The sequence below is a fragment of the Rhipicephalus microplus genome, chromosome 8 (assembly GCF_043290135.1).
Source record: "Rhipicephalus microplus isolate Deutch F79 chromosome 8, USDA_Rmic, whole genome shotgun sequence".
NCBI classification, from domain to species: Eukaryota; Metazoa; Arthropoda; class Arachnida; order Ixodida; family Ixodidae; genus Rhipicephalus; species Rhipicephalus microplus.
In genome coordinates, this window is record NC_134707.1 from 74,216,032 (window position 1) to 74,360,210 (window position 144,179).

The 144,179-nt window shown below is 46.4% G+C and overlaps 1 long non-coding RNA gene across 2 annotated transcripts; it reads right to left on the reverse strand.

Annotated features, from left to right (window-relative positions):
- Nucleotides 1-2,006: 2,006 nt before the first annotated feature.
- Nucleotides 2,007-81,617, reverse strand: LOC142768611 (uncharacterized). 2 transcript variants are annotated; one of them, XR_012885359.1, is made up of 6 exons: nucleotides 81,480-81,617; nucleotides 61,622-61,684; nucleotides 47,581-47,658; nucleotides 25,721-25,787; nucleotides 3,858-3,956; nucleotides 2,007-2,138 (listed from the first exon to the last, which is right to left on the reverse strand). It is a non-coding gene; the product is annotated as an uncharacterized LOC142768611 (long non-coding RNA). The 2 variants fall into 2 exon arrangements; XR_012885358.1 differs by lacking the exon at nucleotides 81,480-81,617 and adding an exon at nucleotides 80,971-81,097.
- Nucleotides 81,618-144,179: the final 62,562 nt, after the last annotated feature.

The following is a 144,179-nucleotide window of genomic DNA, read 5'->3' on the forward strand; positions in this document are numbered from 1 at the left end:
TGATACATCAAACCTTATACACAGTTGTCTTTCGGAAGCGCCGTAATGAACCCCGTCATGGAAGCCTCTGAAGAGCATGCTAGCAATGATGACGCATTACCAACTATGCCCGACAAGGAAGACACCACTTCACTATTCATCTGCTGCCTACAGGACGCGTCAAACATCGAAGGAAATGAATGCCCCATTCTGGAAGGGGCGCCACTACAGCCATCTTCTGAGCAGCCTCAGCAAAGCAACCAAAGCCAAGTTCACAAACTTTGGCTACAACGAGAGAGACTGCAACGAGGGCAAACGAACGCGAAATTTGACGGAAGCGCACTCACCAATTGAAGAACATCGGAAAATATGACCTCTAATTCAAGACGTCAGGCACTTTCGCACAAAGAAAAGTCACCAGAGACTCTCCCTGCTCTTGCTATTACACCGACTGCACCACCAGAGAAAACACCGAGAAAGGCGCGGAAGCACTGCTTGCACACCGCAAGCACTCAGGCACTTCGTAACAGGCTGTCAAAAAGATCGAAAACAAGAAGCACCGGAATTGCACCATTCACGACGAAATATACAACCCCGACGACTTACGAGCCGCCGATGCAACAGTGCGTTCCAACATTGCTTAGTTCCCAGAACAGTTCAAGCAGCATTGTCAGTATCCATGTGTAGCGCACTCTGTCCGGAACGCAACAGTCAAGCTCGTCCACCAGAGTCGTCATAAAAGCCCCGCCGCGGTGGTCTAGTGGCTAAGGTACTCGACTGCTGACCCGCAGGTCACGGGATCGAATCCCGGCGGCGGCGGCTGCCTTTCCGATGGAGGCGGAAATGTTGTAGGCCCCTGTGCTAAGATTTGGGTGCACGTTAAAGAACTCCAGGTGGTCGAAATTTCCGGAGCCCTCCAACACGGCGTCTGTCATAATCATATGATGGTTTTGGGACGTTAAACCCCACTTATCAGAGTCGTCATAAAAATTATCGGACTGCACCCTCAGCCTTGAAGATTTAGTGAGATTGTGGAACACCATTGGGACGTGAAACTGCGAATTTGGCCATTATTTTCTTTATTCTCTTTTTCAATTTGTTGTAGCTTGTAACCGGTGCAATCTTTCGGGGGGAGGGGGAATCCTGTGACGTAAGAAGGCAGGGTTGGTTAGGAGAAGTAGATGAGGAAGAAGTGACAATAGAATAAACATGGCGATGAACCAGGCCACATCTCGCATTCATCATAGCGTCAGATATATGTACCATCATGTGTGTATCACTATGCATGCATAATAACTGAAATGATCACCATCATGATCATTTTATTCAGGGTAAGAGCTCAACAAATGAGCAACATAGGCTGACGCGTTGCCTGATGGTAGCGCAATGCATACTTCGCAGGCTCGTAAAACGAATAACTGTGGCGCACTCGGAACTTTGCTACTGTACCTAATGACTTTAAATAAATTCCCAAACAATTCTTGCTTGCATTGACAGTTCTTTCTTGAAGGCGGGCTTAGCTGTCCCCTGGCAAGCAAAACAAGGCTAACAGTTTAGAAGGCACGGTGGACCGACCCCGAATACGCTGTCATATTATATTTTTGGAGATGAAGTCCAAATGCCGTAAAATCATGTTGATGCGTTGCATAATTATGAAAGATTTGTCCACTCTGCCTGAGTTACAAGGCTGAGGTATCTTTCGAAATGCGACACCTAAAATATCAAGAATGTCAATATCAAGTAAATAGTTTTATCAGCTTTGCTTACATTCCTGCAAGGCAACGCATTATGCGCTGTTGTCGAAGGAGTGTTTTATAAAAAGAATCTCGGTAAGGACACTGTTTAGAAAGCCTGATAACTTGCGCATGGACAAATCAACTTTCAATACTGGTGTTCTCTGTTTCGCTTTGTGGTATTTAGATAATTTTTAATTGCGGAAGTTGATTATAAAAACGTAATTCACAGCAAACACAGGTTCGAGCAGTGTAACCAAGAAAAAGAAGACACACAAAGAGTGGACAGAGGAATGCCTGAACTAACATTTGCATTTTAATATTTATGCCTCTCCGTCCTTCATTGTCACTTATCTTCGTAAATATGGCTTTGAAGGTCCTATAAAAATGGATTTGAGAATCCCCGAGGACGCTTCAAAGATTGTTCTGAAATTCAATAAAGAGAGAAAACATTGTATATACAGTACGCTTTCATAGAGAATGACTCTCTGTCGTACATTTCAGAAAGAAAGAATTGAGACCTGACAAACAGACAAGTACCGACAAAGAGTAAACGTAGCACAAAATAATAAAATATATTTCAAAACAATAACGTCCTACCCAAGGAGAAGCCCTGATTCTATATTTAACAGGCGTGCCATTTCGTTACTGTGTTCCCAGTAGCATTTCAAATTCTTCTTCTCGTATGTCGTGTATAAATATGGGTACCTAAAAGCAGCCTTGATAATTTACGTGAACACAAAATTACTTCTGTGCTTCAGCCTGAGAACATTAACAAAGGAATCAGGGCTTTTCGCAAGTCAAACAGAATAAAAAGTTTGAACCCTTACACACTCATACGGGGTGCGCTAGGACACACGCAAAATGAATGGTTTGAATGTACGTACACGCACAAACACACTTGAACACACACATACGAAGTAAAAAGAAGATGTATATATATATATATATATATATATATATATATATATATATATATATATATATATATATACATGAAGGTATGGGATATGGCACAACGGGAGCGTTGTCAACAAGGATAAATATATTTATTTCCCAACAGTTTCGGGAGGGGTCCTTCATTCATCAGGGGATGAGTTATAGTGAGGGAATAGTTTTATATATATATATATATATATATATATATATATATATATATATATATATATATCACTTGTGATATGTAGTGCTACTTCTTACTTTGAAGTTTTAGCGAATCTTTGTGTATGATGTTCCCATGGGTCATGTTATTTGGTCATAGCATCTTGAAATGTCGTACACGTTATTATTATTGACAACTTACAATGATGCCAAGAGAAATATAGGGGATGTTATTACCAGTGATTGTAAGGTAAATTATAGGCAAGAAGCGTGGAAAAAATAAGATTTGGCACCCAAAGGTTCTGAACCTGCAACCTTCAAGCAGCGCGTCCGATCCTCCACCACAGAACTAGTGTGGTGGTAATCACTACGACACTTTACAAGGTACATATTTGCATTCCAATCAGGAACGCCATTCAGCGCTGTCTGTACCGGAAGTGGCGAGTGCTTGGACGCTTTATGCAAAGGTTGCAGGCACAGATTTAGTATTTGACAAGATATCTTCTTGTTCACTTTTTCGTCCTCATTTGTATTACAATAACGTGTAGTAACATTCACTACAATGCTCTTGGAATCATTGTCTGTCTGTTCTCCTTAAATATCGTGTCTAGTCAAAAAATTGAGCCCTCACCTAGTTATACTTTCCGTATATATTAACTGATCTGCCACATAGTTCATGAAATCAAGTAAGAGTTTATGATCATTTGTTATATAAGTGTATAGGCTAAAAATGAAAAGAGATCCCTACGCAGTGCTTAAAACTCATAGTAAGCAGTTCACACGTGAAAAAATGTCAAATAGTGAATTTGGTGCATGTCTCTACGAAATGCGTGAGGAAAGTGCGCTACCTTTGCACTTGATGTTGAAGATTTTTTTTTAAGTTTGATGCCTGTATATGTTAGGACACTTCTTCAAGACAGAAATTACCAAATGTTTTGGGCGGATATCTGAGCTCCTTCTATCATTGTGGTAAATGAGTATTCGGGCTACGTTTTTCACATTCAGGCCATGTGATTTATTTTATGAAGTCAGAAAAGCACTTACTGCATACGCAATCACAGGTACCCCTCTCGTTTTCGGTGCAAACGGTGGTTTGACCTTCGAGGCACTTTGCCCACACATTGCTGCAAGTACTTCCAGAGGCTGGAAACAAAAAAGAAACATGTCGCCCAAGAAAATATTTTTTCTCGACGGAACCAAATTTAGTCTATTCGCGATCCAACTGAGCGCTCGTCACTAAGCGGCCGCGCCTTGAAACGATGCTAAAAGGGTCAACCTTGGAAGAAGACATGTCACTACGTTGCGCGCGTTGAGGACCGGACGTACAGTTCCTTCATTTTTGTCATGCCGCATGCGCGAGTCCGAAGAAGAAGTTGTCTGCAAAGACCTTTGCAGTCTGCAGCAGTACCTTACATTGGGTTGAATGGTGTCAACGTATTGGTTTATCACCTTCTGATCGATGCAGACGATGTGCGATAGAGAGCGGCGCAAATGAGACACTTACGAGTCGGGAAAAAAAGGTGATGGACACCAAATTAGTTTATTCTAATAAATACGCTTGCGTCGTCTTCACCTTGCTCGGCGAGGAGAAGTTTATTAAGTTTGTGTGCATTCGTATGAATATTCGGGCTTCTTTGGAAAATTGGGTGCGCTGCGTGCGGGACTTTATGTTTTGCATATGCTTATTTTCTTCGTAAGTCATAGCGCTACCATTCTAAATTTAGGCCGCGGTAAACCTTCCCTCCCGAACACTCTTAATTACGCATGTGTGTATATATAGACGGATACAAACACGCGCAGGTCGCACGTGCGCGCATTTGCAGTATGTTCCTGCGTATATATCTCACGTCCGTGCATTCACAGCATACAGCATACGCAGTGTGCGTGCATATATCGGCTTTGAACAAAAACTACTGCTAACAAGAACAAGTGAGCATTCGGAAGCACACGACCTTAATAATTAGAAAACTATCAGCATGAATCGCCTAACGGAAAGAATGGAGCACTCCCATTGCAATCAAAACTACGATTTGCTTTATCTCAATGTTGTTACTACTCGCACCACCGCCTACGCTGTTGTGTAGTCGCAGAGGTGATGGACCGCCAAGGTTGTTCCGTAGTGCATTTCTCAGCTTGCGGCTGCTTCTGGGCAGAGCTGATAGACAAGCGGACAAGACGAGGGTGAGGTAAGTCAATGTTTACGTACAGCACAGAAATATAGGCGTTACGAATTCGGCACTGGGGCCGACAGCTTAGGGACTCGATCAGCTGAGATGTATTCTCTCTGACGCATACGTCGGCTACTGGTGACGCGCCGTTTGGCTGTTTTTATAGGCCCCAGGTGATTTCTAATGTCACCAACGTCCAATCAGAAGCGCCGCTGGCCGTGACGTCAGATTCATTCAGTCGGAAACCGCCGCTGGGTTGCACCCACGAACGAGAGATATTGCCAAGCATTGCGTAACACTCGCCAGACTGAATGGCGCCGCTTGCACCATCGAGCTGCTCTCAGGCCCATGGGTTGAGGGAGCTCGCCATGCGTTGCGTAAGACACTGACCTTGAAACAGATTACCTTTGCAGAGACAATGACGTTCGGCCTGGATTTCCAGGCGTAACGGCACCCCCGTCGCCAGACAATGCGCCGGGAAGACGAACTGCTTCCACGTGGCTCGGATGTCGGGCGCGCTCGTTTACCAGGTTTGCCTTCAGGGTCATGGGGAGTATTGAGCTCCAGGCTCAGTTCCGTGAAGGCATTCCATTCCTGAGGACGCATCGCAGCTCCAGTGGCTTGTCGCTAAAACTTGTATACAAGTTTCGCTCGTCTCTTCTGACGATTTTTGGTCTCAGCATTGTCGATGGTTCTGCCACACTCCAAGCATGGATCGAAAACAGACAGCACACGACACAAGCAAGTGCCCTCGGTTTCCCGACAGTACACCAAACAAAATATAATACATTATATACCTAGATACGTGTCTATCAAAACTTTGTTCCCTCTACTTTAAGAATCATATGTGGAACACGAGACTCTTAAATTGAGAACTCGAATTTTTACACGTACAAGAACATATCGAAATAGAATATAACATATAGTTCGGCCCTTGAGATCACTCAGGACGAGAGCGCTAAGCTAAGGCGGAACGAACACACGCTTTCCAGTCGCATTTATTTATGCTCGTAGCAAAGAGCTCCCAGTATCATTTCCAGAACAGAATGCATACGCTCTACCGAATCACATTGTGGATAAAGGATCGAGCTGGGCACTACTTTCATTCCACATTTCCCTAAAAAGGTAGAGGTAAGGCAGCTGGGGAAGACACTCGTATTGGATTTCAGAAGGTAATCTGACGGGTGCGATTGTACAGAGCAGAGTATCCACGACATGAGGAGAACTGAACTCCTTGAGTCGTATCGCTTCTGGAAATATGGTGCCTACAGAGAGGGCCGTCAGGATAAACCGACAACATTGCCTTGACGCTGGCAATAGCCCGACTATATCAGTTACTAAGCGCCGAAATCACATGGTGATAATTGGCTTAAGCTCCACGGGTGCCTTCCACTTCTCCGTGAATTGCCCCGCTCTATGACAAGTGCCGCCTGAGCGTACAATGTCTTCGATATCCGTCCAGTGTTTAAAAAAATAAAGCTGAAGGGGAACTCTAGCCTTGGTCTTGTTTATGCAGAGATTACCGGCCCACGCGTTTTCATGCGCCAGTTCCGATAGTTGGCGACGATACTTTTTTGGTACCAAGAACGTCTCATACTTGCGATATTTCACACTAGCGTAGCTTCGATACAGAAGCCCCGCCTTCTCAAAAAAGAACATTCTTTTTCTTTTTTTTCTCAAGTTTACGCTTTCCAACAGCGCTTTAATCGAGAGTTCCTCACGCTGCTCCCGAATGAGCGTTTCTCGATGAACCCTCGACAGCTCACTCAAACTTTCCGCTACAGGCGAGAGTATTGCACCCCTCTCGCTCTTACTCAATGGCGCCATCTCATCTCCTTCGTCGACAGAGAGAGCGCCAGTCACTTCGGCGACGGGCCACTAGAGTGAATGCTTGAGTAACTCATCTGGAGAAATTCCTGTCCGAGATTCCTTCAACTCGCCGCCAAGGTCACACAGATCAGCACTTTTGCAGGTGGTGTTTCACTACATTGAACGAGATCAAGTACCCGTCAAAGCTTCCGCGCTTGTAATCACGTGAGGGCCATGTACGCTAAGTTGGAGAAGAACGATTCACAATGCTTTTTGAGAAGATGCTCAGAGTTATTCGGGAAGCACGGCAGACACAGCCGCTTCGGTGCGAAGCTTACCAAATGGGCCTTTAATGACAACCGTAATGATTGGTAAGCAAGCACTCTGCTACTCGGCGACTGGCCCGATCCACGCGCATTCTCCTGTAAAGCCTTCCGGAGACAGAAACGAAGGATGAACAACAACCATGGTTGCCACTGAGTCTCGCAGTGCTCGACCCGTTTTCCCATTCACACTAATTTCCTGAAGATACGGCTCTAACAACCGCATATTCTTTACCGATTCTCAGATTGTTGCGAAAGGAAACTTTGCTTACAGTTTACCGTGATGTGACCTTCCGTTTTGGAGTTGTAGCAGATTAGCGGCTTCCGTTATTCAAACGGCTTCGTGTTATCAGTGCGTTTTTTAGGAACTTCACTCGATTGCTCCGCTTCCGTTTGTCCCTCTCCTACAGTGTCCTTTGTAAGAAACGGATCCTTTCCTGAGATTACGGTGCGGATTGGGTTTTCTTGGATCAGGTTTCATTGAAAGGCCCTCTTTTCTTTCATTCAATTCAACGCGCACTGCGCTACTATGCAACTTTCCGCGAGTATAATACTCCTCAACTAACTATGCTGCCTTGTTTAGCTGTACTTCGCCAAGCTTGTCCTGCAGCCAAAGTTTGACGTCATCCTCGATGCAGCAGTAGAAGTGTTCTAATGCAATGCATTTACCACCTTACAACAATCGTCATAGACATCTTCGCCCTTGAGCCATTTATTTAAATTGGCTTTAAGACGAAACGCGAAGCCAACTTTTGACTCATTCCCCTTTTTTGCTTACCGGAATCTTTGCCGGAAAGCCTCGGGTGACAACTTATAACGTCTCAAAAGCACTTCCTTCCCCTGTCATAGCTCTCGGATGCATCTTTCGACAAGCACGTTATCACGTCGCAAACTTCGCCGGGAAGTAGACCTAAAAAGCTTGCGCCCAAGGAGACCGCTTCAAAGCATTTCGCTCACAGACGTATTCAAACTTGACAAAATACTTCACCATGTTTTCGCCTACAACGAACGATGGCAGTTGGTCCCGAATTCTGTGACTGCTGACTTTAACCGTCGCAGCAGCTATGCGAGGCACCCGCGAACACTGCAGGATTGCTAATTACATTCTTTTCAAGTCGAGGCACTCCAGTCTCTCAGCGTCCTCAAACTCGCGACTTTCGCGCCTTCCTGCTTCTTCACGGCATGTTTTGATATCTGCTCAGACATCATCGACTTGCTCAGCCGTCACTCGTTTATCCTTCATGATCTCAAAGATTGCTTGCTTTCGTTTCACATGGCCTAAACTAAGGCCAAGTTCCTCACAAATTTCCATAAATTCCTTCAATTTAAGGTGCTCCATCGTTGACACTGCCCTCTTGCTGTTTGCCCCTGATAGGAGTCGACTAGCAAGATGCGCCAGCAATTTAACATTGCCGCGTTTACATCCTCCACATTAGCCTTATTTTCAAAGCGTTCGGACTTGCTTGAAACGATCAAAGCTCACTACGATGCTTCACACAGCCCTTCTCTGTACTACTAAAACCTGTGCTAGAGCAGTCTGGTGAACTGAGGGAACAACATTAGGCCCTCACCACATCGATGTAACTGACGCCAGCCGGTCCCGCAGCTGTCATGCACTGTTATGAAACTCCGCGGCGCCATGGTTCCAACTCCAACGCCTAAAACTCGCCGCTGCCAAGGTTACCAGCCGGGCCGACAGCGCAGTGGCTTGAAGAGCCGAGTTATCTACTCTCTGAAGCATACGTTGGCTGCTGGTGACGTGCCACTTGGCTGTTTTTATAGGCCCCGGGTGATTCTTTAAGTCACCAACGTTCAATAAGAAGTGCCGCTGGCCATGATGTGAGGTTCCTCCAGTCAGAAACCACCGCTGGGTTGCTTCCATGAACGAGAAATGTGGCCAAACATTTACTAAGACTCGCCAGTCTGGATGGCAGCGCTTGAATGATCGGACTGCAATTGGCGCCGTGGTTTAAGGGAGCTTGCCGTGCGTTGCGTAAGTCACACTTGCGCCGCCAGGCTCAGTCACTGGCTTTGACACTGATTGCCTTTGCAGAGGCAATGACGTTTGGTCTAGACTTCCTGGCGTAGAAAGGCACAGCTCAGGCGTAGCCCCATTCTGTGAATAAATGAACGCCATGCGTATTTATCTTTTGATGAGGTAACGGATCTCAGAGGGATACATGCTATCGGTAGCACGTGTCACAGGGTAGTTGCATCGAAAATTGTTCAGGCCTTGCCAGTAGCAGGGTAGCAACGCAGCGCAAAAGTACTAGCACCTTTGAAGGAGGCCTGCTACACGCAAGCATTTGCCGTCTTCAACCTCGGGCTCAATAGGCAGGTTCTTCAACTAGAAGTAAATCTGGTGCAATTTGTTGAAGAGGCTGAATATTTGAGTGCACAGTGTCACCATCCCCACGGATTCTCTAGCAAAATTCTTTATGTCAATGAGAATGAGGTGGTTGGCGGCCAGCACACTTTCACCTTTAATGAAGCTAGGCGATTCAACGCCACAATGTGAGAAATTTCAGCACAATCGCAAGCAAAAGTGCCTCATTGACGTTATTTAGCGTAGCCATCTTTGTTTTTTATCAGTGTTGCCAGCACATGGAGCGTTTTTCGGAGTTGCGAATAGTGAAAATTTTAAAGCAACGCGTTTTTGAAAGATTCCACGATGCAACTTTGTGAAAAGGTTGAACGAGTCAGAATGTAGTGCTTAGTTTTTAAAGACGCTAGTTTTCTTGGGGCACTTCGACGCAAAAAATAGGGTGGCTGTCTATCTCTCTGTATATTTGTCTGTCCGCCGTAACGATACACCAAACGGCTTCGAACAACACCTCAAACGGCTACTTCTATCCGCAGCACCGGCCAATATTGCTGAAGTTTAGGCGCTCATACTTGGTTAACTATCAATTAAAAAGCGAAAATTGCACATATCTGAGGACTCATAACAACACATTAAAGTGGGTCACTATACTTGGGAATGCATACAAAAATAATTCCAAGGTCCGCAGCGTTTATTATGTTGCGCTCACATTCCAAATCTATGCTTAAAAAGGCGAGTGTTTGCAATGCTTGCTAAGACGACATGATGGTGGCACCTGCCCATCGTTTTGCGTTCTACAACTTGTCGCCTCCGAGACAGGCGCGCATGCTTCCCTTCCTTTTTGATGATAACTACCGGAGAGCGCTCGTGTCTAACGTGCCCCGATGCACTCATTCGCTTTCGCTCCACGAATAGAGACACCCTAACGCCGCACCTCCAGTACACAATTCACCAACTTTCTTGTGCAGAACATCAAACAACCGTTTTGTTTACTCTCTCTAGACGCAAGAATATCGTCTTTCGACGACATTCGCAGTGAAACATGCAGATACCAGGCGAATTTTTATGTTTATATTGCTACCCGCTCTTGTCTGTGAATTGTGTCATTTTAACTTTGGATCTTTAACTTGTGGCTCGAGAAAAGTTCTATATAATGATTATGGTTTGTATTTTCATGACGAAAGCACGTGGCTTTTGTGACGCTAGCTTTTTGTATTAAGAAGAGCTGGGTTCTGGAGGGAAGGCAGTGCAATACTTTATTTCTTGAGGCGCAAAGTAGCCTAAACAACTAAAATATAAAGGTAAGTGTCATTAAATACAAATTCTGAATCATACGCTACGTCACAAGCAGTAATCAAAGTCACTGCATATGCACAAATTTGTACGTTTGTTCAACAAAGTAAATGTTCTAGCACAAAATGTCCCACATAAACGAGACGCAGTAAGTGAAAACACGCTGGCTTCCTATATAGAAAAAAATTATCTGAAAAATCAACATCATTCAAAGAACTGCGCATTATTCGAGAAATCATTTATTTGTCTGAACTGACAAAGAGAAACGCGGTACTAAAATAATGAATATATCATTTTAGAAGAAAATCGTGAGTGAGTCACTGACACCTTCCGCAGTGTTCATACAGCAAAATGAGTAAAATATAGCTTGTTTTGTAACTATGTTAAAAGCAAATCTGGAAGCCAGCTAGATCTATGAAGCTATTGAACAGATGAAGCGGTGAATGCCCCACCTGCAGCTATTCCTCAAGCATCCACGAGAGCCGCTCTGGGAAGTACTGGCCTAGAGTTACTCTATATGCTCTCTTTAGGTAGCAGAGTTGCGCCACGGATAGAACTCGCCGCTCACGCCCCCATTCTCTCATTGCGTTCATGTGCACTAAGAGCGTCCGTTTTATGGAAAGACAACTTTACGGCGGTGCGTTGCTAAGCGTTGCCGATGCGCGAGCTCAGTTTTGTTTTTTTTTATTGTTAGTCGAATGAACGCCGAACAAAATATAATGAAATTTGTCGTAGAATAAACGGTTACCTTTATGAACACAAGTGGTACAACCCAAGAGGAAGCAGGATGTGCGTTACACAACTGGCAACGTTGTGCAGTTCTGTAATTCACACCAGTAGCCATGGCACATCCCGTGTCGTACAACGTAGTTCGTTCAGTTATAACTGGTCCTCTTCCCAGAATGTGTTTTGTTCGTGCTGTGACACATTGAACGCGCTTCTTGCTAAATACTGTCAGTGACCACAGGGGGTTGACGTTGTGACGAGTGACACTGTAGCGGAAGCTGCTCAGCACCACCGCATTCTTTTCTATCCCGTCTGCAGCCGGCCGTCGACAGCGCGCCTACGCGCGGCGCCTCCTCCTCCGTGTTCGGTGAACAACGTGTTGTCGGGGCCGGCTCCGGGGATTAGAACCGGCGGCATGCTACGTCTGCTCACTCGGGGGCCCCCTTTTCCTCTTTCTTGTAGAAGAACGCGGGGGTGCCTCCTTCACTGCCTCGTCGAGGGGAGCTCTCGTCACTCGCACGGAGTGGAAATAAACAGTCTTGCCCCGCAACTCCAAACCAGCTTCGCGTCTTCTTTCTCGCTGCCTCCGGCAGCCGACATTCCCGGCCGCTACAAAATTGGTGACCCGAACGCTTCAACGAACACGCCGCGATGAGCTCCGACGACAACGCTGCTGCCTCCACGCCTGCGGTCATCGCCACAGAACTGAAGCTACCAAATGTTTGGCCGAAAAATCCAAGAGTTTGGTTCAGCCAAGTGGAGGCCCGTTTTCAACTCCGGCACATCACCTCGCAGTCGACAAAATACCTTCACGTCGTCGCAGCCCTGCCCCCCGAAATCGCCGACGCTATCGACGACATTTTGGTTTCACCCCCCCCCCCCCGCGCAAGAAGAATATGACACCCTCAAAAAGACGGTGCTCGACCGCCTCGAGGCGCCTGAAGAAAGCAGACTGCAGCAGCTCTTGTGTCGCGAAGAGCTGGGCGACCAACGACCTTCCCAACTGCTGCACCGTATGCGGCAACTACTCGGTGTGCACGCGCGTCAGGACGGCCAGCTCCCACTTCTTCGTGAACTTTTCCTGCAACGGCTCCCCCAGTCGGTGAGCGTGGTTCTCGCGGGTTCAAATGAGACGTCCCTTGATCAACTAGCGCAACTTGCCGATCGGATCACGGAATACTCAACTCCAACCTTTGCGCCCATAGCTGCTGCAAGAACACATGAGCAACCAGATCGACTGTCGCGCCTCGAGGAGAAACTGCAACACCTTACCGAGACTATGCATAAACTTGTGCTATCTGGCGCTCCCCAACAGGACGAGCAACGACGCAACCGATCCCCTTCAAGACACCCAAGCTCTTCTCAGAGAAGCCATGCACGAGATACACAGGACGGAGTTTGCTGGTACCACCGTCGTTTCCGCACGGGTGCTAGCCGCTGCACTCAACCTTGCTCGTTTCCGGGAAACGCTCCGGCCAGTCGTTAACGGCGGCTTACGACATCGGCCCTCCACCCAGCCGCCTGTTTTTCGTAGTCGACCGCGTAAGCAACTCGCGCATGCTAGTCGACGCGGGAGCCGAAATCTCTATTGTCCCGGCAACCCCCGAGGATCGCCGACGTAGCAAGAACACATCGTCGCTGCAGGCAGTGAACAACACTGCCATCGCTACGTACTGCTTCGGCTCGCTGACAATAGACGTAGGACTCAGGAGCCTGTTTCGCCGGGTCTTCGTGGTGGCGGATGTTAATTTCGCCATACTCGGAGCAGATTTTCTCAGCCACTTCAACCTGGATGTGAGCGTACGTGACCGTTGCCTCAAGGATAACAACACATCCCTCAAAGTACGTGGTTTGGAGTCAAACATCTGCTCATCTGGAATCTGCGCCTTCCAGCCAGTATCAGCCTACCACCACGTCCTGGCCGAATTCCCCTCGCTCACCAAGCCCCGCAACACGGAACAGCCGGTGAAACATAACGTGACTCACCACATCGTCACCACCGGGCCGCCAGTCACCGCACGGCCACGACGGCTGTCCAGCAAAAGGCTTCAAGCTGCACGCAGGGAGTTAGAGCACATGCTGCAGCTGGGAATTGTTCGCCCTTCGTCTAGCAACCATTCATCGCCGCTACACATGGTGCCTAAGGACGACGATTGGCGCCCGTGTGGTGATTACAGAGCCTTGAACGCATCGACAACGCCAGACCAGTATCCTCTGCCACACATTCACGATTTCAGCGCGCGGCTGGCAGGTACGAAAATATACAGCAAGATCGACCTTGTAGAGGCATACTACCAAATCCCCGTCGAACTGCAGGACATACCAAAAACAGCCATAACAACTCCGTTCGGCCTGTTTGAGTTTATCCGCATGCCCTACGGCTTGAAAAATGCCGCACAGAGCTTTCAAAGGTTGATGGATGAAGTCACCCGGGGTCTTCCTTTCATCTTTGTCTACCTGGATGACATTTTGGTGGCCAGCAGAACGCCTGCGGAGCACGAAGAGCACCTCCGCCAGCTCTTTCAGCGTTTGGATGAGCACGGTCTGGTGTTGAAACCTCAAAAGTGCGTGTTTGGAGTAGAGGCGCTCAACTTCCTCGGCCACCACATCAATGCTGAAGGCATTATGCCATTGGAATCGAGGGTGAAATCCGTCAAGAAGTCTCCAGCTGCAACATCTTTTTGCAAGCTGAGGGAGTTCCTCGGGCTCTTAAACTTCCACCGGCGCTTCATTGCGTCTTGTGCTCGAGTGCTCCAGCCATTGACCGACCTGCTGCGCCGAGACGACCAAAAGGCACCAGAATTTTGTTGGTCTGACGAACACCAGAACGCTTTCCAGAAAGCTAAGGACGAGCTAGCCGCGGCTACCCTCCTCATTCATCCACGGCCTGAAGCTCCTACACGCTTCATGGTGGACGCTTCCTCCACATCGGTCGGAGCAGTGCTGCAGCAACAGGAGGGCGCCCAGTGGAAGCCACTGGGCTTCTTTTCGAAACGTCTGAAGCCTGCAGAAGCACGATACAGCACTTTTGGAAGGAAGATGCTCGCAATCTATTGTTCCATTGAGCATTTCCGCTACTTCCTCGAAGGCCGTGAGTTCTACATCTTGACAGACCACAAGCCCCTCACCTACGTATTCAAAAACAACAGCTCCTCCTACTCAGAACGAGAGATCCGTTAGCTCTCATTCATCTCCGAGTTTTCTACAGACATCCGCCACGTTCCCGGGGTCGAAAACGAAGCAGCTGACGCCTTGTCTCGCGTCAACGCTTCCGGCACAGAAGTTCTCGACTTCGAAGCTATGGCCGCAGCTCAGCGGGACGACCCCGAGCTGACAAGACTGAAGGGAGGGGGATCTTCACTCGTGCTCTCGGAGGTTGCACTTCATTACGTCCAAAGCACGATTACCTGTGATACCTCCCAGGCAGCCCCACGACCTTTCGTCCCACCGAACTTTCGCCGAGTGGTATTCAACACTTTCCACTCCATCAGCCACCCAGGTGTCCGCGCCACCCAGCGGCTGATAACGCAACGCTTCGTTTGGCCCGGAGTCAACGCGGACGTGCGACGATGGGCTCGGACATGTGAAACGTGTCAGCAAGTGAAAGTGACACGCCACAATCGGGCTGCACTAGAGGAATTTCGGACTCCTGAGTCGCGGTTTGACCACGTTCACCTCGACCTTGTGGGACCACTACCACCCTGCCAAGGATTTAGGTACCTGCTCACATGCATCGACAGGTACAGCCGGTGGCCCGAAGCTATACCATTTGCGAACATATCAGCTGAGACCGTCGCGCAGGCCTTCATTCAAACATGGGTGTCCCGTTTTGGCTGCCCCGCCCGCATAACAACTGACCGGGGACGGCAATTCCAGAGCAACCTCTTTTCCGCACTTTCAACGCTCCTCGGCACGAAGCTGCAGCATACAACCGCCTACCACCCCGCCAGCAACCGAATGGTTGAGCGCTTCCACCGGCAACTCAAAGCCGCACTGGCAGCGAAACTCGACCGCCAGCACTGGGTGGAGAAGCGCCCGCTAGTTCTTCTTGGCCTACGCTCAACGGTGAAGGAAGACCTCGGCTTCAGCGCAGCGGAAATGGTCTACGGCTCAACAGTGCGCCTCCCGGGAGAATTATTCTCCGACCAGACACCTTCCGCCCCAACAGCCTCCGATCACATCGAGAAGCTGCGCGCATGGCTCGCGCAACTCAGGCCAACAGCACCTCGCATCGCCCGCAACAGGAAAGTTTTCACTTTTCCTGACATGGACTCTGCTACCCGTGTGTTCATGCGACACGACGCAACGAAGCCGCCCCTTACTCCGCCGTACGATGGCGCATTCAAAGTTTTGGGACGTACTAACAAAACCATCGCAATCGACGTGCTGGGGAAACGAGAAGTCGTCACCGTTGACCGCGCCAAGCCTGCTCATATTGAGGTTTCCATTCAAGCAGCCTCTTACGTACGATTTCAGTGTTAACCATTGGACTGTGACCTTTCACTACTCAGCCCGTAACTGCTGTCCTTCTTTAAAAGCTCCGCAATCTAGGGGAGGAGCCTTTGTAGCGGAAGCTGCTCAGCACCACCGCATTCTTTTCTATCCCGTCTGCAGCCAGCCGTCGACAGCGCGCCTAAGCGCGGCGCCAGCGCATCCTCCTCCGTGTTCGGGGAACAACGTGTTGTCGGGGCCGGCTCCGGGGATTAGCACCGGCGGCATGCTACGTCTGCTCGCTCGGGGGCCCCCTTTTCCTCTCTCTTGTAGAAGAACACGGGGGTGCCTCCTTCTCTCCCTCGTCGAGGGGAGCTCTCGTCACTCGCACGGAGTGGAAATAAACAGTCTTGCCCTGAAACTCCAAACCAGCTTCACGTCTCCTTTCTCGCTGCCTCCGGCAGCCGACATTCCCGGCCGCTACAACACCATAGGTTTGTGCACACGCAAGGAAAAACCATGGCCAGACTGGTACGAACACTTTACTACTCTGCAGCACTGCGATGACGTTTTTTTTAAATGCGCAGCAATTCTTAGCCATCTTCGGTGACTTTGAGAGTATCTATCTATCTATCTATCCATCTATCTATCTATCTATCCATCTATCTATCTAGCCGGTTATGACCTTTAGCTCTCCTGGCTGTTTCGTTCATAGTATCAATACCAAATTTGGTATGGCATAACATGACTGTATGACATGCATAATTGACTAGTCATAATATGTCTCATGATTTGTTTGTCATAAATGTCATGATTTATATATCTTGGTCTTGCTGCTCTTGCAATGGTTTCCTCCACATGACATGATGCAGAAGTAGTATGGTATGACATGATTGCATGGCGAACACAAGCGACAGACCCTAACATGAAAATCATGACATGCCTGTCATGTAACAACATCACTACATTCAACGCTCATAATGCACTCGCCGCCTTTTCGCTATAGCGTCCCAGATACAAAATTAAGTAATACGGTACGTGAATAGATGACGAAGGTATGTGACAGGTGCAAATATGATAATCATGAGGTGCGTGTCATCTAACAACATGACTACATGCTACGCTCATGATGCGCTCACGGCCGTTTCCCTAGCTTCACATATGCCAAATGTGGTATTACGTGAGGTCAATGAAAGACGAAGGTATGTGACTGGTGCAAGCATGATAATCATGAGATGCGTGTCATATAAGAACATGTCTACATGCCACAGTCAAGGCACCAGTACATTTCAGCGTGGCGCGGTGCGCGTGCTCGTCGGCGCTCATTTCGTCGCATCACGCCGGCGTTGCCACGCCAGGCACTGCTTTTGCCGTATACTCGCAGGCACGCGCGCAGTGCTGCGTCGCTTTGACGCGTGCACATTTCAGCGCATCCGTCGTCCGTTCGTCACGAAAAGAGTGAGCCGCAGTGTTGTCTGGGTAACACCATGGCGCAAAATGCAGCATGTCGTATTTCGCACAGGCTGCCGTCAGGCCGCGCTGACGGACGCTGGCCGCGCCGGTCACGCCTGGCGTCAGACTAAAGAGTGCTTGCGTTTGGCTCACGTAGCGTCGCAGTGCCCAGCGTGCGCACGTGTCAACGCTACACTGGAGTATATTGGGCTTTTTATGATGCACTTGCGGCCGTTTTGCCAGCTCCACATATACCAAATTTTTTGTTACCTGAATTCAATAAATGACGAAATATATCACTGATGCAAACTTCATAATCCCGACAAGCGTGTCATATAGGAACGTGACAACATCCCACGCTCATAGCGTGTTCGCGACCGTTTCGCTAGCTCCATATATAGTAAATTTGGAATCACGTTATGTGAATAGATGACGAAAGTAAACGACACATCCAAACATGATCATCGTGACACGGAAGTCATATACGGCATCATTTACCACCACCTCGTAATGTTGTGCTCATTTCAAAGTGACATATCGGCGTTTCTCATTTGTGCTTCGCATACCATCGATACCCAATGTACGTGGAATCTGCCATTTTTTTAATTGTGCACATTTCGACACTCATGATGCCAGGTGCTTCTGGTGCGGTGCACGGATACTCATGAAAAGTGAGAGTTCTCCTGGTAAGCAGTTCTAAAACAGCGCATTTTGGCTTCTTTATGCCACGTTCCGGTCAACTGGTCAAGCGAGAAATGTTTCTGAAGGTACGTCGATTTCGCACTCCAGCTGCTATATGTGCACAAGTATTTGTAACAACTTGCATGCACTAGACGCGCATTAGACACGCTCCAGGCGTTTCCAATAAAACCTACAAATAAACTCGCTTCGTAGATCCACGTCGACATAACTCGACGGAGTTGCACGAGAGCATTCGCCTGAAAGGTTTCATGCCACACTTCACGGCGCGCTTAATCTCGGATAGCACGAGGTAAGTGGAAGAAAGCGAAACCATTTTCTGTTTTACGGCAACGAAATATTGCTGAAAACTTCGGATGTTGCATTGAATGAGCATCGCGAGAACAATTTTGACTTGGCACACACTGAACGCTCCTCCTCTTCAGTTTATGTCCTGGCTACGATTTCGTTTTTGGTCATGGCGAGGATCCGGTTGGAGCTCTATGCGAACGCGCGCCCGCTTTCAACCTTTTGTGTAAAGATAAATAAGACCACCAGCCAATTTCAAGATCCCGTGCAAAGAATGCACCGAATACAGAGAGAGGGAGGGTGTTAATAGGGGAAAAGAGAAAACAAATGGCAGCATATCCATGGAGTGAATGATGGATAGGGGAGCGAAGCATCCGTCCGTCCATTCGTTCTTGCTTCCGTTCATCCATGCTTGCGTCTGTGTGGCCGCCCGCGCGTCCATCCGTCCGTCTACCACCTCAGTGACTGGCGTGTATAGTGGTGTGCTGCCTTAGCGGCAGCGTCCTTCTCTTCGTTGCCAGCTATCCTAACGTGCGAGGGAAGCCAGTGGAGGGACAGGCGCACACCACTATTTTTGATGGCTGTCAATTTGGCGTGCAGCAAGACCACAATCATGCCTGCTTGACCTGGTTGTAGCCGTGCTTGTAGGGCTGATCGGGAGTCGCACAAAATTTACAGGCAGCCGGGGTAAGGTGGCAGCGAGGGTGTCGGCAGTCAAGTGACGGCCGGCCAATCCAGCTGCAGTGGGCCTAGCGAGAAAGGAAAGTCGGCACCGGAAGATTGTACCTTTCAATTGTATAACGCAAGCATTCGTGGCTGAACGGAGCTGTCCCGAACAAACCCGTCCGTGAACACAAGGTGCTGCCCCCTAAGCCTGCCCTGAAGTTTCGCCACGGCTGCATCGTGTAGCTCGTACGTCGTTGAGCGTCTTTTACTGAGGTTGCCCAATCCTATATTTACGTCCAGAGACTGCTGATGTGGTGGAGGGGGCTGGATAGGAGTGGTAGGATTGGGGACCAGCTTTTCATAAAGAGCGCAGATCTGTGCCATCCGTGAAGCTGGTCGGCTCCGCAGTCTCCGAATGGGGGCAGTGCCCCCTGCTGCCCTGTGTAGGCGATCCAAATGATGTAGTGCCTGTCGTAGCATCAAGAGTGACAGGGTTAAGGTCCGGGCTTCCCCCAGTATTGCAGCTATGGGTGACTGACGGGGAAGTCCCATGAAGCACCGAATTGCCATGCGGTGTTGTCGCTCCAGCTGCTACTTGTGGTGTGGCACCCACAGCACCAAGGGTAGTGTCTAAGTTCGCACTACCATTGCAGACCCTCCATAGAGCCTTAAGGCCAGGCGCGAGGTACTCCTTTGGTCCCTGCTGAGCAGCTTTCTTAAGGCAGTCTCGATCCTTGTGGCATGAAGGCGGCGAATTTAACGGTCGGTATCCAGGTAAGGCGGTGGTCTCTCCTTAGCCCCAGGTACGTCACTGCCTCGCTCCGTTGGATCGGTTGATCACGTAGTACAAGCTTTCGGATAGCGCTCCATGCAACGGCTCTGGGGTGAACTAGCAGGGGGCGACACGTTCAGGCTAATTGTCTTGAAGAATGAGGCAACAGAATCCAAGGCTGCAGAGAACGCCGTATTGCCGTGAAGTTCTGTCTATGCCTCTTAACCTACAGTGCCACATCGTCTGCATACACGGAGCACTGCATGGAGTTGTGCTTGCCAACGGTCATCGCAGTCGGCAGCCCCGCTAACACCAGGTTGAACAAAAAGGGGTTCAGGACAGAACCTTGTGGAACGCCTGCTGTCATCAGCCGTGGACGCTGGGCGCGCGTTGTACTCTGACCCCGAGGGTGCGTCCTGCTATAAAGGCACTGATGAAGGTAGGTAGGCAGCCCACAATGTCAAGTGTATATAAAGCACTCTCTATCGCTGTATGAAGAAGGCTGTCAAAAACGCTCTGGACATCCAGCAGGACGAAGAGGGCGACTTCGCCATTGCTTCTGCACTCCTCCAAGGTGGAGACGGCTTCCGCGATCTACTCTGCTGTGTATCAGTGGCGTCGTAAGGCCGTCTGCTGTTCTGGTAGAAAATCCTTTTCCCCCACAATCCAATTTAGGCGTGCTTGTGCTATGTCTTCCATGAGCTTGCAGGCAGCAGAGGTAAGAGAGAGGGCCTGTAGGACACAATGCTGGCATAAGGGTGGCGAGGTTTCCGGATCGGCACTACAACAGCGGCCCGCAAGCCCTCAGAAAGGGTGCCACTCTGCCAGATTTTATTAAAATCCTCAACAGGCGTCATCGTGAGGCGACATACAGGTTGCTCAGCATCCGGTATGTGATGCCATCGGCACCAGGGGAACAGTAGGGCTTGGTTCTGGCTAGAAGAACATTCAGTTTGTGTTGCAAAATGTGCTCCTTACGCAAAGATTCAATCTGGTTGGCTGTCAAGACAGGGTGGTGACCTTGCCATGGCTTTGGAGCAGGCGTGGTGGTGAGGGCTGCAGGATTGGCTGGTGGGAGTTCTGTGAAGCGATTGGCCGGTCGCTCTGCCAGTTTTCACTAATGCCCAAGTGAATGGCCACCGCAATGACGGGTTGCCGCCCATTGGCCCAGTGACGAGGAATCGTAGAAGGTGGCATGTTTTTGCGCCCCTTCTTGCCTGACTCAGAGAGTGGCAGATTGTCGCCTGTGATCGTTAGCATGTCGCCGACATACCGCATCCACATGATTGAAGAGTGTACGGTGTTCTGGGTCATGGGCCTATAGGTACCTTCTCTCAGCTAGGCACCTCGCAGCCCATAAGTTCATGTGATGGATGTCTGGCACACGATATTGCTCTGGCAGCTTGGTCTGGATGGTTTCCACCTGCACTGCCGCTGCTACTACATGCAGGAAATCCTGATTCTGCTCGGATGACCATTCCCTGAATGTGCTGTCCTTCGAAGCTGCCTGCGAAAAGCCCGCCAATCGACTGTACTACACAACCTTCTCCTGAGGATCTTTCCGCCCACAGGTGAGATGATGATCGGCAGGTGGTCTGAACCCCAGGAGTAAAGCTCCGTTGCCCTATCATACCGGTCTCCTTTTCTGGTCTCCTTTACTGGGTGACGTCGATGGTGGAGCATGACGGTCCTGCTGTTCTGCGGAAGAAAGTAAAAGATTTCGTGTTCAAGACTTCTAGGCATAGTTGATGGATAACGTCCACGAGATCTCTTCCACGAGAAGAATAATTGCTTCCCCCCCATGGTATGATGAGCATTCGTGTCCCCACATATTGCCACAAAGACTATGAGGCAGTCTCTTCCAAATCTAACCATGAGCTGTAGTAGCATTGTGGCATCCCACCGCTGTTCAAGTCGTGCATACATGGAGGACACTGTCGTGCCCACACCGCGAAGCCGCACGATCATTGCACAACACTTAAGATTCTCTCCAGTGACATCAGCCACGTTTATGTGCGCATGTCGTAGTTCTCGTCTCGCTTACACTGCACAACGTGGTCGACCCTGAAGACGTGTACTCGCCATGCACGGTACGTCCTTGCACGTGTCTAGAGTACACGACTTGACATTTTGGTAGCCGATGTATTCGGGAAGTCGCAAGTTGGTCGCTGCTACGTACGCTTCCTGCAAAGCAAGCATATCAAGCTCACTCTACAGGAAATGTGTGGAGAGGTCTGCATACCGCCGCTGCAACGAGTGTGTGTTCCACTGAAGCACACATGGGCGCAGCGGCGGTTGCCTGTAACATGCTGAAGGGTGTCAGCCATGGTGGCTGCTATGAAAGTGCACGCCAACAGCCTGAAGGCAGATGAACCGCAGTTGGTTTTTAGGAGGCAGCTGGTGCGCAAACGCTCTTAACTGGAGCTTCAGGGTTGCATTTTCCTGGTCCATGTGGGGCTGGGATGGTAACTTCATGGGTGGACGAGGCTTGGTAGAGCCCGGGTGCTTGAGACCAGCCGGCAGGCTACAGTGTTGTGCGCCTGACTGGCCAGGATGAGTCAGACTGACCGCCATCTTGGATGGTGCTCCCACTGCGGCAGCGTAGCTCTTTCCTGTAGGCTGCTTGAGCTGAGGACCGTCAGTACCACTTGGGCTTGCCCGCACGACTGCTTGAGCCTTGCGGTTAGGCAGGTAGGTGGAAGCTGGTGCCTTGATGGTGGCCAGGAGCCGCTCTCTTAGCCAGATCTGACAGACTGCGGAATCAGCTTATTGTGGCCTGCCGCAGTGCAAGCATTTTAATTTGTTGATAAAGTTGGCGGGCTTTCTATGGTGGCCACCACACCACAGGCACCACTCTGGTCCTCAACAAGCGGCGGCGATATGTCCATTGCTACAACACCACATGCCTTGAAGCGGGCGAGGTCGGGATGGCCTCACTTCGACACCATACGAAAAGGGCATACCCGGGTTGGAGGCATGGTAGAGGCGAACAAGAGGACTGGTGATGTCCCTTGTCTCGTGGCTGCAATCACTGGCCCCTCGGACGTCACGGCTGCCGGGAGGGCATCGTCGGTATAGTCGCCATCGACGCCTTGTACCACACCACTGCTTTGTGAACGGTCAACAGAAAGGCAGGCAGTCACGCGTATTCCTGCAAGCTCCGATGTTGCTAGAAGGTGATCCATCTATTCTGGTGTAGATGCATGTGCAGCCACGATGTTCTTTTTTGTGTTTACTCGCACCTCCTTGACTCCGGGCAGCGCAGAGAGAGCTTGCGCAATGGCAAGACGGGAGGTGCAGTGAAAGGAAGCGCCGGCGTTTGCCGGTCGGAAAAGAACAGTGCCTGAGTCTAGCGACGATGATGGCGAGGTCAGCATGGTGTCTTCAGCGGCACGCACCCCTGCAGGATTGTTCTGAGTCGCTGTGGGTACATTGGCAGGCCCGGGGACAACGTGGGTAGGCATAGCCATAGGTGCAGTGGCAGGATGGGGGGCCAGTGTGGGAAGCGGGTCCCTGAGATGTCGAGGCAAGCTGTCGGCACTTCTTTGATTTGGAGAGAATGATCTTCAACTCAGACTCGTTGGTTCCGTCAGTTTCGTGAGTGATGGAGTCTTCATGGGCAACCGCATTTTTCGACGGTGTGTTAGCGCCGTGACCGTGGCACGTTCAGTCGCTACGGCGTACATCTTCCAAGAGACATCCTCATCGTCACTGCCCGACTCGCTAGGACGCGAGCGCTTTCGCATCGACGTAGTGTCCATGTCGTTAATATTAGGTTCCTCGTCTAATGGCAGTGGTACGCTCTGCGGATCGGTGAAGTGCGCGCCTGGCCAGCTCAGTTTCAGTTTCAGTTTTTGTTAGTTACAAAGCATCGATTCCCTAACACTTTTAAACAGATGAGGATCGCAGAGCATAAATACTTTAAATGGGACCCTCAGTTAAAAACTACACCAAAGGCAAATTGAAAACAATTGGCAGAAGATTAGCAGGTGGTAATAAGAAACTCGTACGAGGCGACACAATCAGCAACATGCAACAGTTGAAAAAAGTGAAATAATTATTTAAAAAGTCACAATGCGAAAATATTATAAAAAACAATGCAATGAAAATTCAAATGCGACACACAGAAGAAAACGAAATAAACATAAAAAAATTGAATAAGGAAATAAGAATTGTACTCGAGAAACAGAAATAAGTACATAAAATAAATCAGGAGAAGTGGAAAAAAATTGTACACCATAACCAAGGGGAACAATCATGAGTTAAAAGGAAATATTTTATTGATGTTCTGAAAAGTGAAAATGAGGGCAAAGGTTTAGGTTCAAACAGCAAAGTACTCCAAAGATGAATGGTAGACAATTTTGATGTTTATACCGTAGTTAGTGGGAACGTGTGGTAGCAAGTAATCATGATTAGAAGTGATTCTGGTAAGGTTAGTGTTTCTAAGCAAGCTACATTCTATATATTCAAAGGAGAGTTGGGAATTATGCAGCGAATAAAATATGGCACTCATGTTATCCTAAAAAACCTTGTTAACATAAACAAATTTCCACTGATTAAGCAGGCTAAAGGCATCTGAACGCGAACAACTGTTAGCTATGATGCGTATGTCTTGATTTTGTATACGTTGCATGGAACGAAGATACCGATAATAGGTGTTAAACGAAGCAATTGTGCTGTAGCTATTATGCTAATGAATAAATGCAAAGTAGAGTGAAAACAATGCAGGAGGTGAAAAATACTGAGGTGCCTTGATAAGTGCATGGGGTAACAACAATAGGTGACGCTACCTTGGAGACTTGTTTCATCTAGGTAACTTATACCGGCCTACGCTGGCCCCATGGTGCGGTGTTCATGCTGAAAGTGAACGCCTCTGTACATGCATATATACATAGTGGCTTTGATTGTGGAAGAACTGGTACCCACATTGTGAAAAGGTTGCCTCATGTGCGAATAGGCCATAAATTCACCGCAGTTGAGATGCACGTGTCAAGAGCTGCCCTTTGTCCTTTGGCGCGCATTTTAATTCTTAAATTACGCGATCACAGAGGCGTACTCAAAATTGCAGGTTAAATTGATTGATATATGGGGTTTAACGTCCTAAACCCACCATATAATTATGAGAGACGCCTTAGTGGAGGGATCCGGAAATTTCGACCACCTGGGGTTCTTTAACGTGCACCCAAATCTGAGCACACGGGCCTACAACATTTCCGCCTCTATCGGAAATGCAGCCGCCGCAGCTGGGATTCGAACCCGCCACCTGCGGGTCAGCAGCCGAGTACCTTAGCCACTAGACCACCGCGGCGGGGCAAATTGCAGGTTAAAGAAAATCACAAAGGAAGAGCAGCACCTGTGGTTTTTCTGCAGGTTTTACGTTGCTAGAAACAACTCTAAACTTGATTTGGAATAGATACCAAGGCTTGAGAGCCTGTTTAGTTCCTCAGTCTGCGAATGACTGTACGGTATAACTGTCTGTACGTTGATGACGCCGCGTCACTAAATCTGTTACATTGCCGCCTCCTTTCTATTGGGCCTTTAGAACAGTACACGCATACAGAGGACATATTTCCCAGCCAATAGCTCTTGTTTCCTACTGTGTTTCACATCTGTCACAATGCGATTCGAAGCCCACACCAAGTTTCGTTCGGATGTCTTTTATGGTAGCAGCCAAGGTAAGAAGAATGGTGCTGGAATGCACTCTTTTGGCAACCAATATTTATGATGAAACATAGTGCGGAGCTTTTTTCATGCACGTGATAAACCTTACTATTACCCTCGTCATCAGTGCTCAATGATGAAAATGCACAGTTCTTCTCAAAAATGTCCCGATCAGTGGATTGAAGCTTAAGAAATAATTTGCACGGTGTGTTAAGTGAAGACAAAAACTGCAGTAAACACTGCAGCACTTGCTCAAAGTGGATTAGAGCAATGCCGATTCGATAGTGTGTACTTACAAACTAACAGGATCATTTGGAAAAGCAGGAAATATCCGAATATCAGTTGCACCTGCATTAAAACTCGCTGTGAGAAAAGAAACAATATATACGTTTTGAAACATCCCCTTGGTCATTGTTATTTGTGTTCATAGTGATCATTTCATGGTGCAATAAAAATGATGACGCACAACAGCGATAAAAGGATATGATATATATCGAACATTTCAATGAAAATTGGCTAATCCAAAGTTTCTAATGATGTTTGCAGCATGTTAGAACTTTCTTTTAAAAACATCTATATAGTTGTACAAGCAGCAGATGTTTGTCTACTTATTGCCATAGTAATAGATAACCTATATACATTAAGGGCTAGAAATACACCTGGTAATAATGCTATCTTTCCTAAAGGGGGGTCATCAATAAAAACATTCATATGGGACAAAAGGGAACTGCAAAATTGTGAATGTTTCAGAACGTCACAAGGAACTACCAGACGCCAACTTAGCGATGATATTTCACAGGCTGGTTGCTATTCATATTTGTACCCTTCACAAAGATGAGCTCCAAGAACTAGTACACAAGAATCTAAACAATAACGCATTTCACCAAACAAGAGAGAGAGAGAAATATTTCATAGGACAGGTAAAGACGCTTAGCTGAATTTTCTCTATTTACACATCACACTATATACACTATATACAACGTCCCGTTCAGGCTTCTGGCCCGCAAAAAACGTCTAGCGCTTAGGTGTAACGCACTCGAGTTCTCTTGTCGTGGGCCTAGAATATCTGACAATTCCAAGTTTCAGACTTGTTGCAAATTTAAAGCTATCTTCGGAGACTGTCTCCGGATGTGTATATCGTGCACTAACAGAGTACGCGATTGATGTCTTCTCTGACGTTAGATTGGACGCCCAATAGTGAGTCTGACGCTCCAATTCAGTTCTAAAGTAATTGGTATATCAGATGTTTAGTCGAATGTGGAGTAAGCGTATTTTGCTTTGCCTATGGAGGTCTCGTGGCATACTGAAGTGACGCAAAAGTATAAATTTGTATACATGTTGTAGAGTTATATACGTGAGTGCTGGTGAACTTATACCGAAACCGTCACTTGCATATAACATGATTGATTGATTGATTGATTGATTGATTGATATCTGAGGATTAACGTCCCAAAACCACCTTATGATTATGAGAGACGCCGTAGTGGAGGGCTCCGGAAATTTCGACCACCTGGGGTTCTTTAACGTGCACCCAAATCTGAGCACATGGGCCTACAACATTTCCGCCTCGATCGGAAATGCACACGCCGACGCTGGGATTTGATTCCGCGACCTGCGGGTCAGCAGCCGAGTACTTTAGCCACTAGATCACCGCGGTGGGGCGCTTGCATAAAACATAGAATAATAGCTAGTGTAGGATAGTGTGTGGTCCTGGCCGTGTTGTAAATTGTACTACACGTAAATGTGGACGCAGCTGTTACTTTGGTGCGCAGCGCGGACACGTCTTCTGGTGTTTTTCAACGCATGCCAAAAGCATTGTACCCACACACGCGTCCTTTCAAAGCAGAGAGAGAGCCCTTGTGCCAGTTCTCCTCTTCCCCCACCCGAAGCCAAAACTCAATAATGTGAGAAGCCTCTCGAACAATTCCAGAAGAGCCACTAAAGGCAGAACAATAGCAAACTATTCCAGGTGGCGAAAAATTTTGCTCTATGCAACATTGTCACACAGCTACACAATCATTCGCAATGAAAAAAACTTGATCACTGGGGCAAGTGTTTTTTTTTTTTAAGCACAACCAATTTTCGTTTTTTCTGTCACGGCCCTCATGTTGACAGATTGGAACTTGGGAGATGATTTAGACTCCATCCAAAAGTTTTGAAGAAACCCGACGTTCCAAAACAGACTTGCTTCGTTCCTCGGGGGTGACTGTGGAGGCTACGTAGCAGCGGCGTCTTCAAAGCACTCGTGGGGTTGATAATGACCCCCCTCTGCAGTCACTGCAGAGAGGGGTCTGCAGCCTTTGCAGTCACCTCTGAGGAAAGAACCAAGTCGGTTTTGAAACGTTGGGTCCTTCGAAACTTTTGGTTGGAGTCTAAACCATCTCCCAGTTTCATACCCAACCACACCGACTTCTGTCGAATGTTTACATTCAGATTGGCACTTGCATAGGTTACGAAAAAAAATCATGTAAGAAAATGGTTTATTGATATGGTCTGACTTGAAAACCTTACTCTAATGTTATCCAGCATAGGTAGCTAGACAGGCTTATCATTATGCCCTGTACTAACGGTTAGTTGACACCGGCGACTAGCAGCGGTCGTGCGATAGTTTTTAACTCGTCGAAAACAGTTGCAAACGGTCGCATAGCGACATTTTTGACTAGTCGCTTCTTGTTCAACTTTTAGTCGCGAGCCGGCAGTCGCAAAACTACTGGAACCAATCAACGATGCTCAAAAGTAACACCTGCAGTTATTTACATGCAGGCTCACTTTTTATTCATGTTTTTTATTGCGCTTGTTTCCTGTTGCCAGATACAAACAAACACGTTCCTCTGGATCTGTGACACCATTGCAACACCCACCATGGTGACACACACCACCGGCTTTTTTTTGAGGTTTCTGTGCGGCCAGAGCTAACACCATGAATTAGCGCATCAGCGCCATGACAATCTCTTGTTCTTCACTTGAACCTAACTCCTCGACGCTGCTGGCAACGCTGTGCGAGAACAAACAAAAACAGTAAATGTGGCGTTTTCGGTTCGCTCTGCTCACTCAGCTGGTGGCGATCAGCTGATCGGCGCCGGTCTCCAGGGTTATGGCTGATAACGAAATTTGGACATGCTTCTCCAGCTTCGCAATTCTCAGTCGCTCACATGCAGCCGCTGCCGGTGTGAACATCAGTTGCTTTTTGGTCACCAGTCACAAATAGTCGCGCGACTGGTGCTAGTAGCCGGTGTGAACAGCCAGTGTCAAGCGAAAAACAGAACGCCAGATCGGCTGGGAATGCACAGAACAGTCACAGCGAAAGCTGGAGAAGCATCATCACTAGAAGCTTTTTCCAAGTCGATTTCGGTTACTAATACAAATATGCTTGTAAGGTACTAACTACCCCATCAATTCATGTGGTCACTGATAACAATGACGGGCCATTTACGTAGTAGGTGGGAAGCTTTTAGCAAAACACTTGACATGCGATTCATACTCAGTGATGCCTGTTCACGCAATTCACTTTGTAAACTGAAACTACAACGCTAATGAACTCCAGTAGCAGACGATTAAAATGACGCCCTGTTGATAAATTTTTCTGCATTGCTTACCACCCATGCGTCACAGGCGCTATTATCCGAAGCAGAGTATGCTCACATACAGGAAGTGGAGTCAATAGCTGGTTGCTTAAACGACGCTCGCTTATAGTGCACATCTTAGGATAACATGGCACAGGCGCTACCAAGCGAAAAACCTGTGTCTTCAGGCACTATATTAGAGTAAATTCTCTCCCGCATTACATGATTATGCAATTATATAATAATAAAACGTGAGAAGAAAAGGCTCTACTGTGTGAAAACATATCAAGAAAGCAATGATCAGGACTGAAAACAGCATATGAGCGTAACAGACAAACTGGAAGATAAATACTGCGCTGATCGTGCGAATTTAACTTCAAGTTAAATCAGCTCTGATTATTTTAACAGGAGAAGGGCAGCCTACGTGCAGGTCATTGGTCAATTATACTGATGCAGGCATGTACAAGAATGGCGCACTTCACACGAATGTCAAGAAGATGTAGGTGCCACCCAGAAGAAACATACCAGGCAGGGCAGGACCGCACTTCGAAACTGCTCGCGTACGCATCATTTATGGAAGTATGAAAAGAGCTTGGTGACCATCAGATCCACTGCTCAACCAGTTTGACTGAATAGAATGACAATATTATTTTTATAAGCGGTTGTTTTTGCATCAGCCACCAAGGAAACGGAGACTTGTTACGTCATTGGCCAAGTACCAAAATGATTCTTCGTTCTCGAACGGTAAAACTATCTTCTGAAGGATAGAAGATAGTTCTATAAAATAAAACTATCAATAAGACAATTAATTGTGAAGTATCGGCAATAAAAGGGAGGTTAGCAACGATCTGTTGCTAACCTCCCTTTTGATGCCCATACTTCACAATTATTTGCTAAATACAAAATAATCAAATTAAACCTGCTCAACGAATATTCTTTAGCAGTCTCTTTTAGATCTGATACCATAAAAGGTCGCGGCTATATACATAGTTTAGCTAACTTGCAATTAAATCCTTCAACACGCCTAAACCAACACTGAATATTGGCATATGCCGAGACCGCGCGCAAATTATGCCTTTCAGACATTGAGTTATTGCTTGCCGAATATTCTAAATAAATTAAGAATTAATTATGAAAATGTTCGTATGCTGACTAATATTCTTATTTTAATTATGCTTTATTAATTTGTGTGTAGTATTATTTTCTGTTTGATTACTTCTTTCTTTCGATGTAGAGCATGTGCGTTTTGTTTAGTATAGTTTGCTTAAATTTTTTGTTCTGATACAAAGCATTTGTATTGCTGGTTTAAACTGTTCTGTGTTTAATTTGATTTTGCCGTTTTTGTTGCCACAGTTGCCATGGGGATACGGGGCTTTGTCAAGCTGTTTTATACAGCTTTTTCCCTCTATCCCAGCCACTTACTGTACAACTGTACATGGTAAATAAACTAAACTCAAACTCAAACTCAAGTCCAAGGCCTAGAAAGTATGTATAAGCAACGCCACTCAACTGTCGTGCGCTAGCTTTGAGCATTGTTTATTGATTTGTCGCCAAGCTTCCAAGCATGCTTCGCTTAACATCGATTCTTAAAGTCCGTATCCTCTGTTTTCTGAAGGCCGACTTGTGCAGCTTATCGCTGGCTTACCACTTATGCTTGCGCTTGGCGCCGCGAAGACTTATTGCCTTGCAATGTAAAAGAAAAACTTTTTAAAATAAGGACTAAAAAAGAGATGGCAGGGCGCTGAACTCCTAACTAAAGTCTATTTGAAAGCACGCGCATATACCATTCGCGAAAAATATTAGAATACTGCTACAAAACCCACTCTTTCAGTAGTTCTTTTTCGTAAAAACAATACAGAAATAGAACCGTCTACGGGATGGTTTCGTCAATGAAACTGATAATGAATCATTTTTTCTTCCTTGTAACAATGCCTACAATATCACTGCCACTAAGAAGGGTTTGTTGTCTAGAACCGTGTGCGTGTTTACAAACGCATGACTGCGACGTTGTTTTCGCTCACCAATATTCCAGTGTTTTTTTTTCTTCTCTTAAAATATCTTGAGTGCTGTTGTATTTGTTGTATGCATTGTTTCGATTGAAACTATGTAGTCAAATGATTATGTGTACCTCCCCTACGTAATGCCTTACGGCGATGTAGGTGAAATGTAAATAAATAAATAACTAAATATCAAGCAATTGACTTAGTTACATAGCACACGATGGCGGCTGTGAAGCAGAGAAAACAGGGTGCCAAAAATACCCCAACATGTTTAAAACCAATGCGTCTTTAAACACCGAAAAAAAGCTGAAAAAAACTTCGACATGCAGTAACATTTGTAAGAGCACAAAAAGTAATTATCGCTTTATTATGATAGCGGTGAACCCAACTATTGAACCTCCCTTTCACCAAGCCCCACGCATGGTCTACTCACGAACCTTCCCCTTCCTTTCAATGCCTCCCTAGGGCATTTATCCCGATAACCAGGGAAACAAGTGGTTTCCTCTACCATGGGCAGGCAGCCACACTCGCTAGAATTAGATGGCAAATGGGAACCACCAAAAATAGTCAATGAGGTTAAGTGTTCCCTTCGTGTCAAATTGATGTGCCGCCCGATTTATTCCCTATGAACCCCATGTCATGATAATGGCACTGCTAAATGTTGTTGAATATTTAGGAGAGGAAAGAAAAGAACGATGTGTGGGCGCGAGAAGTGAGCTCTTGCGTAGCGTGCGCTGAACAAACGTTTGCCGTTTATGGACGCGTTTCGCATCTGTCGGAGTTCTTAAACATTTGTTTTTCTCCTCTATAGATGGTGTTGAGTTCACAAGCGTTGTTCCCCTAAAAATTCCGGCCACCTCGATCACCAGCTCCTAACGTCGAAACTGAAAGCACGTTTGGGATTTCTTTTTAACTATAAGAAAAATCTCTTTGATATGCACATAGAAGGAACGTGCGTAAAGTACTAGAGAATGTTTTACGATTTAAGTAGCTCAAAAGAATAATAATGTTAATACATTGTGACGAGGAGGATGACAGAAAAGGGCGTAATATCTACAGAGCACAGTAGTGATGGCAAAAACAACCAAGATAACGTGAGCCGGCACTACCTAGTCCTCTTCTTTCTCTAGGTGAGCGGCACATACCACTACCCTCCGGTGGTGAGGGCACCGAATCGGTGCAGCCAGAGAAAGACGGTAGTGAAGGTGGTCACTCCTCATGTGTGTTGAGGGAGTCCGGTGTAAGGTAAAGTTTAAGACAGACAACGTGAGCGACGTCCACGTGGGGTGTCGTGGATTAGGACGAAGATAATTGTTCGATTTCATACGTCACGTCGGTCATTTGGCGGCGCACACGATATGTTCCGGAATAGGGAAACAGTAGCTTCTCAGAAAGCCCAATGCGGAGTGCTGGATACCACAGGAGGCCAAGAGATCGTGGGGGAAAGTAGGCGTTTTGGTGACGGGTGTCCAAACAGAAATTTTGGCCCGCTTGAGTCAGTTATTTCAACGCGCACAAGTTCACGTGCATGGTAGGCGTGAGCTATAGCTGCTTGAGCGTATTCAGTGAGTGAGTGCGTCAAAGGAGCCATTATCGTGTCTATAGGCAAACTAGAATTTCTGCAACATAAAAGAAAGAAAGGCGAATAGCCCACCGTCTCCTGCCACGACGTATTGTAGGCGAATGTGACAAAAGGCAACGGTGAATCTAAAAAAGGCAAAGGTGAATCTAAAGGCTCGAGGAAGCCGGCGGGCTCTGTGGGTGAAACTTTACGCCCCTGACAGTGACGGCAGGTGCCGACATAGCGCTGAACGGAAGAATACAACTGTGACCAGTAATACTTCTGTTGGATGCGCACTAATGTCCCAGCAAAGCCTAAGTGACCGGCAGAAGGATAGTCGTGGCACGCCTGCAAAACTTCCTCACGCTGTGCCGTTGTAACGGCCAGGAGAAAAGTTTCCTGGCTGCTCTCAATATTTCTCTTGTAGAGAACGTTGTTTCGCAGGCAACACGATGTTAATCCACGTGAAAGCCGGCGTGGGACGATAATGTCTTCTTCTTGAAGATGCTGGATCATAGGAAGTAGCTCGGTGTCTTCACGTTGAAGCTCAACCATCCGCACCACAACGACGATGCCAAAAAACGGTAAATCTTGTTGAGTGTCTGATGACATAGAGAAAATAGGAGCACGCGACAGGCAGTCAGCATCTTTATGCTTATGTCCTGATCAGTAGACCACCGTTATATCCTACTCTTGAAGGCGGAGGATCCAGCGGGCGAGGCGGCTTGATGGATACCGTAGATTGGCAAGCCAACAGAGTGAATGGTGGTCACTGACTGCTCGAAATGGCCGGCCGTATAGGTAGGGTCGATACTTGCTAAGGGCCCAACCAACTGCTAAGCACTTTTTTCGTAGGTAGAGTAGTTAGCACCTGCTTTTGTGAGACTGTGGCTCGCGGAAGCGATCACACGCAATGCGCCGTCCTGCCATTGAAAAAAAAGTGCCGCCATATCCACGAAGTGAATGATGATGAGTGGGCGAAGCTCTGGAGGAAAACCTGGTAAACCATGAATCTTCCGTACATTTTGCCTACTTGATTTTATTACAATGCTCCCCCTAGCGTACGTCGCCGCACTAAATCGAACGATTGCCTTCCACCAATGACACATGCCATGTGTGACATCATTCCTATTTTATAACATCTCGCATCTTTCATCATCAACTACAAGTACCGCCGTCTAGTTTATAACATCTTGCATCTTTTCATCATCAGCTACAAGTCCCGCCATCTAGTGAGCACTGAAAGAACTAAACGAGAGGTGGCTACATGCAGGAGACGGTGCCGCCATCTAGTGAACACTGCAAGAACTAAACGAGAGGAGGCGACATACAGGAGACGGTACCGCCATCTAGTGGACACTGCAAAAACTAAACCAGAGGTGGCTACATACAGGGGACGCACAGCCCACGCCTTAAGGAGCTTCGCCCCTAATAGAACGGCTCCGATTCCTACGTTGCTAGCGTCCTTGTGAATATGAGTGTAGGCAGTGTCGTCAAAATGTGCCACCAGCACTGGAGCTGTCTGCAGTTGATTGTGTAGCTCTACGAAGGCTTGTTCTTGTTCTTCCGTTCATAAGAAGGGCACATCTGGCCGTGTCAATCTTGTAAGAGGTTCCGCAATTTTTGAAAATCCGTCGACGAAACAGCGGTAGTATGCATAGAGTTCCAGGAATTGCTGAAAAGCCTTCTTGTCTCCAGGACGAGGGCAATCGGAAACGGCAGCCAACTTCTCCGGATCTGGTCGAGCACCCTCCGGGCCCACCACGTGGCCGAGAAACTTGAGTTCCTGATAGCCAAGGTAGCACATTTAGGGCTTGATGGTAAGGTTTGCTCTCCTTATTGCAGTGAGGAAACTTTTTAGCCTTGAAAGATGTTCGTCAAACGTGCTTGAAAACACAACATCATCCAAGTATACAAGACACGTCTGCCACTTTAGTCCAGCAAGTACAGTGTCCATCATGCGTTGAAGTGTGGAGGGAGCGGAACAGAGACCGAAAGGCAGCACTTTCATTTCGTAGAGCCCATCGGGAGTCAGAAATGCGGTTTTCTCACTGTTGCCCTCGTCAACTTCAATTCGCCAGTACCCTGACATGAGATCTAGTGATGTAAAAAACTGGGCATGGCGTAGACGGTCTAAGGCGCCATCGATCTGCGGCAGGAGGTAAATATTGCGTTTACTGACTTTGTTAGGTCATCGGTAGTCGACGCGGAAGGGTCGTGTGTCGTATTTTTGCTTTACTAGGACAACAGGTCATGCCCACGGACTTGTTGAGGGTTTAGTGACGTCATTATTCAGCATTTCTCGTACTTGACGCTTAATTACTTTTCTGTCCTTCAGGCACACTCAGTATAGATGTTGGCGAAGAGGCCGGTCTGACTCCTCGGTAACAATGCGGTGTTTTGTAATGGTGGTATGTCGAACTTTCGATGCTGTAGAGAAGCAGTCTGAGAATTCCGTCACAAGATTTAGCAGCCGCTCTTTCAGTGAGTCTAGCAAGTCTGGATTAACGGGAGTGTCACTGCTCTGGTGAGCACAAGTTTTTGCATGCGTGAAAGCATTTTCAATGTGTCGACATTGAACAAGTCGGCAATTTCGCTGAGGAAAGTGACAGTGGTGCCTCTAGAGACGCGCTGAAACTCATTGCTGAAGTTGATCAGCAGAACTCGAGAGCGTTTCTTCTTTTACCGAACAAAGCAGCGGGCTATGCCGATGTTTCATTTGAGCAGCAGCGGGATGTTTTCATGTGCAATACCTTTATAGCTATTCAATTCGTCGAAGACGTCGCAGATTACCAAGGTCAGCACGCTACTCTTCAATGGTAACATGACGTCATCGTCAACAATTCTCGAAGAATTGACGTAACTGCCGTGAAAGTTGCTCGCTAAAGCGTGTGCCATAGAAAACGTCACCTGCGACTCTTTCAAGTTGATCACGGCTCCGTTATCACGCAGAAAGTCCAGTCCAAGAATTAGGTCCCTTGATCAACTTGGCAGTATTACAAAATCTCCGAGATACGTAAATGCGCTAATACTGGCTCGCACTGTGCACCATCCCACAGGAGTGAGAAGATGGCCTCCTGCTGCACGTATCTGTGACCCAGGGCACTGGTTAGAAACTTTCTTCAGCCTGCCGGCAAGACCCATGCTCATAACGGAAGTCTCTGCTCTAATGTCCATTAGCGCCATTACTTCTTCGTCGTCCATGGTTACCGCAATGTTCGATGTCACCACTCTTCATACCACGTTTTGCTGCGTCTGTACATCTTTTTGCTGCCGTTGCTGTCATCGTAGTGAAGGATCTTCCGTAGAGTCAGCGTCAGCGGCCTCACCTCCGGAGGTCGCTGAACTTAGTTTTCCTGACTTGCAGGACTGGACTAACGGCGTCTCGGAGTGCCGTGGGAATAGGCTGGGCTCGGTGACCTGTAGCGAGCAGGTGACGACGAGCGGGGCTCTTGCGACCGATGTTCGATACTGCGACGATTCGAGATGAAACTTTTTATTTGCCGTGGTCGCTCGCCAGATTGTGGACGAGGGGCATTAGGCAACAACTCACGGAGACCCAAAGGGCGGTATGAACATGTTCGGTAGACGTGCCCAGCTTCCCCTCTGTGGAAACAAAGGGGCCTCTGGAAGGGTGTACGCCAGGTGTCACTCTTCCTTGGTCGTGCTTTGGCGATCAACGGTGGGCTGCGAGGACGGAAGCCTACCTCTATTTGCTGAGCGCGTTGCTCATTAGGGTAAAACACGCTGAGAACTGCACCATGGAAGACGTCTCACTGCTTCCGCGTAGCTCATTTAGACGCAGTCTCTCTGTTGGGCGCCTCGGACTGTTGGGGAGTGTGAACGGCTTGCCGTAGCTTGGCGCGTACCCTATCCGCAACAGAGAGCTGCTCGACAGTTGAAGCAGTCACCGGCATATTTTGTAGCTCATCTTTATTGAGGGCTCTGATGAGCTCTCGCAACGCGCTGATGTCATTGCGGGGAGTGACAGAAGTGACCTCACTTGAACGTACACCACGGTTATACTGCCTGGCACGCTGTTGAAGGACCTTCTCTATGGCAGTGGCTTACTCATAAAACTCCAGCAGTGTCACAGGTGAGTTTCGAATCAGGCCGGCAAAAATGTCTTCTTTAACGCAACGCATTAGGTGGTCAACTTTATTGGATTCGGTCATAGAGGAGTTCGTAGGCCTGAAAAGCCAATCCATGTTTTCTATGAAAGTCGTGACCCTTTCGTTAAGGCCTTGAACCCTTGCTGCTATAGCACGCTCCACTGTCTCTTTCCTGTCCTCTCGGGCAAAGGACTTGAGGAACTGCCAGTGAAACTCATCCCAGGACATAAGCGTTGCTTCATGGTTCTCAAACCACGTGTTCGCGGAGTCTTTGAGAAAGCAGTAGACATAGCGTAGTTTACGCTCTGGAGTCCAATTGTTTATGACAGTGACCCGGTAGAAATGCTCGAGCCAGTCGGCGGCATCTTCAAAAGCAGCTCCTTGAAATGTCTTCGGCGTCTTGGGATGGTTGACAATCAGGTGCGCTGGTGCCGGCGTGTTCACGTTAGGCAAGGTTTAGTTCATACTCCCCTGACGTTCAGGCAGCACGCCATGCTGTGCTTCGATCCCCTGGAGACGACGGCACAGGGGTAAGCTTGGCTAAGCTACTCGATTGGCTTGCGTCAGAGGTGCTCTCTGGGGACCGTATAATCTACCTTACCCCCCACCTCCACAAGAAAATGTCACAGACACAGGGAGGAGGCACAAAACAGGGCGTTTACTTTCGTAACCAAAGGCCAAAAGCATGAACACCAGAGCACGCGCCCACATAACTACTTCGTTATCCTTCTCCGAGGCTGGCCACTATAGCTGCCAGCATATCTTGCGTCAATATGACACACAAGCTCGTCGGCTCTCGCGTGCTTAAACTTGAGCTGCTTACTTAAATGGAAGCCCATTGCAGTGGCAACCTTCTTGAGCCATGGTCAGGCACGTAGTTCACGAAAACGCCCCTCTGACAAACATCGAACGGTTCCAATATTTGAAAAGCCTAGTGACTCGACAGGCATCGATGGTTATCGACGGCATTCAAGCCACCAACGAGTCATACGAAGACGCGCCGTCAACCTTCTAAAAACCACTTTGGAAACAAAAAATTATTGAACAACAATACCTTGCGAACCTGCGAACGCTGATGCCAGTAAAGTCCTCCGGTGATGTGGCTTTGTTGCGCAACCTGTTAAACGCCGTGAACATCAAGATCAGAGGACTTGAGGTGTTCGGATGGCCAAAGGTCTCCTATGCTGCCATACTCGTCGAGGTCCTCACAAAAAAGATATCCGGACTTATCTGGCTAGAGTGTTTCAAACAGCAAAGTCGCCCGATGAACGTCCAGGGGTTGCGACATCGGAGACGGAACTTCGAGAGCTACTAGATTACGTGTGCATGGAGGAGGAAGCTCCAAGTAGAAGTTGGCAAAGACCAGATTGTTGCACATTCTCCTTATCGTGGTGGGTAGTTTCCGTTCCCCCGACCCGCACATCAGCGAGTGCACATTACGTGTGTATTCGACTAGCCATTCCTCTCCTCCTCCTCTGACGTCGGCATGGAAGTCTCCCGCGACTATAAAAGACTTGCATCGACACATCTCGTCACAATCAGTCAGCGTGTCTTCCAGACAGCGCTTAACCTGTTCTTTCGGCAGATTAGGTGCGAGGTACAGCACAAGGATCGGAACGTCACCGACGCGCACGGCGATGCACTCGAAGCAGGAGCATCTTGAAAGGTTCTGGGTCATTCTTCAAATAAAAAAAAGTAATAAGACGTGTGTACAAAAGATTTGCGCAAAATAGTTGTACCTATACATCATTTTTCGAACGCGCTCAAGCGCTGTCTTCTTGGGGTGATAACGTTGTAGTTTAGTATTCGTGTCAAAGAAACAAACAATGTTACGGTGAACTTACGCGCACAAAATCGCTTTGTTGGCACAATAAACGTTTTATAGCTACGATCATTCATATATTGACGTGTAAAATATACAAAACAAAGGCTTATCAGTCTGAAATCGCAGCGCCCATGAGTCGAAAAGAAAATCGTGTATAGCCGACGTGTCCAGAAGCTGGTTCAATACAGAAGATACATATCAGTTAGCCACGCACATGATTAGACATGAAAAGGATTGATTTTGTACTACGCAAGTTTCAACCATCTACAATCTACGTATGAAAGGTGAATAAAACTAACTAGACTAGAAAGAGCGTTTGATAGAATTTTTTGAAGTTATACACCTAGTTTCTATTTCTAGAGAAAAATGGTCCAGGACCGGGTTTCGAAGAACTGCAACAATCGCTCACCATAAACATATTTGCAGAAAGGAATATTTAAGTTTCAGGCCTCCTCCGGATCGGCCGGCGAAGCCCGGAGCTTGTGAGCGCTTTGGCGGTGGGTGCGCCGCCATTTCGAGATGTTGCTGAAGACGGCGACGTTAAGGTATCTAGTTCAATGTAGTTAAGGATTCACCGGCATTGGCCTTCCACTCTCGGCGCTTCCGCTCGACTTCTTTGGCTCACGTACCGTTGGTGTTAACCACGCGCCGTCTCCATTTTGCAACGCTATCGGCGTGCTTCCCTTCCACTTCGTCGGTGTCGCTGGTCTTCCACTGCCGGTGCATGCGTTCGTGCTTTTCTATCTCGCGCCTTGTCCGTGTTTCAGTTGCGACGTCGTCAATCCCAGTCACGATCCGCTCAGCTAACCCTCGCAAAGCTGGCGACAGCCGGTTTAGGCCAAATCACTTCGGTGCATGTTTCAACGGGCGAAGGAGCTTCGCTTTCCAGTGAATTCCCTATAGCAGATAACGAGCCGACAGAGTGTTCACTCGATGTGCGCTTGTGCTTTGCGATTGGCAGAGAGGGTGAAGCGAGAGTTACCACGCACTGCGAGAGAAGGTATGACCTACTTGGTACCAGCCCAACCCTTAAGGTGTAGGGAGCGCGCTTTGGAGCGTTGACGTGGAGACACGGAAGGACAGCATTTCACAGGCTTGTCAAATACTTGCTGCACATCTAATAACCGTGGAAGCTTCCGTTCATTAATCATGCCACATTGTTTCTGTGACAGATTGAATGAAATGTTTCTATCTTCTAGAGCTTTGGACATCCTCGCATTGTGCACCATGTATTAAAGCGGGGACTACACACGTGTCTGTGTTAGCCCCACCCTAATATCTATGTGCCTTAATAAAACCAGTGAGATCTGGTGGCAAAGAGAGCCACATTGAACAGCACTGAGGCACCATGTGCCGCACGTCTGGGGGCAATGTTGCACCAAGAGATGTTGCCACAATGCTGTGACGATATCTCTACAGAGCGTACAAGAAGTCAGAGTACATGCCGTGAGAGCGGACGCAGCCGCCATCAGTGGTTATTGCAGCCCTAAACAGGATGATGATGATAATAGTGATGATGGCACAAAAACTACTAGTGTTTTGTTAGGGATAGTTAAAATTATAGTGATCAGCGATAAATTAGACCCACTTGTCATCAGATAATTATAATAATGACACTAAGGTGGCACTAACCATATGCTACGGTTATTTGTATGATTTACTCAACTGCTCATAACGTTGGCCTTCTATATGTTGTCACTTCGGCTTTCAATTTTAAAGTAAATCTAGGTCTACGTGTCGTCCATCTATAAAGTAATAACATTGAAAAGTGTAAAAGTGTATTTTGAAGCTCTACTAAAATATAAAGAATACCCCGAGCCAAAGGTGTGAGAACCACAAGAGGGAAAAGGAGGTGCTCCTGACAAAAAATAATTGTAGAAAAGTGATATATTTTATGTCGAGTTTATTTTCATGGCCATGCAATTCCTGCCTTGAATGGTCATTGATCAAAGAGTCATGGTGTGCGTCTCAGCTCTATTCGTAGCTTACAGCTAAGGTGATAATATGCATGGTCGTGTAATGGGCACTCCTCATCTCTGTTCCCAACGTAGGGTAGCATACCAGTCGCTCTAGACTGGTTAAAACCCCTGTCTTTCCTTTCCCTCCAGTTCCCTGTTTCTGTTCCTGAGCGCATGAAGTGTCCGTCTTTGTGGAACAGTGTCTACAGTGCCCGGCTTCTGACCCGAAGCATGCAGGTTGCATTCCGGCCGAAGCACTCGCATTTCGGCGGGGGCAAAATGATACTGTGTTCTGTGCGACGTGCATGCGCGTTGAAGAACAGCAGATGGTCGAAGTTTCCGGGGCCTACATTATGGCGTCTCTCAAGACATTTCGTTCTTTTGGGACATAAAAAACACATTTTATCTTAATAATGTCGTCATTACGCGTAGAGCCTGAACAAATTTTGCGGTTTTTTCCTACACGCTACTATCAACGCTGGCGTACTTACCAAAAATATACGTACCATGCGAAGTGAAACTGTTGATTGCCAGCGAGGGCAATGTTTTTCAAGGCACACTCCCTTATGACTATATGTTTAGAGGAATAGAAGGCAATTTATACCTGATGTTCCTCGGGCACAGACCAATCGATTCCTACTTTTTTCATGACGTCGCGTGAAAGTAATGCTGGCGTTACAAGCTTTGCCATAAAACAGACAAATGTCAAGAAAGAAAAGCGCCCTTGTTCTTTATTTATTGAGCTCTAGTTAAGTATTTTTGAAACTATATACAATAGCAAACAATGATTACAAAACTGCTTAGGTAATACCCCCTGGGTTTTTTATAAGTCCCAGGCCTCTTGTTAGGCTGAACCTGGAAGCGTTCAAACCTCCTGCACCCTTTTGAGACACTAGTATTCGAAGACGGAGATATTTACAAAACTTGGTCAATTTGGCACTCTCAACTCGGTGCTCGTGATAGTCCCTCATACGGAAACTTTCAAAACACAGCGAATAAGGGCTGAGGAGGCATTTGTTACTCTTTGCGCTATTTCTGAGAAAGAACGCCGTGATTTTTAGACCTTTTTCATTAGGTGACTTTATGATCAATTGTTTCGTCCCGATGATGTCTTCCGAAAAGCAATTCCAATAGTAATTGACAAATACATATATATAATGAAAAGCTAATACATCACTCCCCGGAAATTGATGCTTTGAATTGTTTTGTTTCTGCATGCTGAATCAGTTTCGCGTGCACCTAGCACTTCCTAGTAGTTCAGCCACCGGTTTCCCACAACCAGTATTGACTTCGCCTGATCTAGCAACGTTATGACTTTTGAGAGACCTTATTGCTAACAAACGTGCGTGTGTAGTTGTCAAATTATACTTAGCTTATCAACTTGAAAAACTGCGTGTGCTTGTGGTTTTACTGCAGTGTTATTGAAATTCTGTTATTGAAACCACCTTATCAAGTAGAATATTGAAATATAGCATTAGCTTTGCAGCCTCGTAGCGATGAACCGTAACAATTTTGTGAAAGTTATGCCAGCCATTCTCTAAAGCTGTTTGTTGGAGTAGGGCAGTATTTCTTCACCGAGAAATGATTTCGAAATGTCCCCCGCAAGCTTCTAAAAGCAGAGCTTGAACAGCACTACTTGTACAATATAGCTGGATGTTTTTATAATGTAGTGTAGGTGTCAGCATGACATGGCTACTGAGAATGGGAATCATGCATCTGCAAAAAGTAGCCAAAATCTTGAAATGGGTACAATTTGTCTTGGCAATGGATTGCGCCAACCCGCCGCACACGTGCATACTGTGTAAAGATTCATATCGCTTTCATTCTATCTTTTCGTTGTTGAAAAAAAACTTCATTTGTTTAGCGTATTTCAAAGCTTTCTCAGCTGTAATAATCTAGCTTGCTCTTGACTATATCCGTTCATGAGTGATGCGTAATTCTTGCTAATCATACGAGGGAAGTGTCGTGAGCCGACGTCAATTCTGATCAGAGCATTAACTGAATCGTACTTTTGCTCAGGATATGTCCATAATGATGGCATTTATATTACTTTAGGGACACCTGACATGTCTCTTCACGTGCTCCTCAAACACTTTGTAGGTATGAAAAAAGCCTGTCATTATGCAATAAAAATGAAGTAGTAAGAATGAGGATGAATGTAGACCAGAAGATAATGAATCAATGTCCCTATGCTTCGAGGACACTACGAACAGCCGTCCTGATCAGACGTACGTTCCCATCAGTGTGATTTTCGCGGAGCTTAAGCACATCTATTTTTAGCACACATTTCGACAGATGAACGGGCCGTGTCAGTCACTTTTCTCGGAACCACTGGACAATGTTTGAAAGATTCCTGCAGCCATGGCGGGTCCGAAAAACAAAGCCCAACCATCGCTTGCGCTCACCGCCATTGCTGCCTTGTCTTCTGAACAGCTGGAACAAGCTGAAGCGGCACCACCACTTTGAAGCATGTCGCCACTACGGTTTGCTGATAGAGCCCTCCGTGATGAAGCCCTGGTAAAGGCTTAGTGCTGATGTGAGCAGAACGGGTGACAAACCCCGCCAAGAGGCTCGGGATGGATAGATGTATGGATGGATGGATGGATGGACGGATGGATGGATGGATGGATGGATGGATGGATGGATGGATGGATGGATGGATGGATGGATGGACGGACGGACGGACGGACGGACGGACGGACGGACAGACGGACGGACGGATGGATGGATGGATGGATGGATCGATAGATAGATAGATAGATAGATAGATAGATAGATAGATAGATAGATAGATAGATAGATAGATAGATAGATAGATAGATAGATAGATGAACGGACGGACGGATCGACGGACTGATGAATGGAAGGGTGGATGGATGGATTGATGGATGGATGAATGGATGGATGGATGGATGGATGGATGGATGGATGGATGGATGGATGGATGGATGGATGGATGGATGGATGGATGGATGGATGGATGGATGGATGGATGAACCGCTTAGAGAGAGAAAGGCGTGCCATAATTGGATGGACTGCTTAGAGAGAGACAGGCGTGCTCGAACTCCCTGCAGTTTGCTAAGAAATGTTTCCGCATTTGAACACACAGCCAACAATGCAATTCATGCTGAATGCACTAAGACGATTATGCTCAACACACTTGCACCACTAGACACCTTGGCCGCGTAATGACAGCGCGGAGCCACATTCGTTGAACTTAGGAAACTCCATTCACACTGAGCTATTCAAACAGCACCACTTGATGAAACGAATAAGTTTGCTGTTGATGTTTTGCTCATTCTTGCTAAACACTTTGTATTTGTGTGTCATGACAATTCGTCAAATAAACACCAATAGAGCCTTACAAAACCCTTCGCCAAATTCTGAATCGCGGTGTTGTCTACCAGACGAGTGCGCTTACAAGTGAACAGCGCAAGTACCAATAATACAGAATAGCGAGTACCAGGGCGGTGCTTACGAACGTAGAGGCTTTTTATATGTTCGAGAACTGCAGAATGTCATTCCTATCAAATTCACTTGAGTGCTCCCTTTTCGGTAGTTACTTAGGCGTTAGTCCAAATATCAAAAATAATAGCTCGTGAATGTCGGTGAGTTGAGCTGACGTTCCGACAGGTGGTCTTGTCTTCTTCAAAGATGCGACTGATCACCTATGCACTTACGTGTGCATCCTTCGCACCCTCTCCTCCAATCGAAGTGAAAGAAGATGAGAGGCGAGCGGGTAAAAAAAAAACAGAAAGTGCGGGTGGCGAAAAGGGCCCGGGTGCACGCGCCATTAAATAATGCTTGTCGAAAGAAAGTGCTAATTAACAATGGAAAGTTAGAAATTCGTAGGACGACTTCACACATTTTTGAAGAAGCAGCGCACATAAGGCCACAAAACACGGGCAAGTGGGTTTTTGTTGCGCATACTTTTGTGCGCTGTTTCGACGATAATCATGGCTCACCCACTAGCCAATCAGTACTAATCAGGGCTTAACATTTATCGCTTCCCGTGTTCAATCTTCCTATGAGGAATTCGAGCAATTAACTTTGCTCTTCTTCTTTTTGTCGAATGCATTACCTTCTTCCTTCTGACTCAGCCAATTCGCCACTGTATCATCATAGTGTTACCTCTCAGTTCGCAGTTATTATATTCTCTTTTTTTTTAACTTGAGGAGGCGATGAGAAGCATTTACACACCACTGTGGAAGAAATGCGTTGCAGCATTGAAAAACACAAGTACACTTGCCGAAAAGTTAGCTCCAGGACCCCCACCTCTGTTTACGAACGCGCATCGCAACCTTCCATCCTCTCTTTCTTGCGTTTCTTTAAAATATACTTTACGTCCCAAAAAATAGACGCCAGAAGGATAGGCACCTACTAGTTAAGCAATAATGATGGTCAATTCGAGCGCACACAGCACATGAAACCATGTGATTCGCCCAACACATAACACAAAAGGTCTTGTCAAGCTTTCTTGATGAAGTTGAAATTTATGTGGGTCTATGTGCTCAGATTTGGGCGCACCTCAGGCGGTCGAAATTTTTGGAGTCCGACACTACGACGTCTCTCATAATCAGATGGTGGTTTTAGGATGTTAAACCCCACATATCAATCAATCATCATCGTCAAGCCAACGTTTCTTCCACTCGAAGACTGACACATTGAAGCAATAGCTACCGGCCCTCAACCATGAATGCACTCATAAATAATCACTATGCTGAAAGCCTTATCAACACACAACATCAACATACTCGGCCCAAGATCGATAAAGATTTGCAGAAATATCGGTCCTACGTTGGCTTTCGAGGTTTGACTTCATCTAAATACGCAATGGTCTAATATTTGAAGTCGAAGAATGTCGAATATTTGCATAGATGACTAAAGCCAATATTAACCATCTAACATATCGCCAATAGTGGTAACGATAACTTAACATTGCCTCTCCTACGTATCGCCAACAGTGTACAAATATTAACAACTCCAACGTTTCGCGCTAAATCTGTACATGAGGTAGATTTTTGAACAACTAAATGAACGCATTTTGCCCACCCTTTAGTATTACGGTAAGCAGCAGAAAAAATCGCCATAGAAATGTTCTGAGTACAGAGAAGTTTGTACTGGACGTAATTAGTGTTGATATGGGAAGGATACCGCAAGTTAAAACTTTTTGCCACTCGCCCTTGATTCTACTGATCACTTTCTTGTAGATAACAACTGCATGGCACCGAAAGTAATTATTCTAAGCAATGATCTTATATTACAAATCATGGAAGAGGCGAACCATACACAAACGCACACAGCATAAATTTCTGTCTGTTAGGGCTTACTAGAGCTGTCAGCCCTCTGAAGGTTAAAAAATACTGAGGGAAAAGCAGCATGTGGTGATAATTGAAATATATAAATCGCTACCCTTGAAAAGGCGTGTAACACAACATTACCTTCAAACAATGCTTGATCTACTAGAAACTACATGGCCTATTGCACCTGTCTCAAAAGTTTGAAAAAAATGTCAAACCATCGGACTATTTCATCATTAGGAGTTACAAACTAAGACTCTCCTTGCTCGAAACAAGCGGTGAAGAAGAAATGATGAACGGATGCTTTGCTGGCACTGCCAAACGCGACAACAGATCAAAATAACAAACGCGAACGCTGACAACTCCGATCAAGACGAGAACTTTGATAACCAACTTCAACATCGACAACAAAGCCCGTGACATCGGTATTTAAGGTAGGTTACTACCCTAAAAAAACAGCTCCTTGTCCTGTTCAAAAGTTTTACTGAAGGTTTTGCATATAAGGCCTACGCAGTTTTAATGTTTAGAATGATGAAGCTGCAAAATTGTAAGAAAACTAAATTTATAAAAATGAAAGTGTGCTAGAAAGCTAGAAAGTGTTTGTTGCACCAACAGCCATAACTACAAAATGATTTGTGCGATTAACAGGTGACTTGGCAGGTACGTAATAAGGACACTGCACTTTTTACAAATCTCCACGATCACCACATTTGAAATAGTTGATATTTGCAGGTTTTAGGGCTTATAATTAGCCATAGTACTAAAAGCTACTGCTTGGTTTCAATAATTCTGGTGGAATGCACAGTTCTGCCTACAAAAATTAGTAAGAAAAATTTCCTGTGAAAAGATTTCTTGAACTGTTCGCGTAACTGTAGACGACAAAAATTATGTTTTCAGAAAAAATCTTTTAATGACTTGAATAGAATGTCCAGTATATTAAAGTGTTATTATGTCTGAAGTTCGGTAAGATCATAGCTTTAGACCTATTTTGAAGCAGCATAATTCCCTATTCAGTGAGCTAATGCACGTAATTCTTTTTCAGGTGTTTTTGCGTCTCAAACTGACTGTGATTCGCGTGCGTAACAGCAAGACTACGCTTGATATTTTTATTTTAAACTTGCGTTGTGCTTCTTTTTTGTCCCATCGTTCACCACACTTCACAAAGTACTGTAACAACCCGTTTAAAACGCCATGGCAGCCCTGCCGCGGTGGTCTAGAGGCAAAGATACTCGGCTGCTGACCCGCAGGTCACGGGATCGAATCCCGGCTGCGGCGGCTGCACTTTTAATGAAGGCGGAAATGTTGTTGGCCCGTTTGCTCAGATTTGGGTGCGCGTTAAAAAACCTCAGGTGTTCGTAATTTCCGGAGCTCTTCACTACAGCGTCTCTCATAATCATATGGGGGTTTTGTGACGTTAAACCCCACATATCAATCAATCATCAAAGCGCCATGGCTAAGTCTAAGAGGTAGAGCAAGTTTACATAAATGGCAGATAGCCGAGCAAAAACGCGCGCAAATGAAATAACAGCGAGACGAGGATTTGTAGTACATATTTTCAAATAAATTTGTTGCACCAAGTCAAACAAGACTTCCAATGTATTTAGGCAACTTAGCATTGCGTAATACGCCCTACGAAAAAAAATATGATAATATGGCAGGCGTAGTAGCAACGAAAACTTTCACTTTCGGTATAGAGGGCATAGAAAGGGTTGAAAAAATTACCGTAAATTTTGAATACTTCGAGATAATTTCACCACTATTCCTAAATATTCCTGAAGAGACAGAAATTATGAAACTGTCATACTAGAAAAATGATTTTACGAAAAATTGGACTTACCTTTATCTACAGAAAAATAAAGAAAATCCTCAGAAAGTACACTGTACACACTCGACATACGAAATCTTCTAATGTAGGCTGCAAAAAAGGAGAGAAACGACTTACATACGCGAACACAAATATCCAGTTGTGTGTCAGACAGCGAAAACAAAACTATTATCTTTTGTTAAAAAAAACTGCACAGCACTAGCACATCCTAAACATAATACACACAAAACCGTAAGCAATATGTAGAGTACCGCCTCCACCTAGAGCCACTTGATCGGCGCCGTGTGGGCACGCGCACATACACTGTTACTGAAAGGCCGAGTTTTTGGCAACTCTCGGCTGCCTCGTCACCCTCTGTTGTCGCCTATAATCACACGTCACCCGCTGCGTCAAAGCAGCCTCGTGCAAGTGCATAGTGCCATGAGAACACCAGTTCCGGACATTAATCTTTACAAACTACGTTCGGCTCGCCAGAGGCTCCTACAACGTGCTACCAAAAAACGACCGCAAGGAGATCTGGACACTGTATAATCGCCTGGAACCCGTACGTCAGCGACACGCACAGCAAAGACGCGACCAAACCTGGGGCGGTCTATGCGTCACGCTGGATGACCCACGACACTCTGCGCGAGCGTGGAGGAAATTCAGTGCCGTCCAGTGCCCCATTGAGTTACGTTTTCCAGACCTCGCCATTGCTGTTGCACATTGTCTCATTTACCAGCGATTGGCCGAGCTCCTGGCTGAGACCCTCTGCCTCAGTACTCCCGTAAGCTCTCCTGAGGTTCCCCAACTCCCGCTGCACCATCGCTGAGAGTGGTACAAACCTCGCGGCTTTTTCCTTGCCGCCGGCATACGCCACCAAGTACGCAATTTAGGCACCGAAGGTTTCACTCTCGGAAAGTTTCCCCTGGCTTTAGCGACGCGCAATGAACATTGCATTGCTGAGTAACTCAGGGGATGAATTGCAACTCATGATTACGGAGCTAGACATGGAGAGCAGAAAGGTTGCTTTTAAAATTATTCTGCAGAAAACAAAAGTAATGTACAACAACCTCGGAAAAAAGCAGCGCTTCGAGATAGGTGATAGCGCACTTCAAGTTGTAAAAGACTATGTCTACTTAGGGCAGGTAATAACCACAGAGCCGAACCACGAGATTGAAGTAACTAGAAGAATAAGAATGGGGTGGAGCACATTCAGCAAGCACTCTCAATTTATGACAGGTAGATTGCCCCTATCCCTCAAGAGAAAGGTATATAACAGCTGTATCTTACCGGTACTGAGCTACGGAGCAGAAACCTGGAGACTTACAAAGAGGGTTCAGCTTAAATTGAGGATGACGCAGCGAACAATGGAAAGAAAAATGGTAGGTGTAACTTTAAGACACAAAAAGAAAGTAGAGTGGATTAGGGGACCAACGGGGGTTAATGATATCATAGTTGAAATAAAGAAGAAGAAATGGACATGGGCCGGGCATGTAGCGCGTAGACAGGATAACCGCTGGTCATTAAGGGTAACAAACTGGCTTCCCAGAGAAGGCAAGCGGGTTAGGGGGAGACAGAAGAATTGGTGGGCAGATGAGATTAAGAAGTTTGCAGGTATAAATTGGCAGCAGCAAGCACAGGTACGGGTTAACTGGCGGAACATGGGAGAGGCCTTTGTCCTGCAGTGGACGTTGTTAGGCTGATGATGATGATGATGTTGATAATGAAACGGCGATCAGCGCCCGGCGCTGACGGCGTGATATAGCAGATGCTTCGCAACATTCATCAGTCCCAGCTCTCAAAGCTCTTGGCCACCTACAATGAAGTGTGGCGCACTGGGATAGTGCCGCAAAAGTGGCGCGATGCCATCGTCGTCCAGTGCTAAGAAAGGGCGAACCCGCCTCGGAGCCGGCGTTGTATGACCCTTTACCCTTACCTCCGCAGCGGGTAAGCTTTTCGTGGCCATGGCATTTAGGTGACTTGATTGGATTGCCGAGGCACTCGATGTTTTCTCGCCTTCACAGTGCGGCTTCCGCCGTTTGCGTGCCACTGCTGATGCCCTTGCCAACAACATCGCAATGCTAGAGGAGGCACAGCACAAGTGACTATCATGTCCCATTTGACATCAGGGCGGCATTTGACTCCCTGACCCACCTCACTATTCTGAACCCCGTGCGTTATCCCGAAGTGACCGGTCTCCACTTCGCGTACCACGTTGCCTTCCTCGGCGGCAGAACCATGCGTGTGCGCGTCGATGGAGTCCTCAGTGAGCCACATCCCGTGAGCGTCCGTGTTCTGCAAGGCAGTGTACTATGACCCTTCTTGCTTAATCTCGCCCTGGCTGAGATCAACAATCACATTCCCCGCGCCCTTCCCCGTGACATGCGCGTCGCGATCTACGCCGACGACATTGTGGTGTTTGTGACGGGACCTGTGCCCAGTGGTCGGCATGTTCGTACCAATGTCCAAACCGTGCCAGATTGCATTGACGCGTTGATCACGGCCTGAGAAATGAGGCTTTCACCGGCGAAGACTGAAACGATGCTTCTGCACCCTAGCTGTGGTGCCAAGCGCTATACACTGAAGTTCACTCTCCAAACAATCCTGACCCCTTGAAAGACGTGAGTTACTTACCTCGGATGCAGCTGGACCAACGCCTCATTTGGTCACCCGTGGTCAGCGACCAGCTTCGAAACACGCGAAGGGTCGCCTCCACCACTCGTGTGCTCCTAGCTCGCGGCAACACATGCACGCTGACTCTAGCCCTCTGCATCTACAACTAAATGGCTGCAGTATGCATTTTGCACGGCCTTTCTCTCGCGGCGCTTACGCGTTCCAACTGGGAGACACGGGACGCAGCGCATCGCATTGCAATCCACCAGTTCTTCAGCCTGCCTCAATCCTCTCAAATCGGCCCAACAGTTGCTGAGACGGGAGACATGCGCTCTCACTCCGGGCTGACCTTCGAGTGCTAAATCACATAGAGCGCATGAAATGCTCGCGTTACGGATAGCAGCTGGTATTCTGGCTCTCCTCACTGCCGCACTCACGGATTGGGGCAATGCACTGCGGCATTCAACGCCCTAGTCCCGAGCTCACCGGATGTGAATGACTATAGTGCCCCACCCTGCCGGCATTGCCCTCCGAAGATTCAGACACGGATACGGGGAGTGGCAAGCAAGTGGACGACGCCAGAGTCCACGCTTCGGCACAAAGCTGCCGCCCTTTTAGACGGACTTCTCGTGGGGTGACTCCTCCTCTTTACTGATGGTTACGTGTTGAACGATGGTTGAGCCGCGGCTGCGTGTGTGGCGCCTTCGCTGGAGCTTCACAATCAGTGGCGTCTCGCCTGCGAGGCATTGTGGACGATAGCCGAACCCGCCATGCTTTACCTCGCTGCCGATGCCCTCCTTCAACTAAGACTTCTATCAGCTGCCGTTTTCTCAGACTCACGTGCTGCTCTTCAACTGCTCGCTCGCGCAGTACTACCACAGACCTCTGGTTGCTACGTGCATCGCAAGAAAGCTCCAATTGGTGCAGGACTTCGGGTAAGATCTTGTGCTTAAATAGATAGCACCGCACATTGAATTATCCGGCAATGAAGCGGCCGACGAGCTCGCCACGATGCGCACTCTCCTGAAACCCCTGTGCCTAGAGCGGTGAGCTCATTTGACGTAGCGTGGCTTCGGACACGGCACTCAATCACCGCTCGCCACCCGGACCAACGAGTTTCGGCAAAGCAGCCAACACGTCCACTCCCGAAAACCGGATTTTCGAGAAAGGAGCTCGACCTCCTCTTCCGCCTGCCAATCGTCTGCTACCTCAAGGTGGAAAGCGTACACATACAGTCGAGAAGGGGAGACCCAAGCTGCCATCATTGCCCGCAGCCCGAAACATTCCATCACATTATCTTCGAGTGTGAGGAGTAATCGGATGCGCGCAGATGACTCTTCGGTGCTTACAGCAAACTGAGACTTTCCACCCCCACTGTTGATGTGATTTCTTTTCCCGTGCGCACGCATGCCTGGTCATGCGCGCTCATGCTGCCTTCATCACCTTCTTCAAGACTTCTGCACTCTTTGAGCTCTTGTTACCTGGGGGAACTTTAGAGCTTCCCAATGGAGCTCAGCTTAACTCCTATTAGTGAGTGCATCCAACCTCAAATTTTTCTGTTCAGACGTCACGCGCTTCGGCGAGTGCTTCACGCGCTCTGTACAACACGCCAATCCAACCCGCGTGCATCCTTCTTGCAGCGACTACCTCTCCTGCCTTGTTGGCGGTTTTCTTGGTCAGCTGCGCATGGTGCATGAAGGCATGGCAGCCCGTTGCGGGAAGTAGCTTGACTGACTCTTACCTATCTTTTTCTTTTCTTCAATCTTATCCTTCCTATGTCTTTTATTTCCCATACCCCATTTCTGTGCCGACCTGTTGAGGTGTCCTCATAAGGTGAGAAATTTACGGGCAGGCACTTTTCTCTTCTTTTCTTCTATTATAATCAATATATATATATATATATATATATATATATATATATATATATATTGTAAGAATTCATTGGATGTCATCTTCCTCATCTGCCAATAACAACCATCAGTCTTGGCCCGTTCCTCTTCATTATCGGCGCCATCTTGCTGTTGCTTGAATAAAGCGTCAGCTGAACCGTTGTATTTCAAGTGGTGGAAGGTGCTTCCCGATCTCTTCGACCTCTCTCCATCCAAAGCCAGCTCCTGGAGCTCTGTTCGGGACGTCGCTTACGCCTGCAGAGCACCATGGCACAAGAGCAAGCCCAACCGAACCACCCGCCGGCGCAACCACCAGCCGCCAACCCTAGCCCGGTCAACGACCCCCCTCGGGAGCCTCCAATCTTCTCTGGTCTGCCTGACGAAGATGTCGAAGACTGGCTCGACAAGTATGACCATGTAGGTTTCTACAACAACTAGAACGTGGCATTGAAATTAGCACGCGTCCAGTTTTACGTTTATCAGGTTGCCAAGACGTGGTTCCTGAATCATGAGAGCGACTTCCGCGATAGGTCTTCCTTCAAAGACCAGCTACGACGCAGTTGCGGCACACCGACCGTCCGTTCAGAAGTTGCTCGCAAGAAACTGGCAGAACAAGTTCAACATTGCGGTGAGTCCTACACTTCCTATATTGAGGATGTGCTTGCACTATGCCGCCGTATCGACGACACCATGCCAGAAGGTGATCGTGTCCGGAACCTGCTGAAGGGTATCGGACCTACCGCTTTCAACGCCCTTGTCGCGCACAACCCTTCGATAGTTTCCGACGTCGTCTCTGTATGGCAGCGTCTTGATACCTTGTAGTCAATCCGCCTGCGACCCGAATTCTCTGAGAACCCCCTGGCAAACAGTATGGAGCTCCGACCCATCATTCGAGCCATAATTCGTCAGGAATTGCAAGCCTACGGTTTACCTCCTTCTAACAACATTCCTGCTCAATCCGCCTCTAGTGATCTGCGTGGCATTATTAGGGAAGAAATGTCCGCGTTCTAAAGCACCCACCGTGCTCCACCATGCCCCCAACCCGCTTCGTATGCACAGATTGCTTCAATGCAACCCTCGCCGTCTCAAGTACCACCACCTGTGCTGATCATGAACATCTCGCACCTCTAGTCGCCCGTCCACCGAACCCAACCTACCATTCTTCTTGCAGGCCCCACGGCCTATTTGCTACTACTGTGGGATTCGAGGACACATTTCCCGGGTCTGTCGACGTCGGCAGCAAGATGAACGTCGTGGTTATGCCGCTTTTGAACGAGACGACACATGTGCTCGAGGTTGCTACCGTTATGCCGACAGTCGTTCCAACCACCGATCACCGTCTCCTGTGCACATTTCCAACACGACCAACAATACACGTGCATCCCGACCGCGCTCCCCTTCGCAACTCCGACGCTCTGCTTCACCCCTTCGGCCTGTCTCTCAACTGGCTGCCCAGCGATCGGAAAACTAAACAGCGCAGTTTTTGGAGGGAAAACTGCATCGCGGCGAAATGACCCAAGTCCTCCTAAACGACCGTGAAACATGTTATTGGTAACTGTGCAAGGTGTGCGGGTGTTGGCTTTAGTGGACACGGGAGCAACTATTTCAGTTATGCGTGCCGACTTGTGTTCTCGATTGCGGAAAGTGAAGACACACTACCTTGGATCGTCTTTGATTGGGGCCAATGGAGCAATTATTAGACCATCGGCCCAATGTACAGCGCGTGTCTTCATTGATGATATTCGTCATCACATCACCTTCGCTGTCTTAATTTCGTGTGCTCATGAAATAATTTAGGTTGGGACTATCTTTCATCAGCATCTGCATTAATTTCTTGCCGTCAACGTGTAGTCGAAATGACTGGGACCAATCACTGCAGCGAACGCGTCGACGAAAAACCGTTGCGTTTCTTCACAGCTTCCGAATCCATACTGCTCCCGAGTCAAGAGATACTCATCACCATCACTTCTTTGAATATTGCCAATGGTGACGTCCTTATCACCCCTTCCAGCAGCTGTCTAACTCGCGGCGTTGTAGTCCCCTCCAGCCTGGTGCGGTTTAAAGACAGTGCTGTGATAATCCTTGGCCTGAATCCTACCCCAGAGCCTGTCCTCCTACGCCAAGATTCTGCAGTGTCATGTTATGTCGATAGCCAACTGGTACGTTTCGTCTTTCTGGACGCCTTGACAGCTCAGCCACAAAAGGCCCAGTCTGTTACTTCCTCCTCCTTTGCTCCCGAGATAAATCTTGACATTTCTGCTTCTCAACGTGAGGCGTTGCTAAATTTGCTAACGAAACAACAGGCCTGCTTCGACGCCAGTGCTTCGGCACTAGGACAGACCACAGTTGCGCATCATCGCATCGACACTGACGGTCAGACTGTTGTACGCCGTCGTCCCTACCGAGTCTCCTTGGCCAAGCGCAAAATCATCGAGGAGAACGTGACCGATATGGTAAAAAGAAACATCATACGACCCTCTACCAGTTCTTGGTCATCACCCGTTGTGTTGGTACAAAAGAAGAATGGATTGGTACGATTTTGTGTTGATTACCGCGTGCTCAACAAGACTACCCGAAAGGATGTATATTCGATGCCATGTATAGATGATGCACTTGACTCATTGCAAGGCGCCCAATACTTCTCCACCCTTGACCTTGGGTCCGTATATTGGCAAATACCATTGGACAAAGCAGACAAAGAAAAGACCGCCTTTTCTACGCCGGACGGTCTTTACGAGTTTAACGTAATGTCATTAGGCCTATGTAATGCTCCCGCCACATTTGAAAGGATGATCGACACAGTTCTTCGTGGCCTCAAGTGGAAAACGTGTCTATGCTACCTCGATGATATAGCCGTGTTTTCTTCCACTTTTGCTGATCGTCTGCAACGCCTAGATCAAGTGCTCACAAGTCTCTCTAATGCTGGACTTCAACTAAACACAAAGAAGTGCCATTTTGGCAACACAGCTATAAAAGTTCTAGGACATCTCGTTAGTAAAGATGGCATCCAGCCCGATCCTGACAAAATTTCCGCCGTCCTCAACTTTCCGCGACCCTTTCGCTCCAAAGAACTACGCAGTTTCCTTGTACTCGCTTCGTACTTTCGCCGCTTCATTCGCAACTTTGCCACTATTGCCACTCCTCTCCACAAGCTCCTTGCCAGTGCCAGTTCCTTCGAGTAGAATGATCAATGCGAAGCCTCATTTCAAGAACTCAAGCAGGCACTGACATCCCCACCGGTGCTTGGTTATTTTGATGACAGGGCACCTACGATATTACACACTGACGCTAGTGGACAAGGAATCAGCGCCGTACTCCTCCAGTGCGACCATGCCTTTCGCGAGAACGTTGTCGCGTATGCAAGCCGCACTCTGACCTCTGCAGAGAAGAGGTACTCGATAACCGAACAAGAGTGCTTGGCTGTTGTCTGGTCCATCCAAAAATTTCGTCCGTACCTATATGGTCGACGTTTTACTGTTGTGACAGACCACCATGCTCTTTGCTGGTTGTCCACAATCAAGAACTTGTCGGGGCGACTTGGCCGCTGGATTCTCCGATTGCAATCTTATGACTTTGACGTCATCTTCAAGACTGGAAGACAACATCAAGATGCCGACGCTTTGTCACGATGCCCTTTGCCGAAGTTTTCGGCGCACGTCACATCCCCTTGTCAAATTGTCTATACGGAGGACGCCTCGTCCATATCAGCCATTTCTTCCCTATTTTCATCCACCCGTCCGTCAGTACTTACTACTCACCAGGGAGCTGATTCTTACTGCACTGACATCATCGGTCGGCTTACCGGCGCTTCATCTTCCCCTAATGCCAGGCTCCGGAAACAACTCCGACTATTCAAGTTGGAGGACGATGTCCTATATCAATACATTTTTCACCCGGAAAGCCACCGATGGGTTCCCGTCGTACCACGCGCACTAAGCACTGAAGTTCTGCGCGCTTCCCACGACGACCCGACGTCAGGACACTTGGGTTACTACAAAACATACGAACGCATCCGCAGTCGATTCTTCTGGCCAGGTCTCTCCACGACGGTAGCTAAATATATTGCCTAGTGTGCACTTTGCCAACCCGGCTGCGGTGGCTGCATTTCCGATGGAGGCGGAAATGCTGTAGGCCCGCGTACTCAGATTTGGGTGCACGTTAAAAAACCACAGGTGGTCAAAATTTCCGGAGCCCTCCACTACGGCGTCTCTGATAATCGAATGGTGGTTTTGGGACGTTAAACCCCACAAATAAATCAATCAATCATGACTTTGCCAACACCGCAAACGGCCCACAACTGCTCCAGTCGGGACCTTACAACCAGTTCCTTGTCCATCAGAGCCGTTCTCTGTCGTCGGAATTGACCTTTTCGGGCCCTTCCCAACTACATCAGACGGCAAGAGATGGATCGTCACCGCCGCTGATCACTTCACCCGGTACGCTGAGATGGCCTTGATCACTTCAAGAACTGCTTCGGAAGTAGCGACTTTCTTTTTGAATGCTATTTACCTACATCACGGAGCCCCTCGTGTTCTTTTGAGCGACCGGGGCAAGGCATTTCTTTCAAGCACGCTCAGTGAAGTTCTTCAAGCATCAAAAACAGTTCATAAAACAACATCTATCTGTCACCCGCAAACCAATGACTTAACGGAAAGATTTCATCGCACGCTGTGTGACATGCTGTCCATGTATATCCGACCGGACCATCGCAATTGGAATGCCATACTTCCCTTTGTCACGTATGCATATAATACGTCAGTTCAACGAACCACAGGCTATTCTCCATTTTTCCTAGTATACGGACGCCAACCGACATCACCACTCGACGTTTCACTTTTGTCTGGCCCCGTGAACTCTTCACCATTCGTTTGCGACCAGTTTCTGTCCCGTGTTGCTCGATGCCGTCGTCTTGCCCGTGTAAACACCGAAGCTAGCCAAGGAGAGCGCAAACATCTATACGATGCCACTCACCGCGTCGTTCTCTACCGCCCTGGTGACGATGTACTTCTGTGGACTCTTGCGCGAACGCCTGGCTTATGCGAGAAGCTTGAGTCACGCTATCTTGGCCCCTATAAAGTTTTCGAACAGACCTTACCGGTGAACTACCTTGTCACACCTGTTCATGTCCCCACTGACCAACGCTGACGCGGGACAGAGAATGTGCACGTTTCCCGTCTCAAGTCCTATCGTAAGCGTTCCCCAGCGTAATTTCTGTGTCACAGCAAGTTCTGTGAATTCTTCGGTGTCATTTGCCAACTCGTTTTCGTCTTGACACGGTAGCATAAAGTCCAGCATGGTCTGCACTTCGCGGCCGTAGAGAATCCGAAATGATGCGAATCGCGTGGTCTCTTGCATGGCGGTATTATACGTGAAGGTCACGTAAGGTAAGATCCGGTTCTATGCTTTGTACTGTACGTCAATGTACTTTGAGATCATGTCTGCGAGTGTCTTATTCAGTCGCTCGGTAAGTCCGTTGGTTAGCTGGTGGTACGCAGTTGTCTTTCGGTGTCTGGTATTGCTCAGTTTGAAAACTTGACCCATTAGCTGCACCGTGATTGCCATCCTACTGCTCGTTAATATAGTGGAAGGAGCACCATGTCGTAACACAATGAGGTGCATGATTAATTGTGCAACCACAGAAGCCATGGCTCGTGGGATCACCTGCGTTTCAGCGTGGCGTGTCAAATAGTTGGTCGCGACGGTCGCCCATTTGTTGCTGTCCGCAGACAGGGGAAATGGCTCGAGAATGTCCATGCCGACTTAATAAAACGGCGTGCAAAGTGCTTCAGCTGGCTTAACAGATGGTTGCTTCGGCGCTGACATTCCCGACAGCTATTGACGTACTTCTTGGCGCTTGCCGAAAGTCCTGGCCAATAGTACTTCTCGCTCACTCTGGCAAGTGTCCTTGAGTAGCCCAGATGACCGGATGTGGGTCAGTTATGGCAAGCGAAGAGGACGTCGTCTCGCATGTCTCAAGGAACGACCAGGAGCTAAGCACGGTTGCTTCAACGAGCGTTCTTCCTCTACAGCACACTGTCTCGCAGGCAGAACGACGTCAACAAGCGGAATAAATAACGTGGTATGATTGCGCCCTGGCCCTTTAAATTATCGATGATCGGACGAATCTCTGCGTCATCTCGCTTGCCGTTTGCTGAAGTCTTATGCGCTAATGACACCCAGAAAGCCTTCGACTTCCTCTGCTTCCTGACCGACGACATGAAGGCGTGCGCGTGACCGTGCGTCAGCGTCTTCATGATTACGACTGGACTTATGAATGATGGTGACGCTCAATTCCTCCAGCCACAAGCTCCACCGTGATAGCCATCCTGAAGGGTCGCGCAGGCTTGCCAACCAACAAAGGGCGTGGTGGTCTATCGGTATCTTGAAGGGACAACCGTAAAGGTACGGACGAAGCTTGGTGATTGCCTACATGACTGCTAGACACTCTTTCTTCGTAGTAGAATAATTCGCCTCGGCACGGTATAGAGAGCGGCTGGCGTGGGCTATCACTCTTTCGATGTCCTCTTGACGCTGAACGAGCAATGCACCAAGCCCAATGTTAATAGTGTTAATATGGACCTCCGTGTCAGCATCAACGTCGAAATTAGCGAGAACGGGCGCTGATTGCATGCGCTGTCGCAGCTCATCAAAAGCTGCTTGTTGCTCGTTTTCCCAGACAAACGGCGTGTCGTCTCTTGTGAGACGACTCAGAGGTTCTCCTATCTGTGAAAAACCATGAATGAACCAGCGGTAGTAGGCGCACAAACCAAGGAAGCGCCGGACAGCTTTCTTATCGACAGGAGCTGGTAATTCGGCTATAACGGCAATCTTGTCCGGATCGGGCCGGACTCTTTCGGCGCTAACTACATGTCCAAGAAATTTGAGTTAATCATAGCCAAAGTGGCACTTCTGTGACTTCAGTGTGAGGTCCGCCGATCGGATAGCCTCCAGCACGCTGCGCAAGTGCCGAAGGTGCTGCTCGAACATGGCAAAGAAGACCACTACATCATCAAGGTAGACAAGGCTGCCACTTGAGCTCAGTTAGGACAATGTCCAATATTCACTTGAAAGTTGCTGGAGCTGAACGCAAGCCAAAAGGGAGTACTCGAAATCGGTATAGGCGGTCTGATGTCACGAAGGCTGTTTTCTCGTGGTCTCGCTGATCTACCTAGATTTGCCTGTACCCGCTTTTGAGAGCAAGAGAAGGAAAAAAACGAGCACGGCGAAGTCTATCCAGCGAATCGTCGATACGTGGCAGCTGGTACACAACCTTTTTGTTCACGTTGCTAAACTTTCTGTAGTCGACGCAGAAGTGTAGCGACCCGTTCTTCTTTTGACAAGAACGACTGGAGATGACCATGGGCTGTTGGATGGCTCGATAACGCCATCTTCGAGCATCTCACGGACTTGCATACGTATCGCTTCACGTTCTTTAGCCGACACGCGGTAGTGATTCTTGTATATCGGGTGTGCGTCTTCGTTCACTTAGACTTGAAAAGTGCTCGGAGAAATGCAATGTACTGTTCCCATTTTAAGTAGAATTACGGCAAAGGGTAAGAGCGCCAGATATCCGGAGAAGTGCCCCCGCAAGTCTTCTTGCCTACCAGCAGTTGACAACTTCTAGCAGTTGTTGAGAACAACACAAAAATTGTTTGTTTGTCTGTCCCACAATATCATAATCAAAGCTTACAAGTGGAGATACGTCTGATTCTGCATCGTTTCCTAAAAGCCTTTCTTGTGTCCAGAACGATTTCGGTGATGGCCGTAGATACCCTAGGAACAAAGCAAGCTAAAATAAAAGCAGCTAAAAAAGCGCGTTGCAATTCGCGATGATGGTAATTTTTGGGTACCAAAACGTCACATCGAAAAAAAAAACGCGTGTGATAGTAAAATTTACCGCTTCGGCAGTATTTGTGTTTCAGAGATTCTCAAATATGTAAAACCAGTAAATTTTCCCTTTAAAAGGCCTGTGAACAATTCTATATATTAGGGCTCAGAAAGTAAACTTGTGAGATGACATTCAATATTGTCTTATGATATGTGGTGCCAAATATTTTCGTGACAGGACGTGCTACTCAAGAAACCTAATTGCTTGATTTCACCCTGAAGTTAACCACAGTTACGTCTTTGTAGTTACGATACTAGACCATTCAACCGCATAAGTGGGATATCGGCTACCTCTTTTGGGTATCGATGAGGCAAATTGCTGTAGGCCCGCGTCTTGTAAATGTCTCCTTATTCCAGTGTGTTAAAGTACTTTAAAATGAGCCGAATGCTTCCACTATAGCATTTCCATATTCTCCCTCAATCTAGCAACGTAAGCCCCGCCACGGTGGTTTAGTGGCTAAGGTACTCGGCTTCTGACGCGCAGGTCGCGGGTTCGAATCTCGGCTGCGGCGACTGTATTTCGGATGGAGGCGGAAATGTAGGCCCGCATGTTCAGATTTGGGTGCATGTTAAAGAGCCCCAGGTGGTGGAAATCTCCGAAGTCCTGCAGTACGGCGTGTCTCATAATCATATGGTGATTTTGAGACGTTAAGCCCCACATGTCAATCAAATCTAGCACGGTAAGCTCTATTAAAACCAACAATGTTGTGCACACCTTTGATTACTTACTTTTCAGAAAAGGTTCTTTATAAATATTAAATTTATGTGCACATGAAGGTTTCAGTTTTCATAATTTTAAGCATCATTTTGACCACCTCTGCCATTATTTAGCTCGTCATGATCGTGTTTTATTTTATTGTTCATGTACTCCCCCTCTGGAGACGTGACCTCCTTGGCGGGTGCTGCTACTACGACAACGACGATGGCATGAGCTAGGCTTAGCTAGCTTTCTCGTGAAGCAGACTTAGCCGGCACGTATATAACCTCCGGCATGTTGCTCTTAGTAGGGGTGGCAACAGAATTAAAACAACCGATCACGCTTAGCCCGTTTGAGTGATGGGTTGCCATTCTAGTGACGCGGATACCATACTAGTGAAGAATTCAATCGCACATACCTCTTTTTAATGAACAGTTGTATGAACATGTCAAGCTAGTTTATCATATTCTGATTGTTGTTGTTTTCTTCTTCCTATAGAGACACTTGGATTGTGTACTCACGCACGCCTTCAAGGACTCATTGTTTAACGGGTTGGCGTAAATGCTTTTCAGTTGCAAAGAAACGCAGTGGCAGCAGAGCGGACAAAATTTAAATGAGTGAGTTTCCGCACCTAAGTGCTGAACTTCGCAATTGTTCCGCAGACATTGCAAGTTCGAATATATATAAGCATTGCGCAAAAAATATTAATCAAGCAAAATCATGCACCTTTAACGGATGGCGTGGAAATGCTATCAGAGGTTTGAAACGAATGCGAACCACTCTGTCCTGGTGCGACGATTTGGTATGTGAGGTGACAAGAATTTGAAGTTGTTCGCTTGCTGCTGTTACTGGTACCACAAACGTATCTACAAGATGTTGCATAGCACTAATGGATATCTTGACCAAGTTATCTGATAGTTTTCCAAAAAACCACACAACAACCACTCTTTCGTAAACTCGAAAAATGCTATTATTTCATACTCACGTGCACTATCCACGCAGCCCCTGAGGGACAATCGAAGGGCTTGAACTTCAAGAGAATAAGCTTCTGCGTGACAAAATAGGGAACTGCTCTTCAATATGGCAAGTTTATATCACTTTCGCATTCGCATTTGTCAAATGGCAGCGTTTCAGACGAAAGGGGTGAAAGTAGACGAAATACGTTGTACTCAAACTACAAGATCTCACTACGACTGCAAGCACGCTGGAAACGGTTTATAAATGGTGCATAGGCAAAGCTGGCCTTACTCTGGTAAGTTTGAATAATAATTGATATTCACCTCTTTTGAGCATATTTGAACCAAGTGTTCCGAAGAAAAGCTACGTTAGCAAGAGTTATTTTAGGATCGTCACTTTTATACAACTACAACACAGCATTCCATGGGCATTCGTGCTTATTGTAATAAAAATATCATATGTCTGTCTTAAAACATGGTTTAAATGGTGAGTAATGCTCAACAACAATATCTTCAACATCTTAGTTCACGAAGCTCCGATGTAGGTTTTTTTTAGTATTGCACGCGACTACTATTGATAAGCCAGACTTTTCCGTTTGGCCTGAATATTCTGGAGACAATGTTAAACACATCCACTTTCGTAGACTGTTCAGTTAACGAAATTACAAATCATAATAAAAGATGAATCCTGTGTGGCGATCGAAATTGTCACTTTTCTAGAAATGCAACTTCCCTTCTTGTAAGTTTAATAGATGGAAAGCTTACGCGTGTGACAAACCTACCCAAAAGCACAAAGTAAATTTTTACCAATGTCGTTTTCATTCAGTTATCAGATGTGTTCCGTACGTATCATACGTCGCTGTGTGCCGTCTCTGTGGATTATGCAACACTACTTCATCTGGAATGTTCAGACTTCACCTACACTAGCTATTATGTACTATCTTCTTCAGCTATCGCAATAAAAACAAGTGCACCCCCCACGTGTTTTCTAAATGAACTACTATTTTTTTCTTCAGTCCGCGAGTACTGAAATGGGTGCATTCAAAAATTTTGTGGTGCTCTTATTTTGAAGGGCACATGATAAAACTTGACGTTTCAGCAATATCTTCGTAAATAACTACCGCTACCTTCAGTTGATTGTTGAAAGTGCTTCATTGGTCTTTCGCTGGCTTAGGAAGAAATATGTAATTGCACACTAGTTCCGGGCATGTGGCTGTTTCCAGTTTCTGCGTTTTATCCTGCAGAGCCATCATGCTTATTGGCGTTATTTGCCTACGTCTCCGAAAGCTGCCTTAGGAGTCGGCACAATTAAGCACTGACAAACGGGCAATAGCTTAACATTGTCCAGAGTCTGCACTGTCAAGGTCATCCTCGCCCAATATGACCAAGGCTTTTAAAGCTAATTTATGGCTTGCCCTTGGTTGGTTTCTCTCGTAAGTTCCTTATCGCTGTCATTTGAATTTCAATCCGGTGTTCAACACTCATGCTCACCTTTATTTCATCTGCCCAACACCCAACTTACAACCCCCGTCTACCGAAATTGGTTCGTTACTCCCACCATTTTCCCATTATCCCCCACCTGTCCACCATCAACTCATCCTCGGTCTTATTACTCCCACCATCCACTACCGGTGCGCCATCATACGAGGAGATGTTTATTATCCACCATTCATCCGTCTATCCACCAACTACCCACAATTACCCATACTTTCAACGAGTTGGTTACTGATTGTTCTCAACAAGCTCACTATGGCAGTTTTCAATGCAGACATATAATTTTTTATCAACAGTCATCAACATTATTATAGTAGGCAGCTTTTGAGCTTGAATATTGTAACAATAAAAGCAGACGTCGGAAGTAGTGATGTCTAGTTGTTGTGGAGCAGTGATGATTGAACCATCCTTCAGTGGCCAAAAAGTTGAAATGAATGTTCACCACTGTTTTGAAGGTGCACCCCAACAAAGTGCTCAGCGTAATAAGCAAACGCATTTGTGCTCATTCAAAGGTCAATTCGTCTTTAAGGAGATGCCTTCATTACTTAAGTTTGCTGCTCAGAGGTATTGAAGAGTAAGCTAACATTCCTTTAAAAAAACTGCTTACGAAAAGTGGTACTTACGAATAAACTCGTGGCCAGGAAATACTATCTTAGGGCCTACTTGTTGAAGGCCTTCAAAAACACCTATTTTCACTATTTATTCTCGGCGTAACACCCCCTCCCCCCATCCCAACATTAAGGGAGGGGTACTGAAACCTGGCCTGTCTACGAACCTGCTTACAATCAGAAACGCACTGTTGCTCTCATTTTGCAAAGAAATAATGGTGAACGTTCGCACATGGTGCCGGAGGCAGTGCGCACTGTGATCAGAGGCCAGAGGATAGTTTCGTAGCGGCCTTGGTGTCCCGTAAGATGCACTCCCTGTAGTTGCAGTACCTGGCAATGTGGGCTTCAGTGCCACAGTTGAAGCAGACTGGAAGGGGAGCTTGCTGAACCACTGCGGAGAGCACTGTGTTGTGAAGGGTCGTCTAAGGGCACGTAGTGGGTAAGCTTGCTGAACGGGACCTGCCATCCCTGCGGGCTGGCGCCCAGACGAAGGTCAAAAGCGAATAAGCCCCGGCCTAGCCACGGAAATCTAATTTTAGGGGCGAAGCTCCTTAGGGCGTGGGCTGTGCGTCCCCTGTAGCCTGTATGTAGCCACCTCTAGTTTAGTTCTTGCAGTGTTCACTAGATGGCGCTACCGTCCCCTGTATGTAGCCATTTCTAGTTTAGTTCTTGCAGTGTTCACTAGATGGCGGTACCATCTCCTGTATGTAGCCACCTCTCGTTTAGTTCTTGTAGTGTTTACTAGATGGTGGTACTTGTAGCTGATGATGAAAAGATGCAAGATGTTATAAACTAGAAAACGGTACTTGTAGTTGATGAAAGACGCGAGATCTTATAAAATAGGAATGATGTCACATATGGCGCGTGTCATTGGTTGAAGGCAATCGTTCGATTTAGTGCGGCGACGTACGCTAGGGGGAGCGATGTAATAAAATCGAGTGGGCAAAATGTACAGAGGTTTCATGGTTTACCAGGTTTACCTCCGGAGCTTCGCCCACTCATCATCATTCACTTCGAGGATATGGCGGAATTTTTTATGATGTCTGTCAAACATACGATTGGTAGCAAAAGAGCTAACTGTGTTGCCTAGAAGGATGCACAGCTAGGCGGATAATGGATGGTGGGTTCCACCAATCGTTTTGTCATTGTTGAGACCAACATTTTCGCTTTTGCCAGGCGACCAAATTTTGCTTATTCATTTATTTATTAATAACTGAAATATCCATGAGGGGTATGACATGAGAGGTGGGCATAACTTGTAAATGATGGTTTCTATGGATGCATTGAAGGATATATGGCTGGAGTGGTGCACCGTGTTGGCAGAAAGACAATTCCAGTTCTTTGCATACTGAGGGGAAAATAATATAATGCGGGTGGCAGTGTAGGCTGCCAGGGGAAAAACTGCTTTTCGGTGGTTACGACAGGATGAGTAACGATGCAAGGGTTCGATATTAGCTTGTTGATGTCGAAGGTGATGGACCTTAAGACAGCCTTGCGGCGCTAGTCAAGGGTTTGAAGATGAAGACATGACTTGTGTTTGGTGACACCGGTGTAATAAGAATAGTCCAAAAATTTAACCTAGCACCACGATTCTTTATGAACTCAAGCGCACATGAGAGGTTTGTTTGATGCGAGTCCAAACTGAGCAAGCTTACTCAAGTTTTGATCGACCAAGTGTTAAGTATGCTGGTAGTTTGCCCCGCCGCGGTGGTCTAGTGGCTAAGGTACTCGGCTGCTGACCCGCAGGTCGCGGGTTCAAATCCCGGCTGCGGCGGCTGCATTTCCGATGGAGGCGGAAATGTCGAGGCCCGTGTGCTCAGATTTGGGTGCATGTTAAAGAACCCCAGGTGGTCAAAATTTCCGGAGCCCTCCACTACGGCGTCTCTCATAATCATATGGTGGTTTTGGGACGTTAAACCTCACAAATCAATCAAATCAGTATGCTGGTAGTTTACCGGAAGAGGAACAAGAAGTAGGTTACCACGCATATGACTGAGTGCATCATAAGCACCGTTTAAGATGCTTAGAAATGGACCAAGCATTGCCCACCGTATTTGTGTGGTGAAGGCGTAACACCAAGGTATTTGTTAATGCAAGTGTGCTAATTTACGGGCCACCTATCGCATATTTAGTAAAGTTGAGTGATTGACGACAATAAAAAATAAGAGATGTTTCTTTTACGTTTAGAAACATTACCTATTCATTACACAAATCTTTTATGAGAAAATACTATCAGAGAATACAAAAAGACTTCAACTCATCAAACATGCGGCTGTGATGTTGGAGGGCAGAGCATGCATGAGGTGACATCTTCCCTATACATCAGAAGTATGCAGCCTTCTGCTATACCCTTCAAGGGTTGTAGAGCCCTGTAGTTTTGAGACATCTGTGGGCTTATGATCTTGCAAGGCTTCAGACCTTTTGTATAGGTGATGCATATCTATTCAGTAGTCTGAGCTCTTTGAGATAGCGTCCTCTCCACGCTTTTCTTTTTAAAATCAGAGTCACGAAAACACTTTTTCTGTTCTTCTAAGAAAATATTCCACGTTGTTAAAGACTCTTCGTCGTTTTCGTACATCGGAGCAGCCTCCATGACAAGCAGTGCCACATTTTGGAGTTGCTTGGCGAGATTCCAGCAGCTCTACCGGCTCACCCTTTTGTGATGCGTCATCCACGCGTCCACATCTTTTCCTGACCTTCTAGCTTACGTGCAGTGTTCGATATTGCGATTAGGATCTGCAGCTGGCTCTTACCTTTCTGTGGTTGCGCTTGTTGAGTCTTCATCTTTACTTTGAACTATTACAATTGTTGGCACCTGACCAGCAAGATCATGACTTCAGGGAAGTGCAAACAGCTGTGGCTCTGTGGTAGGTTGCAGTGCCCTACGCAGCACCCCCCCTTCACCCACTATGTTAAGTCATCGGAAGGGCTTATGGAGCACCGATGTATTGGTTGACTTGAACGTTGTCGTCTGTCTTCTTGTTGACCTTTCTTGTGGCTCATACCCACTGTAGGTGATTGGCCGATAACTGAGTGGTCGTATGAAAGATAATTCAAGTTAGAGTAAAAAAAGATGTTTAAAAACGTTACAAGTTTTTAAACAAATTTTGTTGCTCACTAAGTGCACCTACCATCAAATTTTTGTATTAGTGAGAGGTAATAACCTGTATCGAAACCTAACTTTAAAAAACTGATAGAAGGTATGTGTACGTTGACACAGACTGATAATAATATGGGTTTTTGTGAGTCTCTTGGTTTCCTTCAGATAATTCTACACTGCCACGCAAGCTTTTGTCCTGGTGAACCCAGAAATAAATGCTCCTAGAACAGAATCAAAGGCATGGATAAGTTCATTCCATTTGCATGTGTAGAACTTTTTATCTTGGACCGACCAGCTGTAGCAAATAACCTGCTGGTCAAGAAAAAATAATTCATAGTTTCTAGATCACCACAAGAAGCGAACATAGGAGAAAAAGCCCGAGCAGACCTGGGTTGGGAGAAATTTACTTTCCGCACCCTACAGCGCAGCCTCGTAATTGCGGCTTCTTGTTTACGTGTGTCAGAAAAAGATCAGCGCCCGGTATATCATAATGCCAACATTCTGTACCATTTTGAGTCATGTACCTGCAAAGCTCTTCATAATTGTATGCCTTCGAAATCACGCAGACGTTAAATAAGCGGATGGTGACAAACACGGTAAAATAGGCGCACCTAGTGAATAATTCGTTAAACAATTGGCTATCTTGTTTATGAGCAGCCCTTTTGAACCCAGTACTCACACTAATCTTACTTTTTCTGAAATGACGGTATAATATTGTGCGAAACGCTTTTATTATGTGCGATTAGGCCCCAACAGAATGTGCAGTGCAAAAAGAAAGTGAATCTGTAAATATAACAGCCAATGAGATTTCCGCGTTTAGCTTTCGCAATGCGAGTGTAGCTGCCAAAAACTCAGGCACAAAAACGTGTATGAAATCAAGTAGTCGGAGTGAATAGGAACAATCCAAGTTTGGCTAGGTTTTGGCTTGTTTTTGTTATTGTTGCATCCTTGCGTTCTCTAACGAATATTTCACAATATCTAAAAGAACATTAGGCAATTTCTGAAATAAAACGTTTGACAAGGAATTTGTAGTTTTTCGTAGTCCAGGAGCAGTCTTTGGTAAACTTTGTACAGTTTCAGGGAATTCAAATACAGGAATTTCTGTAAATTCATGTGAAAATATCTGCATGTTGTGAATAGCCCAGAGATTTGTACTAAAGCTACGTTCTTAGGCTTTAGCAATCTCTTCCAGCGAGGTTTGCGGCGTCCAAATACCCGATTTTAATGTTATTGGAATAAGCAGTACTTTTATTGACCACAAATACGCAAACAAAGCACGCTGATTGTTTACTTTTGAAAGGTAGTCGAAATGCCGACTGTCATATTCTTCTTTCTTGCGTTTGACAGTGCGCTTTCTTACGCTGGCAAGAACTGATCATCTTTCTGATTTGTGGGCGTTGGCTATGCAGAAACTTCTTCCAAGTGGCTTTCCGTCTTCTGTAATTGCGCGTACATTAATCAGTTCACCAAGGAGGATGGCCGTTCCCTCGATGGAAAAGTGAACGCGTAGTTTTTACGGCATCCCTAATGTATGGAGCCAATATTTGATGCAATTTTGTGACTGTTGTCATTGTGAAGTTTTGCAAGAGCCAAATGCAGACAGTTTTGAAATGGTTGACCTATAATCACGGTTGCTGCTACAAAGTTGTTATTGGCGATGCAATGCCAAAAACTACCGGAAGATGGCCGCTGTTAGTTGCAGAGTCAACCATGAACCATAAAAAATCATTAATTGCGTTAGTACAAAACGTCAAATCTAGCACTGATCATTCTTGTTCATTTACACAAGAGAATTTTTTTTACAATGGTCCACTTCAACAGCTGTCTAATACACAGGTCTCTCTTTCTCTCACAAGAAACATTATAAGAATTTAAATTACCTGTGAGCACGGCTTCTTTTTGACAGATTGCCAAAGCACTGTTAAGGTGATTCGTACTTTGTACACCAGTGGGGAGAGAGAGAGAAAAGACTTCATGGGACACAATGGGCCAGCGATTTGGTCTTGATGGCATTAGGTGGTGGCTCGTAGTCCCTGGACACGGGTGGCATCCTCGTCCCTGGATACGGACGGCCCAGAGTTGGTCGTTCAGCTCTCTGCTTTGGAGGGCTGCCTCCCAGCGGTGGCAACGCCGACGATGAAGGTCTACCGCGGCTCCCGCAGCCGGGGCGGCGGCAGGAACGAGTGAGCTCGAGGCTTCCTGTGATTTGGTATTGACGGCCGCTATAGGTGCATCGCGATTGGTGGAGTTTTCACGACTGTCGTCACCGGCACATTCTCAGAGCATGTGGCTCAGTGTTGCTCTGTGCCCGCATGCTTCACATATATCGGTGGGGTATATGTTTGGGTGGAAGTGGCGTCGAACGACCGGGCGAGGGCAGGAATGGGTTCAGAGTAAGCAAAAGCTTACGGCATCGCGCTTGTTTAATTTCTCGTGTGGTGGCGGGAACCTACCTCTATCGAGCCTGTAGTGTTGGGTGATGTCACGGAACGTTGTAAGACGGTCACCCCATGACCATTCTGAATCTTGTTGCTGCGTGCCTATCAAAGTGCTTTGATTCAGCAGATGCATCGCCCCGATCTCGGAGTCAGAGGCGGTGGCCACATAGTGAGCCGCGGCTCGGCGAGTGAGACCTCGAGCCGCGGCGTGGGCCCCCTCGTTCCTCATGAGCGGAACGCTGGTGTGTGCCGGGGTCGATAAAAGGAAAACCGTTGGAATTTGGTGTTGTGAGTGCGACGTCGAGTTGCCATCTCCGCACTTTTGAAGGATGCGTGCCGCTTCCCACGAGATACGGCTGCGCGCGAAACTGCGGACTGCCGCCTGCGAGTCGCTTATCACAATCTCTGCATGCGGCACTGCGGCGAGTGCTAGAGTGCTAAGGCTATCGCGGCTTCTTCGGCCGCCTCCGTGTGTCCCGTCGTCACCGTGGCTCTCGCGAGGCATTTTCCCTGATGGTCAACGACCACAGTTGCATGGGCTCTTCTCCCTTCTCCATATCTCGCGGCGTCTACGTACTGTTAATAAACTTCTTTTGAAGCTGTCTAGCACGCTCGTTACGCCGTTCGATGTGGTGCGTCGGGTGCATATTCCCAGGAATAGGCGGAACGATCAAGTGGCCGCGGACTGACGTAAGGACCTCCACGTTTTCCTTTTGCTGAGCGTGATATCTGATGCACAGCGGCTCAAGGATGTGTCGACCCGTCTTTGATTTGGTTAAGCGTTCGTATTGCGCAACGTCATGGGCCTAAATGAAGTCGTCAAGTGAGTTGTGAAGTCCTAGCTCGAGAAATCTTTTGGTACTCGCGCTGATCGGGAGGCCGATAGCTCTCTTAAAAGCCTTTCGTATCATCCAGATGATTTTGTTTTTTTATGAGCCTGTCCACTTGAGGTAACGGGCTACGTATGTTATTCGGCTTATTGCGTAGGCCTGCACGAGACACATCGCGCAGTGTTCGCGCAGACCGTTATGTCTGTTCATGATACGACGCCAAAGTCTGATCGCGTCGTCTACTCAACGACGGAGTCAGCGCGGAGTCAGATAAGTAAAAAGCGGTTTTCTCCGAAGAAATACCAGGGAACAACGGACCTCCAGTCACACTGGAGCTGCGGGAGGATGTGACGTCAAAAGTTTTGAAAGCTAGGTCGGTGAATTTCGCCCTACGAACGTCAGTCGAGAATGAGCTTGACCGACTGCAGGAACAAGGGATCATCGAACCGACGCAACATTCGGAATGGGCTACACCACTCGTTGTCGTCCGAAAGAAGAACGGTACCCTACGCCTCTGCGGAGACTACCGGAGCACTGTCAACCTGGCGACAAAAGCATCTTCCTACCCACTGCCGACACCGGAAGAGGTTTTTAGCACGCTTCGTGGTGGAAAATCCTTCAGCACCTTGGACTTGACACAAGCCTACCAGCAGCTGTAGGTGAGCGAATCAACGTCTGAACTGCTCAGGATAAACACTATTAAGGGTGTTTACAAAGTTAAAAGGCTACCATTCAGAATATCTGCAGCGCCAGCAATCTTCCAAAAATTTATGGAGTCTACACTTAGCGGGATCCCAGGTGTTTGCGTCTACTTGGACGATGTTACTGTCGGTGGCGCCTCCAATGAAGAGCACACAGAACGCTTGGAGCTCATTTCGGAAAAGCTAGCAAATGCTATTTTGCGCATCAGTAAAGAAAAATGTGTTTTTGCGGTGCCTGAAGTGAAGTTTCCTGGACATCAAATTGACGCGCAGGGTATCCACCCTACTGAAGACAATGTGCGTGCAATCACCGAAGCACGAGCGCCTACTAACAAGCAAGAACTGCAGTCGTTTTTGGGACTATTGACGTTCTACGACTGGTTCTTAGAACATCGAGCTACAGTGGCCAACGATCTATATCAGCCCCTGCAGAAAGAAGTCCCATGGACTTGGTTGCCACGCCACCAAGAGTCATTTGTCGCCCTTAAGCAACTACTTCGCAAGTCTACTGTTCTGCGACACTACGACGAAAGGAGACCCCTACTGCTAGCCTGTGACGCATCACCAAACGGAGTGGGAGCAGTCCTCTCCCAAGTTGACGATCAGGGACGGGAAGCCCCGATCGCTTTTGCTGCGCGCACCCTATCGCAGGCAGAGAGGAATTATTCCCAGCTAGATAAAGAGGGACTTGCCATCGTCTACGCAGCAGATCACTTTCGGCAGTACATTACCGGCAGGAAAGTGACTTTCATAACAGATCACCGGCCCTTATTGGGTATTATGGGTCCCCAGAAGCCAATGCCACAGACATTGTCGCCGCGAATGACACGATGGTGCATCAAGATGTCGGCGTACGATTACGAACTCGTCATCGCACTGGGAAGAAACACCAGAACACTGACGCACTAAGCCGTCTGCCGCTAGACACCACAATAGATGAACCACCCCCGCCGGGTGATATACTCATGTTCGAGGTGCTGCCGAACCCTCCGCTAACAGCTGACACGGTGGCAGCATCAACGCAAGAGTGCACTGTCTTGAAGGACGTCTACGCAACTATACAAGAAGGCAACGTGCAGAAGCTAAAGGGTGATCACTTCAACGCTTACCGCAAGCGAGCTGCGGAGTTGAGCACTTATCGTGGTTGCGTCACCTTGGAATCAAGAGTTGTAATTCCAGCAGCACTTCACGAACAGGCCATGTCACTTGTCCACGCAGGTCATCGAGGCATTGTTGCCATGAAAAAGTGCGCCAGAAGTTATATGTTGTGGCCTGGTATCGACCATGATACCAGGCCACACGATTTCCAGCCTTGCCAATGCAACCACAGAAGCCCGCCAAGAACCCCCATTCCTGAATGGGAAAGACCAGACACGCCTTGGCACACCCTGCACATTGATTTTGCTGGACCTATCGAAGAGTGTTCGTTCCTGGTTGTTGTAGACGCATACACCAAGTGGCTGGAGGTAAAACAAATGGCTACAACGACATTGGCAGCAGTTATCGACACTATGCGGTCGTTGTTTGCAATGTTTGGCCTACCGCGCAAGGTGGTCTCGGACAATGGCACTCGGTTTGTGTCCACGGAGATTCTCAAGTTTTACAGCGACAACGGCGTCTCGTCTGTTACATCAGCTCCTTACCACCCGGCTACGAACGGACAAGCCGAGCGCTACATGGCTGAGCTAAAGCGTGCCCTTACTAAAGACCAGACTGGGACAATGCAACGCCGCATCGCGCGCTTTCTCTTCAGACAGCACAACACTGTTCAAAGCACTACTGATCAAACGCCAGCGAAATTGATGTTCGAACGAGAAATGAGAACTCAGCTGACAGCAATTATCCCGGAGCCCTCAGCGAAAGCACCGTCAGAGCAAGAAAAGCTCCCGCATAGCAGGAGAATTGAAAGTGGACCGCGCATATACGCCCGCCAGTTCCCCAGAAAGCCCGGCTGGGTTGAAGCGACGGCACTCAAACGCATAGGTTTGCGGTCATGGCTCGTCGACATTGGTGGAAAGGCCACATGCCGCCACCTTAATCAGCTACGCCGTTCAGGTAATTTACCAAGGGAACCTCCCAGTCAAGCAGCCACCTCGACGGAAGCTTCGTTCCACTTAGCCTGGCATCTCGCACCAGATGAATCGGCGCCGCCGCCCGCCGGCCCTGAACACAAGAGAAACGACACCCAGCGAGCGGAGGCTTCTCTTCCTAGTGCGTCCAGAGCGCCCACGCGCCCATGGCGGCCCCCAGATCGCTTCCAAGCGACAATCTAAAGAGGGAGGAGATGTTGTGTTCCAAGCACCCCTGTGTCACGAGCGAGCCTCCGAACCCGCGAAGGACCAGATGCTGAAACTGCTTCCAGATGTTGACTCCTCCCCTTCCCCCGCTCGGCGCAAACGAGCCACCGTTCGTTTCCCCCGGCAGTTTGGCCGCCGCCTCCATCCGAATAGGAATAAACTTGTTTTTAACCGTTCGAAGCTGTCTGAGCTTTTTGGACTACCACGACCAACGCGTACGTCTATGGGCCGACGACAACACCGGACATAACAGTATTTATACATTATCGAAAATACCAAAAGAGCAAAAAGTCGTAGGCGGCATGATAGCTTGACAGATACGCTCAAAGTCGCCGAAGCTCGCTAAGAAATGCTTCGCATTTGAAAATTGGTAATCCTACCTACAGTGGGAACCGATGATATGCGTAGCACGAATGAGGAAGGCCGATATGGCACTTTAAAATCACCCGAACGTTACAAGGTGGAGGTAAATTATGCCGTACACAACATCCGTGTCATTATTATTATGTTTAGATGTGTCGTTTACCTTCGTAATCTATTCACGCCACGTGAAGCCAAATTTATTATATGTGCAGCTAGCGAAACGGCGGCCACGAGCACGCTATAAACGTGGCGTGCTGTCATGTTCTTGCATGACACGCGTGTCATGATTATCATGTCTGCACCAGTCATATATTTTCGTCATCCATTGATGTCACGTAACACTGATCTCGCTATATGTGGAGCAAGCGAAACGGCCACAAGTGCATCATGAATGACCCTATATACTCCAACGTGACTGGCGCGCGCGCATGCTGGGCACAGCGACGCTATACGTTAGCAAAACGAGAGAACTCTATAGTCTCACACCAGGCGAGACCAGCGTCCATCTGCACGGCTCGATGACAACCGACGCGAAATGCAACATGCTGGATTTCGCGCCGTTGCGTTACCCAGACAGCACTGCATCTCCCTCAATTCATGACGCAGGCACACCGGACGCGCTAAAAGGCGCATGCGTCGAAACAACGCAGCACGGCGCGCCCCTGCGAGTACATGGCAACACGGGCACTCGGCGTGGCAACGCCGGCGTGACGCGCGCACCGTGCCACGTCGAAATGTATTGGCGCCATGACGGTGACATGACACGTATCTCATAATTATCATGTTATCACAAGTCACATACCTTCGTCATTCATTGGTGTCACATTATACCGAATTCGGCATATATGAACCCAGCGAAACGGCCACGAGCGCAACATCAGTGTGGCTCTTAGTAATGTTGTTACATTACACGCATGTCATGATTATCATGTTTTGATGAGTCATTTACACATGTCGTCCGTTCGCGTGACGTAATACTAAATTTGGTACATGTGAAGCTAGCGAAACGGCCGCCAGTGCATCATGAGCTTGGCATGCACTCATGTTACATGGCACGCATCTCATGATTATCATGCTTGCACCAGTCGCATACCTTCGTCATCCATCCACGTATACCGTAATACGAAATTTGGTATATGTGGCGTTAGCGAAACGGCCACGAGCGCATAAAGAGCATGGCTCGTAGTCATGTTACATGGCATGCATGTCATGATTTTCATTTTTGGGTCTGTCGCTTGCGTTTTCCATGCAATAATATCAAACCGTAACAGTTTTACTGCGTGTCCAGTGAAGGAAACCACCAGAAGAGCAGCAGGACTATGAAATGTAAACAATGGCATTCATAACATACATGTCATGATTTTCATCAGTCAAATGTGCTCTTCATACAAGGATGTTATGCCATACCAAGTTTAGTATTGATACCGTTATGGAAACGGCCGGGAGAGCTAAAGGTCGTAGGTGGCTAGATAGATAGATAGATAGATAGATAGATAGATAGATAGATAGATAGATAGATAGATAGATAGAAACGCTCAAAGTCGTCGAAGTTCGCTAAGAAATGCTTCGCATTTAAAACACTGCTTGGCAGTGTGGCCTATGTAAGAAGGCCTCACGTATTGTGTGTTCGAGAGGACCAAGATGATAGATCGTTGAGGAGGAGAAATAAATATTCATTGAAACGGCATACTAAGGCATACTAAGGTGTCCATGGGTGGAGCCCTCATTCCAGGGCCCCACTGGCCCGAGCTGCTTGCTCGGCCTGGTCTAAGGTTGCCCTCTGGCTTCTCAAGTTCGTCCGGTTGAGTTGAACCTCCCACGACCTTTTAAATTCGTTTCGTATGATTAGGGTGAGTTACCCTCTGCTGGTTTTTGTTGGCAAGTCCAAGTGATGTGCTGGAGTGTCGGTGTGTCACCGCACCAAGGGCAGCTGTCAGCATGTTGGCATGGCCGAATTTTGCTAAGTGTGTGTATGTTGGGATAAGTGTTCGTCTGTATTCGTCTCCAATCCCTGGATTGCCAGCGGGGGCGTTTACGGTGGGATGGCGCCATCGTCTGCCGGACCAGTCTTTGGCTCTCAAAGATGTCTCGCGGGAGCATAGGTGTAAAGTAATCCGCCCGCGTCAAGATGTCCGCGGCTCGGAAAGCTAATGCTCGAGCCATGCCGTCTGCCCGTTCGTTTTCTCCTACATCTTCGTTTGTGGGGCACCATGTGGTGCCGTGGTCTTCTTGGAGGTTAGATTCTAGCATGCGTAGGACGCTTTTGGGAAGGACGCCTTTGAAAAACAGTCGGCAAGCCTCTTGGAAATCTGTGAGAACGTGCGCAGACTGTCTCTTTCACTCTGCTGCACGGATGGCTAGTGCTATGGCTGCCGCTTCAGCTAAGACCGTGCTTTTCGTACGTATTGTCGCCGAAGTGATCGCTTGGCTTCGGTTGGTAACGACTGCTGCAAATGCGTTTTGCCTCGTTGAGAATGTGCTGGAGTCTGTACAGAAAGTGTCGGGGTCATTTAGTAGCCACTCTAGTGCCACCGCCCTTGCTCATCTGCCACCGGCATTAACATTGGGGTGCGTGTTTCTCGGGTGACATATATGTGTTTCCGGTCTTCTCTGAGTATTTGATGCGTCTCCTCACTGCAGATCTGTGGAGACAAGGGCAGTTAAGCCTCTTTAGCGATAGTCTGCCTTGCTTCGTCGAGTTGAGTCTCTCTCCCTGTGCGATTAATACGGCTGTGGCGTGTTCGTCGTATGTGTTTTATACACTCAAGCATTCCAAACGCTTTGTGTCAGTGCAGTCTGTGAGGCCCAGTGCAGCTTTGTAGGCAATGCGTATGAGTGTGTTGGCCTGCTCTGCTTCCCATCTGCGTGTGAGTTGGTACGAGAGAGCATATGTAATGCGGTTGACAAAGGCATGTACCGACCTCCTGCTGTCTTCTTCCATCATGCTCTCATTACTGCAAGTTACTCTATTTATGAGTCTCGCTGCACTCCTCGTTGTGCGTTTCCATGTATTAACGTAAAAGATGTGCGTAAACTCCATAGTATGTTGTGCACAGTGAAATTAAATGCCATTAGAAATGGTTTAGGTAGCTGTTTCGCAATCATTTATAGATTTCCTACAGTAAAATGTGTATGAGGTGGATTGTACATGGAGAAAATTTTTGTGTGATAAAATGGTGACTGCAGCCGCCGCAATGAAGCTTTAAACTATAATTTCTCGTACCACTATACCACTTTAGGCAACGATGGCGACGCTGCCCGACGGCCGGTTGTCTTGCGAGCTTTCGCGACGTATAACAGTGTAACATTTTACCATCTTGGTGTTTTTTGGTATCAGATTCGTTTCCCACAAGCATAAAGCTACAGGAGAGAAGCTTGTGAATATGTTCTTAACGTCGCTTAAGTTTTGTTTCATGCCTCTGCAGTTCCAATCATGGATGAATGCCATTGCATGAAATGTTGTGTGTTAAATTTAGTACTTTGAGGTCGTTGTGCGTAAGTTAAAAGCGATGCTATTCGTGTGCTTGGTCACTTCTTTTTTTGTTGGGCCGAAATTGTGTTTTGGCTCCCTTTCCCTCCTTTGCAGGGAGGGATGATGGGCTGCCTGAGCAGCCTCCTAGTTGGAGCAATGTCTGGCAATCTTCCAGTGTCCAATGCACTCGCGTTCATGGAATCTGCACCAACAGGGTGCTCAACACTGTTGGTGCCCGGCGAGGATGCTTGCCCCCTCTAGGGAGGCTGGCTACTGGGCACCGTCAATGAGACCTCTTCTGCCTCGACGTTAGGTTGGCTGACACCAACACTGGTGGAGGCTTTGGAGCATCGCTGTAAAAAAGGCACTTGGTGCCTTTTGTTTTTTGTTTTTGCTCTTGTCTGGGGGACAGTCTGCCGCCACTAGGTCCTGGAGTTCGAACTGTGTGCCTACAGAGACCGTCTAGGGTGCCTTTCCCGTTTGCACCGCTCAGCATATGTGCACTTTTGGGCAAGGTCCACAAGCTCGTGCGCTTCTTGTCATGATATGTTTTCTTGGATTTTCAGTGTAAGTATATCTTTTTTTTTGCCACTCTGGGCAGAAGCGTGAATACGCTGCATGAGGTTCTTGCAGTTCACACAGCCTGAAGTGTTGGTGAACTCGCCATCGTCATGATCATTCTGGCAACATTTCATGCAGGTTGTATTACCATGACATGAATGAGACCCGTGCCCGAACCTATGGCACCGAAAGCACCTGCGACGATTAGGTATGTAGGGCCTCACACGTAGATATAGATAGGCTACCTTAAATGGGCCCTTTAACATTTTTCAACCACCAATTTTTTACTCGTGGAATGTATTAGACTGGTGCACGGACAAATTAGTGCAGCAAGAACGGCAGCAATATCGGCGCGCAGTACGAAGTTATTCAATTTAAAAAAGATTCAAAATACAAGAAAAAAATGCCTATCCTTAACTCGAATTTCGCGGGCTGACATGACCACATATCACTCTTAGCTGTGACGTTACAGGGAGCCTTCAATGACATGCGCTGAAAGCTCTTTCGTAGTGGAAGCTCGTACTCCATTGTTGCCTGTTCAGTGTTTATGACATTGTTGTTATAGCAACAAGCAACGTGGTGCCTGACCACGCCGTTTTGTTTACGTGGTCGAACAGCTGGGTGAGGCTGGTAGAAACGAGCCTCCCCTATTTGTCCGAACTCTAGGAGGTCCTTTGGGTTTGAAGCGAGGCTTTACGCGTCCCGTGATAGGCCGCAACCTTCAATGTCATTTCCGCCCGCGTAGTTCTAGTGAGCGTCACTGTGCGCCGACGCGGTCGGCAGCAATGAGGCGACTTTATTGCACAATTAATATACTAAGTATTTGATATCGGTGCTTGGAACTATGCTAAAATTATCCCTGGCCATAGGTCTACGCGAAACACATACAAAAATAGGTGCTTCAAAAGTGTTGGAGGGCACCTTTAACTGCTGCAGGAATAGTCGTGCTTGCTAACGTTAGTATTACATTCCTTGTGCGGGCCTCCGTCCTATCTCTACGGATGAAGATTGCTCGTGCGGCAAGTACACCTTGATCCGCTAAAGCTTCCTCAATTTCTGCGTCGGTGCACTTGAGCAGTTTATTGTCGGATATTACTCCTCACATGTTATTTAGAGATCCGTGAGCTGTTACACAAACTTCATAATGTCCGATTTTTACAAGGCGTCTGATTTTGCCACTTTGTTCTTTGTTTTCCACTTCTATGGGAAGATCTCCTGAATTCAATGTTTTGCACTGTAATTGGTTTCATTGAATTCTGTGATTGCTTTTCCGATCGGAAATGGTGATATGGTTTGTATCTTAGCCTCATATAAAGACCTTACAAAAAAAAAAAAGATGTGTAATCGCTCTCTTTATTCAGTAATTTTCTATTTGCTTCATTTCTACTCTTTTTACGGAACCGATCATAGTGGAAAGGGGGGGGGTACTTTTTCCATAGAAAAGCATAATTATTCGGTAGCTAAGCCAGCCACGCACCACGGAGTCCAACAAGGGGAACGTTTACAGCCGGTACCAATACAATGCTACTGTAACACTAAAATCCTGACCAAGGGAGGTCAGTGCCCCAGTGTTAACTCTAGCCGACAGGAAATTTCGAAGTCAACAGGGAAGAAAAAAATGACAGGACAGATAAAAAGTAAGAGATAAAGATGAAGAAGTAGGGAGAGAGGTAGGAAAATGCGACTGCCGATTTCCCCTGGGTGGGTCAGCCCAGGGGTGCCGTCTACGTGAAGCCGGGGCCAAAGGGTTGTGTTGACTCCACCGGAGGGCCTTAAAAGTCCAGTCACCCAGCGTCGGCTAAACCCCCGAAATTCTTTTTACCTAGGCACGGCAATGCCACGCACGGCTAGGCGTGGGAAAAAGTCGACACTCTCCCGTTGGCTCGGGTCCGTGGTGTTGCCACACACCAAACGCCTGCTTGCACAGACCCCTGCGGTGCAGCTGTGTTAACGAGCATTTAGCACTGAAGGAATCTTGAAGCTGACTTCGTTTGCTATCGTTAATAATTTCCTTCAATTTCTCAAGATACATCCTTCTACATCGTTTTGTTGTGTCATCTTACCTTCCTATATGAACAACACTAATAAGATCTGAATTGCCCCGCCGCGGTGGTCTAGTGGCTAAGGTACTCGGCTGCTGACCCGCAGGTCGCGCGTTCAAATTCCGGCTGCGGCGGCTGCATTTCCGATGGAGGCGGAGATGTCGAGGCCCGTGTGCTCAAATTCTGGTGCACGTTACAGAACCCCAGGTGGTCAAAATTTCCGGAGCCCTCCACTACGGCGTCTCTCATAATCATATGGTGGTTTTGGGACGTTAAACCCCACAAATCAATCAATAAGATCTGAATTCATGGTTGACCAAGTCGCCGCAGCTACAACACTTCTGATTTTGAGCACTTTTCTCTTTTTTTCTTCTTCGAATGCGCGGCTTTTGAGTGTGATGACACGCACATTCGTGAGAAAGACGCGGCCTCTCGTGGTGGCTCCGGTAACGACCGAACGCGCCATCCTCGAATCCGCCAGTGACTTATACTGGCTGTTTTGTATATATAAAGTCTATAAAGGTGCATGTATTAAAATTCATATAGATATATACAAGTGTACAGGAGTATAATTGTGTTTCCCGATTAAACTTTTTAGTTCAGCTAATAAATAAGCATCACATTATTGCGTTTCTCAAATATTACTTTTTTCTTTGGGTATGCAGCAAGACAAAGTCATCACGTAACAATAAAAACATTCCACGCAAAAATATTTGTTTCAAATATTCTTTCTTTCTAAAACTATGATTGATTAGAATAACCTAACTAACATTCCTCTTGCTCAAACTTCACTGTCTTCATTTGGTGCAATTATCTGGCCATGACTATTCAATATCCAACATGACCTTGTTCAGTTATGTTTTTTGCCATTTTTGTGTAAATGATGTTTCATGTGCCTTCGGTATTTGTTTGCAAAACGTACAGAGAATGTGATTTTTTCTCACAACTAATATATTTGTATTGTATCTTTTGTAAACAGGGTTTTCTTCTCTTATTTGTGGTGCGGGCAAGATTTTTTTGCATGACATTGTATTTCAGCCTTGCTGAACCTCCCTATCGGTATTGCAGTATCTGTAAGCAACTAATTAAATGAATGAATACTGGGGAGCCAGAAGGAGACAGATTGTGATTGACAAAAGCCTAAACTGACTCCCAGAAACTGTAAGAGCACTGCACACAGCTTTTGAAGAAGCCTTGAAAGAATGTTCTCGTCTACCTATTGTTCTCGTCTACCTATTGTTCTCGTCTACACCACCGCATATGGTCAAGGTTTAAAGAATATTGTTTATATCTTCAATTTATGAGGCGGGATATTAAGGAAATTGGCCACCAGACACATCATGCAATATTTTAGAAGATCTAGAATGCTACATCAAAAACTGAGAAAACTTGAACTAATGTTTCTGAACAGCTTTATCACAACGCCCACTTCCACTGCACGTATTAAAGAAAAGACCGTTGTGCACACTTGCCCAACAAGAAGTAGAGTGACGAGGTATAAGTTGAGCTTGACTTTCCTAGCAGGGCGAGTGAACGCCTGTCGACGTAAACAGAGGCAAATATGTCCCTGCGAGGATATCTGCTGCTAATTTATAACGCTGAATAAAAAAAATGTGGCTCTCAGAAAAAGTGGTCCCAAAGATCACAAAATGATGGAAGCTTCGGCTGAGCAGACGTTCTCTCAAATAATCTATGCCCATTGTGCCGAGAATAGAGTCTTAGAAACCGATACTTTATCGTCTGTCCTTTGAGAGACCTCTGATGACATTTTCTTGAATGCTTTAAATGCAGCTAATAACAAACCCGGGTGGTAAACGATAACAGCGTTCAAATTTTGTAAGAAATACTGAAACAGCAATGAGGGGAGAAATTAAAGTTTGTGAGCTAGCAAGTACGAAAAAACTGTTCAAATAAAACGGGTCAATCGGTACCAGCCAGCCTCACCACGGTGGTCTAGTAACTAAGGTACTCGGCTGCTGACCTGCAGGTCGCGGGATTGAATACCGGCTGCGGCGGCTGCATGTCCGATGGGGGCGGAAATGCTGTAGGCCCGTGTTGTCAGATTTGGGGGCACGTTAAAGAACCCCTTGTGGTCGAAATTTCAGGAGCTCTCCACTACGTCGCCTCTCATATACATATCATGGTTATGGATCATTAAATCACACATATCAATCAAACAACATCAAATCGGTACCAGCCATGTGAATCACTGTCTCAGCCGTCTAGGCGACGAGTCTGAAGAAAAGTATGCACATCGGTGGTATGCGGATGACGTGATACAGCGATCATTCTCAAGGCATACAGAACAAAAAAATTGCAAGAAAGTGCCTGACAGCTTGGAACAGTGGAATAACTGCAGCGAAAGGACAAGAATTCAAAGAAAGAAAGAAAAAACTGGCAGATCCCGCGTACAGCGGGAATCAATGGTATGCGAAGCACGAATGAGAAATGTGGATATGTCATTTTAAATTCAGCACCACGTCACGAGGTGGAGGTAAATGATGTCGTACATGACTTCCATTACAAGATTAGCATGTTTGGATGTGTCATTTACCTTCGTCATCTATTCACGTCACGTGATTTGAAATTTAGTATACGTGAAGCTAGCAAAACGGCCGCCAGCAGGCTATGGGCGTGGTATGTTGCCATGTTCTTACATAACACGCGCGTCAGGATTATCATGGTTGCACCAGTTGTATATTTCGTCATCCATTGACTTCACGTAATAGCCAATTGGGTATATGTGGAGCTATCAAAACGGCGGCGACCGCAACAAGAAGGGCCTAAAATACTCCTATGTAGCGTTGACGCCCGCTCACGCTGGGCACAGTGACGCTACACTGCAAACTATTTCACACCTTTAAGGGTGATTGTTTTAATAAAACACCCATCTTACACCTATTCTTTGTGCAAAATTTGTTCAAACGGGTGTAATTTATTTAATTACACTCTTTGCACACTCATTTGTCATTTTTATGCGTATTAAAAGTGTATGTTTGCAAACAACACCCAAGGGTGTTTCCTTGAATGTTACACCTATCATATGTGTATATAGTTTAGAGCATCAACGCATATCACATCTCAACGGATGCAATCAATCCGCATGCCAATTTACGGGTGAAAAAATCAACATTTCGGCAATCGTTTTCAGTTCACGTTTCATCCGCCAAAATATATCGTGCTTTATAATATATTTAATATACCACACCCTCAATACATTATTCAGACGATTCCTCACACGTTGAACGATTTAATTCATGGGCTGACTTTTTGGGATTCTTACGAAAAAATATTTTGCTGCCGCTCATGTCCATTCATATCTAATTCTCACAGAGACATCGGTAAAAGAGATTATGTTGCACCTAAACGTAACATCGAACGATTACACACTGTTTTCGACAGGCTATCGTGCACGCTTTCTGATTTGAAATCAAACTACAACTTTCGTACCAGAGGTCCTGTTTCCTTTACAATGGGGTTCACATATTTCTTCACACTGAAGTATTTCGCATCAATCGACACGTCGCTGACTTATTCAGCGAGGTAAAATTTGCTCTATGATCAGCTCAAATTGACTGTTTGCAGTATTCGCATTGCCATGGAATTAAGCATGTTTACAATTATCTTGCTTATCTTACTCTGATGCAGCTGCTGTGCACGCATGCCACGCCGCAGGACAAGTTTGACGCACATACGCTACGCACGGGGGAACTCGTTCTATGGAACGCACCACTCTGTGGGCACTTACTGCTCTTTTTTATTTCCTTGATACGAACGCTTCCGCGCGGTATAATAGACACCTGAACAATCGCAGACGACACTAGTGCGCTGTACCCGTGCCACAAGAAGGGAGACTAGTTGACTAATTGCAGCATTGTAATTGACAGTTCTTACTATGGCGTTATGCACTGATAATCGCAAATTTGTATGCTCGCACGATATATATGTAAGACTAGAAATAAAAGCAAGTGTCATTCATACTTTGTCCGTAAAAAAAGCATTGTCCCCAGGTTCTTGCTCAATGGCAGAGTGTTAATTAAAGGAAGATGATACCACAGAAGAGGTGTTGCTAGGATTTATGCATGGAGGGGGATAGAAAATGAAATGAACGGGACCTGACCCATCTGTATGTACATTTTGCCTGTGGTTGCATACGAGCAGATCCAAACCGGGAGCTTTCTTTTTTTTTTTTGGAAATGGGCCAAATTCTGACCCGAAAGTACCTCAAATGACAATAAATCGGCTCACACGTACTTTCATCTTTCCTCTAAAACAGTAATACGAAAACATCATTTATAACTATTACAGTTCTACGTTGATAGCATGTATATGCCAAGGCAGCATTGGTTGAGCTTGTTTCGGTTCTAAATTTGGCCCATCTTGAATAAAAAAACAAAGCTTCTCAGTCTAACATAAACAGGGAGTGGAGATGTGTCAAATACAAAACAACCTTCCTTCCGCCCTTCCCTAACTTTATATTTATATCTATGATGCACAAGTAATAAATCTGGACTCCAAATTGTCGAAACAACGCCGCAATAATCCCTCACTCGGGAAAAGAAAGATGTGCATTACGAAGGCTACGCATTTTCCGCCTGCACACGTCCCTGGCATAAAAAAAAACGACTTTAAGCTCCGCTAGCAAATAAATATGTTGTCAAGCATGAATTATCACAGTATATCTTGGTGGCTTGACACAGCTTCGAAATTTTATCATAAAATGGTGCTGCTATAAGTTTCGGTTTCAGTTTTAAGCTCTCGGGGCAACTGCGCATCGCCATCGTCAGCAGGCAGAATTGAATAATTTTGAATTGAATAATGATTTGAATGAATTCTGAGGTGGTAACATGCCGTTGCGTGTTTGCTGCAGGCTGACTTGCTTTGTCCTGGATGTGTACTTCTAAGGCTTGCACTGTATAACTCACGCTTACAGTAGATATAGTACGTGTCACTACAATATCTGCAATTGTGTACGTGTCACTGCAATCTGTGGCGCGTCGGCAAGTATTACAGAACAACTTCGGTGCGGCGGAGTGTGTGTGTCCTGTCAATAACTTTCGTTGAAGCTTGTGCACGCCGCAAGCTGAGTGTTTACGATTATGCATCCAATGAAGCGTGCGCTAGGAGCTACATGGAGAACGCTTTTGGATTTCGTGCTATTGCTGAAAAGGTAAGCTTTCGTGCATGCCAACAACGAAGTGCTGAAGTGCGTGCCTGCCGACTCCCGATTCGCCCGCAATACTCGTATTTGCAAGGAAGCGACCGTCCCTTGGCGCCGGTAGCTTCATGACCTTCGCTCGCTGTGTGCTTATCAGCTACAATGTCTGAACAGTCGCAGCGTTCTTAAACCTCGCTGTGGCAACCAGTTAAAAAAAAACGAAAAACGGGGGGATGTGCCGCGCGCAGATAGACCTTAAGGCGTGCGGCAGCGGGTGAAAAAAAAGTGGGGGGTGGAGGAGTGAGCGAGCCGAGGTGGGTGAAAGGGGTGGCATAATAATAATAAAGAACGAAACAGATCACTGGGAAAGGAGGCGCAAGCTGTAAGTTAGCGGGACTGCAGTGGACAAATGGGGCGCGTTTATTACGTGGGAGGAAAAATATATTCAACGACTGAAGCTAGGGGTGCGTTCATAATGCGAGTAAATACGCTATTTAAAGCAACAATTCAAAAATATTTGAACTTTGTATCAGTACCCTTTGATGCATGGGCTTTGCAGCGGCGTGACTTGTGTTTTCTTAAAAATCATGCTGCTAACCAAAGAAATTATATGTATCTTGTTTGGTCAGAAATTTGCGCTTTTTTATGCCTTGTTAGGTTTGTTTATATGTATACTTGTATATCGTAGATAATGAGGATATAGAAACATTGATGTGTTTTTCGTAAGGGCTTGAACAGCCACACTCAATTTCACGCATCATCTTTATTGCATTTCTGCCCCGTTGTAGTGTGGCACATAGAATATTGTAGAATAGAATATTTCTAAATATTTTGGTGTATGGTTTTGGCGTTGTGGTTAAGTGAAAGCTTCGCCAAAGTGTACCAATACACACCTACACAATACTTTCAGTTACACTGATACAGCACAGATGATAATGGCGTAGGCAAAGTTAGCCAGTAAAGAACACGCTCATTAAAAACAAAATGACGATGACGACACAGGTAAATGTGGATGAAAGAAGGCAGACCTAACAGCACTTGTCTGTTTCATGCGTTTTGTCTGTCCAGGTTTCATCCTTATGAATAAAAACACGCTTATGAAACTAATAAGCCCTGTATGCATATATTCCTGTTAGCATCTCCTGCAATAAGTCATGCATTTTTTAAATTATTACATATTTTTTGTATAGCACTTCAGAGCTTATTGAGCATCTATTTAACTTATTTGTAATTTGGTTTACAGTGTACCTTAGCGAAACGCGAGCTCCATATTATTTGACGCCAGGCATGACAACGTCCGTCGGTGTGGCCCGACGGAAACCGGCACGAAATGCGACGTGCTGCATTTTGCGCCGATTCATTACCCAGACAGCACTGCATCTCCCTCGTTTCATGTCGGAGGGATGCCGGATGCGCTAAAACGCGCGTGCCTCAAAGCAAGACAGCACGGCGCGCGCCTGTGAGTATATGCCAGGACCGGCGCTTGACGTGGCAACGCCAGCGTGACGCGACAAAATGAACGCCGGCAAGCATGCGCACCTCGTCACGTCGAAATGTATTGGCGCCGTGACTATGGCATAGAGTCATGTTCTCACATGACATGCATCTCATGATTATCTTGTTTGCACCAGTCACAAAATTTCGTCATTCATTCGAGCCATGTAATACCAAGTATGGCATATGTGAAGCTAGCGAAACGGCCGCGAGCGCGACATCAGTGTGGCAATTAGTCATGTTGTTACATGACACGCATGTCGTGATTATCATGTTTGGTTGTGTCATTTACGGATGTGTCCATTGTCGTCACGTCATACAGAATTTCGTACATGCGAAGCTAGTGAAACGGCCGCCAGCGCATCACGAGCATGGCCTGTAGTCATGTTGGTACATGGCACGCATCTCATAATTATCATGTTTGCACCAGTCGCATCCCTTCTTCATCCATTCACGTACCGTAATAGCAAATTTGGTATAGGTGACGCTAGCAAAACGGCCACGAGCGCAACATGAGCATGCCATGTAGTCATGTTGTTACAAGACATGCATGTCATGATTTTCATTTTAGGGTCTGTCACTTGCATTTGCAATGGAATCATATCATACTGTACCAGTTTTGCAATGTGTCATGTGAACGAAACCACCACAAGAGCAGCAGAACTATGGAATAAAAACCATGCCATTCATGACAAATATGTCATGACTTTCATGTTATGACTGGTCAAATATGCGCGTCATACGGTGATGTTATGCCATACCAAGTTTGGTATTTATACCAATATCCAAACGGCTAGATAGATAGATAGATAGATAGATAGATAGATAGATAGATAGATAGATAGATAGATAGATAGATAGATAGATAGATAGATAGATAGATAGATAGATAGATAGATAGATAGATAGATAGATAGATAGATAGATAGATAGATAGATAGATAGATAGATAGACAGACAGACAGACAGACAGACAGACAGACAGACAGACAGATAGATAGATAGATAGATAGATAGATAGATAGATAGATAGATAGATAGATAGATAGATAGATAGATAGATAGATAGATAGATAGATAGATACGCTAAATGTCACCTAAGTTCACTACGACATGCTTCGCCTTTAAAACACTGCTGGGCAGTGTTGCCTATGTAAGAATGTCTCACGTTTGTGTGTTCGAGACGAACAAGATGATTGATTATTGATTGACCTTTCTTATGCCAACACTGATGATCATCGAGTAGGTTGTCTATTTGAAGGGTTTATGTTAGTCTTGTGTTTATAATTCTCTCGTATGATTTAGCCAAGCAGCTTGTAAGTGCTATGAACCTTTAGCTACTCGGCGAAGTTGGTGGTTTCGCAGTTCTTAAAAATGACACTATGATTGCATTTTTCATTTTGTGGGCATTTAGCCGGTTCTTCAAATCACGTTAAAGAACTAGCATTGCGTAATAAATTCTGTCTGGCCCTACTGCTGTCTTTTTTTCCGTCGAAAACACAGTGTGTAACTCTTCGAATGTCAAAGGAGCGCTGTACTGTTCATCTTGGCCACCGGTTACTGGTAGTTTTTGTTTTTCGGTTGTCTGTTTGTATGCCAGGAAAGATGGCGTGTAATTAGCGGAACTAGATATAGTATAATTGTGTTCGCCGGAAATGTCCGTCTAGTCTTCTAGAGATGTCTGTGTGCCTGGGTTTGTACGCATGGGTATTGCGTATGAGGAGTAGTCACCGCTGAAATTTCTAACCTAGTTCCACGATTTGTTGGATGGTGTTGTGCTATTTATTGTAGATATTTACTTTTGTCAGGACAATTTCTCTGCATCTATGTGTCGTGCTTTCGCTTTTGCTTGTTTGAATGCGAGGAAGTTGTCACATGTGTGGTACCTACGGAAGTTGCACCATGCTATACTTTTTAATTTTTTTTGCTCTTGCACACTCACTTCTGCACCATGGCTTTAGCTTTCTTCGCACAAGTTCTGAAGATTGGGAGTAGCTTGCTGTGCCGCAGACAGTATGCAAGCGGTGAACTTGTCATTTATTTCATTTATTGTTAGGTGTCCGGAGAACTGGTCCTGTAGATTAGCTTTCTGTTTAAACACAGGCGAGTTAGCTTGGTGAAGCTTCCAACGCAGTGGTCGAGAGCGTACAGTCAAAAGTGGTAGCGTTAGTTCTACAACCTACGGTATATGGTCACTATCGTAAGGGTTTTTTATTGTTCCTCATGTAAACTTAGCAAACAGTGAGCTAAAGCACACTGCCAAATCCAAGCAACTCATGGGTTCTGTGCCTGGAGGGCAGTATTTTGGTGATCCATTGTTGAAAAGGCACACCTTGTTACTTAGAATAAAATTTACGAATACCGGCCCTCTACTGTCTGTCTTTACACTACCCCATAGTATGTGTGCAGTGAAATCTCCTGCAATCAGGTATCTGTTCCACAATCATTTCTAGAACTTCTACAGAAAATGTGTATGAGGTGGAATGTATACGGAGGAAATAGTCATAGTTTCATGTGATAAATTAGTGACTGGAGCCGTTGCATTCAAGCTTTCAACTATAACTTCTCTTACCGCTATTCCACTTAGGACAACGATGGTGATGCCGCCCGAAGGAAGGCTGCCTTGCGAGCTGTCGCGACGTATAACAGTGTGACCTTTGTACCGGTGCACATCGGCGCTAGCTCTGCGCCAGGGAGAGAAAAGACGACGAAGTTCGTGTCTCGCGCTTTCGGCCTCCAGTTTTCTGTGCTGCAGCTGTCTTGCTTGCCCTGGCGAGTTTCTTGCTGAAACTCCTCCGAAGAACACGCTTGTTGCATTTGATAAAGCGCTTCTGGGTCGTTCCCCTTTTCTTCCTGGAGCTCCGCAACCGTACTTTGCCATCTGCCGCCGTAATGGCCGAGGACGCCGGTCCTTCCCAAGCACCACCTACGGTCATGTGTGCTGCGACGCTTCGTCAACGAGACGCTCCAATGTTCAGTAGCACCGATGAACTTGACGTCGAAGACTGGCTGGTAGAGTTTGAGCGTGTTAGCAATCCCAACAAATGGGATGACCCTGCAAAGTTGACACACGTCAGTTTCTATCTGACCGATGTGGCGAAGCTATGGTACTACAACCATGAAGCCGAGTTCGCCACCTGGTTGGCATTCAAGCAAATCATCGCCTCGTTTTTCGGTCGGCCTGGATTGCGCAAGCTTCGTGCCAGAGCCCAAAGGAACAGTGAGACGCTTACGAGTTATATTGAGGATGTCATTAATCTGTGTAAGCGCGTGAATGCATCTATGGCGGAGTCTGAAAAAATAAGGCACATACTGAAAGGCATAGATGACGATGAATTTCATATGCTGGTAGCCAAATGCCCTCAGACAGTAGCGCAAGTCATTCAACTGTGCCAAAGCTTTGACTAGCTGCGCAAAGAGCGCCTTTCTACCCGTCTCGCCAGAATTTCCACAGTGGAACTCTCATCTTTAGAAGCTAAGAGCACTTGCGCGGAATATTTCACCTTACTGCCGCAAATTAAGCAATACATTCGTGGAGAAGTGGTTTGTCAGCTCTCAATTGTCACGTCTGTCACCTAGAGTCCCACGGCACTGGATCACTCACTCCGTCGTGTCATTCATGCTCAAGTTGCTGAGGCGGTTCCACCTCTAGTACCCGCAACGCAGCCTGCAGCGCCTCTTACCTATGCTGAGGCTGTTACCCGTTCCTATGCTCGACCGTCGCGAACACCAACCGCTCCAGTCACCAACTTCTACTCGCCACCACGCCCTGTTCACTCAATACGCCCGGTTCTCGCGCAACCCCTCTCGTCTCCCGGACCACCTCACAACCCTTGGCGCACTCCAGACAACAGGCCCATCTGCTACGCCTGCGGCATTCCTGGCCTTGTTGCGCGTCACTGTCGTCGTCAGCGCAGTGTTTATGCCAATGATTACATCCCCAACCTCGACTACGTGCCACAGCGGCCAGAATATTCTGTTTCTGCCGACTCATCGGGCACTTATTCGCGCCATGCCAGTGCCCCCTCACGTCGATCTTCTCCTCCACAGCGCCGCTCCATTTCTCCTATGCACCGCCGTACCAATCCCACGTTAGAGGAAAACTAAGCGCCGCAGTTCCTGAGGCACGAACTGCGCCCTCGTCGAAAATTTCAAGGCCTCATCTTTCGCCTTCGAACGAGATCGCGCTTATTTTTGATGGTGTCGCGACGAACGCTCTTGTCGACACAGGAGCTGCCGTTTCTGTTTTAAGTGAACTGTTGTGCCGCAAACTGCCGAAAGTGACGACACCCGTTTCTGATCTTTTATTACGGACGGCAAGCTCGCAGCACGTTAAGCCCGTGGCGGCGTGCATGACACGTCTTTTTATCAACGACGCATTCTATATTGTGGAACTCGTTGTCCTACCAGGTGCGTCCCATGACGTGATCCTCGGTTGGGACTTCCTTTCTACACATGATCCGCTGGTTGACTGCGCTGGAGCTCGACTCGCTTTGTCCCCTTTCAGTACCACAGTCGTCGACGTCCCGAGCACGGTTCCTAAATTGGTTGTCGCTGCTGACGCTATCATTTCTCCGTTCTCTACCACACTGGTGTCCGTTTCCTCTCACTCTGTGATTTGATCACCTTGTTTATACCGTCTGAAGACTGTGCACGCCGACGGAACCTCTCACTCCCATTTGCCGTCGTTACCCTTGTGCATGGTGCTGGTGTAACCTACGCGTGCAATCCCTTTCCTTGCTCGGCAACTCTGTTACGCGGCGAATGTGTTGGACATTTAGACAGTATTGAGGCTATCTTCCCTTTGAATGCAACGTGCGAAAAGACACCGTCGACGATAAATGCCGTCACCTCCGCCGCGGCTACAACCTCCCCTGTTCAAGACATCCTCCTGCGTAGCATCGATATCGCGCTTACGCCAGCCCAGCGCACACAGGTTGTTCAACTGCTTGAACGCTTTCGTGCCTCTCTCGACGTTGGCCAGCCAATATCGGGGCGCACGTCTGCAGTGGCTCATCGTATTGACACCGGTCATCATGCTCCCCTCCGACAGCGTCCCTTCCGGGTATCGCAGACTGAACGCCGCGTTATTAGTGACAATGTCGATGACATGCTGAAACGTGGCGTGATTCAGGAATCGAACAGTCCCTGGGCCTCTCCTGTCGAACTGGTGCGGGAAAAAGACGGTTCAATAAGGTTTTGTGTTGATTACCGCCGCCTAAACAAGATTACGCGGAAGGATGTTTATCCCCTACCCCACATCGACGACGCCCTGGACTCTCTTCAAGGAGCCGAATCTTTCTCATCACTGGATTTGCGCTCAGGCTACATGCAAGTGCCCATGGCTGAAACCGACGTCCGAAAACAGCGTTCGTCACCCCTGATGATTTATACGAATTTAACGTAATGCCTTCCGGCCTTTGCAACGCGCCTGCTACCTTCAAAAACATGATGGACACCATTCTCAGAAGCCTCATATGGCAGACCTGCCTATGCTACATGCATGACGTAGTGGTTTTTTTCTGCAGATTTCCCACCTCATATCGCTCGCCTTGAACAAGTTCTCGAGTGCCTCATTAACGCCGGCTTGCAGTTAAACCTGAAGAAATGTAATTTTGGCGCCCGTCAGCTTACCATCCTAGGCCACGTTGTCTCCAAAGAAGGAATTCCGCCTGATCCTGCCAAACTTCGAGCGGTTGCTGAATATTTTTTATTTTTTATTTCAATACCCTAAAGGCCCAATTGGGCATTACATAGGGGGGGATTTAAGTGAATACATACATTTCAAGCAACATGAACAGAAAACAGAATACCAAAAAGTAACAATAAAAAGGAAACAGCGAGCAAATCAAATCACAGCATCAAGTCAAGTACGTTCACCAACATTAATCGAGTACAAATTCATTAGTACAATAATAATGAAAACACTTAAGAAAATTACATCGAAGAACACTGAATAAGTATCGGGAGCAAAAACAGCAGACAAAACGAGGGCAATCAGACACAGGTCAGCCATGTTTTTCACTATGCAAATAGCCCTGAAGCATGGAGTTAAATATGGAAGGATCTGTTATGTCGGCGATGTTAGGTGGAAGAGAATTCCAGTCGATTATGCATAATGATAATGGCGAATTTTGAAACTTCTTGGTCCTAGCAAAAATGGGGGCCACCTTGTGCGCATGATCGAGGCGGGATGAAGTATGAGGGGCTGGAAAGATATGAGACTGGGCGAAGGATGAGTTGCTGTGATAAAGTGAGTGAAAGAACGATAGTCGTGTATGTCGCCTGCGCATGGCAAGTGTGGTAAGGCTAAGGTCTGATTTTAGTAAAGAAACACTTATGTAACGCGAGTAGGATGATGATGAACCGAGCAGCTTTATTCTGTACCATTTCGAGCATGTTAGTAAGACCGATTTGGTGAGGATGCCATATGATTGAAGCGTATTCTAGGGATGGCCGAATCAATGAATTGAAAGCGCGCAGTCTTGTTTCCTTATTAGTGAAATACAAGCGACGTTTAAGGAGGCCGAGTTTCTTGAGAGCCTTATTAGTAGTATACTCTATGTGAGCAGTCCAGCTTAGATCTGAAGTGAGTATTACGCCCAGATACTTAAATGACGTGACTTTTTCTATTATCGAATCGTTTATTTTATAAGAGCTATAGCATGCAGAAGTGATATTAGTAAACATTAGGTGCTTGGTTTTTTCGACATTAATTTCCATTTGCCATTTGCTGCAACATTCCCCTAACCTGGTAAGATCCTGTTGTAGTTCTGCAACGTCATCTGTGCAAGTTATTTTCCTATAAACAACGCAATCGTCCGCGAAAAGACGAATTGATGAACTTATGTTTGATGCAATGTCATTAATGTATACTAAAAAGAGAAGAGGACCCAGCACACTGCCTTGTGGCACACCAGATGTTACTCGGGTAGGATGAGATATGTAGTTGTTAAGTTTAACTGACTGAGACCTGTTGTTTAGAAATTCTTGTATCCATGCAGTCGTTTTCTGGTCGAGGCTGATGTGACGTATTTTTAACATTAGCCGGTTATGGGGGACACGATCAAAAGCCTTGGAAAAGTCTATGAAAAGCGCGTCGATGCAGATGGACATATGAAGAGCTGTGTGCAGGTCTGTCACGAGTTCGAAAAGTTGAGTCTGACATGATAATTTTTCTCGAAAACCATGTTGGGTTTGAAGAAGTAAATTGTTACGGTTGAGGTGACGCATGACCTGGGAGTGTATGATGTGCTCTAGTAACTTACACGAAATGGACGTGAGTGAAATCGGCCTATAGTTGTTGGGGTGATTGCTGATACCGGACTTAAAGATGGGTACCACATTAGCCAATTTCCAGTCATCTGGTATATAACCAGAGTCAAGGGATTGCTGGAAAATGAATGCAAGCAACTTAGCTGAATGTTGACAGGTTAATTTAAGTAGTTTGGCGCTGATGCCATCGGGGCCGGGACTGGTTTTAAGGGGAAGTCGACTGATAGCGTTAGCTACACCGTGCTCTGTTATTAGGATTGCTGGAAAAGGGTATTCAATGGGCAGTTGTGACAGTGAAAGAGAACCATTCAGTGGAAGTTCGTCAGTGAATACCGTAGTGAAGTGTTTGTTGAATTTTTCAGCGGAGTGTTCTACCGATAAGGTGCTGCCGTCTTTCCTCAATAATACTGCTGTTGAGTGTTGAGTGCTTTTGGGGTTCACGATATTCCAGAATTTATTAGGGTCCGTATTCATGAGGTTAGGTAGCGTTTCGTTAAAGAATTTATCTTTCGCTTGAAAAATGATGCTGTGTGTTTCAGCTGAAATGTTTTCGTAAGCTTCCCAATCTTGGGGACAGTTCGAGCGACTTGCTTTTCTGTAAACCCTTTTCTTCTTGTTCAGGGCGCGTTTTACGTCTCGCGTGAACCATGGATCATCTGATCTAGAACTTATTGTTAGTTTAGGAACACAGGTAGCTTCAATTTCTTTAAGTTTATCACGGAACAAACACCAGTTTTCATTAGTTGTACGGTCGTCAAAGTATTCGTAAAATTTCGCTGCGAAAGTGTGTAGCATACTGCTCATTTTTGTTATGTCGGTACTCGCATAGTTCAGCAACTGTTTTTTAATTTTTGATTTCCTTGCAGTAGGAAGTGAAACCAAGCAATGGACAACCCTGTGATCACTGATTTCTTCTAGCACGCGTGTGCTACAGATTTCGGGGCTGTTAGTTAGGACCAAGTCTAAAATTCGATCCTTCCGCGTAGGCTTATGTACAAGTTGTGTTAAATTGTGATATCCCAAGCCCAGCACTCTAAAGGAACTCCGAAGCTTTATTGTGCTGTCTTCATATTTCCGGCTTTTCATCCGCAATTTCGCTTCCATTATATCACCCTTGACACAGCTTTTCACCGGCAGCAACGACCTCTCAGCTTCGGGTGCCGACTGCGATGAGTCATTTACGAAGCTTCGCCTCCTCCTCACGTCTCCTCCAATTATGCGCCACTATGACCCCAACGCGCCTACGGAAATACACACGGACGCTAGCGGTGTCGGCCTTGGCGCGGTATTCGTCCAGCGAAAACCAGACTTTGGCGAGTACGTTGTAGCATATGCCAGTCGTACCCTCAAAAAGGCGGCGTCAAATTACTCCTTCTCAGAAAAGGAGTGTTTGGCAATTCTTTGGGCAATCGGTAAATTTCCCTTCTACCTCTATAGGCGTCAGTTTGATGTTGTTACCGAACACCACGCGCTATGCTTGCTGTCTTCCTACAAAGCCCCAACTGGACGCCTGGCTCGCTTGGCTTCACGATTACAGGAGTACCATATACGTGTGATTCATCGCTCTGGACGAAAACACTCGGACGCTGACGCCCTATCTCGATCGCCACTGCCTTCCGATACGGCCGGCTCACCAGCTTGCAATTGTTATTCATCATCTCTGACCATCACCGACATGCCGGAAGAACAGCGCAAAGATCCCTGGATCGCTTCTCTGCTTGACATTTTGTCTCATCATCATCAGCCTGACTACGTCCACTGCAGGACAAAGGTCTCTCCCATGTTCCGCCAGTTAACCCGGTCCTGTGCTTGCTGCTGCCAATTTATACCCGCAAACTTTTTAATCTCATCTGCCCACCCAACCTTCTGTCTCCCCCTAACCCGCTTCCCTTCTCTGGGAATCCAGTTAGTTACCCTCAATGACCAGCAGTTATCCTGTCTACGCGCTACATGCCCGGCCCATGTCCACTTCCTCTTCTTTATTTCAACTATGATATCCTTAACCCCCGTTTGTCCCCTAATCCACTCTGATCACTTCTTGTCTCTTAAGGTTACACCTACCATTTTTCTTTCCATTCCTCGCAGCGTCATCCTCAATTTATGGTGAACCCTCTTTGTAAGTCTCCACGTTTCTGCTCTCTAGCTAAGTACCGGCAAGACACAGCTGTTATATACCTTCCTCTTGAGGGATAGTGGCAATTTAAGTGTCATATTTGAGAGTGCTTGCCGAATGTGCTCCACCCCATTCTTATTTCAATCTCGTGGTTCGGCTCTGTGGTTATTACCTGCCCTAAGTAGACAGTCTTTTGCAACATGAAGTGAACTATTACCTATCTCGAAGCGCTGCTCTTTTTTGAGGTTGTTGTACATTACTTTCGTTTTCTGCAGATTCATTTTAAGACCCACCTTTCTGCTCTCCTTGTCTAACTCCGTAATCATGAGTTGCAATTCGTCCCCTGAGTTACTCAGCAATGCAATGTCATCGGCGAAGCGCAGGTTACTAAGGTACTCTCCATCAACTCTTATTCCTAATTGTTCCCATTCTAGGCTTCTGAAACCTCGTGTAAGCACGCGGTAAATGTGGAAGTGGTTGGCAAGGTACGATGCAGTGACCATAGAAGGGTACGGTCTCGAATTCGCCTAGACTTGGAGAAGGAACGACAGAAATTGACACGCAAGAAGCCAATCAGTGAGCTAGCACTTAGAGGGAAATTACAGGAATTCAGAGTGTCGCTTCCGAACAGGTACTCGGCTCTTAGTGAGGAAACCAACGTTAGCGTAGATACAATGAATGATAATCTGACGAGTATCGTTAAGGAGTGTGCAGTGGAAGTTGGAGGCTGGGTAGTTAGACAGGACACTGGCAAGCTTTCCCAGGAAACGAAGAACCTAATTAAGAAGCGTCAAATCATGAAAGTCTCAAGTACAACAGACAAAATAGAACAGGCAGAGCTTTCGAAGTTGATTAATATGCGTAAGGTATGTGATGTAAGAAGGTATAACATGGAGAGAATTGAACAAGCTCTGAAAAACGGAGGAAGCGTCAAAGCAGTGAAGAGAAAACTTGGGATAGGCAAAAGTCGGATGTATGCACTAAGGGACAAAGAAGGCAAAATAACTACCAATATGGATAGGATAGTTAAAATAGTGCAGGAGTTTTACAGAGATCTGTACAGTAGCCGAGTACACCACGGCCTAAATACTATAAGAACTAGCAGTGACCCAGACGACACCCCACCAGTAATGATAGGAGAAGTCAGAAAAGCTTTGGAGAACGTGCAAAGAAGCAAAGCTGCTGGTGAGGATCAGGTAACATCAGATCTGCTGAAAGATGGAGGAGAGATTGTGTTAGAAAAACTAGCCACCCTGTTTACGAGATGTCTCCTGATTGGAAGAGTACCAGAGTCTTGGAAAAACGCTAACATCATCTTAATACATAAGAAAGGAGATGACATTTTGTCTCAACGGGCCCCAAACTTCGCCTCCCACGCCCTACGTCGTCAAGTCTAACAGTTCGCACTTCGTGAAGGCTTGCTCTATCATCGCAATTACCTGACCGAAGGCCGCAGGCGGCTCCTCGTGATCTCCCATCATTTGCGCGCAAACATTTGCAGTGCCTTCCACGACGACCCTCAGTGCGGCCATGCTGGCTCGTTTAAGACGTACTCGCGTCTTTGCCTGAGGTACTACTGGTGAGGCATGTATCGATACGTTCGCCGCTACGTTAAGTCGTGCCCTGCGTGGCAACGTCGCAAGGTTCCTACTCACAGCCCCGCTGGTCCTTTACAGCCATTGCCCTGCCCGACCATTCGACTGCGTCGGAGTCGATCTCTTCGGTCCATTCCCGACCACTATTGACGGCAACCGCTGGATAATAGTTGCCATCAACCACCTCACGCGGTACGCAAACATCTGCGCTACCAGCCACCGCTGCGAAAGACATCGCGTGGTTCCTTCTTCGTCATATCATTCTGCGCCATGGGGCCCCACGTGAATTACTTAGTGACCATTTCCGCGTCTTCCTCTCAAATGCCATCGAGGCTGTGCTCAAAAAATGCCGAATTGTACACCGTACCGCTTCCGCATACCATCCTCAGACTAACAGCATGACGGAACGCTTCAATCGTACCCTTGCCGACATGCTGGCGATGTTCATGTAGGAAGACCACACAAACTGGGACCGCGAACTTCCTTTCGTCACCTACGCTTACAACTCTGCGTCTCAAACTACCACTGGCTTCTCTACCTTCTTTCTCCTGTATGGAAGTGAACCTGCATGTTCTATGGACATCATTCTGCCGTAACAACCGGACGTTTCTGAAGGCAAACCCATCTCTCAAACTGCTGTTTACGCTGAAGAATGCCGTAAACTGGCTCGCTCGTACACCACGCAAGATCAGTCGCGCCTAAAATTCCGTCGTGACACAGCTGCGTCTGATGCCCATACTCTCCGGGAAAGCTGGTTTGGTTTTGGGTCCCGTACACAACTCCCGGACTTTCCACTAAGCTTTTGTCACGGTACCACGGTCCTTACCGCATACTGGAGCAGACATCTCCGTAAACTAAGTCGTCGAGCCGGCCAACCCATCGCCCGATCATCGCTGTCGAGGCCGCGAAACAGTTCACGTCACGCGACTTAAACCCTGCTACGACCCACTTATAGCATCTTTTCCTTAAGTTGCCGTCGTCAGGATGGCTCCTCTTTGTGCGGGGAGGAAATTGTACCGGTGCACATTGGCGCTAGCTCTGTGCCAGGGAGACAAAAGACAACGAAGTTCGTGTCTTGCGCTCTCAGCCTCCTGTTTTCTGTGCTGCAGCTGTCTTGCTTGCCCTGGCGAGTTTCTTGATGAAACTCCTGGGAAGAACACGCTTGTCACACATTTAAGACTTTTGGTGTTTTTTGCTCCCAGATTCGTTTCCCGCAAGCATAATGATACAGCAGAGAAGCTTGTAAATATGTTCTTAAGGTCGCTTAAAATTCGTGTCCTGCCTCTGCAGTTACAATGATTGATGTATGTCAATGCGTGAAATGATCTGTTTAAAATTAAGTGCTTTCAGTTAGTTGTACGTAACCCTAAAAGCGACGCAATTCGTGCGTCTGGTCACTTCTTTTTTTGTGTGACCGAAATTGTGTTCGGCTCCCTTTCCCTCCTTTGCAGGAAGAAATGATTGGTTGCCTGAGCGCCCTCCTGGTTGGAGCAGGGTCTGGCAGGCTTGTAGTGTCTGATGCACTCACGTCCATGAAATCTGCACAACCAGAATGCTCAACACTGTTGGGGCCCGGCGAGGATGCTTGCCCCCTCTAGGGAGGCTGGCTACTCGGCACCGTCGTGTAGACCTCTTCTGCCTCGACGTTAGGTTGGCTGGCACCACCACTGGTGGAGGCTTTAAAGCCTCCCTGAAGAAATGAATTGGTGCTTTTTTTCACTCTTTTCTGGGGGACGGACTACGACCACTAGGTCCTGGAGTTCGACCTAGCTGTGTGTCTAAAGAGACCCTCGGCGGTGCCTTCCGCCTATGCACCGCTTCAGCGTAGGTGCGCTTTTGTGCTAGAACAACTCGCTTGCGTGCTTCTGGATACGATATGTTTTCTTTGGTCTTCAGTGTAAGTATGTCTTTTGTTTTCGCCACACTGGGCAGAAGCGTGAATACGCTGCATGGGGTCCGCGCAGTTTACGCAGCTTAAAGCGTTGGGGAACTCGCCATCATCCTGTTCAATCTGGTCGCATTTCACGCAAGTTGTATTACCACGAAATGAATAAGACTCGTGCCCAAACCTCTGGCACCGGAAGCAGCTGTGAGAAGCACCTGCAACTACAGAATGTGCCAGGCTCTAATCCGCCAGTGGGTGATACAGGCTGCAATGTATATATAAAGAATATAAATGGGCATGTATATATATATATATATATATATATATATATACATATATATATTTATATATATATACAAGTGTATCTTGATTAAACTTCTTATTCAGCTAATAAATAAGCATTAGATTATTACAATTCTCACATAAATACTTTTTCTTTTAGATAAGCAGCAAGACAAAGACGTCACGTAATATCATTTCGCACTAAAATATTTCTTTCAAATATTTGTTTCTTAAACTATGATTGATTAGAATAACCTGACTAACATTCCACTTGCTAAACCTTCACTGTCTTTATTTGGTGCAAATATATGGCCACGGCTATTCAATATGCAACAAGACCTTGTTCAGTTATGTTTTTAGCCAGTTTTTGTGTTGTTGATGTTTCGGTTCGGTATTTCGTTTGCGAAATGTACAAAGAATGTGTTGTTTTTCTCATAACTGATATGCTTGTATTGTATCTTTTGTAAACAGGGTTTTGTTCCTTTTTTTGTGTTGGGGGCCAGACTTTCTTGCATGACAATGTATTTCAACCTCGCTGAAACTCCCTTTGGGGATTGCAGTATTGGTAAGTAACTAAATAAATAAATGAATACGGGGGAGCCAGAAGGAGACAGATTGTGATTGACGAAAGCCTAAAGTGACTCCAACAAACTTGAAGAGCACCGCACAGAGCTACTGAAGAAGCCTTGTAAGAAAGTGACTGAGTGTTCTCGTCTACACCACCGTAAGTCGGCAAGGCTCAAATCATATTCTTTTTATCTTTAATCTACGAGGCAGAATTTCAAATAAATGGACCGCCAGAATAATTAGGCTGTATCTCCGTAGAGCTGGAATGCTACGGCGAAGATTGAGAAAACTTGGAGTAATGTATTTGAAGAGCGTCATCAAAACGCCAACTTCCACTGCACGAAATAAAGAAGAGACTATTGTGCACATTTGCCCAAGAAGAAAAGCAGTAACGAGGTATCGCTGGGCTTGACTTTCCTAGCAGGGCGAGAGTGTGCCCGTCGACGTAAACAGAGCTATAAGTGTCCTTTTGGGGATATCTGCTGCTAATTTATGACGCTGAATAAAAAAAAAAGTAGCTCTCGGGAAAGTCGTACCAAAGATGACACAATAATGGAAGCTTCGGGTGAGCAGACGTTGTCTCATTCTGTTGACATTTTGAGGAATGCTTTTAATGCAGCTAATAACAGATCCGACTTGCCAGCAATAACAGCGTCCAATTTTCGTAAGAAATACTGAAACAGCAAAGAGGGGAGAAATCAAAGTTTGCGAGCTAGCAAGTACGAAAATACTGTTCAAAATAACACCGGCCAATGGTACCAGCCAGCCCCACCACGGTGGTCTGGTGGCTAAGGTACTCGGCTGCTGACCTGCAGGTCGAGGGATTGAATACCGGCTGCGGCGGCTGCATTTCCGATGGAGGCGGAAATGCTGTAGGCCCGTGTTGTCAGATTTGGGGCACGTTAAAGAACCTCATGTAGTCGAAGTTTCCGGAGCTCTCCACTACGTCGCCTCTCATATACATATCATGGTTATAGATCGTTAAATCACACATATCAATCAATCACCATCAAATCGGTGCCAGCCATGTGAATCACTGTCTCAGCCGTCTAGACGACGAGTCTGAAGAAAAGTATGCACATCTGTGGTATGTGGAAGACGTGATACAGCGATCATTCTCAAGGCATACAGAGCAAAAGAATCGCAAGAAAGTGCCTGCTGCTTGGACTAGTTGAATAACTGCAGCGAAAGGACAAAAATTCAAAGAAAGAAAGAAAAAACTGGCAGATTCCACGTACAGCGAGAATCGATGATATGCGAAGCACGAATGAGACATGTGTATATGTCCTTCTAAATTCGGCACAACGTAACGAGCTAGAGGTAAGTGATGCCGTACATAACTTCCGTTACATGATTATGGCGTTTGGATGAGACATTTACCTTCGTCATCTATTCACGTCCCGTGCTATTAAATTTAGTATACGTGAAGCTCGCAAAACGGCCGCAAGCAGGCTATGAGCGTGACATGTTGCCATGTTCTTACATATCACGAGCGTCAGGATTATCTTGGTTGCACCAGTCATATATTTCGTCATCCATTGACTTCACGTAACAGCCAATTTGGTATATGTGGAGCTAGCAAAAAGGCTGCGACCGCAACATGAACCCCTACAAAAATTGTTATAGAGATTTAATGGAGGCTAAATTGACTTTTCTCCATAGGAGGTACTGTGTTTAAACTAAGCGTCTATTGAGTTTTCCTATTGAGTTACACAAGGATATAGGCCAAAGGTGTTTCTGTTGAATATCAATTTTCGCGGATGAATTGAGCGTCTTTTAAGCGAGTCAAAAGGAATTTTTGACCAGCCGGTGACTTTCTCTACCGAGTGTCAATTAAAACAATTTAGGGAAGTGTATATTCAACCCTTATTGTGTTCAGTCAAAATCATCAATAAGCAAGCGTGTTATGCAATTTTCGAATATTCACGCTTACATGTCTTGAAAATTTGCCAATTGACTATTTTATTTCAGAAGTGGTACTGAATTAACTGCTATCAGTTCATTCTTTAAGCGGTTGCTAGAAATAAAATAGGGGTGAGCATTGAAAACTCACCCGGGCGACAATTTCTGGTCGCTTACGTTATTTCAATTGGAAACACGTTCAGTCCCCCCAACAAGGTATAAACTGGGTGATAATCACGAATTAGGACACGGGTACACAATTCATATTAATAATACCACACACGCACGTACACAGTGATGCACGGTGTTCTATATATTGTTCAATCCAAGAAGCAAAACACAGATCTGTTAGCATCTTTGTATATTTTTACCAAAATGACTATAGAGACGACTAGGATCATCTAGCTGGTGGAGTGCCAATAAAGTATTTTGGAGAGGAGGGCTCAATATTGTACACCCGAACAATTACGCATTTGAATATTCTAACATCCTACGCACAAAAAGTTTTCGGTTTTCCTAACTTACGCATAGAACGTATGAAGCAAATAAGAAAATGACAAACTTACCTCCAATATAATCAAGTGAGGCACGTGGTTTGCAGATCCAGCAAATGCAGTGAATGTTGATCACAAATCAAGTCTACGGCGTCTGTTTCTGTAGTTTGCAGAAAGGAAGCTGCGCTGGAGTCTTGCATGTAAGCGAGGTGTCTATTTTTCCGCTGGAAGGTTGCGATGTTGGGTCTGATGAACAGCCGTGCCGCCAGCACAAATGTCAACGTACCGTAAAAATTGCATCACATGCAGCGGAGTAGCTTCTTCACTTTTGAGCAGATAGTCTGCGTAAGTGACGTCCCTCACTTTCTCCGAAATCAGGGCAAGGAAAATCAGATGACAAGCACGAGCCACGCGTGTGACTCCGGTAAGCGATTGTGAAGATAGAAGTGCCGTATGAAGGGATAGACAACAAGCGCAAAGCGGCCATCACAAACTTTCACTTCACACGGGTGTAACTGGCTGCTAATACTGTGTAGCTTGTTTGAGAACTACGTTTCAAGTTTTTATACCGCAAAGTTGAAGACTAGAGTTTATTTTTTTCTTAATCTACTTCCTTGATCGCAACAGCAATAGGGCTCAGGCGCCTTTTCATTCTTGCAGCAGTCGCCAACTCCCCGTGGTTCCTCCCTGAACGTGCAACCACCACTGCTCTAGACTTTCTAAAAAAAAAAAGGGAAAAACCGGTAAGGCCGGAAAGATTTCGAACAATGGATTGCGCATTCTGTAGCCCACTAATATCTCCCACACGAGTCGAAAGCAGGTGAAAAAAGACCTTTCTTTTCGCGGAGAAAAAGATCTTTTCGCGGAGAACTGCTACCACGTTATGTCTTCTCTACGTGTTTACTAACTTTTAAGGAATAAATAATTACATTAGTGAAAAAATAATACGAATTATATAAGTATAAAGGCCCTGACTCTCAATGCACAGAATCTGCATCGCTATAAACAACGAATGAACAATACTTGTGATAATCCCAAAGGCAAATTTTTTCTTGTCAATGAAGAAAGTGCATCTACCAGTCTTGACAGCTACACGCTAGTGCGTATGAGATAAATATCTGTGTACGCAAATCAGAAACGCGTGCATGGAACAGCTATAGTACCTGAAAACATTTTCTTGCGTACAGTTTTATGTAATACATTGCTGCTTCCCGAAGTGCTGCAACTGTATGCATGATGCAGGGCCCACAATGACGAATGCATCTTGCGGAAATATAGCCCCGATAAAACTGCAGAACATCCACGCACGCACACGCACACACACACACGCGCGCGCGTTTTGTGCGTTGGGCCCCCAATAATGATGTAGCTATAGGTGTCAACATCCATCATCAGCTATCCCTCATTGAGAGTGATAAGCACAAGGTCAATTAAACGTGTAGTGATGGCGGTTCAGTTTAACGTTTCTTAACGCATGTCAATTAGGTATGTAGCGACTGCGGTTCAATTGAACATTTCTTAACGCATGTCAATTAAAACTGCAGTGACTGCGGTTCAATTGGATATTTCTTAACGCATGTCAATGAAAATGTAACGAGTGAGAGTAAAATGACTTTTTAGTAACTCATATCAATTACATTTTAATTGAGTGCACTCATCAAAAGATACCGTTTTTTACCCTCTATTGAGTCAAAAAGGCCTTGGTTCGGGGTCAACTGAAACTCAAAGTCCATTTTTGTAAGGGATGGGCCTAATACACTCCAACGTAGCGTTGACGCGCGCGCACGCTGGGCACAGCGGCAGGCACGACCAACGTCGTGCCAGGCACGGCGCCAGGCACGACGAACGATTTGACGCCAAGCACGACCAACGTCCGTCGGCGCGGCTCGACGGAAACCGGCATGAAACGCGAAGCTGCATTTAGCGCTGATGCGTTACCCAGACAGCACTGCGTCTCCCTGATTTCGTGACGGAGGGACGCCGGACGCGCTCAAAAACACATGCATCAAAGCAAGGCAGGGCGGCGCGCACCTGTGAGTATATGCCATGACCGGCGCTTGGCGTGGCGACGCCAGCATGACACGACAAAATGAACGCCGGCAAGCCCTCGCACCGCATTACGTTAAAATGTATTGGTGCCGTGACTGTGGCTTGTAGTCATGTTCTCACATGACACGCACCTCTTCATTATCATGTTTGCACCCGTCACACGCCTTCGTCATTCGTTCGCGTCACGTAATACGAAATTTCGCATATGCGAAGCTAGTGACACGGCCGTGAGCGCAACATCAATGTGGCATTTAGTCATGTTGTAAGATGACACGCATGTCATGATTATCATGTTTGAAGTGTCATTTACCGATGTCGTCTATTCGTGTCACGTAATACAGAAATTTGTACATGCGAAACTAGTGAAACGGCCGCCAGCGCATCATGAGTATGGCCTGTAGTCATGTTGTTACATGGCACGCATGTCATGATTATCATGTTTGCACAAGGCGGATACCTTCTTAATCCTTTTACGTACCGTAATAGTAAATTTGGTATAGGTTACGCTAGCAAAACGGCCACAAGCGCATCATGAGCATGGCATGAAATCATGTTGTTACATGACATGCATGTCATGATATTCATTTTAGGGTCTATCGCTTGCGTTTGCAATGGAATCATATCATACTGTACCAGTTTTGCAATGTGTCATGTGAACGAAACCACCACAAGAGCAGCATAACTATTGAATGAAAACCATGACATTCATGACATACATGTCATGACTTTTATGTTATGACTGGTAAAATATGCGTGTCATACATTGATGTTATGCCACACCAAGTTTGGTATTTATACCATTGTCGAAACAGCCAGCAGAGCTAAAAGTCATAGGTGCCTAGATAGATAGATAGATAGATAGATAGATAGATAGATAGATAGGTAGATAGATAGATAGATAGAAAGATAGATAGACAGATAGATAGATAGATAGATAGATAGATAGATAGATAGATAGATAGATAGATAGATAGATAGATAGATAGATAGATAGATAGATAGATAGATAGATAGATAGATAGACAGATAGATAGATAGATAGATAGATAGATAGATAGATAGATAGATGGATGGATGGATGGATGGATGGATGGACGGACGGACGGACGGATGGATGGACGGATGGACGGACGGATGGACGGACGGACACGCTAAGTGTCACCGAAGTTTGCTACGAAATGCTTCGCCTTTAAAACACTTCTAGGCAGTGTTGCCTATGTAAGAATATCGCACGTTTGTGTGTTCGAGACGAACAAGATGATCGATCGTTGAATGGCCTTTCTTATACCAACACTGATGATCATCGAGGAGGTTGTCTATTTCAAGGATGTGTATTAGGCTTATGTTTATTATGCTTTCGTATGATTTCGCCATGCAGCTTTTAAGTCCTATGGGCCTATAGCTACCCGGCGAAGTCGGTGGTTTTCCAGTTTCCTAAATGGCACAATGGTTGCCTTTTTCCATTTTGTGAACATTTTGCCAGTTTTGCAAATATCGTTAAAGAACTTTATTAATGCTTGCATGGCAGCTTGCAATAGCTGCGCTAGCATTGCGTAATGAGTTCTGTCTGGCGCGACTGCTGTCTTTTTTCCCACCGAAAGCTCAGTTTTTTTCCTTTTCGAGTGTCAAAGAAGCGTTTTACGGCTCATCTAGGCCACCGTTTACTGGTAGTGTTTGTTTTTCGGTTGTCTGTATGCCAGGAATGATGGCGTGCAACTGTCGGAACTGGATATAGTGTAATGGTGTTCACCTAAAATGTCCACCTGCCTCTCTAGAGATGTCTGTGCGCCGGAGTTTGTAAATATGCGCATTGCGTATGAGGAGTAGTCGCCGCTGAATTTTCTAACCTCGTTTCACATTTTGTTGGATGGGGTTGTGTTATTGAATGTAGACATTTACGTCTGCCAGGAGGATTTTTCTGCATCTCTAAGAATGTATCGTGCTTTTGCTTTAGCTTGTTTGAACGCGAAAGGGTTGTCACAAGTGGGGTACCTACGGCAGTTGCACCATGCATTCTTTTGTACTTTTTTTGCTTTTGCAAACTCACTTATGAATTATGGCTTCAGCTTTCGCCCTATGATTCACAGTCTCATCTGTCTAGATGACAAGTCTGAAAGAAAGTCTGCACATCCGCGGTATGCGAATGACGTGATAAAGTGATTATTCTCGAGGCATACAGAACAAAAGAATCGTAGAACGTTCCTGGCAGCTTGAAACAGTGGAATAACTGCAGCGAAAGAACATTATTTCAAAGAAAGAAAGAAAAAAATTGGCGGAATCGCGTACAGCGGGGATCGATGAAATACGAAGCACGATTGAGAAACGTTGATGTGTAATTTTAAATATGTCAGTATCACACCTTCGCCATTTATTCACGTCTCGTAATACAAAATTTGGTGTATGTGAAGCTAGCGAAACAGCCGTGAGCCCTTCATGAGTTTAGCATGTATTCGAGTTGTTACATTATACACATCTCATCATTATGATGTTTTCGCCAGTCACGTACCTTCGTTATTCATTCACGTACTGCAATACCAAATTCGGTATATATGACGCAAGCGAAATGGCCGCAACATCATGAGCGTGTCATGTAGTCATATTTTTACATGACACGCATGTCATGATTTTCATGTTAGGGTCTGTCGCTTCTGTTCGCCTTGCAATGATTACATACCATACCAGTTTCGCAACGTGCAAAGTGAACGAAACCACCGCAAGAGCTGCAGGACCCTGAAATGTAAATCATGACAGTCATGACACACATGTCATGATTTTCATGTTATGACTAATCAGATATGTTCTTCATACAATCTTGTTTTGCCATACGAAGTTTGGCATCGATACCGTTATTCAAACGGCCAGGAATGCTAAAAGTCATAGGCGGCTCTGCACGAAGATAGATAGAAATCTGCAGAAAGCGAAAGTAATGTATAACAACCTCGGAAGCGAATAGCGCTTTGAGGTAGGTCATAGTCCACTTGAAGTTGTAAGACACTTGAGTTGTTGAAGACCGCCGAGATTTCGAACACTGGAGTGCGCATTCCGTAGTCCACTAATATCCCCCACACGAGTCGACAGCAGGAGGAAAAGGACCTGACCTTTGAAAGACGCGGCGAATCTGCATTCTTTCCGCGGAAAACTGGTACCATGATTCGTCTTCTCCACGTGTTTAGCATACCTTTATTGAATAAATAAATATAATAAAAATAAAATAATACGAATTACATAAATATAAAGGCCCTGTCTCTCAATGCACAGAATCTGCATCGCTATAAACAACGAATGAACATTACTTTTGCTTATACCAGAAAGCAAATTTTGTCGCGTCAATGAAGAAAATGCCTCTACCACTCTTGACTGCTACACGCTAGTGTGTATGAGATAAATATCCATGCACGCAATTGAGAAACACTTGAATCGGTCAGCTAGTAATTGAAAACATTTCCTTGCGTACAGTTTTATGTAATACATTGCTGCTTCCCGGAGTGCTGCAACTGTATGCATGATGCAGGTGTCATAATGACGAATGCATCTTGCAGAAATATACCCGCAAATAAACAGCAGAACACGCACATACACAACCACGTTTTGTGCGTTGGGCCCCCAATATTGATGCAGCTATAGGTGTGAACATCCATCATCAGCTATCCCTCATTGAGAGTAATTAGTACTACGTCAATTAAACGTGTTGTGACGGCGGTAAAGTTTAACGTTTCTTAACGCATCAAATAAATGTGTAGTGAATGCGGTTCAGTTGAACAATGCTTAACGTATATCAATTAAAACTGTAGTGACTGCGGTTCAATTGAACATTTCTTAATGCATGTCAATTAAAATTGTAACGAGTGAGAGTAAATTTGCTTTTTTGTACCTCATATCAATTAAATTTACATTGAGTGCACTCATCGGAAGATGCCGTATAATTGACCATTTATTGAGTCAAAAAGGCCTCGGTTCATGGTCAATTGACCATTTGCGGAAAAGTGAGCGCCCCTGTCGTGTAAACAGGAAAGCTTCGCTTTTGGTTGGAAAACATCTTCGTCAACTAACACGCTCAATGCAGAGTTTAGCGGTTTAAATGCGCTTGTTTTGTTGCTTTAGGACCAAAAACGCATGCCTGTTACTGAAACAAGAAAGTAAAGGAGAACAACAATCTGTTGACGTTTGTATACACGGTGTAAAACAAGAATTTCTCGCGTTTCAGCCTGAGAAATAACCAAGTGAGGTGATACCTGCACTCCGCTACCTCGACGGTTCGCCAGGCTCATTACGCCTGCTCTTTTCAGAAGAACATTATGTTATACACTTGAAGTTGAACCTTGAAATGTCTGTCGATTAACTATAGGTTCAGTGAGGACGGCTTGTGCACCGTCTGTGAGGTACAGTGTTTGCGTGAAAACGGTAGTGTTCGCCGTTACTACGGGTCATATTGATGGAACGCCAGACTGATGTTTTCCAAGCAAAACCAAAACGCCTGTACAGGAACGCTACCTGTGCGGTTACTCCTCATGCGCAGTGGTTTTCCCGCAAATGGTCAATTGAAACTTAAAGTCCATTTTAGTAAGGGAAGGGCCTAATATACTCCAATGTAGCGTTCACGCGCGCGCACGCTGGGCACAGCGACGCCACAGTAGCCAAACGTGAACTACGTATAATTTGACGCCAGGCACGACCAGCGTCCGTCGGCGCGGCCCGAAGGAAACCGGCGTGAAATGCGACATGCTGCATTTTGCGCCGATGCGTTACCCAGACAGCACTGCGTCTCCCTTATTTCATGACGGAGGGACGCCGGACGCGCTAGAACGCGCATGCATCAAAGCAAGGCTGCGCGGCGCGCACCTGTAAGTATACGCCAGGACCGGCGCTTGGCGTGGCAACGCTGGCGTGACGTGACCAAATGAACGCCGGCAAGCAGGCGCACCGTGTCACGTCGTAATGTATTGGCGCCGTGACTGTGGCATGTAGTCATAATCTCACATGACATGAATCTCATGATTATCATGCTTGCACCAGTCACGCATCTTCGTCATTCATTCGCGCCACGTAATACCAAGTTTGGCATATGTGAAGCTAGTGAAACGGCCGTGAGCGCAACATCAGTGTGGCAATTAGTCATGTTGTTACATGACACGCATGTCGTGATTATCATGTTTGGTTATCTCATTTACGGATGTGTCCATTGGCGTCACGTAATACAGAATTTCGTACATGTGAAGCTAGCGAAACGGCCGCCAGTGCATCACGAGCATGGCCAGTAGTCAGGTTGGTACATGGCACGCATCTCATGATTATCATGTTTGCACCAGTCGCATACCTTCGTCATCCATTCACGCACCGTAATAGGGAATTTGGTAAAGGTGACGCTAGCAAAACGGCCACGAGCACATTATGAGCATGGCATGTAGGCATGTTGTTAAATGACATGCATGTCATGATTTTCATTTTTGGGTCCGTTGCTTGCGTTTGACAAGCAATCATAACATACTGTACCAGTTTTGCAACGTGTCATGTGAACGAAACCACCACAAGAGCAGCGGGAATATGGAATGAAAACCATGACATACATGTCATAACTTTCATCTTATGCCTAGTCAAACATGCACGCCATACAGTGATGTTATGCCATGCGAAGTTTGGTATTGATACCATTATCGAAACGGCCAGCAGGGCCAAAAGCCATCGGCGGCTAGATAAATGGATGGATGGATGGATGGATAGATAGATAGATAGATAGATAGATAGATAGATAGATAGATAGATAAATAGATAGATAGATATATAGATAGATAGATAGATACGCTAAATGTCACCGAAGTTTGCTAAGAAATGCTGCGCATTTAAAACACTGCTAGGCAGTGTTGCCTATCTAAGAATGTCTCACGTTTGTGTGTTCGAGACGAAGATGATGATCAATCGTTGAATGGCCTTTCTTATACCAACACTGATGATCATCGAGTAGTTTGTCTATTTGAAGGGTGTATGGTAGTCTTATGTTTATAACGCTTTCGTATGATATAGCCAAGCAGCGTGTAAGTGCTATAGACCTTTAGCTACCCGGTGAAGTCGGTGGTTTTCCAGTTCTCAAAAATGACACTATTGTTGCCATTTATTTTGTGTGCATTTTGCTAGTTCTCCAAATCACGTTAAAGAACTTTATGATGCTTGCGCGGCAGCTTGCGAAAGGTGCGCGAGCATTGCGTAAGGAATTCTGTCTGGCCCTACTGCTGGCTTTTTTCCCGTCGAAAGCACAGTGTGTAACTCTTCGAGTGTCAAGGGAGCGCTGTACCGTTCATCTTGGCCACCGGTTACTTGTAGTTTTTGTTTTTCGGTTGTCTGTTTGTATGCCAGGAAAGATGGCGTGTAATTCGCGGAACTGGTTATAGTGTAAGTGTGTTCGCCTTAAATGTCCGTCTGCTCCTCTAGAGATGTCTGTGCGCCTGGGCTGTACGCATGGGTACTGCGTATTAGGAGTACTGCGTATTAGGAGTAGTCACCGCTGAAATTTCTAACCTAGTTCCACGATTTGTTCAATGGGCTTGTGCTATTGATTGTAGATATTAACTTTTACCAGGACGATTTTTCTGCATCTGTACGAATATATCGTGTTTTCGCTTTAGCTTGTTTGAATGCGAGGAGGTTGTCACATTTTGGGTACCTACGGAAAATGCACCATGCTTTATTTTGTAGCTTTTTTTTGCTTTTCAACACTCACTTTTACACCGTGGCTATAGCTTTCTTCGCACTAGTTTTGAAGAATGGGAGTAGGTTTCTCTGCTACAGACAGTATGCAACCGGTGAACTTGACGTTTATTTCTTTTATTGTTAGGTGTTCAGAGAATTGGCCCTGTAGATAAGCTTTCTGTTTAAACACAGGTGAGTTAGCTTGGTGAAGCTTCTAACGCGGTGGTCGAGAGCATACAGTCGAAAGTGGTAGTGTTAGTTTTACAACCTACGGTAGATGATCACTGCCTAAAGGGTTACTTATTGTTTCCCATGTAAAATCAGCAAACAGCGAGCTAGAGCACAGTGCCGAATCCAATCAAATCTTGGTCACTGTGCCTGAAGAGCAGTATGATGGCTATTTATTGTTTTAAGTCACGCATTGTTAAAATAAAATTTTCAACTACTTGCCCTCTGGTGTCTGTCTTAATACTACCCCTTGGTATGCGTGCAGTGAAACATCCTGCAATTAGGTAGCTGTTCCGCAATTATTTCTAAAACTTCTGCGGCAAAATGTGTAAGGTGGAATGTATATGGAGGAAATGGTCATAGTTTCTTGTGATAAATTGGTGACTGGAGTCGTTGCAATGCAGCTTTCAGCTATAACTTCTCTTACCGCTATACCACTTTGAACAACAATGGCGACACCGCCCGAAGGCCGACTCCCTTGCGAGCTGTCGGGACGTGTAACAGTGTAACCATTTAGTGTTTTGGTGTTCTTGGTCCCATATTTGTTTCCCGCAAACATATTTCTACAGGAAAGAAGCTTGTAATTATGTTCTTGACGTCGCTTAAGTTTCGTGTCATGCCTCTGCAGAAAAAAGATAAAATTGAAGCCATTATAAGGAAAGGCATCAAGACGGCGATAGGGCTTCCCCCGAACACCTACAGTTAAACTTCGTGGGCTGGGTGTCCCCAACACTTTATATGAGCTAATAGAAGCCGCCATGATGTCACAGCGTCAAAGACTTTTGAGAAGTAGAACCGGGAGGAAAATCATGGAGCGCTTGGGGTTCGAGCCCACGGAGTGTTTTAGACGGACCACTAGCATACCTAAATCAACTAGGGCAAGACTGAAAATTACACCGCTGCCGAAAAACATGCATCCGGCGTTTCATGAAGGCAGACGCAAAGCTAGAGCTGTAGCCCCGCAGGCGAAACTTGAAGGTCGATCTGGCGTTCTTTACACGGACGCTGCAGAATACGAAAGAAAGGGAGCATACAAGGCGGTCGTGGTTCGCGAGAGCGGGGACCTGGTGTCGTGCTGCACTTCTAAGAACACAACAACCACAGAGGCAGAATAGCTTGTGATTGCTTTGGCAATAGCTCAAAAAGGCACACGAGTGATTGTTAGCGACTCTAAGTCAGCCATTAAAAACTACGGTGTGATCAGGATCTCTGCTACAGCCGCCAAAATTCTAAGACAAGGACCAGTACTCGCAGAGCTGATCTCACTAGTATGGTCCCCGGCCCATCAAGGTCTGAAGGGGAATAAGAAGGCGCACGCGATCGCCCGAAGGCTCACTTTCCGGTCGATCGACGCTGACCCGCCACCTTCGCGCGAGCAGCCCCTCTCCACACGAGATGAACTAAGAACGTTTCAGCAAATCACCGCACACTATAAACTCCACCATAAGATTTATCCAGAGGCAGCTAAACAACTGAGCAAAAAGGAGCAAACTATGTGGCGAAAATTGCAAACCGGGGTGTTCCCAAACCCTCACCTGTACAGTAAATGGCACCCAGAAGTGTTAACACCAGATGTGCGCACTGCAACAGCACTGCGGGTTTAGTGCACATGGTATGGACCTGCCCATCTTACAATGATGCAAATAGAAACGTAAAATCCCGGGAGGCCTTATTACATAGCCGTGACGCCGAAGAACAGCGTCAAGTCATCGGTCTCGCCCTAACCGCCGCCGAGTCCCAAGGCATTCCGGCCGATGGCTAGGGGGATCATTGGGGGCAGAGGCCGAAGCCTCCTCCCTCGTCATTCTAGACGGGTGCAATAAACGTTATTTCTCTCTCTCTCTCTCTGGGTAACACATAGGCATAGAGTGATGTTACTCTGTGGCATCGGTGCGAAATGCAGCATGTCGCATTTTGCGCTGGTTGCCGTTGGGCCGCGCTGACGGACGCTGGTCGCGCCTGGCGTAAGACTATAGAGTGCTCGCGTTTTGCTAACGTAGCGTCGATGTGCACAGCGTGCGCGTGCGTCAACATAACATTTGAGGATATTGTATCATTCCTGATGCACGCGCAGCCGTTTTGCTAGGTCCGCATATGCCAAATTTGGTGTTACTTGACGTCAATGGACGATGAAATATATGACTGGTGCAAACATGATTATCTGGACACTCTGGTCATGTAAATTTATGACAACATACCATGCTCATAGGGTGCAAGTGCCCGTTTCGCTAGCTTCACATATACTAAGTATCGTATCACGTGATGTGAATCGATGATGAAGGTAAACGACACATCCAAACATAATAATCATGACACGGACGTTATGTACTGCATCATTTACCTCCACTTCGTAACGTTGTGCTGATTTGAAAGTGACATATCAACATTTCTCATTCGTGCTTCGCAAACTATTGATGCTCGCTATACATGGGACCTGTGACAATTTTTTTATCAAGAATAGTTTCTTAGAAAAAAAATAGAGGCCCTAACGTGCTAAAAAAAGTTCCGGCGCTGCAAGCTTGATGGAAAAACCTCAGCATAACCCTTAGGACGCAGTATCAATTGATATATTACAGTGACAATTTTCGTGTACACTGCACTGGCTGTACGTACGTGTACATAATCTAGTGAACTTCGCTCGCTTCAGAGATCCTGATCTTTACTATGATCACAGTTTTCTTTATGACTCAAATGGCGTATCATTTTCATGCGTCAATTGAACAATAATAAATTGTAAGTAATGTGCCAAATCTGCCATTAGTGACAATAAAGTTTACTGTAGCCAACAAATTTCAATGTGTGAAGACATCTTTATTTTAATAATAAAGGTATACTGAAAATATCTGATGGAAGTAATTGCGCTAGTACCATCGTCGAATGCGTCACAAGTTCTTTTTCCCAACTGCAAATATATAGCAGTAGGATGTATCTTGAGGACAATTGTCGTAGGCAAGGATTACTACTAATTGTTCATTGTTGTAAACACCATGTCATCACGCTTCCCACGCTTAAAGATCCCGGTGTGTTCTCGTGCCTCGAGGGTTCCGACATCGACCAGTGGCTACGCCATTACAAACGCGTCAGCGCCACGTACAGGTGGGATCCCACACATATGCTCGCAAACGTCATCTTTTATCTCGACGGAACGCCTCGTGTTTGGTTTGACAACCACGAGCATGACATAAAAAGCTGGGACAGCTTCAAGGAAAAGATCCGCGAGCTTTTTGGCAACACTGCCAGTCGTCGTGAAGCTGCGAAAAATGAGTTGTCGACTCGCGCACAATCTTTCACGGAGCCCCACATCGGTTACAATCAGGCTCTTCGCTCACTATTCCGCCAAGCTGACAAAACATGTCCTAGCCTGAAAAAGTTGCGCATAGCCTAAAAGGTATCGCCGACAATGCGTTCAACCTGTATGTATTCAACAATGTGTCATCTGTTGATGCGATCATTCTAGAATGCCACCGGTTCCAACAAGCTAAAAGCAGGCGCATCTCCCATCAGTTCCACCGCCTTTCGAACACCACTGCGACGTCCTCGTGTATCGAGACATATCATACACCAGACACCTTTGACAACTTGAAGCGACTCGTCAGGTGGGAACTTGAAGCAGCTGATCCAGCTAAGGTGGGACCAACGACCCCTGAACCCTCTCCTCCAATTACGTTGCCTCTCTATCAAGCAGTCGTCTGGCGGGAAACCACCAGCCTGGGATTTCACTCTATCTCACCGCCTCCCTGCACTGACTACCAGCCCCAATACACACCTGCACGACCCTTCCCGACCGGCTCTCCTTCAACGTTCCGTAATCCGTCCGCATTGCGAACACACGATGACAAGCTCTTCTGCTTCTTGTGTCACAGAATCGGGCACCTTTCTCGCTATTGCAGAAGTCGCTGGGGTCCTCCTGCACAACTGTCCTCTCGTCCCTTCTATGCACGTCCCACCTATCGCCATGAGGCCAGACGCGACCATTTTGCTAAGGAACCTGCTACTGAACACCGCTACTCCCGTTTTCCATCCCTTTAACGTCGCCAGTGTCGTTCTCCACAGCCCCCCCCCCCTCCGACCGTCTTCCTCCGCCTTCCCACGAGGTTCCCCAATAAAAAACTAAGTGTTGACGCCCCTGGAAGTGGTGCTGCATCGCTCGGACCGACCGAAAATTCTTTCTTGACGATACCGACAAAACGGAACCTTATACACGTACAAGAAAATGGCGTACATGTCACTGCTATTGTCGACACCAGCGCTTAACTTTCCGTGATGACGAGTGATTTTCGCCGCAAGCTCAAGAAGGTTCTCACACCAGCGACCACTCAGTTCGTCCGTGTGGCGGATGGCGGAATAGCATCTATCGTTGGAGTGTGCTCCACTCGTGTGAGCATTGCGGATCGGCGAACAGTTGCTCTCTTCACTGTCCTTGAAAAATGCCCCCATGACGCAATCTTAGGCCTCGACTTCCTGTCCATGCATTCTGCCCTCATAAACTGTTCGAGCAGTACGCTCCGTCTACACTTGCCCGCAACAGAACATCTTGCACAATGGCCGAGTTGCCTCTGCACAACGGGACAGGCGTGCCTCCCTCCACAGACACTGATCTACATAGAGCTCATCTCAATACCACCAGTTCCCGGGGGTGACTATGTTTTGACCCCTATCACCGATGTGCTCTTAAACCGCCACATTACTTAGGCGCACACCATTCTGTTCGTCGCAGGAAATTCTACGTGCCTCCCAGTTGTCAACTTTAGCTTGACACCTCAAGTGCTGCCACAAGGGACCTCTTTGGCGTCGCTCTGCACCTTACAAGACAATGCGGTGGATGTTTTCACGATGGTCGCTCCTTCTGACCCCCACGCTCAACATCGATTTGCCACTTGCTCCGACAGCGCAATTACATCGTTGATCGCTTCCAAATTAACGCTGAAGTAGACTGATGAGGTCCACCGGGTTCTCCTGTCTTATATCGACGTTTCTGACCTCAGTGGCCACGCGTTCGGGAAAGCTACTGGTATAACCCACTGCTATATACTCGTAATGAGCATCCTATTCATAGGCGTCCATAACAGCTGTCGGCGGTCGATCGTCACATTATCCAAATTGAGGTCGACAAAATGCTCGGCAAGGACATCATTGAGCCATCCTGCAGTCCTTGTGCTTCTCCTGTAGTGCTACTCCACAATAAAGACAGTGCATGGCGTTTCTGCATTGATTGTCGACACCTCAACAAAGGAAGAAGAGAAGGAATAAATGAGGAAGGACAGGGAGGCACCTCAACAAAATTTCCAAAAAAACACGTGTACCCTCTGCAACGAATAGATGATGCGCTTGATCGCCTCTAAGGGTCCCACTATTTTTCCTCTATAAACCTTAGTTCCGGCTACTGGCAGATAGAGGTAGATGAAATGGACCGTGAAAAGACAACATTCATCACCGCCGATGACCTATATTAGTTCAAGGTCATGCCCTTAGGCCTTTGTAACGCTCCAGCCACCTTTGAACGAATGATGAATTCCTTGCTCAGAGGATTCTAATGGTCTACCTGTTTGTGCTACTTGGACGACGTCATCGTCTTTTCACCAATATTTAAAACTCATATAGAGCGCCTCTCAGCCACCTTAGGAATTTTCCGTCGCGCTGGCCTTCAGCTCAACTCGTTCAAATGTTATTTTGGACGCCATCAAATCACAGTAATTGGCTATTTAGTGGACGCCAACGGGGTACAACCAGACCCGGCAAAAATCAGCGCCGTCAAAAACTTTCCTGTTCCACGATCTGCGAAGAAGGTACGCAGTTTAACGGACTATGTTCCTACTTCCAACGCTTCGTGAAACATTTTGCGCACATAGCGAGGCCGCTTACGCAGCTCCTCAGGAAAGGCGTCCCGTTTTCATGGGGCTCCGAAGAGGCTTCTGCGTTCTCGACCCTCATCGCTTTTTTCACTACTCCTCTGATTCCGGCACACTTCAACCCTGCTGCCCCTACGGAAATCCGTACAGATGCAAGTGAACATAACCTTGGTGCAGCGCTGGCTCAGAAACGACATGGCCATGATTGCGTTATTGCATATGCCAGCCGCCTCCTATCGGCCCCTGGACGCAACTATTCGATCACAGAGCGTGAGCGCTTGGCTCTTGTATGGGCGGTGTTGAAATTTCGACGTTATCTATACAGACGCCCATTTTAGGTAGTTACCGACCACCACACGTTCTGCTGGCTGAACTCTCTGAAAGATCCATCAAGCCGCCTTGGTCGCTGGACTTTGCGCCTGCAAGAGTTTGACCACCTACACCATGATGCCAATACCCTCTCCCGGTACCCTGTCGACAATCCTCATGACACTGATGAGCCCTCGGAGAACGCTATCTTATCAGTGTCCGACTTCCTTAATATTGGGGAAGAACAGAAGCGCGATCCCGCGCTGCTTGACATCAACAGCCGTATGGAATCCTCCACAACGATGCTTCCGTCCGCTACATTGCCATTCAATAGGGTGTGCTATACCGTCGCAATCTCCTACCAGACGGGCCCGACCTTCTCAATGTTGTGCCTAAGCAATTGCGCCGCAGTGTCCTCACCGAACTTCACGACGCTTCCACGGCTGGACACCATGGCGTATCCCGCACGTACCAGCGCGTCCAGTGCCATTTCTTCTGGACAGGCCTTGCTCACTCGGTACGCCCATACATCGCCACGTGTGACCTATGCCAACGTCGTAAAACATCGTCGCTGCTACCCTCTGGCCATCTTCAATCAATTGACATTTCCGCGCAACCATTTTACGGTGTTGGGTTAGACCTGCTTGGTCTTTTCCCACATCAACCTTTGGAAACAAATGGATAGCCGTTATTACAAACTACGCTACACACTACGCTATCACGCGAGCTCTATTGACCAGTTGTGCAACCGACGTCACTGTCTTCTTGTTACGGGACGTTATATTGATTCACGTTGCTCCGAGACAGCTTCACACTGAACATGGCCATACATTTCTATTCCAAGTCATCGCCGACATTCTGGGTTCTTGTTCCACGCAACACACACTGACAACCGCTTACCACCCTCAAACAAACAGCCTCACGGAACAATTTAACCGCACTCTAACAAATATCCTCGCTATGTACGAGTCGCCCGACCACCGAGACTGGGAACTTGCCTTACCCTACGCAACTTTCGCGTACAATTCATCCCGTCACGACACAGCGGTCTTCTCGCCGTTCTACCTATTGTACGGAAGAGAGCCGACTTTACCACTGGACACAGTCATCTCAGCTCACACCTCGTCCACCAGCGAGTATGCCCGCGACGCAATTGCGTGAGCCGATCGTGCCCGTCAGCTCGCTCACGTTCGGCTGATGGCGTCGCAAACCAACCGATTCCGTCGGAACGATGCAGAACATAGAGTCATACATTTCGCTCCCGGTACCCTCGTTTTACTCTGGTCCCCTCATCGTCGGCTGGGCCTATCGGAAAAACTTCTTTCTCAGCACACGGGACCCTATTGTATATCGCATCAAGTAGCATCTGTCACCTACGAGATCAGCCCCATCTATCCATCTTCATCTGCTATGCGGTCCAGTAATATTGTACACGTCTCGCGGATCAAGCCCTTCAAGAATGCGTCAGATAATGACCTTTAAAACATCGGCATGGTGCCTCCGCCACCGGAGTCATGCTATGTGCCAATAAAGGGAGTTGAAGAAGACAAAGCAGATAGACTGGGGCGAGCTGATTGAAAACATTGCAGGAAAGGGAGGTCATGCGATGGGAATATTAAGCAAAATGAGTGATAGTCACTTAGGTATGCCGAGAAATACTCTTATCTCAGTGTATTGTATGTACATTCGCCCGGTGCATGAGTTTGGGTGTGTGTTATACGCGGCGGCACCTGCCACCAAGATACATCCTCTGGTAGGCATAGAGAGACAAGCCTTGAGACTATGCTTAGGTCTCCCCAAGTTTGTTTCAACCAAGATCTTGTAACTTGAAGCTAGGGTTCCCTCACTTGCGACCCGTTTTAAATTGTTAGCTACACAGGCATTTCTTAGGCTCTATAAATCGCCGGTAAGGCGCTTAGAAACAGTTTTTATTGACCGTCCTGACTTGGTTTTTGAACAATACTGGCCGAGATCTCGTATACCACAAATTTTGGTTATACAGCGCTTTCTAGATGATTTAGATGTTCAATTTGATGCCGTTCCTTTAATAAGTACCAATAACAGTGCTAATAAATTACAGTTTGATGATATTTTTCCGAAAAGTTCAAAATTCATGCCGATCAGTTTTTTAGAAGCTATATTAAGAGATTACCTGGAACATGCGCCAATACAAACAGTCATAGTAAATGATGCGTCACAAAGAGAAGAAAATTGTGGAATTGGTATTTTTTCTCCTGCCCTAGACTGGTCCTTTTCGCTTCGCCTTCCCGATAATGTGCCCATATTTGAAGCAGAGTTTTTGGCGATAATTTTTGCACTCCGTAAAATACCTGCTTCAGTAAGAACCGCAATAATTTTAACAGATTCACTATCAGTACGTGCCTCCCTTACTGCAGATGAAAACTCGCATGCTCAGAACGCTTTCAAAGCATTAGTTCCCTCGCATCTCAATCTGATCAAACTGGTCGGGGTTCCTAGACATAAGAGCTTTTATATGAATGAAATGGCAGATGCGTTGGCCAAGTCATCTTTAAATGGGCCTGTTATTGATGTATTACCAGCATCGAAATTCTTGATAGACGCTAGATCAGGAAGGAAAGTACTGTTAGAGGGATTTTCTACACCTTCACTGACAGCCACGCCAGAATTCAAGCACTTGTTATACCATTGGAATAGTAAATTATGTCAAACGCGAGGAACGGAAGTCGCAATAACTAGACTGCGCTGTCAAGTTTCACAGCTGAATTTATATTTACACAGGGCTGGTCTGGCAGCCTCCCCTCATTGTCCTGTTTGTGGAGTAAATTAGTCAACTGAACATTATCTCATTTATTTTATTAGATTCTCTGTCTTTCGTAAAAACACTTTAGGAGCCGTTTGCCACCTTCTCGGAATAGATTTAAATGCTGAAAATGTGCTTTCTTTCTGGGCTTTGTGTCTAGGCCACAGCGACGGGAAGATGGTTGACGCATTGCAGGAGTTCATCAAAAGTTCAAAGAGGTTGAAGTGTTGAAATCATTGTTCGGTAGATTTTGAAATTTCCAAATTCATATTAAATCAAATACGACGCTTTATTGCATTACACTAGAGATTATTTACAATTCAACCATCAAGTTTGTCTGGTTGCATCTTTCTTTTATGACTCGTAAATGGATTAATTTTAATCTGTTATTAAACAAGAAATTCATGAAAACTATCCGGTTCTTGGCCAATCCCCCAGCTTGAGTATGCGCCGCATCGTCAAGGATCTTGACTTGACTTGACTTGATCTGTGTGGCTGGCGCTGCTCGCTTGACCGGCTGAAAATACATCGGTGACTACCCCTCCAAGTCGGTCTCGATCCTTCTCGTAACAATAATAAGTTCATTTCTATTGCCTAAGTAGAGATCCAGAATTTTTTCAGTGCATCCTTTGTGCCAAGAATGTGCTTATTTTTAAGTAATGTCACGTTTTAGTGGTCTGCATTGCGCTCACACACTCAAATTAGTGGACTAAAAAGAAAAACTATCACGCCACTGTTGTCGTGCACAACGTTGCTGGGTTGCGTGTGCGGCCGCTGACACTAGTAATGGCACGGCGAAAGTGGCGGAAGCCAAAGCAGCATCTACGCTCATTGAACCATTTTTTCCTATGGCCTCTGAGATGACAGGCGTACTTGGTTCAAGTGAGCACCACTACATGGCATGGCTTGTGCCATCTAGGGTAAAAAAAACGAAAATTGAAGTTTTTAACCGCTTGTGCCAAACCCCTTATTAACGTCGAGTGGCTATTTTTTCATAAATCAAACAGAAACGAACAAGCACTATTTTGTTGCGCCTCGAGATGCCGGAAAGCTAATTGTTATTGGAGACAGGTTACTGGTGATTAAGTGTAGGCGATAAGTCTGGCGTCATCAGGATAATTTTGCAAATGTCCTACTCGCGGTGCATGGTTTTCATGCGTTCACCTCAATTTATCTGTAAATAGGCCACCGCTGTTAATGGTATTGTCGTTTTAGACCTTGTCATACATATGCAGCCACGGGAGCGGCCGCGACAGCAGCTCGTGTAAGTGAGCTCTGCACATATCTGCCTATAACTTTAGCAATTTTAGTTCTAGGATGGCCAGAGTGGTGTCTATTTGTTCGTGAAGATACAAGGAGTTCAACCGCTAGAAATACTGCTATTACAAACGAAAATTTTAAATTTTAGGAGCGGAAAACAGTGTGAATCTGTGAAAACAACAACAGTCAGACCACGTGTTTTTTACGATCGCTTGTAGCTTCGTTAATATTTTACCGGGAAATTTCTCACTTATAGCGTTGAAAGTCTTTAGGGTAGACCTAACGCTACTGAAGTTTGATCAGGCTAGGTTTAATAGTTCCAGAGTTATTCCGCAATCAAAATTAAGCCTAACCACTAAAAAGATTAAATTGGTAATATCACCTCGCAAACGCATTTAAATTTTGTCCGCCTAATATAATAATAAACCGCACCACATAGGCTACCAGGAGGCCCTATTCCGTACACTCTAGGCCCTTAATTAAGGTGGTAGTTAGCAAAAAGCTCATTTCATTAAAACAAATTTTCAAAAGGAGCTACAAACGCCACCAAAAAATAGCTAATATCTTCTTTCAGAACACAACAGTCCGGTTCTTTCCGTGTAAAAATAATTTTGATAGCTTAAGGTAACCGGAAGATACAGAGTTAGAAAGAATATAATGAAAACCGCTAATAAACGTGTGGCGCCCGCGTCTTCCATCACTCAGAGGAGGATGGTGGCTCACTGCTCGGGAGAAAGGTACGCCCGTCAGATCAAAGTCTTGAACCACGTGTTTTTTTTCTTACGATCACTTTTAACTTTGCTAATAACCTACAGGGAAACTTCTAACTCATACAGTGCAAAGCCCTAATTGTAGACCTGTCGCCGCTCAGGTTTCATCAGGACAGGAGTAATAGTACCGGAACTATTTCGTGACCAAAATTAATCCTAATCACTAAAAAAGATTAATTTGGTAGCATCACCTCACAAACAAATTTAAATTTTGTCTGCTTAATCTATCAATAAACAGCACCCCATAGGCTAATCGGAGGCCCAACTCCGTACTCTCTAGACCCTTAATTAAGGGGGTAATCAGCAGGAATCTCATTTCATTAAAACATTTTTATAAAAACAACCACAAACTTGACTGATACACCGCTGAAACCTACATTTAGAACATAACAATCCGGGTGCGGCGATGACATAGTGGTTAGAGCATCCGCCTCGCATGCAAGAGGTTCAAATCCCGGTGCCGCGCAGTTCCCAACCGGAAAAAAAAACCGCGTGTTGATGGAACTGCATTAAGAGGCCGCAGGTGTGGCCTCACCGGTAACCACCGCCGGGAACGCACTCCCTCACCAGAGAAGGATTGGCCACCCTGGTGCAGTATCTGGTCACTACCTCCCACATGCATACGTCAAATAACTCACGGCCCTCAGTTCCCAGCAGCTGCAAAGCAACTGACCATGGCGGCGGTCAGTTCTGCAACGCAGCAGAGGGTGATAAGAGTCTCTGGACTACAGGCTGCCTTTGGAACCTGAACTTGGCAACGTTTAACGCTAGAACCTTATCTAGTGAGGGAAGTCTAGCTGTACTATTCGAGGAGCTAGAGGGTGTTAAATGGGATATAGTAGGGCTCAGTGAGGCTAGGAGGACAGATGAGGCCTATACGGTGCTACATAATGGGCACGTCTTTTGCTATCGGGGCTTGGCTGACAGAAGAGAACTGGGAGTGGGGCTCCTAATTCACAGAAACATAGCTGGCAACATAGAGGAATACTATAGCAATAATGAAAGAGTGGTAGGTATTGTAATTAAACTGAATAAAAGATACAAAATGGAGGTAGTACAGGCTTACGCGCCTACATCCAGCGATGATGACGCCTCAGTTGAAAGCTTCTATGAAGACGTGGAATCGGCAATGAGTAAGGTAAAAACACAGTATACTATAGTGATGGGCGACTTTAATGCAAAGGAAGGGAAGAAGCAGGCTGGAGACCAGGCAGTAGGAGAATATGGCATCGGCACTAGAAACGCCAGAGGAGAGCTACTAGTAGAATTCGCAGAACGCAATAATTTGCGGATTTTTAATAATTTCTACCGAAAACGAGAAAACCGCAAGTGGACATGCAGGAGCCCTAATGGCGAAAATAAGAACGAAATAGACTTTATAATGACTGCACACCCAGGAATCGTGCAGGATGTGGAAGTGGTTGGCAAGGTACGATGCAGTGACCATAGAATGGTACGGTCTCGAATTCGCCTAGACTTGAAGAAGGAACAACAGAAACTGACCGCAAGAAGCCAATCAATGTGCTATCACTGAGAGGAAGAGTACAGGAATTCAGAGTGTCGCTGCAGAACAGGTACTCGGCTCTTAGTAAGGAAACCAACCTTAGCGTAGATACAATAAATAATAATCTAACGAGTATCATTACGGAGTGTGCAGTGGAAGTTGGAGGCAGGGTAGTTAGACAGGACACTGGCAAGCTTTCCCAGGAAACGAAGAACCTAATTAAGAAGCGTCAAAGCATAAAAGTGTCAAGTACAACAGACAAAATAGAACTGGCAGAGCTTTCAAAGTTGATTAATAGGCGTGAAGTATGCGATGTAAGAAGGTATAACATGGAGAGAATTGAACACGCTCTGAAAAACGGAGGAAGCGTCAAAGCAGTGAAGAGAAAACTTGGAATAGGCAAAAGTCGGATGTATGCACTAAGGGACAAAGAAGGCAAAATAACTACCAATATGGATAGGATAGTTAAAATAGTGCAGGAGTTTTACAGAGATCTGTACAGTAGCCGAGACAACCACGACCTTAATACTATAAGAACTAGCAGTTACCCAGATGACACCCCGCCAGTAATGATAGAAGAAGTCAGAAAAGCTTTGGAGAGCATGCAAAGAGGCAAAGCTGCTGGTGAGGATCAGGTAACATCACACCTGCTGAAAGATAAAGGACAGATTGTGTTAGAAAACTAGCCACCCTGTTTACGAGGTGTCTCCTGACGGAAAGGGTACCAGAATCTAGGAAGAACGCTAACATCATCTTAACACATAAAAAAGGAGATGACAAGGAGTTGAAGAATTACAGGCCGATCAGCTTGCTCTCTGTAGTATACAAGCTATTTACAAAGGTAATTGCTAACAGAGTAAAGAAAACATTAGAATTCAATCAACCAAAGGAACAAGCAGGATTTAGAACAGGCTACACAACAATTGACCACATTCATACTATCAATCAGTTAATAGAGAAATGCTCAGAGTATAACCAACCACTATACATAGCCTTCATAGATTACGAGAAGGCGTTTGATTCAGTAGAAATATCAGCCGTCATGCAGACACTGCGGAATCAGGGCGTAGATGAAGTATATATAAACATTCTGGAAGAAATCTACAGGGGATCAACTGCTACCATAGTTCTCCATAAAGAAAGCAACAGAATACCAATCAAGAAGAGTGTAAGGCAGGGGGACACAATCTCGCCAATGCTACTTACCGCATGCTTACAGGAGGTTTTCAGAAGCCTAGAATGGGAACAGTTAGCGATAAGAGGTAATGGAGAATACCTTAGTAACTTGCGCTTCGCCGAAGACATTGCATTGCTGAGTAACTCAGGGGACGAATTGCAACTCATGATTACGGAGTTAGACAAGGAGAGTAGAAAGGTGGGTCTTAAAATTAATCTGCAGAAAACGAAAGTATTGTACAACAACTTCGGAAAGGAGCAGCGCTTCGAGATAGGTAATAGTGCACTTGAAGTTGTAAAAGACTATGTCTACTTAGGGCAGGTAATAACCGCAGAGCCTAACCACGAGATTGAAATAACTAGAAAAATAAGAATGGGGTGGAGCACATTCGGCAAGCACTCTCAAATTATGACAGGTAGATTGCCACTATCCCTCAAGAGGAAGGCATATAACAGCTGTATCTTGCCATTACTTAGCTTACCTTCAGTGAATGGCACCTAATACAATTCACGTTACGCCGACATAAGTGCTGTAATATATAGCTACATAAGTAATGTTAGCGAAATTAGATAGCCAGTACTGCAACCACAATTGACATTACAAGTACATGAGGGTCTACTTAACAAGTATATTCGAAGCCTGGTATGGCTCCACGATACAATACTTCAATGCCACGCAGAATGCCAGATTTCAATTGCTGCTGGGACACTGGCGTTTATTTTTTGCATGCGCCTTGTCAGCCCTGCCTATGACAGCTTTTTTTTTCGATCAAGCGTTCTAGTTTCCCAGGTGTGTTCTCGTGATTCCTGGGTAGTTGTAAAAATTATCACATGTGGCACTTACCCGCAACCAGTGGCACATACCGACCTCGGGGTATGTGCCACTGCTTTTTAGAAATTGTTCGATGAGGCACTTGATGAGATTGAGATATTATTCAAGTAACAGCCAGCGAGTGCTATTCGTCGAACCATATTACCCTCCAGTACAAACTTTGGTGTACCCCCAGTTTAGGGGCTGGTCATAAGAGCACCCAGACATAGGCGGATAGATAGATAGATAGATATATATATATATAGATAGATAGATAGATAGATAGATAGATATATAGATAGATAGATAGATAGATAGATAGATAGATAGATAGATAGATAGATGGATAGATAGATAGATGGATAGATAGATAGATAGATAGATAGATAGATAGATAGATAGATAGATAGATAGATATGTGCCAAGAGTGCTTGTAGTATGCAAACTAAGGCTTCGCATTAAAGAAGTTATGAGTAATATGGAGATATTGGATGACGCCTGTATTGGTGAAGGAACAAAAACTGCACAAGTTCTCACTAAAGAAAACTATTTGGGGATGCAAAGCAGCACTCGTGTTCACTTGTGTTTCCATTTCTCTTTTCCTTTTACATGTTTCTGTGTGTTTTATATCTGTCGAAGAACTGCGTACATGTGGTGTGCCGCTTATGTTACTTACCCCTCCCATTTGTCTGTTTCCGGTCGTCGCAGTTGTGTCGAACGCCTTAAGCCTAGTTCACACTGAAACATCCGCTTTCTACAGCGACCGTAATTCTCCTGCCGCCGAAACGCAGCGTTGTTCGCACTGGACGCGCCCCGCGCCGCCGCATATGCCATCTAGTACGGGGCGAACGCGGGATAGATGCGCTGTCACCCGGTTGTTGTCGCGGCTCGCAAACGCCGCTATGCTATCCGGTGGTGTATACTTCGACGATTCTCGTACGCAAGAAGCAAGAAAAGACAGTCCTAATTGCTTTGCTGGCAAGTGGCTGTCTTGTAATGCACGAAGAGCAGAAAAACCACCGACGCCAGCGGCGTTGGTGGGTTCGTTTTGCTCTGCAAGACCGCAACAAGCTCGATCACGCCAACAGCAAACTCGGTCACCTCTTTCACGAAATACGGACGCGAAGTAGGCACAGAGTAGGTTAAACCCCCGTTGGTTTCAACATTCAGTTACGTGCACTGCAGCAGAACAAGTGAGCAGGGCTTGGCCGCCATTTTCAAAATTCCTTGACTAGCGCTCCTATTGGTCCGCAGTGACCAATTCGGCGGCAGACGCCGCAAAAGTCGGTCCGAGAGCGATCGGCGCGAAGAGGGCCCGTTCGGCGGATCTTGCCGCCGCCGAACCAGATTTGGAGCACTTTCGGCGGCCGGAATGCTCAGTGTGAACCAGGCCTTACTGTCATTGTTCGCAGACTGACTTTGCCTAGTCGCTTTGGGATTTGCAGCTTGCCGCTTCTGTTGCGTTTTGGCTTTCCGTTGCCTCGCAGTCTCGGGGTCCTCAGCTGAATGGTAGCGTTGCGCTTGGGCTTCGTAACCTAAGATTTTGGTGTCTCCAGCTCTTTGTTGCCGGTAAAGTTCGGGCTAGCGAGCGCGAATTTCGGGGTCTACTTCTAAGCACTTCCATTCAAATTCTGCTTCGTGAACTTTCGTCTTCTACTCAGTGGAGCTGATCACGCTGTTTGCGCTTCTGTCGTAGCTGATGTAACCGATGCTGCTACAACTGGCGCTAATGTTTACGTCTATTTGTGGCGAGATTGGGCTATAGGTGGCAGCACCGTCCCTCAATTGTGTGGATAGGCGGTCGGCAGCGCGTATACAAGTACACGCAGTAGCACTTCGTTGCGTGTGGTCTAAGCCGATGCGTTGACTACAGTTTGCTAGTAATATCTACACTCTTCCCTACTGAATCGGTGCACGACACCGATGTAATGTTTACATTAACCGCGAGTAAAGCGTTTTCTGCCTCTCATGGGGATGCTTGCCCTAGTTGACTCTCTTCATGCTTTTGCACTAAATCACGCTTTTGATGTGTTGTTTCTACGTTGTTCATTTGTGTTCCGCCTGCTACGCACTGCTGTAGCCTGACTAAACTACTTATTTACATTTTTGTTATCTGCATACAACAAAAAAAAGTGAGAGAAAGAAAGATTGTAAATAGAGCACATATCTGTAGAATTTCTTCAGTTTACACCGTTCACACCTTATAAGCATATGATTTTTTTTCTCTCATTCTCTATTCCGTGAAATGTGGGACAGTCAATAAGTCAAGTCCGAAAAGCTTAGTGGCTGACGGCAGTTTACGCTAGACTGCGTTTTTATCGTATACACACACTTCCTTGCACCAGTAAAAACCTTATATATGAGTGCAGCAGCAAGCTTTTATTGGTAAATTATGTGCATGATGGTGCCACAACAAAGGCCTGGTTATCGGGACAAGCAGGTTGGTTTTTCTTTCCTTACAAAAAGTTACTATTGCCTTCCCTCGGTCCCTAACAATGCCACACAAACGATGAAAACAGTGTAAAAAGACAAAATGATCAGTTAAATTATACGACAATATATATATATATATATATATATATATATATATATATATATATATATATATATATATATATATATATATATATATATATAAGGGATGCGATATGAACTGTTTTTCAACGTCTGAGTTTTTTAAAGCATTTTCAAATTTAAGCACACGGTTGCGCACGGTAACTCTTTTTTATGTGCAGTGAAAGTACCGGAATCACGCAGTTTATGTGACAGTAATATTTCTATGCTGTGGTGCTATGGCAAAATAAATAAAACTGAGCATCCTCACATGATCTATAAACTTCAGTGCCGAAGTTGTACCCGTACCCACCACGCGCAAGTGCATGGACTAGAACCGGTTTGTTTTTCTGCTTACAACCGAGTCACTGTAAAACGCTGAATTCACTCAATATTTATTAGTCCTAATGTTTGGGATGATGCGATTTGCGATGTGCTTGAAAAAGAAATCGAAACGCAATCTCAAATCATTTTGCTGAATGGAGGGTACGACAAATATAAATATCACTCTGTAAAGATGCACTCGCCGCTCTCATTACAATACAGTAGCAGCCGAGCAAGATCAAATGTTTCGTACGTCGGTTCAGGCATACGTAGAAACAGTTACAATCGTGCTGACATGTTCGGACAAACTACACATTGAGAAAGTGCAAGACTAACGCGCACATAGAAAGAAGGTGTGGCCAGCAAACGACGCAAGGAGAAATGCACCCTTCACCGTTTCGACCAGTTTCAACCAGGCGGCGACTCTGCTCGATCTCGCTGTCAATAGCGCCGTTGCAAAGGAGAGTGTGCCAGGAGAGGGTCCTCCCACCTTCTCTCGCTCACGCTAGGAGAGAGACAGAGAGAGAGTTAGGCGCATGTGCATTGGGGTGCTTGCGCCAATGCACATGTGCCAACTCTCCCTGGACGGACATGGCTACGAGCAAAAGCTGGTTTATATATAATATGCGTAGCGGATATTCTAGTCTACATCAAGCGAAATGAATAAACCTAAGAGCCTTCGACAGGCCACATGGCCTTTAGCTTTTATTCCTCATTCTATAAAACAAACGAAATAATAAGTTTCTATCTTGAAACTGGCTGCGACGTAAACGGTGGGATAGACCAGAGGACGACACTTAAAGCTCCATAATGGTTATCAAGGTATGTGAAACACTGTCGAGACAAGCAAAGTGTTCTATGGAGTTTAGGAATTCAGAAGTTCACAGGAATATAATTAAATTAGATCACAGAAGTTAACTTAACAAGAAATTATTGGGAGAACCTTTTTGCTACAGTAGACCTTAAACACACTTAATATAGCTGTCAATGCGAATATAATGGTTTGGTTTCATGATGACAAATACAAAGCTAGTGCAAAGATAAAGCGATGCAGATTGTACCGCCTTGCTCAGTGTTTTTTATAGCCTCTCTCCTGACATAGTTTTGCCATAATGTAGAAAAAGGAGGCGGAAAATGCTATCATGAGAGTTCTGAGATGCAGCTGGTTCAAATAAAAGGATTCTGAAACGAAATTTTCGGCACGAATAAGACAAGATGTTTGAGAACGTTTCGTCATATACGCCATATATTTACAATCCGGAAATTCGGAAAGCACCAGGGGGACAAGTACGAGGAATCCAAATGCTAGCAGTGGCTGCATAATAGCATGCTGTAATAAAGCGATATTTTTGCACTGTTATATATATGCATTATTGGTAGGTCCCCATTTATGTAGTGTTGAAGTAAACTATAACAATAATAACGACAAAAATAATGACATTAACAATAATATATAGTAATAGTATTCTACATGAATGCACAGTATATATATATATATATATATATATATCTTTATATATATATATATATATATATATATATATAAAGAGAGAGAGAGAAAAGGAGAAGAGACGCAACTTAGCCGTTGTCTTAGTTTTATTTCCAACAGTTTCTACCAGTGAACCTTGTTTATTCACAAACCCTGACGAAGACCGGTCTACCGGTCTAAACAGCCGGAAATAAAACAGAGACTACCGCTAAGTTGTGTCTTTTCTCTTCCCAAGTACGTTAGGCTCATAGGAAAACTTTTCAGTACTACTGCGGGGACCAACTCTCTGCACGAGCTGCTCTTCTTCTTACGAAGAAGGCGACCCACTAGAAGGCACTGGAGAGGACGACTCACTGTTCGAAGGCATCGCTACAACTACCTAGGGTACGCAAAAGCAGCCGCTTGGCGACCTAAAAGCTGGTTACTGTGAGCGGGTCGTGGTAGGCGTTGAGGCGCTTCCCGTTGACATCTTCATGCCCTCGATGGCGCATATCCGAAGATGGTTCGATTGGTTCAATCAAGTAGTTTACAGGGTAAGTGCATTCGACGACACGGTAGGGGCCTTCGTATTTGGGGAATAGGTTTGAAATGGCTAGTTGCTGTTGTAGGGATCGAGAGCCAGACAAGTGCTCCATAGAAGTACGTGGGCGCAGTAGTGCTGGCGTCAGTGCGAATGTTTTTTCGCTGTTCTCGATCCTGCGCAGTAAAGGTCATTGCAAGCTCTCGACATTCTTCAGCAAGCTTGGCTGTAGCAGAGATAGGCGCACACTCGACGGATCTGTCTTGCACGGAAGTATCGTGTCAATAGTGTGTGACGGGTGCCTTGCATATAATAAAAAGAAAGGTGAAAAGCCCGTAGTGCTAACAGGGGTGGTATTATATGCGTAGCTGACAAAGAGCAGAATGGCATCCTGATTTGTGTGATTGGTGGTGACGTATTTGGAGAGCATGTCGCCAAGCGTACTGTTGAAGCGTTCGGTGAGGCCATTCGTTTGCGGGTGGTAAGCCGCAGTTTTGCGGCGAACAACGTTGCACTCTTTGAGAATGGCTTCGACGATATCGGACAGAAAAACACGGCCTCGATCACTGAGAAGTTCCTGGCGTGGGCCGTGTCGCACGATGAATCGTTAGAGCGAGAAGGAGGCTGCATCACTCGCTGTAGCTGCGGGGAGAGCGGCAGTTTAGGCGTATCACTTGAGGTGGTCCACAGCGACGATTTCCCAGCGGTTACCCGCCAACGTTAGTGGAAGTGTCCCATACAAATTGACGCAACGCGCCCAAACGACCTGGCAGGGCAAGGCAGAGGTTGCAGACCTACCGGTGACAGGTGCGTTGAAGTTTTGCGGCGCTGACAACCTATGCAGGAGTGAATGGATATTGCACGTAGTGGTACATGCCACGCCAAAAGTACCGTGTTGGCGAATGTGGCCGTAAGACTTCGATGCCCCGGAGTGCGCAAACTGCGGATAAAAATGAAAGCATTCGCATATGTCAGTGCGCGGACTGCAGGGTATGACTAGTAGCCACTGGCAGCCGGCACCGTTATAATTGCGTTGGTGGAGGAGGTCGTCGCGAACTGTTAACTGGTGCACTTGACGACGCAACGCACGAGATGATAGAATGGGTGGGTGAGTCAGAAAGTCTATCAGTGAGGCAATCTATTGATCCTTGCGCTATTCAGTAGCAATGGTAAGAATGCTTATGCAAGAAACGGCAAGGTGAGACGCTGAGCTTTGGGCTTTGTCGTCAGGCAAGGCAGAATGCGACAGGGTGTCGGCGTCAGCTTGTTGCCTTCTCTTGATGTACAGCACGTGGATGTCGTAGTCTCGCAGGCGAAGTGCCAACTGAGTGAGATGGCCTGAGGGATCTTTCAATGACAACCAGCATAGTGTTGGATGGTCGTTGACGACATCAATTGGGCGACCATGCAAATAATGTCGAAACTTTGTAAGGACCCAGACCATTGCCAGACTTTCTTTCTCAGTGACGAAGTAATTAGTCTCGGCTTTTGTAAGCGTACGGCTTGCATACGCCATAACATATCCGGGAACCCTGGGTCGCGCTGCGCAAAGACAGCGCTGAGGTCGACACCACTGGCGTCTTTGTTTACCTCTGTAAGATGCTGTGTGGTCGTAGTGAAAAAGTATGGGAGGCGACATAAACAAACGACGGAGCGTTCTAAAAGCGTCATCGCACTGTGATGACTACGAATGAAGAAGCCCGTTACTTCCGAAGAGCTTCGTCAGCAGCGATATGATAGTAGTGATGTTTCGAATGAAGTGCCCAAAGTAGGATCGCAGTCCTACGAAACTGCGCAGTTTTTTGACGGATGTCGGCTTGGGGAACTCGGTCCCGTCCTGAAGTTTGGCTGGATCAGGGAGAATTCCGTCCTTGGACACGACGTAGCTGGGTACTGTCAACTGCCGAGCTGCAAATTGGCAATTCTTTAGGTTCAGTTGTCGACTCGCGTCACTCAGACGCGTCAGAACATACTGCAGGCGTTGAAGATGCGTGAAGTCCGGAGAAAAAACGACGACGTCATCGAGGTAGCACAGGCACGTGTGCCATTTCAGGTCACGGAGAATCGTATCCATCAAGCGCTCAAAGGTGGCGGGCCCATTGCACAGCGCAAACGGTATGACGTTGAATTCGTACAAGCACTCGCGGGTGAAACAAGCGCTCTTCGGTCGAGCGTACTCACTCATAGATATTTGCCAGTACCCTGAGCTGAAATCGAGAGATGAAAAGAATTCTGCTCCTTGCAGGCTGTCAATTGCGTTATCCACGCGCGGTAGTGGGTACACGTCCTTACGAGTGATCTTGTTGAGGCGTCGGTAGTCCACACAGAACCACACAGAACCGTCCTTCTTCGCGACGAGAACGACAGGAGACGCCCAGTGGCTAATAGAGGGTCGAATAACATCGCGGCGAAGCATGTCGTCCACTTGCTCGCTGATTACATGGCGTTCTGTGGGAGATACGCGATATGGACGTTGCCATAGTGGTGGTTGTGCGCCTGTGTCGATGCGATGCGTGACAGTGGATGTGCGGCCGAGAGAAGGTTGAGCGACATCGAAAGAAGAGCGGAATTCTTCTACAGGGCCAGAAGCTTGGAGCGCTGGACCGGCGCAAGGTTGTCGGGAATGAAGGGACCTAATACATCAGCGGATGATGAAGATGTCGAAACAGCACTGAGCGTACTAGAACGTGGGCACTGCGTGTCATTGGGTTGATCCATAACTTGTGCGTCTTCGATGGGTACCACGCTCCCAAGGCATTCCCTTCGCACCAACGTAACATTGTACGGGGACAATTTCAGAACAAAAATAATGGTCTTGCGATGAGTGACTTGCACGCTCGCGAAAGTAACCAGCAAGCCTTTTCTGATGAAAACACGATGACATGGCGAGAGGATTGTAGCAGTGTCGGTAAGACTTGCGCAGTAGACCGACACCACCGAGGACGAGTTTGCAGGCACTTGCGTGTCGTCTCTTACGAGTAGCTTGCTTGCAGCAGATGGGCTGTCGGCCGGCGTCAAAGAAGGGAATTGTGTGAGCTCTGTTTCTGCTGGTGTGCAATGAAGGACGGCGTCGGGGCGTGAGTGAAAATGCCATCCTAAGACGACGTCTTGAGTGCATGCAGGCATTATGATGAATTCGACTGCCTACATCACGTCCTGAATAATGAAGCGGGTTGTGCACACCGCTGTAGGGTGAATGCTTTGGGCGCTGGCTGTACGGAGGGAGAGCCCGGAAGGTGGCGTAATCATTTTGCGCAGCAATCGGATAAGTTTGGCGTTCATGACGGATACAGCGGCTCCGGTATCTATAAGGGCAGATGCACGAACACCATCCAAAAGCACGCCTATCACGTTTGATGGGTTTCCCTGAGGGCTCCCTCAGTTCGACAGCGTCGCTGCCTCGTCAACTGCGACGACTATTTTTTCTGGTCGCTCTCGAGTGGACAAGGCCGCATCGGCGACAGTGAGCGACATCGTGGAGATGGTGAATGGTGGGTAGACGGAGTGGGGTGGGATGACGGGGACATAGATGACGGTTGTCATAATAAGAGTGGTTCGATTGGCTGGGAAAGCTGGAGGTGACCTGTGGTTGCTGCACACGATTGCAATAGCGTGCTACGGGGCCGACGCAACCAGAAGCGAAGCAGATGGGGCGATTGTCAGAAGTGCGCCATTGGTTCGTGGGTCCTATCCATGTCAAACAACGCGATGGGCGAGCCGGCTGCTGATATGACTTCGTGGTTGGCCGCACTAGGGGCACGAGGATGACGTCAGATTATGTAGGTGGCACCGTTTCTCCAAAGACCTGGGGCCTAGTGGTGGTTTCGGTGTAACTAAGGGTACCAGCCACAGTAATCGGCAATGGCGACCTGCGACAACTTGGACATAACTCAGTGGCGCAGATACAAGAGGCAGCTGGTGGTATTCAGGAATGACCTCCGCGATTTCCTGCTGAATCGCTCGGCGGAGAGGAGGCAGAAGTGTAGTTAATGGCTGTTGAGCAGGTTGCGGGAAAGCGAAAGTCAGTGGAGAGACCTGGCCAGCAACTTCCTCACGCGCGAACGATTTGATTTGGACGAGAAAGGTTGTGTGGGCAGGAACTGCTGACAAGGCCGAAAAATCAACGTCACGTGATGGCGGTCGTAGGGTCATCAAGCGCTGCCGCCGCAGCTCCTCGTAACTTTGGCATAGTGTAATGACCTTTGCCACGGTGCGAGGGTTCTTGGCCAGAAGCATGGTGAATGCGTCGTTGGCGATGCCTTTCAGAACATGCGTGATTAACTCAGCCTCTGACATGCTCGCGTCCACTTTCTTGCACAAGTCAACGATGTCCTTGATGTAACTGTGAAGGACTCGTCAGTCTGCGGCGCTTGTTCACTTAAACGCTGTTCGGCTTGCAGATTACGAACCGCAAGACCGCCGAATACGTCGATGACGGCGGCTTTAAAAGCAGGCCAAGTCGGGAAATCAGATGCGTGGTTGTTACTACATGCCGGCCACACCCGCGAGGTAGAAAACCAGGTCCCTGAGTTCACCTGCCTCGTCCCAATGATTTGGGACGCTTACGTGTTCGTACATGGCGAGCCCATCTTCGACGTCGGTGCCATACGTGCCGGTGTATAGAGACGAGGGTTGCGGATGAGGGGGCACCGGGACATGGTGTCTGCGCAGGAAGAAACGTTTGCTGAGTTGCGTCATGGGGCATAGTAGGTGGCACGGTACGGGATCGAACCTCCAAGGGCATCGAATGCGGACCGAAGGTGTATGAAGGGCACATCACTCTCCACCAAATCGTTAAAATGTTTATTGGCGGACACTCGGCGATAATGCACGACAGCGACAGTCAATACGGGAACCGATTCTCTGTGCGAGATGCTCTTCTCCTTGCGAAGAGGGCGACGCACTAGAAGGCGCTAGAGAGGACGTCCTACTGTTCAAAGGCAATATATATATGGGTCACTCCCATGGGTCACGGGATCAAATCCCTGCTTCGGCGGCTGCGTTTTCGATGGAGGTGAGAATGCTGTGGGCCCGTATGCTCAGATTTGGGTGCACGTTAAAGAATCCCAAGTGGTCGGAATTTCCAGAGCCCTTCACTATGGCGCCTCTCATAATCACATGGTGGTTTTGCGACGTTAAACCCCACGTATTTATTAATCAATTATTTGCTTTTAAATTGTACCTGGTCAACTTTCGACCATTTCCAATCATGCTGAAAAAAGCTTGCTGGTATCTGTTAATGTGAGAAGTAGTTATTGAGGAGTCGTATTTCTATAAAAATATATAGTCGCCGAAATGAGCTTCAAACTTAGTGCACCACAGCGAAACTTTGTTGCAATAAATAATTTATATAGTAACACTGAATTGAGACTACTGCGAATCCCTTTTCTTTTAGTATTTAGCGTTAGGCTTTTATGACTTTGATAGTTCATTTTGGTTTTAACTTTTTTCATTTTCTTTATTGGCAAAGACTGCACTGTGTTGCACGTTTATAGTTTCTTTTGTGAGTAACGTACTCACATTTTCTTTTTGAGAGTTGTAAAAGTCTACAGGAGAAGCTCAAGTAAAAGCATTACCATAGTAGAGCCAGGAAGTAAAAAAACATGGCATTTTAACTCAGTGGCATAATTTTGTTGCAATCTACCGTTAAAAGTAAAAGTATGCCGTGTATGTTGTTGGATACTATGTTTTTTTTATAACGAAACAAGAAGATATTTTTCGAAAAGTCGATTTTTTTCAAGTTGAGAATAGTTTCCATCTTAAACAAGACACGGTATTATAAAGCTTGCCTTTGCCACGCTTTCACTGCACAGCACATCAGTGTAAAGCTGCAAGTTGTACGTTTCGGCAGCAAATAGTGCGCGTCATAAACAGTTGTCACTTGTTCTAGTAATACTGCTTTAGAAAACTTAAAAAAGGGGCAATGTTGCTTATTTTATTTAACGGTATCCTCTCTATGCGTTTCAGTACACGCGAAATTGAATGCCACTTCGCGCACTACGTGTTTGATCAAATTACTTAAAACTGAATGTGCACATTTGTGGAGGCCTCTTTAGTGCATCAATACAAATGAAGATGATTTTACTTCATTATTCAGCCCATTTCTGCAGAGGATCACTTTGCAGAAATTGGCTGATACGCAACCAGGTTTGACAATTTTTGGATGTGACGCATTCCAGGACCAACGTGAAAAGTGTTTTTTCTTCCCTTTAAAACATATACTACCAAAAAAACTGTGCATGAAATTTTCGTACAATATGACATTTTTTCAATCAAGTACTGAAGCTGACTGAGCAGACCGATGGCTGAATAATTAGATAGTTGCACACTCAATAGCAACAATTTCATCAAACTTACACCATGCAACATTTCCTTTCATTTTTTTTTCTTGTCATGTGATACTGAGTGCCTTGCAATTATGCCTCGCGAGATTGACACGTTTCTGACAGCGCATCATAATTCATTACTTAAGGGGCAAGTATTGGACCATCAAAGTAGAGATTATATTCAGCCGCTTTTAGTCGCAAGCGACACAAATAAAGTGCAGTGGATGGTCTTCAAAACAATAGTGGACATTGTGTTCGTGCTCTATTATTATTATTCATTGTCTTGGTACTATATGTTGATATATTTATTGTATACAATATATCTATTTATACAAAAATAGATATTCCTGGAATGACCATATTGCTTGCGTAGCAGCGAAGGCTAGTCAGGTCTTCATTTTCCTAAGGCAAAACTTCAAGCAAGCTCCTCCTATGTTAAAGGAAATTCTTTACTTTTCAAATGTTTGCACTATATTAGAATTTGGATGTTCCGCTTGGGACCCCGGTACAAAGACATGTACAAAGACATGACGAAATAGAGCACATACAAAAGCGTGCAGCACGATTTATGTCATGAAACTATGATTTCAGAAAAAGCTCTTCCGACATACGGGACAGTCTTGGACGGCCGTCTTTGCAGGACAGGCGGAAATACATGCGCCTGAAACTGTTCTACAAAATTTTTATAGGTGCAACAGGCTTAAGGAGAGAAACCTACATACTTGATCCTACCTATTGATCTACCCACGTAGATGATTCCGTGAAGGTTAGGGAATACAGGTGTCGGATCAACCTTCATAAACATTCTTTTTTTACGAGGACAGCCATTGACTGGAATTGTCTCCCGAATGAAGTTGTGTTGTCGTTGCCGACTTACTTTGATGAAGCCCTCGCAGAATTTTTGTTAAACTAGGTTTTACGTGACTTACGCGAGATATTTTGAGCTTTAGCTCATCGTTTACAGCTTGTGTCAAGTTGTATTTTTTACTCTGTCTTTCTTATGAGGTTATGTATCTATAAAGGCAATTTATGTTTAAAAGTTTACTTTATTATTATGTTTTGTTACTTTTTTGTGTTGTACAACCTGTATCAACCTCTTAGTAACGTGATGTTTAGTCTCTTTATAATGTTATTTATGTTTAGAGTGCTTATATTATCTTTATTCTTACATAATGTTTGTTGCTTTTCATGTTGTGTATACTACCTGTATCTTTTCCTGTTTGTTTCCCCCCTACAATAATGCCCAGTTGGGCGCTGTAGGTATCTGAATAAATAAATAAACCAAGTATGGTTAACCTAAGCTGTTTCTATTATGTTTCAGGTATAGGCCGAGGCACCGTCACCTAGCACTGGTGACGATGATTAAATGTTGTATTATAGGTGTACACGTTAAAGAATATTCCAAATCGTGCCCACAGATGGTACTACAGTCACTATTTAAAATACATTAAAATAGATTTTACTATTTTCATCTCTTCCCTTCTTAGTTGTTAGGAGTGCTGAAAATATTTAAAAAAAGGCCTCTCCTGCTCACGGTGGTGTGTTTGTGACATTGTCAGTGCCCTTAGGATATTTAGAAAACTTGAATTAAAATAAAGAAGAGAAGCGAGAATTGCGAAATAAGTGTGCATTATGGACGTGAAATCAAATCATCACCAATGAGTAGACCTAGAATACAAAATTTCATCACGCACACTGGTCATAAGCAATCAGGCACCGGCCTAACGTCATAAAACAGTTTAGGTGAATTGTACTAATATATTAACAAGCCTTAATTACTAAAAAGACCATGGGCACTAATTATTAGAACCCGAACCGAACGCCCTCATACTCTCTTGCAGGTCATCGACTGAGTAAATCTAGGCTCTTTGCGATGTGGTAGAAACCAACTCTCCCCACTCGGCGCCCGAGACGCACCACCCGAGGTGGTATAGTGAAGTGGGAGACGAAACACGCTGCCGCTAATGAAATCACGGCGATTGACTTGCTGGTTGCTTTAACATAAAGTAGAAACGCTGGAGAAATTCTAGTGTGGCTGAGAAAAACTTGTATTCACAGTTGGTACAAAATTTACTTGAGAATAGACATCGACGTTACAAAAAAAAAGAGAAAGAAAACACTTTGGAAATGAACCGTTTTCTGTAGGGCGACCTTACAGAATACTGTAGAGCTGACGGTGCCTAACTCCCCAAGCCCGATTCAGCACACTTGCCAGAGCTCCTTGGGCCTCTGCTTATTTCCTCGGTGCTCCGCTCTTACAGACCTCTCGGCGAATCATCGTCTGTTTGTCTTCTGATAGAACAGCACACTTGGTTGATCAAAACCCTGTCACAAAAACGCCACCTTCGTGCACTTGGGGGCTCGTGCCCTCTCTCCAAATAACACAACAACCAAAATGCAAATAATACAAAACTAGAAAAAGTCATAAAATCATGGGTAAGTTCCGTGGCGCATAATTATCGAGACTTGGAGGTACACGTACTGGGCTTTTGCGGCCATACAAGGTCTTCCCTGTAAGACGTCAACTTTTTGACGACAGGCAGATAATCCGCCGATCCCCTGTGCACTGTTAAGAGCCAAATACAGGCATGCGTAGGCTCGCGCCTACACGTCAAAAGCGTCAAATGCGCCTCTCGGCATCAGCGTCAGAGGGGCATACGCGACGATGCGCGAAGAATCATGCCGGGCTTCATATTTTTGCCACGTGTATAACACGTCACCACGCGTACAGCACCACCATGAAACCAGAGGCCGCCGCTTCGAAGGCACGGCCGAGGGCTGGAAGGAAGCACGGAAACTACTCCAAACGTTTCTGAATGACCACTTCGCAATCTAGAACGTCAGCTACATGACGAACGACTGCGAGTGCTACCAGAGTGACGGGGTTTCGTGACAAGTTCAAGTGACGCCGACAAATCCAACGAATGCCGGCTGCCTGTGATTGCGCCGGTTCCGAGTGCGATCGTCGGCAGAGCGAAAACACCGTACAGACTACTGGAGCATGTTGGTGTTCCTGTGCTTTGATCTGTGATTATCTGTGCTAAAACGAGTGTAAATACATTTCGGAGGTTCGAAGCTTTGAGCGTGATCCCTCGCCTACCGTGGAGGATATTTAGAGTGGTGTCATCTGCATCTAGCGTAGGCCTCTACCATCAAATTCATATGAACCAGCTTATGCGAGGAACCTCAGCTGAAAAACAAATAGCTGGCAGTTCCCGTTGCAACATCGTGTAGTGCATACGGCAAACGTCGCGTAGTGCATACGGAGAAGTTTTTATCTGCACTGTATTTGTATTCACTATTTCTGAAAGCGAACCTCGCACTGGCCAACACATTTCGGTGATGTGAAAACATACGTACTTTTATAAGTGTATTCGCAGATTTTACGACGCTGAAATATTTCTTGGCTTCGGTGCAAATTGTTTACGGTGCAAAACGCATAAGTTTCGCCAAACCACTGGAAAATCTGATGACCGCAAAAGGGAGGACGATGGTTTAGTGGTGCGCACTATAGGTATAGATGGTTGGAACAGGAGCATCGATTTAGTGGCAGTAGGGGAAAACCCAGTAGGACGGCGGACAAAGGCACGACGCGGATCTATCCGGCAGCCAAAGTTTTCGAGGGACTGTAGTGGTCGATATCAAGGCACGGATTCGTGAGCGTGAGTTCCACACAAGCGCAGTCGACGAGAGTCTGATGGGTAGAAAGGAAATCCCATGCTAGTATGACGTTGTACGATGAACGTGGAATAACAACAAACTTGACGGCGTACCAAAGATATTGAATGAAAACACATGCTGTGCACTGAGCCGTCGGTGCGATAAAATGGGAGGTGGCTGTAGGCAGGCCAAGATTCGTAAGCGGCGTTGTAACTTTCCTCAAATCGCGACACAGTTTTTCACAAATTACAGAAACGGCCGCGCCTGGGTCGACAACTGCACGAAAGTACAGCGACACCTTCTATTAACACATCAATTTTGTTGAGCGGACAAAGAAAAGGCCTTGAAAAGTTCGATTACGACACAGTTCTTCCCTCTGGAACTGCGGCTGTCAGTTTTCCTCTCGACTCGTGCGCCGAAGCATTGGCGAGACAGATCGGCGACGGGGTGGTAATGACCATCGCCCTCTCGACTATCGCTGCAGCGATAGTCGAGAGGGCGTCGGTGGGACAACGAGTCGGCGATAGGGGAACATGGTCGCTAAAGATGCTGGGCTGGCCAGCCAGGTAATTTGCAGAATTCCCACCGTCTGAAGGCCGGAAGTGGCGACGGCGACAGTAGCGTGCTATATGTCCCACAAAACCGCATGCAAAACAGATGGGTTGATTATCGAAGGGGCGCCATGGGTTAACGACAGAAGGTGCAGGGGACCAAGTAAAATGGGGTGCCGTGTATGTAGGCAGCGTCGAGAGTAGGAGGACCAGGTGCCATGGTATGCGCCAGAGACAGGTGGGGCTGGTGGCCTAGCAACGACAGCAGCGTAGGTCAGCGGCATAGAGACAGATGGCGATGAAGGCACTGCCTGCGTGATCTGTGTCTCAATGACCTGCCGTAGACGTGTGTCTAACGAGGTCACTGGCTCGGATACTTCGGCCACAAGGGAAAGTTCACGTGGAACTTTTTCACAGATTAATTGTTTGATGTGGGGCAGTAAGACGGTGTGATGAGTAGCGACGTCATGCACGAGGGCGGAAACTTCATCTGTATTTCCAGCGGCCCTGTACGTCGAGACACGTGCTTACGCAACGCATCGTATTCCTGACAGAGTTGGACAACGTCGGTGACAGACTGTGGGGTCCTAGCGACGAGCATCTTGAAGGTATCGTTGTCAACTCTTTTGATAATGTGCTTGAGTTTGTCGTTGTCGGTTAGAGATGCAATGACGCACTCTCAAAAAGACGAGACATCTTCGATGTAACTTGTAAAGGTCTCGTCGTTGCGCTGGGTTCAACTACGCAGACGCTCTTCCGCGTGAAGTTGGTGCACGGCGGGACGACCAAAGACCACGGCGATGTTGGCCTTGAAGGCGGACCAATTGGTGATTTCGCCTTCGCGGTTCTTGAACCAGAGGCTGGCTACATCAGCGACGTAAAAAGGGCATGTTCGTGAGCTGGTCGCGGGCGTTCCATTTGAGGGAATCGCTTATGATTTCATACTCCATGAGCCAGTCCTCAACGTCATGTTGGTCGTTGCCGCGAAAAATTGGTGGGTCGCGTTGCCGAGACACGCCAATACAGAAGACTGTTGTTGGTGGGGTAGCTTGAGAAGGGCCCTGAACAGTCATGTTGAACGCTGAGGGTAGCATGCGATTGCGAAATTCCAGGTTCATGGGAACTCCGGCTCCTCCACCACTGAAAGTGCCACTTACCAGGTTTGACAATTTCGAGCTGACAAGCGCAATGAGTAGACGAGGCGTTCATGATCACGTCTGCCAAAATTCGCAACGATACGCACCGCAGAAATGGGTCAAATTTCAAGATGACAGCTGCTCCCCTCCTCTCTGCCGGCGCGCACCTAGCTAATGAGGGCATGACTTGCGGGTATGAATGACCCTACGTACACGGATATGCAGTGACGTTGGTCCTCTACGTAGACGACTCTCCTCTGACATTGCAGACAATGGCACGTGATATCCCTATTGCAAAAAACTAGCGCCACTGGGTCCCAGCGTCCAGTGCCATGCCGGATTATGGGCCTAGTATAGCGCTGGTACCAGCGCCTCCCATCGCAGGTACTAGGACGAGCAGCAGCGTCCCAATGCTCTGCGCAAAACGGCTTCACAGGGTTAAAACTGGGGTGCCCACTCGCCATAAATAAATAAATACATGAGTAAAATAGCGCGCCGTCACATTAAAAAAACAAAAAAATAAAATGCTAATTGACAGGCTTCGAAATTGTCACCTTCTGATCTTGAACTGAGTACGCTACCACTACGCCATGCCATAATTTTTTTTCATGGTGTTTATTAAAGTACATAACTTGTGTTTTGAGGTTGTAAAAAGACTATTTATCCGAAAACCGCACCGTTCAACTTCATGTTTATAAGTCGCAAAGTCAAGAGTGCCACGATATTCCTTTCCAAATAACAATTGCGTCTTGATTAGACAGTGGCGAATGCCTTCCGGGCACTGAATGGCGTGCGGATATTAGCAAGAGCACAAAGGTTCTTGAAGCACCCGCATCTTAACTCTGAAAAATCTCAAAACGACTGGAGGAGTAGCCACAGATTGTCAGCTGTTGCTGCCGATAGTTCTTTGCTTTGATAGTCGGTTCTCGCACTTGCGACTGGTCAGCATGTACAGATGATTTAAATGTCTTTTTCGGTAGATATCCGTGCACACGAGTGAATATTGAGTATTTTTTTCGCGCAAGCAACTATGTAGCAGTACACATTCAGTGTGCCAGATTACATATTTGCAGTTATATTGATACCTGCAACTAAAAAACCGTCGAAGAAATGACTAATACAATTTGCTGGAAAAGTATGTCAGTATGTTAGTTCACTAACGCGTACTAAATTACTAACTCAAAATTGCGTGTTCTTACATACGAGTCATAGAGAGAGTGAGAGAGAAAAAAAAACGTTTATTTGCACCCGTCTAGAATGATGAAGATGAGGGAGGAGCTTTGGCCTCTGCCCCCAATCATCCCCCTTGCAATCGGCCGGAATCCCTTGGGACTCGGTGGCGGTCAGGGCGAGACCGATTGACGCTGTTCTTCAGCGTCACGGTTGTGTAATAAGGCCTGCCAGGATTCTACGTTTCTACTCGGATCATTGTAGGATGAGCAGGTTCATACCATGTGCACTAAACCAGCAGTGATGTTGCAATGCGCACATCTGGAGTTGAACACTTCCGGGTGCATTTACTGTGGAGGTTAGGGTTTGGAAACACCCCGGTTTGCGATTTTAGCTAAATAACTTCCTCCTTTTTGCTCAGCTGTTTAGCTGCCTCTGGGTAAATTTTACGGTCGAATTTATAGCGTGCGGTGATTTCTTGAGACGTCCGTAGTTCGTCTTTTATGGAGAGGGGCTGCTCGCGCGAAGGCGGTGGGTCAACGTCGATCGACCGAAAAGTGAGCCCTTGGGCGATCGCGTGCGCCTTCTCGTTCCCCTTCAGACCTTGATGGACCGGGGACCATACTGGTGAGATTAGTTCTGCGGGTACTGTTCCTTGTCTTAGATTTTTGGCGGCTGTAGCAGAGATCCTGCCCATATCGTAGTTTTCAATGGCTGACTTAGAGTCGCTAACAATCACTCGTTTGCCTTTTTGAGCTATTGGCAAAG